At 42.5% G+C, this 144,179-nt stretch overlaps 2 protein-coding genes across 2 annotated transcripts; both read right to left on the bottom strand.

Moving 5' to 3' along the window:
* Positions 1–2,020: 2,020 nt before the first annotated feature.
* Positions 2,021–63,256, bottom strand: LOC310780019 (stonustoxin subunit beta-like). Its single transcript, XM_083640554.1, has 4 exons — positions 63,180–63,256; positions 54,196–54,372; positions 35,117–35,163; positions 2,021–2,254 (listed from the first exon to the last, which is right to left on the bottom strand). The coding sequence occupies exons 2-4, from the start codon at positions 54,369–54,371 to the stop codon at positions 2,148–2,150; spliced, it is 330 nt and encodes a 109-aa protein (XP_083496680.1). The 5' UTR covers position 54,372; positions 63,180–63,256; the 3' UTR covers positions 2,021–2,147.
* Positions 63,257–65,058: 1,802 nt separating this feature from the next.
* Positions 65,059–66,732, bottom strand: LOC310780288 (protein NLRC3-like; the record flags this gene model as incomplete). The annotated part of the gene is made up of 1 exon (XM_083640847.1): positions 65,059–66,732. The coding sequence occupies one exon, from the start codon at positions 66,730–66,732 to the stop codon at positions 65,059–65,061; it is 1,674 nt and encodes a 557-aa protein (XP_083496973.1).
* Positions 66,733–144,179: the final 77,447 nt, after the last annotated feature.

Consider the following 144,179-nt stretch of genomic DNA (forward strand, 5'->3'; position numbering starts at 1 on the left):
AATTACACTTGGTGTTTTAAATTTGGATAAACTATCTCCTGAGTAACAACACCAGTGTATTCATGACACTACACTGGTGGGGAGAGACTATCTCGTGAGTAACAACAGCAGTGTATTCATGACACTACACTGAGTGGGGAGAGACTATCTCCTGAGTAACAACAGCAGTGTATTCATGACACTACACTGTGTGGGGAGAGACTATCTCCTGAGTAACAACAGCAGTGTATTCATGACACTACACTGGTGGGGAGAGACTATCTCCTGAGTAACAACAGCAGTGTATTCATGACACTACACTGTGTGGGGAGAGACTATCTCCTGAGTAACAACAGCAGTGTATTCATGACACTACACTGTGTGGGGAGAGACTATCTCCTGAGTAACAACAGCAGTGTATTCATGACACTACACTGTGTGGGGAGAGACTATCTCCTGAGTAACAACAGCAGTGTATTCATCACACTACACTGTGTGTCAGCTGTTGCTTCACTATGCTCAGCTCATGAGCATGACAGCAAATCTGCAAGCAGCCGTTGACACAAATCAGCTCTAAAACTGAATCAAAGAATGAAAACATGCAGCCGAGCATGAACTAAAAATTAAACTAGCCGGAAAGGACTCACAACTTCTAAAACAACAGGACATTTTTGGTTTATTTTAGGGTAATTATTACATTACATGATGTCATTTAGCAGATGCTTCTGTCCAAAGCAACGTTCAATATGTACATTTTGTCAACAATAAGTATTGTTCATCATTTAGAGAAAACGTTCATTCTGAGAAACAAACAAAAGTATAGATCAAATGCAAAATAAAACAAAGTTGCAAAATAAAGATATTTGAACCTCAACAAGACTTAAAGGAACACTCTGCCCATTTTCAACCAGCTTTGTATCATTAGAACATCAGTAGTATATCAGAAAACTGTAAACGGTTTTGAAGTCTGTCATTTAATTTGACAGTTATTGAGTGTTAAAGTGTGGACCAGTGACATCACTGGTCCACACTAACTCAAATTAATAACTCATTAACTCAAATCAACTCTCAATAACTGTCAAACTAGATGAATGATGAATAGTTTGACAGTTATTGAGAGTTGATTTGAGTTAATGAGTTATTAATTTGAGTTAGTGTGGACCAGTGATGTCACTGGTCCACACTTTAACACTCAATAACTGTCAAATTAAATGACAGACTTCAAAACCGTTTACAGTTTTCTGATATACTACTGATGTTCTAATGATACAAAGCTGGTTGAAAATGGGCGGAGTGTTCCTTTAAGACTAACAAGAAGACCTTGATTCTGTCTCATTAATTCATTTTCACAATAAAATGATCATGTTCTTACACCTGTGTTGTTAAAACTCTGTTCAGTTTCACAACACGAACACTGACTGATGGATCATGTTTGTTGTTTACAGTAAAATGAGTAAAAACACATGAAAATACAAACATTGTTATTGTTACATTAAGGTGTGTGTGTGTGTGTGTGTGAGTGTGTGTGTGTGTGTGTGTGTGTGTGTGTGTGTGTGTGTGTGTGTGTGTGTGTGTGTGTGTGTGTGTGTGTGTGTGATCCTGTACAGAGTGCAGCATCATCTCAGCAGCTGTGTTTAGTCAGCAGTGTGTTTCTCTCTCACTCCTCTATGTGACACAGAGACACTGAGGCACCAAACCCAATCCCTAACTTATGTACATTATCTGAGTACCTAAACTTGTTCAGAAACCCAAACCCAGTTTTAAGCCCAGCACCAAGCCCAAACCCAGGGTACACTGGTTCAGTGAACGTGTTGTTGAAGGTGTAGAGGTGGGTCAGTGTGTCAGAGGAAACTGTGTAGAAAGACAAAGAGCCAGCAGGCCAGTCCAAATACACTCCGACTCTGTTAGACACAGAGGAGGAGGGAAGATGTAGGTCTGTTTGTATGTTATTGTGCCAGACAGAGTAACCTGTCTCATCAGTGCACCACAGACTCCAGGACTTTTCATTCCATCCAAGCACACAGTCATCACCCTGTCCTTTCCTGCTGATTCCTCTGTAAGTCACTGCTATCTCAACCTCTCCTTTCCTCTCCAGCTCCCAATAACAGCGACCAGTGAGACCATCTCTACACAGCAGCTGAGTCAGGGAGTCAAATCTCTCTGGGTGATCAGGATATGACTGATACTCTCCCCCCTGCTGTCACCTTTCTGTTGTCTTCAGACAGGAGGAGGTGTCTGTGTGCTGTGTTTGGATCCAGTGTGAGTTCACATCCATCTGATGAGACAACAAGACTCCATTTTAGCTCAAGTTTGACCTGTCAACTATTGTCACAGCTGTGTGTGTGTGTGTGTGTGTGTGTGTGTGTGTGTGTGTGTGTGTGTGTGTGTGTGTGCGTGCGTGCGTGCGTGTGTGTCGTGTGTGTTTGTGTGCGTGTAGGTATGTGTGTATGTAGCTTTGTGTAGGTGTCTGTGTGTGTGCGTGTGTGTGTGTGTGTGTGTGTGTGTGTGTGTGTTTCTAGAGCTGCCAAGTCCCCCCCCCTCTCTCTCGTTCCTGCAGGCACGCGCTGCATTGCCTTTCTCTCTCTCTCTCTCTCTCTCTCTCTCTCCTCTCTCTCTCTCTCTCTCTCTCTCTCTCTCTCTCTCTCTCCCTCCCTCTCTCTCTCGTTCCTGCAGGCACGCGCTGCATTGGCTTTCTCTCTCTCTCTCTCTCTCTCTCTCTCTCTCTCTTTCTCTCTCTCTCTCTCACGTTCCTGGAGGCGCGCGCTGCATTGCCTTTCTCTCTCTCTCTCTCTCTCTCTCTCTCTCTCTCTCTCTCTCTCTCTCTCCCTCCCTCTCTCTCGTTCCTGCAGGCACGCGCTGCATTGCCTTTCTCTCTCTCTCTCTCTCTTTCTCTCTCCCTCTCTCGTTCCTGCAGGCGCGCGCTGCATTGCCTCTCTCTCTCTCTCTCTCTCTCTCACGTTCCTGGAGGCGCGCGCTGCATTGCCTTTCTCTCTCTCTCTCTCTCTCTCTCTCTCTCTCTCTCTCTCTCTCTCTCTCTCTCTCTCACACTGCATTGCACATCTCTCTCTCTCAGAATCAGAATCAGAATCACGTTTATTGCCACAGTATGCAAGTTACATACATAGGAATACACACTGCCAACATGAATTTGTCTTAGTGTCTGTATGCAGCGTAGCGGTCACATCAATATACAGAGATAAGAAGTAGGAAGATAACTAAAGACAATCACAAAGTTGCAAGTGTAATCAAATCTAATCAAATCAAGTAAATATATACATTATGTACATGAGTGGTGAAGTGTTCTGTGGAAGATTAATATGAATTTATGTTGGATTTACGTGAGATTTACAGACTGAGTTAAATAGACGTTAAATAGGCAGTGGATTTACATGAATTTACAGTCAGAGTTAGATAAGAGTTTACATTGAATGTACATGAAATTTACAGGCTAAATAGGCTCTCTCTCTCTCTCTCTCTCTCTCTCTCTCTCCTCTTTCTCTCTCTCGTTCCTGCAGGCCACACTGAATTGCACCTCTCTCTCTCGCTCTCTCTCTCTCTCTCTCTCTCTCTCCTCTTTCTCTCTCTCTCTCTCTCTCTCTCTCCTCTTTCTCTCTCTCTCTCTCTCTCTCTCTCTCTCTCTCCTCTTTCTCTCTCGTTCCTGAAGGCCACACTGAATTGCACATCTCTCTCTCTCTCTCTCTCTCTCTCTCTCTCCTCTTTCTCTCTCTCGTTCCTGAAGGCCACACTGAATTGCACATCTCTCTCTCTCTCTCTCTCTCTCTCTCTCTCTCCTCTTTCTCTCTCTCTCGTTCCTGAAGGCCACACTGAATTGCACATCTCTCTCTCTCTCTCTCTCTCTCTCTCTCTCTCTCTCTCTCTCTCTCTCTCTCTGATGCTGCTAAATGGGAAGGTAATGTATACATACTGTGTAAGCTCTAAACAAAACCATGCTGAGTGGGAGAACAGACAGTGTGTGTGGAGAGAGAGAGAGACTGAATGTGCAGGATGACTGTAAACCTGTGGAGGGTGTTTTATAAAGCACCATTAAACCTCTTCTAAAGCCACCTATTTCTGAAGAAAATGTTGAAAACGACATACCCAAACTAAAATGCTTACTGTGGCTGAACCGCTAGGGTTACAGACAACTGCCTGACCTTTTCTGAAAGGTAAGACTTTGAAGTTTCTGTTCCACGTGTCAGAATGACTCTATGTGTTACTGACCCTGACTAGAAAAAGAAAAGGAAATCCGCACACTGTTTTTTAAGCTCCCACGGTGAGTTTTTTAATTACAAAAAAGCAACGTTTCGACCCTCACGGGTCTTCATCAGGCAGTACAGAGAACCAGCTCTCTGTGCATGGGCATATATATAACCTCACATGGGGTGGTGGTGCCCCAATCAGGTGATGACAGACACCTGTGATCATTACACAATACATAATTGTTGAAATAGTAGGTCTTTCAACAAGAATACAACTTTTTTAAAGATCATATAATAACAGAGGTAAACAAATTCTAAAATACCCGATACAAAATAAATACAAGAAGTAAAACATGCTGGTGAATATTATTATCCCTATCTATACTGACCCTGAGTAACACCAGCTCAAACACTTTTAGAGTGTAAACAGTTAACTGTGGTTGTTGTATTTATGGCTAGAAACCCAATGGAGACATAGCCACAGGCCTTACCATCCGGTTTAGCTTCACATTACGTTTAGATAATCTCTTTTGATCTCGTGAGGTTATCCATCTTGCAACAAGGTTAATAACTTCCGCTGTGTTGATCTGATCCGAAAAAGGAAGACATGGTTCGATGCGCAAGATTCAGACGATTAATTTGGTTTGTAGCATGAACAGCATTGTTCAGAATTAACCACCTAATTCATCACGTTAATGACAGATGAACAGCAAAAAATCAGAAACGTAACGGCCGTGTTACGGTGCCAACAAGAGGCCAGGTGACCTGCAGTGGCAGATATTGAAGGGAGCAGTGGCAGTCAATAGTTTTGTCTCCAAGTTAAATCCAACATGTCTAACAACTGTCCTTTTTGTCAAGAACCAGAGTCTGTTTTTCACTGTTTTTTGGAGTGTAAAAGACTTGAAGTAGCCTAGGCTACCGTTTGGAATTGTAGAATATGTGTTTGTCAAATGTGGGGAGAGTTGGAGTGAAACTGATTATATTTTTGGTGCTGTTTATAAAAGGGCAAATGCAATCAAGTGGGAGCTGTTGAACTTTGTAGTGGGACAGGCCAAATTGTCAATTTACAAAAGCCGGAAAAATCAATTAGAAAATGTTTCAGGTGGGGAGTTGCTGCCATTGTTTAAGGCTTTGGTACGAGCTGGAATCACAGTGGACTTTAGGTTTTATTCACTCATGAATGATGTTGCTGTTTTTTTGTCTCGTTGGTGCTTCACTGATGCTTTGTGTTTGTTTGTTGACGGGCAGCTCTGTTTTAACCCTGTGTTTCTGTGAGCATTTACATGCTGTCTATGTGTCAATATGTTTCATTGATTCATGATCTAGTCGGGGTCATCCCTATGTTCCCCGAGTCCTATGTCCCCCGGGTCCTATGTTCCCCGTTTTTGTTGGACCGGGGAACATAGAACCCTTATGTTCCCTGGGAGAGGTTAGGTTTTGGGTTAGGGTCTGGGGGAGGTTAGGTTTAGGCGTGGGGGGTGGGAGAGGTTAGGTTTTGGGTTAGGGTCTGGGGGAGGTTAGGTTTAGGGTTACTGAAAAACGGGGAATATAGAACCCGGGGAACATAGAACCCGGGGAACATAGACATGATCCCATCTCAGGTATGTTATGCTAAACATGTATTTTATTTATGGAAAATAAAGGTGCTTAAAAATCAAAATCAATCTCTCTCTCTCTCTCTCTCTCCCCCCCCTCTCAATCTCTTTCTCTCTCTCCCCCCCCCCTCCCCGTTCCCCCCCCTCTCTCTTTATGCAGGGACGTGCCGCGTGTCACCCCTCCTGCTTGTTTCATCACATGATCTTCTCGCTCTTCTTCACTAGCAGGGCCGGTTCCAGAACAAGATGACTAGGGATGCATCCTAGATAGGAAGGGGTGCAGATGCCCGGCCGAATTTGACATGTTATTTTACTAAAAATAATGCATTTTACCATAATTTCAAGTAGAATGATACCACCCAAGCAAGAATATTTCAAGTGTTTCAAGTGATTTACTGAAATATTTGGACCATATAATGATAATACAATTATCTCAACCTTAAAAGTTTACATGTAGGTGCCAAAAATCCATAAATTCTTATCAAAGAACAAAGAAAAACAACAATTATAATTCAAGTTTAAACAGTAAGTGTGCAGCTGCCGCATTTATAAAAAAAGAAAAGAAACAAAAACACTCTTTTCAACTGAGCATGCAGACAATTAAAATAAGGGTGCAATGCGTGCTTTTGCACCCCCGTAGAACCGGGCCTGTAATCAGTAGGAAACAGTCATGTGATCTCTGTTATATTTGAGTTCCTCACAGAAGGAAATATGACGCGCGAGAGCAGAACGGAGCTGTGCACGCGGCGCAGGGGAGCACGAGACGGCTTGCAGCTGCTTCATACTGAGAGGAAATGAATGAGTGTCATTAGAATAGGAACGTTGCTGTAGAACTGGAAGTCAGTCAGTGTAGAAAACCTCTTGTTTATTCATCATTATTTGGCAGTGAAGACTCAGTTTTGGCGCATTGAACCAGCTGACAGATAATAACCAACATGATAGATAACCTACTGTTTTATTTTGACATGATTTAAACAATAAACCTGCGTGTGTCACAGGTGGAAACCTCAAAGGAGGCAAACAGGCTATTAACTTATAGCCTCATTAAAAGACATCCAACATTGAAACCCTGACGTCATGGCTGTTAGATTGTGAATCATGATTCTATCTGAATAGATCTTAGTCACATATTCTTCTTGTTGGTTGTTTAAATAAATCATGTTATTGTGTAGATGGACCTCCGGGGGCGCTGGTGCATGTTTGTCCAGGGGGGCTAAACCAAAAGTAGGGCTGGTGATGTGTTTGAAATCAATGATAATCATAAGGAAGTCATAAGGAAATGAGCAAATATTGATGGTTAAGATCAATAATGAATCACAACAGTGTTCTGTTCATTTAAAATGAGATTCTTTGCTAAATCTACCTTCAAACCTCCACATTCTTTGTGGCTGGTGAAGGTCCCTTCCCCCCAAGTCTCACTCCAAACTGTTGGTGAAACTTGGCAGCTCTGGTGTGTGTGTGTGTGTGTGTGTGTGTGTGTGTGTGTGTGTGTGTGTGTGTGTGTGTGTGTGTGTGTGTGTGTGTGTGTGTGTGTGTGTGTGTGTGTGAATAAACGGACACATCTTTGGCAGCATAAAGATTTAAAGTCATTTAAACCAGTGGTTCTCAACCTGGAGGTCTGGACCCCCCAGGGGATCGCAAGATTATTTTCAAGCCAGGATTATTATTTGGGGGTTACGGGATGACTGTCTAAAGAGAAATAAGAAAATAAAAGAAATTATTTTCTCCCATACATGATGATTACACAATGGTTTAATGTATTATAAAGCTAGGCTATATAGACAATGTGGGTGTAGAGTTGGTTTGCACCCTGTTTCATGGTCTGGTTTGTGAAAAAAACAATGATGAGATGTTGTATAAGGCCTGTTGAGATGTTGTATAACCAGATTGCTCAACCACAGTTTGTCGTCAATGTTTTTGGGAAAATATGGTCATTCATCAAATTGATGTTCCATAAGATTGGGAAATAACAGGCCGAAAATTATGTTTGGAGGATCATCTCCGGAGACTCCGATCATCGCAGAGACTGTGTCTCAACATTGAGCAATATCTGTTGAATGGTTTTGTCCTGAAGCAGTAGAGCCAGGTCACGATGACTTTGGCATAGAGCTAAGTGACATTCTTGCCAGGAAAATGTGCTTTGACTGACCAAGAGTGTATAAAACAGGGCTTCACTAAGACACTGTTGGGGCTTTTACACACATGCGTCGCCTTCTGTGAGAGCATCCTTCGGCTCTCACAGAATCTATCATCTGTATCATGCTACTTTTTGAGAATAAACCTCACTTTGAAGAAACGATACTGGACTGACTTCTCATTTGAAGAACATTGCATTTCATACAGATAAACCATATTAGGGTTTTCATGTTTTGTTTTGAGAAGAGGGGGCAGGAGCTCAGAAGGGGAGCTGCCCGGTTACAATTAGGCCGTGTCAGGAATTTAATACCCGACAACAACACTGAGGGCCCTATCTTATCAAAAAGTGGTAATTTAGCGTTTGCGCTCGTTTAACGCTGGTGCAATGCAAATTGGGGGCGGGCACAAGCGCATGCCTGTTACAATTGTACTGGGCATAGGCGTGCTACATGCCAAAGCAGGCATTTCAGCACGGAAATGTGGGGATAGATGGCATTATCCTATCGTCAGCAGCGCGCAATCACTTTAATATAGCTATTGAAATAGGCTAGAATTAAATTCTCACACATCCCTACGCTATTAACACCTTAAGTGCCATAGCCGAAATAATTCGTCTTACATAATCCAACGCTTAAGTGCCAGAGCCGAGTTTACTCGTCTTACATAAACATTTTTTTTTTTTTGACGGTGGAACATCAATCAACAACTTTTACATCTTCGAGATCACTATTGGAGCAAGATAATGTGTATAATCTATTTTACCGACCCACTAAGTGTTGACAGTGCTCCCCCAGACGACCGAAATCAAAGAAAAAACTGCCGCGGGACCAAGCCGTTCAAGGAAATGCCGTGGCGATTTTACAGTAATCCGTTCAAGACTTGTCTTGCCTGAGAGCGGCCGCGCACCGGCAGCAGCACACAGAGAGCGGAGAGCGATTTGCAAAATAGATCATAGGTGAAACACACTTTGAAACACCTCAGAAAGGCCATAATCAACATCTGCCCATCGCCCACGCATTCCCCGGCCCATCTTGACTCGCACAAGGAGCGTCCGCACGCACGCAAGCAGGCAGGCAGGCACACAGGCAGGCAGCAGCAAAAGCGCTTCTGACACGCCCGCTGTACAGCCAGGAGGAAAAGACACACGGAGGGAGGAGTTTGAATGAGAGGGGTGTTTCCTGTTGTTATGGAGGAAATTACTGTTCAAAACTATTGTTTAGAATGTCTGACGGTCTTACTGATGCCAAAAATGAATGGTTAAAGTGACTGTTTCACAAAAAGCCATTTATCTCTGAATAAATTTCCAGACGCTGAAACCATGCTGTACTCAACGGCTAATATCTACATAACTACTAACTCTGCAAACTAACTCTTTTAGACAGAGAAAGCACACATTCTATTAGTTATTTTTAGATGATTGGTGTTCATGAATTCTTAACAGAAAAGAATCCTCGGCTGTTGCTAAAATGAGCCAGAATCGTCAAAAACACCCCTGGCACAACTTACCTACAGGAATGAAAACATGGCTGGCATTCAATGTGTTAAAGAAACACATATTTTTTTACATGTGTATGTTATAGCCTATATCAGACCAGGGCAACTGGCATCAAATATTGGTCGTTAAGACTGAATAATGACATCACACTACTGTTAATTTAAAATGAGTTATTCCTCTAAACCTGGCTTCAAATTCCCCAAATTTTTCGCACCGGCGCCGTTCGGCCCCCAGCCCTCAGCAAAATCTGGCCCTCTGGTAGCGAGGATATTTTTTTGTGGTCCTCTCTATCATCAAAGTTGTCCATCCCATGGGTTACGGCATGACAATATTTATTCGCCCCCCGGCAACAATCTGGGTTTCTCATGTGGCCCCCCATGAAAAAGAATTGCCCACCCCTGGCCTATATGAACAAAACTACTTTGGGAGATATTCACTGCGTAACTGTGGGGCAGCCCTTTGATGTGTTTCAAATGGAATATCGTTCCATCAGCACCAATTTTTGTTATCACCATTTTGTATTAGTTTATAATGGTTTATATAATGTATATTGAATCTGAACTTGTTCATCCTCCAATTCTCTCCCTCTCTCTCTCTTCCCATCTCTCGCTCTCCCCATCTCTCTTTTCTCTCTCGCCCTCTTTCTTTCTCTCACTCCCTCCCTCTGCTTGCTCAGCGAGAAGGAAGCTGCTGTCACAGACGTGACGCTGTGGCTTTTAACGGGGGTGGACATGATCACACTTGGGTTTAAACACGCCCAATCTGAACGTTTGTGCCGAGTTGATGCAGAGCGCAGCGGGGCAACACGCCCAAAAACAGTGCTGCACGCAGCGCTATTCTGGTGCAAAACGGGCCCTCACGCAAAATGACCGCCTTTGCGACGATAGAGCGCCATATGTCTTGTATTTTTTCATTGCTACTGAGAAACAGCTGATTGAAGTTGTGCAAATAGACCAATCACAGCTGATTATCATCTACTGTAAGTTGGAGACGTACCCACATGTTGCAGTGTGCGTTAAGCTGTTTTTGATCTGTCTTTTTCTGTTTATAAAGTTTATTTTGATACAACTTAATGAGCAGCTATAATGTAGATTGTTGTTGATCTCTTGCAGTAATTTCTTATTGAAAATACTGTACTATAAAATCTTTACTGCAGCAATTCTGTCACATACTATTACTTTTTGAAATACTATCACATTCATACTGTTCTCACACTTTTTCATGTCAAGGAACCCTAAACTGAAACAAATTAGACCATGAACCCATTTGATAAGATGTCATGCAGGTCCTCCATCTGATAAGATTTTAGCAGATGTTTTACTACCTACAGAAAACTGTATGAAACCAATGACCAAAATTAGTCATACATTCTGTCACTTACAGTAAGGATGGAATTATAGTGAAAATACAATATTTTTCATTTGCTGGGGATGCTCTGGAAGCTCCTCAAGGACCCCTTGGGGTCCCCCAGACCACATTTTGAAAACCACTGCTGTACATTCTATAAAGTAAAGATGAGTTATTATTTTTTGATATAGAATGTTTGCAAAAAAGAAAAAAATAAATATATATACTGTATATATATATATATATATATATAGGCGAATATACTGGAGAGAGGAAAAACAATTCATCAATATCCTGTCTATATTGTAAAGCAGTGGTCCCCAACCACTGGGCCGTGGACCGGTACCGGGCAACGCATTTGGTACCGGGCTGCGAGCCCAGTGAAAAAAATAATAATAATAATAGAAAAGAAATAAAATAATAAATAACATTATAGGCTGTGTGTGGTAGTTGAAACATAGTTTCAAGTTGATGTTTATTTATGTTTGTAGTTTGAAACAAAAACACAGAGGCTACATACAGTACAACACAAAAGGCTGTTATCTTCCCTTTGTCGCCAACTGGTGAGTAAATATATATGTAACTAAAACATTAAAATTGACAACCGGCCCGCAACTTTTTTTTCCATGTATCTACCGGTCCTTGGCACAAAAAAAGGTTTGGAACCCCTGGTATAAAGGTAGAACTGACACATGTAAAGTAATACAGTTTCTCTAATACATGCACAGTCATGCACCTGTCTTCCACAAACCTAGGGAAAATGCACTATGGCAGTATTGTATTGGGGGGAGGGGGGGTTGAAAAAGTCGTAAGGGAGGCCTCTTTGAAAAAGTCGTAGCCCCATGCCATGCAGGGCCCATGGCTACTTTAATCCGGCCTTGGGTACTTTTTACACCTGTGTCTGCCAAGACTCCAGATGTTGTATTTGTCAAGAGAAAAGAAGAGTCCAGATAAGTGTTTGTTCTAGAGGTAGTCTGCACCTTTGACTCTAGCCTAGAGGAAGGCTTTATGACCAAGGACAGGTCATTAAATACCAACCACTCCTAAACACCATCTCAGAGCTGGTTATAATGAAATTAAATACTAACCAACAACCAACAACTCAACACAATCTCAGAGTTAGTTACAGGTACAAAATATTTGCTTTCATATTTGGGAGCCTAGGACACATTCACATTTTGCTCCTAAGAGGGCTTCAACAACTTGGGATGCCCATAAAGGCTAAACGGCTTTCAATGTACTGTGCTGTCTCTGTTATCATTAGCAGCACCATATATGGACGAGACACTGCTACTTATACCCCTAAGGGACCGTTCGCCCCTTAGGGGCCTTTATGGAATCTGTCACTGGAAGAAAATAGGGGAGGGTGATGCTTTTAAAAATTGAGTCTCAGTACACTGTTATTATTTTGTGTCCAGAGAAGGGTCATACACATTTGAATGGATCAAATATATATTTATTTTATTGTATGTATTTATTTATTTTTGCTTTTTGGAATTCAGCAACTATACCCAACAAGACCCCTCCTGGCCAAACTTTTTAGGTATCGTTTCTCATGAAAAAAGAAAAGAAAAGACTAGTTCGTCCAGTAGCCTACAAGTGCAGCTGGGTGAGAGAGAGGGAGAGAAAGGGCCAGTGCGGGGGCAAGGCACCCCAAATTCATTTATAATAAACACTGGCTATCAAAACACATCGTTGTTAATACCCACATATTGTCACTTTCAATGCATGAGGTAAGCATGTCAGTTTTGTCTAATTAATGCTCGTTACTCAATGTAGGGAAATAAGGCTTGATGACTGAACTTCTCTTAAATTTCCAAGAAAGAAAAACAAACACCTGCTAGTATGTCAGCGGAGCAGTGGAGGAGTGCAGAGACACCTGTTGGATGAGAGGTGCTTGGCGGCAGCATCAAATCAATTGGCAACTTTGACATTTCATCTGCGCATTGAAGCCGTCTCCTCCTGTGCGTAATTCATCCAGCGGCTTTGATCTCTGTTAGAGGCCCTGAATCGCACGCTACAAGCTGACAATATGAACTTGTATATTGCTGTACAGTATAATGCTTGTTTACAGTGTCAGAATACATTCGACTCGGCAACGTCACAATAAGAGAGTATTCTGTGTGTTATGGAACGCATCTGTACCGGTGGCCAATAACGATGCCACAACGACAACTGGGCCAAGTTAGAGAAAGTGTGTTGTAAACCAGAATCCATGGGACTACCTAGTGGAGAAAATGAAAAAAAATGAAAAATCTGAGCTAGAAAAACTGGTTTTGTTGTGGAATGCGCAGTGCATGGAGAGCTGCACTGGCTGCTTTGAAGGAAATATAATTGAGCATTGCTTCTTTGTGAAGAAGCCTTTTAATTAGTCGTTTCGCTCATATAGGCTATAACATACACATTTCAAAATATTTGTTTCTTTAACACGTTCACTGCCAATGACGAGTTGGCTCGTCAAACACAATCCAACCGTTCACTGCCAATGACGAGTTGAGTCGTCAAAAAAAATTTTTTTTTTTTTTGACGGTGCTACGTGGATCAATGCCCCCCGCGTCTCCTATGGAGATATTGGAAGTATTGAATGTGTATAATCTATTTTACCGACCAGCTAGGTGGCGACGGTGCTCTCCCGACAGAGAGAAAGTCAACCAAAAGCAGCCGCGGGAGGAAGCCATTCTCAAGGAAATGGCTTGGCGATTTTACAGTCATCAGTCACCAGACTCGCCCGAGAGCGGCCGCGCCAGCAGCAGCACACCGAGAGCGGAGAGCAGTGCTGGCGTGGGGGATTGCAAATTTGCATAATAGATTATGGGTGAAACACACTTTGAAACGCCCGCAGAAAGGCCAGAATCGCACGCATTCCAAAAACCCAGAAACGAACGAGCCTCATTCTCATACTGTAGGCGGGGACGCTTTCGCGCTGCTGCGCACGGGCGCACGGCGGTGGGGGGTTCCAGAAATGGACTGGGTGGGCAGCATAAAGCCTAGAGTCGCACGGGGCTTCATCGGGGCTCTCAAACCCAAGAGACGAGTGAGCCCTATCCACACTCGCTGCCAGGGAGGGAGGCTGCTCAAACTCGCAGCAGCAGCAGCAGAGCACTCGCTTGTGACAAACGCAGGCTGAAAGTCACCAGACACGCCCACGGGGGGAGGAGTTTGAAGGAGAGGGCGTTCGGAACTATATTGTTTGGATGTCTGATCTCTCACTGATGCCAAAAATAAATGGTTAAAGTGACTGTTCTGCCTGTTTGATTGAATTTCACAAAATTATGCTTTATGCTTTATCTCAGCTTTCACTCAACGGCTAATATCTACATAACTACTAACTCTACAAACTAACTCTTTTAGACAGAGAAAGCACACATTCTATTAGTACTTTTGTGAACTTTGTGTTCACAAACTCCAAGCAGAAAATAATCCTCGGCTCTTGTAAAATGAGCCAGAATCCTCAAAAAACGGCTTGGCAGAAGCTACCTACAGCAAAAAAAAAAACGGCTGGCAGTCAATGTGTTAATAGGGTAGGGATGTGTGAGATTTTATTTCAATAGCCTATACCAGAATTGTCCACTCGTGTTAAGCTATTGTTGCATGGTGCAATGGTGCAGGGAGAGAGGTTACTGTATTATACTATCAATGGTTACTGTATAGCCTACTGGCCGGTGTTGTGTCAGAAAGGGATTTGCTGACTTCCGGTATGTCAGCGGAGTAGGCAGTCGCAGAGTGAAACCGTGCTCCCGGGCATATCGCAATTCTTATACTAAATTAATCAGAAACTCGCTTCCTTCTAGTCTGGGAAGTTAAATGAGTAGAAGGAGAGAGAAAGGAGCCCGAAGAGGCAAAAGAGGTGAGCTGCACGCTCTGGAAGAGGAAAGCGTTGTGTGGTGGCTAACTCTGAAGCTAACGATAGCGCTAGCTTACCTGGGACACCTCGGAGCAGCGAGGAGGCTAGCCCCGGACCAAACATGGACTCCGAACAAATACTCTCAGCGATAAAATAACTAAAAGCAGACCTCAAGGGGGATAGCGATGGGCTGAGACGGGAGATTAATAGTATGGGACTAGAAATCAACGGAAAACTCGATGCTATTGGTGCGGAAATGCAGAGCTTGAAGGACCGCGTGGGGGAGACTGAGTCACGGCAGGAGCGAGGGGAGTGCTGTGCGACGGAGCTAACCGAAGCGCTCTGTGTCAGTATGGACAAACAACGTGCCTTGCAGAACAAGCTAACAGATTTAGAATCCAGATCAAGGAGGAACAACATCCGCATCTTCGGAGTGGCAGAGGGAGAAGAGGGTAACTCAGTGCCGCAGTTTAGCGATAAATTCCTCAAAGGCGAGCTGCCACTGTCACAGGATCTGGATTTCAAGATACAGCGGGCCCATCGTTCACTGGCAAACAAGCCTCTGCACGGCGCTTCACCAAGACCCATTATTATCAACTTCCAGGAGTTTACAACTAAAGAGATGGTGCTGAGGGAAGCGTGGAGGAAGGGGAAGATTCAGTGGAACAACAGACCTATATATTTTGACCCTGACTACGCGGTCGAGATTGTCAAGAAGCGCAAGGAGTACAACGGGATAAAGAAAGCGTTAAAGATCAAAGGGGTTCGCTTCCAGACCCCATTCACAAATATGCGGATTCACTGGGATACGGGGATCCAGACGTACGCTAATGCGCAGGAGGCGTATAGGGAGCTGAAGAGACGCGGAGTGCCGGTAGAGGAGCTGGTGCCAACTGAGGGAGACATCGGGATGGAGGTGCAGCTACGGGACTCGGCGGGAGTACAACAGACGCCAGCAGAGAGAAGCTCAGGGAATATCAGCGCGCCCCCAAAATGTGAAGAGGATTAATCAGCACACTCGCATGACTATAATGATTACGAGTTAGCTTCGATAACATTGCCACAAGAATAGGTGAAGAGGATTTGACCAATGTATGGTAAGTCAAAAAAAAAAAATGAAAAAATGATAGGCTAATGTGGGGGGGGGGGGGGGGGGGAGAAAAAGAAAAAATGTAATCACAACACTACCGATTGGCGGAGTAGTATTATCATTTATTTTGCCTGGGAGAACGGTTTCAGTGGGCGGAGAAGGTTACGTTGGACATATACGATGGCAGAGTTAAGGTTTACAGCCACTTTTGCCACACTTAGTTTAGGACCCTCTCATAGGGAGAGGCTTTTCCATCGACCTACCAACGGGGTCAGAGTAGAGGAGGAAAGAGTGTTTCCTCCTCGTTTGGAAGTCCGTTTATGTTTAATTTTGGTTGATAGTTTGTTAGGTAAATGTGTTCTATGTGTTCAATGTGTGTTGCGGGGGGCTGCTAACTCATCTACTACGTGGAAAATGAATGTCGGGGTCTAATATCTTGAAAATTGCATCTTTGAATGTGAATGGCTCAAGTAACCCAGTTAAGAGAAGCAGAGTCTTATCTAAAATGAAAAAAGATAAGTCACAAGTGATTTTCTTGCAAGAGACTCATATGTCGAAACAAGAACATGAGAAGTTGAAAAAGTTTGGTTATGTAAATTCTTTTTTTTGCTCTTGTAAAAATAGTAGGAAAAGAGGAGTGGCTATTCTGATACATAATTCCGTTAATTTCGAACTGATAAAGGAGAAAAGAGATAAGGAAGGCAGATATATGATTATTATAGGGAAGATAGATAATGCTCTGCTCACTTTAATCAATGTGTACACCCCGCCTGAGAGTGATAGAAAGTTCTTCAAGCTCCTCTTCGACGTATTACTTTCCAAAGCTAAGGGGATTTTAGTATGTGCCGGAGATTGGAATACAATCTTAAACTACTCCCAAGATACCACAAGTACAAGTAAACATAGGTCGCAGAGGTCTAAAGATCTTAATATTCTAATTAAGGAGTCTGGCTTGTTTGACGTTTGGAGGAACATAAATGTAGGAGTTAAGGATTACACTCATTACTCAGTGTGACACCCATAAAAGCAGTCACATTTTGTTTTATGGTATAGGCTAAATTAATTTAATTTTACACCTATGTAGTTGCTTTGAACACTTGGGTTAATAGTTTACACCACAGGGAGGCGCTGTCGCGTCCACAGCGTGATGTAGGAAACGGAACCTGACGTCACCTCAGACTTGACTGAGCAGACTCAGAGGACAACATCACCTCATCTCCCTGTCTCGTGTTTCCCCCCGTTTTCCCTGTTAAATACAGGTTAGTATCAAAACACTGCTACATAACGAATCTAAGGTGTCATATAACATGTAAAATGCGTGGGTTAAAAAGAAGTAACAATTAGTTTACAAGTTACGTTTGGTAGCTAAAGGCTAACATAGCTGGCTAACATGGTTACATGCTGCCACTCCGACGTGCTGCCACTCCGACGTTCTGCCACTCCGAAATATCGGCACTCAGAAATATTGCCACTCAGAAATCCCACCACTCCGATTTCCATAAGGTCCGCCACTCCGAACTTGATTTGACTTCCAGTTCACGAACCAGCCGTGTGTCAGATAAAGTAGGCTCGGGCGGAGCCGCGGCCTGTAGCTTGCACTCTCTGTGATTTCTTGTGTCTATATAATCTATCTGGTGTCTAAATATTAACCAAACCTGAACTGTGAACCAAACCGTGAAAGTTACATCTTTCCCAAAATCTACTTTGAATTATGGAATTGATTAACATCGTTTTTGTCAATAAATATTTTCGTTTGGACTTTTGTGCGCAATTCTCTCTCTCTCTCTCTCTCTCTCTCTCTCTCTCTCTCTCTCTCTCTCTCTCTCTCTCTCTCTCTCTCTCTCTCTCTCTCTCTCTCACAATGTGCAAGATAGTAATAGGCTTTGTGTCTCTATAGTCGGGTGCGCACAACGCACACACCCTGCTTAGAGAGCAGCGCACACACATGCTGACACGCCCGCGGGAACATAGCCTATTCTGTTGTCCCTCCTGGCTGCATGGAGAAACCTGTCCGGCCGCCCCGTTGCTGTCCATGGTGCTGAAAAGCTTTCCCGCAAGTTAACCAACTTTCGCGCTACAGTAATGGAGGCAGCGTCACAGCCAATAGAAGAGAAGCTGTAATTTTCTATCAATTTCAGAGTAATGCCCTGCACCTGTTTGACAGTCAGTCTATATAACCACTTGTCCTTTCAGAGAACTGTGCTGATCTTAACACTCCTATGGTTGAACTGAGCTGTGCTGCTGCCGTCCGAACCCGCTGTCTCCCCGAGCCTCTAGCTGTCTCACTGGACGTTATCTTCAAGAGGATCTCCTGGCCTGCCTTCCCTCCTGTAAAATACTTTGTGTTACTCACCCACGGAGGATTCCCTGGACCGCTTCCTTGTTTGGAATTAAAAGACTTTTTAGTTATTGTCGGCTTTCCGACCTGTTTAGGCCAGGCTTCTCAGTTTTGACCTCTCGGTCCTTGCATTGTTTTGCAAACCTTTTTGAAAGTCAGTAAAAGACTTGAAACCTACTTTGTGTCTGTCCTCTCTGCATCTGGGTCCAAAACGTCAGCCTTACACATGCAAACGTTTACAAATAAAAGAAAATATATATATTACAATGTGTCAATTCACATATTTTAATATGTGTCATAATGGTTAGTCGTGATATTTATCTGGAAATAGGCTGGAAATAGGGTGTCCCACAGGCTGCAAGGATTCCACTATTTTCTGGCCGGCCAATTGAGCCAGCGACATTCCAGAATTCCGGCCTTATAGAATATTTACCGGCCCAGTCAAAATGTAGCCTATTGAAAAAAGATAGATGTAGCATAATCATTTCTTATAACATATTAATGCATAATTTTTAGCAAACAAAATCTTAATTTTAAATCATTTTTTGATTTCAAAATAATTACCTAACTATTCACTGTGGTCTGGCTTGCGAGAGCAAAGGGACACGGCTCCTTATTTAATTAATTAATTCGGTTGGGGTTTGCAGACCCATAAGATTAATCAATAAAACACAAAAAACAAAAGCTATTATCCAGTCCAACAAATGTATTTCATTATAGTGAATGAACTCGTTACAAACTTTGTGAAGTGGAACTGCCCATTCTTCTGTTTTCTACTGATTTCCAGTGCGCTGATTTTCTGTTCAGCACCAAGGACAGCGCTACACACTCGAGTACAGCCCTGGGGCCAGATGTATAGAACTCTGTGTATATTTAGGTGTAGAAAGCGTAATTTCACTGATTGTGAACTCGAGATTTTAATGGACCAACCCGAAGAAAGAAAACACGTTTTATTTGGAAGCCTAAACTCTGGCGTTACAAATAAAATGAAACGGGCAGAGGCAGAAAGTTACTGACACAGTAAACTCTGTTAGTTCAGAGTCAAGGACCCTCAAAGAAATAAAAAAGAAGTGGTCTGATTTTAAGCAAGAAGCAAAGAAGCGCAATACTGCCCACAAAGATAATGTACAGTACCGGAGGAGGAGGAGACCCGGCACTCACACAAGTGCACAGCCGTTGCGCAACACTTTATATTTACATTTTAACAACGGTCACACCTGAGTAGGTAAATCTTACTCCCTGATATAGAATGAGAATCTTTTTTTTACATACAAATCATGTAGCCTACTTTTGTATTTTTAAATATAGATATTTATAATTTTAATTATCATAATAGTGACAAACATATTTACTCTGATAAAACGAATTCTGAAGGCTCCTCTAAAAAGGTTATGTGAACCACTCACACATCACAGACGTGGAGGTTTTTATAGCTTATAGATTAGGCTACATCCTAACACAATGCAGTTGTTTATCTCTATGTTATTTTATGACTGAAGCGCTTTGTGACTGTCTGTGAAAGCTGCTGTATAAACATAACTTATTTATTTACTTAGTGGTGAAAGGAAAACACTTAATAAAATGTCTCCCACATTTACACCTTTATACTCCTCTACTTTGCTGTGCCCTGCAGCTGTGTAAAATGTCATACGAAATAATTATAAATTCCAATAGGATAAGCTTGCCTGATTAACTGAAAAGTTAACAATTAAACAATAACGAAAAAAATAATATCCTAACAAAAACAGAAGTCTAATCAAGTAGGCTAAATAGCCTTCAGAAAGCATCAGTAAATTTGTGCCATATTACACAATATCCAAACTTCGGAATGGCAGCTCCTTTAGAAAAACGAGGAAGGGCCGAGATTTCGAATAATGGAGGCAGGAATTTTCGTAATGGTGGGGCCTATGAAAAAAAGGTGAAGCCTAAACTCTTCGGAGTGGCAGGGCTTCGGAAAGGCAGACAGTTACCGGCTAACATAGCTAACAGCTTTATAATGGCGGCGGATGGGACAAGATGGCCGACCGCATTTATTTAACATTATTTTCGTTGCTTTAGTGAACTGAATTTTGTCCTATTGGGTTTTGGGGATTGTAATTGTCATTGTGGGGTGGGGGGAAGGAGCTAAGTGAAGGTGTAAACTATTGTCCGTTGTACCAAGTGTCAAGTCGTTTTGGGAATGGGTGAATGCTAATGAAGCCATTGATGATGTGCTAAGAGTTAGCCTGTTAAGCTAATAGCCTACTGGTGCATGTGCTATGTGAACATATAGTTGTATGAATGTTGAACAGTTTATAAGGTTAAGATGATTTATAAATAAGGTTTTCTCGAATATGGCAAGTCACTCCGAGTAATCAGATATTTATTTTTACGTTTTAGTTTAATGCATTTTATGTCTAAAGCCAATGGTGTTTACTGTAATTCACACAGTGACTGCTGGTTGCAACACTGATTGTGTGCAAATGTAATTTACTGATAAAGTAAACCCTTCTGAACTATATTTGAAATATAACTGTGAAAAGAAATGGGAAAATGGAAACCAATGTTGGTGACTGGAATATTGTTTATTTGTATATGAAGAAGAAAAAGAAAATAATTGAGATTATTGTGAAAATAAAGACTTGACTGAGCAGACTCAGAGGACAACATCACCTCATCTGCCTGTCTCGTGTTTCCCCCCGTTTTCCCTGTTAAATACAGGTCACCCTACACAACATATTATCTGAATACAGAGCCCAATGCCTTGGGACTTGTAACATCAGCATCACATCGGGTGCATTCTAGACTAGATTTCTTTTTGATGAATACTGGAGATAGATATAGGGTGATGGACTGCTCAATAGGAACAGCGGATATATCCGATCACAATATAATTGATCTGACTATACATTTGAATGATAAGCAAAGAAATGGACTTTGGAGATTGAACGTTAGCATCCTAAACAATGAAAACGTGGTGACGCAGATCCAAGAAGAAATCATTAATTGTATAAAGGTCAATGACAATGGTCAAGTGAATCCAATCCTGGTGTGGGATACGGTCAAAGCAGTAATGAGAGGGAAATTAATATCAAAAACGGCATATTTGAACAAGCTCAGGAAATCAAGATACGAGGAGCTACAGAAAAATTTGAGAGAATTAGAGAGTCGACGTCCAATAGAGGGAGATGATGCATTGGTTGAGCAGTTAAAAGGAGTACGGAAGCAAATAGAAAGATGAAATAGAGAAGAAATTGAGATTCACAAAACAGACATTCTATGAAGCAGGGCCGAAGGCAACAAAAATCTTAGCGAAACGCCTCAAAAATCAACAAATTAGGAATTCAATACATAAAATTAGAGATCCCTCGGGAAATAAACTTACCTATGAGCCAGAAGAGATTCAGAAAATCTTCAAAGAATACTATGAAAACTTATACTCGCAACCTGAGTTGGAAAATGAAGATAGCATTAGACAATTTCTGCTAAAATTAGACCTCCCGTCCATAGGCGAGATACAAAATGAAACTTTGACCGATCCCATAACAAGAGAAGAACTGGATTCTGCAATAGGAAGGCTGAAAGCCAACAAAAGCCCGGGGAGTGATGGTTTTCCAAATGAGTGGTATAAAAGCTTTAAAGAGGAACTCGCTCCGGTCCTGCTGAACTCCTTTAACTGGACACTGGAAAAAGCTGAGGCTCCACCATCATGGAAAGAGGCCGTGATCTCGGTCCTACCAAAGGATGGGAAGAATAAAGAGTATTGTGAGTCCTATCGCCCTATATCTATATTGAATGTTGATTATAAACTGTTTACATCTATAGTGACTAAGAGAATGGAAGCTATTTTACCAGAATTGATACATGAAGATCAGACAGGGTTTATAAAAGGCAGACAAACGCAAGATAACATCAGACGTACTCTTCATATCATTGAACAGGTGGACAAGCAACATCTAAATGCAGCCCTGGTGAGTCTCGATGCAGAAAAGGCATTTGATCGGGTCAGTTGGTCTTTTTTGTTTAGAGTTCTGGAAAGGTTGGGATTCAACGATCAATTCATAAGATGCATAGAAGCCTTATATGACAACCCGACCGCTAGAATAAAGATCAACGGCCACCTGACGGATAGATTCAAGCTGTTCAGAGGGACTCGCCAGGGTTGTTGCGCTAGCCCCGCCCTCTTCGTGATTTTCATAGAGCCGCTGGCTCAAGTTATTAGAGAAAGTAGAGAGGTGAGGGGCATCACTGTAGCAAAAGAGGAACATAAAATAGGTCTTTTTGCAGACATTACATTACGTTACATTACATTACGTCATTTGGCAGACGCTTTTATCCAAAGCGACTTACAATAACACATTTTTTGTCAGCAATAGAGCAATCAACTATGGAGCACAGTCTATGACAACTACAACTTCTGAAGGAACAGTGGTACAAGTTTAGGTTAGTGGTACAAGTTTAGGTTATTTTTTTTTATTTTTTTTTATAAAGAAAGAGAGAGAAGTTAGATCAAGAAGGGCCCAGATGGAGCCTGAAAAGGTGTGTCTTTAGTCTTTTCCGAAAGATCGGCAGTGATTCAGCCGTCCTGACTGAAGGTGGAAGCTCGTTCCACCATTGAGGTGCCAGGGACGAGAAGAGTCGAGATCGGGATGAGCGACTTTTGAGCCCCCGTAGTGAAGGAGGGGCGAGGCGACGTGCACTGGTGGAGGAGCGAAGGGAGCGCTGAGAGGTTTGGAACCTGACCATAGATTGCAGGTACAGGGGAGCTGACTGGTGTACTGCCCTGTAGGCCAGTACCAGTGTCTTGAATTTGATGCGGGCCGAGATGGGAAGCCAGTGGAGCTCCTGGAAGAGGGGAGTGACGTGAGAGAATTTGGGTTGGTTGAATACCAGACGGGCTGCAGCGTTCTGAATGAGCTGAATGAATGAGGTCGGATGTCGGTGGCAGGTAGGCCGGCCAGGAGCACGTTGCAGTAGTCCAGGCGGGGGGAGACAAGAGACTGGACCAGGAGTTGAGTCGCTTCTCTTGTGAGAAAGGGACGGATTTTGCGGATGTTGTAGAGTAGGGATGTTCATCAATTATCGAAAATCGATAATTGATCGTTAAGGATTGGAATCGATCCTGTGGCATTTGGATCGATTTTTTAATTATTAAAAAAAACAAAAAACAAAAACAAATTGGACTAGGTTTGGGTGGAATTCGTTCCTCCTCGCCCCACTCCATTGCACAGCCGACTAACGTGAGGTGGAGCTTCATATAGTCTCTAGTTTTCTGGCTGGGCACGGGCCTTTGTGCCAACAAAACTGTTTTAAACATGGGAAATTCACACCGGCATGCGCCGGGGACAGCAGTGTTGGAGAGGAGACACATTGAAATAAAGAGTTCATTGAGGAGAACACGTTGTCTTTCGTATTTTCCGCCATAGGCATTCATTTTGTAGAAAAAAAAATATATATATATATATATTGAAAATTTTCTAAGTATTAATATGATCGATAATCGATAATTGATCGTTAATTTTCACTGATTATCGATTTTGGAAAATTTTCAAAATGAACATCCCTATTGTAGAGCGAGAACCTACAGGAGCGTGCTGTAGCAGCTATGTTGGCTGAGCAAGACAGCTGGTTGTCAAGGATCACCCCAAGGTTCTTAGCTGTTTGGGAGGGAAGTACAGTGGTGTTGTCAATGGAGATGGAGAGATCTGCAAGAGGGCAGTCTTTTCCTGGGATGAAGAGTAGCTCTGTCTTACCAAGGTTGAGCTTGAGGTGGTGGGCAGACATCCAGTCGCCAATGTCTTTGAGGCATGCAGAGATGCGAGCCTCGATTTGAGTGTCGGAGGGGGGGAAGGAAAGGAAAAGCTGGGTGTCATCAGCATAGCAGTGATAAGCAAAGCCATGAGAAGAGATCACATAGGCAAGAGATCTGATATAGAGAAGGAAAAGTAAGGGGCCCAGGACTGAGCCCTGGGGGACACCGGTGGTAAGAGGACAGGATCTGGAGAGGGACCCTCTCCATGAGACCTGGTATGAGCGGTTCGAGAGGTAGGAAGCAAACCAGGAGAGTGCAGAACCTGAAATGCCGAGGTCAGACAGAGTGGAAAGAAGGATTTGGTGGTTGACTGTATCGAAGGCAGCAGACAGGTCAAGGAGGACAAGAACAGAGGAGAGGGATGAGGCCTTAGCAGTGTGAAGGGCCTCTGTGACAGCAAGAAGAGCTGAGCGTGGAGAAGGTGGAGAACAGTTTACTGGGGTTGGATGCAGAGGACTGGATTTCAGAGATGAAGAAGGAGGTTTTTGCTTTGGAGACAGCAGCGGTGAAGTTGGAGTGGATAAGGTGGTAGGAAGAGAGATCATCAGGGAGATGTGATTTTCTCCATTTTCTCTCAGCTGCCCGAAGCTCAGTTCGATAAGTTCAGACAGTTCGATAAGTGCAGACGACATTATTGTTTTTCTACAAAATCCAAACTCAACATTTCCCAAGCTTATGTCAATTCTAGAGGAATATGGTAGGATGTCAGGTTATAAACCGAACATTACAAAGACTCAGGTTTTGGCATTAAATTTTTCACCCAGTACAGCAATCAGGCTAAAATACAAATTAAATGGGAGGCAGAATCAATTAAGTACCTTGGGGTGCAAATTACCCATGACAAGAACAAAATTTACGAGTCAAATTATAATATTATTAATAATAAGTTAAAGAAGGATTGGTTAAAATGGTCTACGCTGATTATGGATTTTAGCTCTAGAATAGAGGTGATCAAAATGAACGTGTTGCCGAGGCTGTTATACCTCTTTCTATCATTACCGGTTAAGATCCCAGACCCTCAGTTCGTATCGTGGGATAAACAGATATCACGATTTATTTGGGCAGGTGCCAGGCCCAGGGTGAAATTCAAGACACTCCAGATTGGAAAAGAGAGAGGAGGCCTGGCATTACCAAATATTAGGGAATATTATTATGCTGCTCAACTGAGATATGTTGTCTGTTGGTGCTCTCCGATATACCGGGCTAGATGGAAAGATATTGAGATGGGTCTGGAGCAAGTTCAACCTCAGACATTACTAGGGGGAAAGGTTCATGCAATTTTAAAGGGAGATAACAACATTTTAGAAAACTCATTAACAATTTGGAAAGAAGTGGTTAAAAAATATAACTTAGCAAAAGATAGTACACTATTGATCTGGCCATCCCAGTCCCCCAGCTTCAGACCTGGAGAATTGGATAATACCTTTGCAAGGTGGAGGGAGAGGGGTATGACAGCCATGTGCACACTATTGGAGGGTCACAAGTTTAAGTCTTTTGAGAAATGTAAAACCGAATTTGATCTAGAAAACCGGGACTTGCTCAGATATCTTCAGTTGAGACACTTCTTCGATACAGAAATTAAGAAACAAATCTCAGATGAAGGAAATTAAGTGATTGAATTATTCTTGGGAGCATATAGTCAAACCCCAGCTAAAACTGTTTCTAGATTATATAGAAGTTTGCATAACCGTAATGGGAATAATACAATGTATGTTAAATCGAAATGGGAACTAGAACTGGGAATTAATCTGTCAGAGGATGATTGGCTTTCGATATGCTAAACACAACAAACTTCAACAAGCTCCAGAGGATGGAGAGAATTTGGCTGGAAAAATCTGATCCGCTTTTTCATCACACCTCAAATCAAAAACAAACAATTAGGTGAACAGCAGCCCTGCTGGAGACAGTGTGGGGCGATGAACACCAATCATTCTCATATTTTCTGGTTATGCACAAAAATACAATCTTTCTGGGTCACAATTAGTCAAACTGTAAAAGAAGTATTGGGTTACGAGTTCCCTAGGGAGCCACAGGTTGTTTATATTGGGTTAATCACAGAAGAGGCCATACATAAGGAGGACTTCTATCTCTTTAAGATTCTCACTCTTGCGGGGAAAAAGGCCATTACGAGGAATTGGCTCAAAGAAGACCCACCAGGAGCAGATCAATGGTTGGCTATAGTAGAGGAGATTCACTCCATGGAAAAATGACGTTTCGCATCAGAACGAAGGCCAAGATTCTGGATCGCAGATGGGAAAAGTGGGCTGCCTTCAGGGCAAGACGCGAGCAGAATCCAATAACGGACTAAAAGGAAGGATCCGAGGACAGAGAAACGTAACCCCCCGTGCCAGTTTCGTTTTTGTTTGTCTCTTTTTTTTGTCCCTGTCTTCTCTTCCTTTCAAATGTGGTTTGTTTAACTCAAAATAAAGAGTTTAAAAAAAAGAAAAAAAAGAAAGGGATTTGCTGCCAGAAAGTGATTTTGATCTGCGGGACCACGCAGTGCCTCTATGTGCACCGACCCCCCCGGCCTGCCTACCCGGCCCAGCTCAGCCCACCTTATCTGGGGAGACCCCCTTCAGGACACCGGCACACTAGCCGAACACAAAGCACCCCTCCCCGTGCTACACACAGATTCCCGCCCCACCAGACCCTCGCTCCCCTGGTAATCCAATTCAAAACACAAATCACTTTTTCGCACAAAACCATGACAAACGAATTATCATTGTTATATCAAGGTGTGTTTTGTTCTGGAGTGTAGGATAGTTGAAAATCCTCGTGGCATTCCGAGGAGAGAAGAGTGTGTGCAGGCGCGAGTGGAGAGAGTGACATCCATGCCGTGCGTAAATGGATCCAAGCAAGGATTTCCTGCACTGCATGGAGATGTGGAGACTGTCTGCGCTCAGGCGTATGTCTGCGTTTGAGCTAAGACCAGCTATTTCCTGGCGTTAAAATTGAGAGCACCGAAGGCGATTTTTTTCCAACACATTGCGCTGCAATGCCTATTTTGGAACGGGTAACTCCCAAACCTGTCTTTGCGTTCGGCGGTACTGACGGTATCTTCCCCACAGCCCACCAACACGCCTGGGCCACGCCTACACCTGTGTCATCACAGCGCAAAACTGGACGGTGGAGGCAGATATCTGGGAAGATAGCAATAAAAGGCGCGCAAACGCACCGCAAAGGCAGCACGAATGATAGCGCCGTACAACGATAGAGCCCTATGTCTCTTAGGGAGGAAAATGTCTCCTTGATTTAAAAAAAGGGTAAACAGCCGGAGGACTGCGCCTCCTACAGGCCCATCTCTTTACTAGATGTGGATCTGAAACTCCTCTCTCAAATATTGGCTACACATTTGAAAGGTTTAATTCCTCTGCTCATCAATGAGGACCAAACAGGTTTTATTAAAGGTCGTAATTCACATAACAACATGCGCAGGTTATTAAACACAATAGGCCTACAGTTATTTCAACAGCAGTCTATTGATGTTCTGGTTCTCTCCCTCGACGCCGAGAAGGTGCGACCGTGTTGAGTGGCCTTATTTGTTTCACACACATGATATCAATGTGGTATCGGTGAAAAGTCCTTTTCACCGATCCTTTATCTGCTGTGCTCAGCAATGGTTTACGCTCTCCTAACTTCCATATTCGGAGAGGGACACGTCAAGGCGGTCCTCTCTCACCTTTGCTGTTTGCTCTAGCCATAGAGCCACTGGCGGAGGCAGTTAGGACAAACACTGATATACATGGCCTATCCATTGGTGACAGACAGCATAAGATTACTCTTTATGCTGATGACGTCCTAGTCTTCCTGACCAGGCCTGAGGTATCCATTCCCATTCTTACTGAGACCATGCAGAGGTTTAGTGTCTTCTCAGGCTATAGAATAAACTTCAGCAAATCAGAAGTAATGCCGTTAGGGCAGTTTAAAAGAAAAACCCCAAACCCCTTCTCCATTCCCTTTCAAATGGTCTCCAGCAGGATTCCTATATTTAGGAACACCTTTATTTGACAAAATGTATAAAACAAATGTTGCCCCTCTACTAGAACGTATTAGATTAGACTTGCTCTATCTTCCCACACAAAATTATCAGAAATCATAAATAAATCATAATAAAGCTCCTTTATTTGGGCTAAGAAGAAAGCACGCCTCAAAATAGCTACATTTTGGGCCCTATCTTCGTACGGCGCTATCGTTTGCGCTGCGTTTGCGCACCTCTTATTGCTATCTTCCCAGCGTCTTAAGCTATCGTCTGCCTCCACCGTCCAGTTTTGCGCTGGGATGACGCAGGTGTAGGCGTGGCCTAGGCGTGTCCGTGGGCCTCTATCATATGTCTCGCGCAAGTGTCATTTAGTGCTCTGGTGAAGATACTGTCGGTTTGTTTCCGATCGCAAAGAGAGGTTTGGGCGTTGACCGTGCCAAAATAGGCGTTCCAGCTCAATGTGTTAGAAAAAAAGGCCTTGGGTGCACTCAATTGCCACCAAACAGCTGGTCTTAGCGCAAAAAAACCTCTACGCCAGGCGTACGCCTGAGCGCAGACCGCTATTATCCGGCGCAGTGGAGGAAATCCTCACTTGGATAGGCCCATTACGCACGGCTCGCACGCAGATGATTTTCAACTAACCTAAACTGCAGAAAAAAACACACCTTGATTACTGATCCATACAGTAAGTTAGGCCTCCAGATGATTCAAACACAGCAGTCTCGCTTGGACAGAGATGCCGCAAATTAGAAAATTACTGCAGTTTTAAATATTTTCTCATTGTTCTCAAGTGGGACAAGGCCCAACATGATCACTGTAAGCGGAGTATTGATCGCTATAAGCGAATTATTTAAACAGCATGTGTATAGGAATGATTCGGGACGAGCTTTTTGATCAATATAAGCGGTTGATCACTATAAGCGGATTCCACTGTATTACACTAACTCTATACATGGCAAACACTGTTTCTGTTACTACACTAACTCTATACACTGCAAACTTGTCTCAAATCAAATCATTGTTGTTAGGCGGGAGATAGGTGAGTTTACGTACAGACAGTTGAAGGTCTTGAAACACTAGGTAAACTGGAATCTAAATCTGCAACAGGCAAATTTAGAAACTGGGAGCTGCTGCAAAAGAAGGCCGGTAAGTGAATTTACCAACAACTGCGGAAGATTGGCTGCACTCGCACTTATAGTTCTACTAGAACATTGGTTCTACAATGTAATCTTGTCTGGGTTTACATTTAGGTTGGACTTATTGTCTCCATTCACTGGTCTATTGTCTATTGTCTCCACTCATGCATCTGGGTGTGAGTTGTAGGGTTGTTTAATTAATTATAACGTTATGCGTAAACGATTATATGTCGTGAACGTTAGGCAGTTATCGCCCATTATACCATGGTCTGGGTGAATACTCGATTCTGATTGGCTGCAAGGTGTCCATTAAAAAGTGATATTGTACAGTGATAATGGATACCTAGCTAAATGGTCTGTTCACCGTTCATATCAATGCGCCATAGTTTCACAGTGTGGTATCAAGAGAGCTGTTTGAGCTCTATACCCCCGTTAAGGGTTAATATGACAATTTTCTAAGTTGAGAAAAAAATTGACTCGGTCAAAGTAAGTATTTAAATCACCCCTGTGTGCTCAGTTTATCAAAAATAACTCTTATTTACAATTTTGATTTTCGTTTCGGAGATTTCCCTCCCCTGACAGAAGCCGGCTCTGAGCCATTATGAGCCACTCTCCGGACAGAGAAAATGGGCGTGAACAGCCGAGGAAAGAGAGAGAGAGAGAGAGAGAGAGAGAGAGAGAGAGAGAGAGAGAGAGAGAGGAGCAGGGAAGCTTGCACTGTGTGTGTCAACAGCGCTGTGCTGTCCTCCTTTCTCTCTCTCTCCTCTCGCCTCTTCATACGCACATTTTCTCTGTCCCACAGTAAACCCTGGAGAATAATACTCATGTATAGAGTCGTTTCCATGTTGCCAAACACTATTGACAGTTTGAGCCTTCCCGCAGATGGCAAAACAAGCAGTTTTTTTTGGACTCCAACATACTGAAAGCAGATAGTTTTCACTCTGCTCCTGCCTCGCGCCATTTACGTCTTATAAGACCCGCAGACGTTAACGCAATTCCCTGGAATGCGAGTTTAAACGACCCAGTTACATGGCGTTGCATTCTTAGACATTGCCGTTTTATTTTGTATGTTGTTACATAGGCTACAATTGGCCAAATTATTAGTTAGCTTGATTCTAGAATTGTGCCAGGTGTAGAAACTAAGCAGCCATTTTATCCCATGATAGCCTAATCTCGAGGGGACTATTTTGTCTCGCCGGTTCTCAACTCATATTCAAGGTTATGAAAACTAGATTTTGATTGCAAAATGCATGGAAATATAAATGAATGGTCTTGTTTTGTTTCTTTGGCAAGTGACCATGGTATAAGCGGGTTAATGCACTTCGAGGTGTCCATTATCACTTTTTAAGGGACTTCGCGGAGGCAAACCATCCTCGGCTTCGCCTCGGACGGTTCACGCCTCCACGTCGTCCCTTAAAAAGTGATAATGGACACCTCGTCGTGCATTAACCCTTACTTATGTATTTTTAGCAGCTTGTTTTCAGACTGCATGTTGTGATAATTTGTTGAATGTCAATGCGATTCACTTAAGGCTATGCTCAGACAGTGAAGTAGCCTACAGCTGTGTGGTTAGTTTTCCCAACTCCCCATTGTGTGGTCATGCCCAAATTCCCCCCACCCCCGCCCCCTCTTTACTTTACACCCGGAGGTGCTCCACATGTATGAAAGCAACATGCCTCATGTCTGAAAGGGTACACTTCACGTATCCCCCGAGTCAGGCTCAGGGCAAGCAATCCTGACCTGACCCGGAGTTCATGTCTGAAAGTGGCTTATTTTTCATCCCCAGTGGGAGGGAGGGCTGGGGGTACCAAATGAGACATGGATTTCTACCAGCATGCAGATTTACCACCTTCTGAATAATGCTGAATAATGATGACAGAGATGTTAGGGAGCTGGCTCCATCTTCCCTGTTCCTGGACCTAAGGAGACACAAGGTCCCACTGGCCAGAGACTCAGAGACCCACCTCATTGGATTCAGAAGGACACCCAGCTGGAAATTTGACCCTCACTCTGCTGGATTTGGGGTCTGGTCAGATTTGCCGGATCTGAATGATTTTTGTGTCCGAGCTGGAGTGTCCCTGGAGTGGACGCGGTGTGACTCTGGAACTGTGATCAAGGCAACAGCCACATATACAGCTCAGGAGGTAGAGCGGGTCGTCCACTAATCGCTTTGGATAAAAGAGGTCGGTGGTTTGATTCCCGGCTCCTCCAGTCTGCATGTCGAAGTGTCCTTGGGCAAGACACTGAACCGCAAATTGCTCCTGATGGTGTGCCAGCACCCTGCATGGTAACCTGCCGCCATCGGTGTATGAATGGGTGAATGTACCTACTGACTGTAAAGCGCTTTGGATAAAACCGCTATATAAATGCAGGCCATTTACCATTTTACATATACGGTGGACCTGTTAACACCTATCCACCTTATTTCTAGCTGCCATGATGCCTGATGGGTGCTTCTTCCGCTTCCGGTGTAATACACTGTTTTACAGTCTATGGTTTTAACTTGACAAAAAAAACATCTATGAGGATTTTACAGCAGAGCCATTCTGCTCTACAGCCGTGTCGTTCGGGTGCTGGGATAACGTAATGCATTGTGGGTAGTCGGCTACTGTGGCTAACTAGCGGCTAGCGTAATAGTTACTTTACATGGCAGTAAAACACCACTGAATGACCGAATTGATTTAACTTTTAACCATTTAGAGTAACACTGTTTCCATACGGACCCCCAGCGTTGGTTAGTTGTTTATAACATGACTATAATATGACTATATCCAGTTTCCGGTTTATAATTCGGGTCTGCAGCCGAGTATAACAAAGGAAATGGCAAGCTGCAACAATAAGTACCCTTGTACCCACAATTATTTCTTACAGTGGGGCATTCAAAAATGAGGTGGATAGGTGGCAGGCCAACTCTTATGGATTAATACCAATATCAAAAACAACAACAACAACAACACTAGACTGGACTGGATTAAAACTGCAGGGAAAACGTGCATGTCTTCTCTCTGCTGATCATTCTGTCTCAGAACACTGCACTCAATGAGGACATCATCACATTCACAGTAAAAGCCAGACTACAGGTCCTTCCCACCAAACTCAACCTTTCTATCTGCTATCCTACCACTCAGGTCCCCCATTGTCTGCATCACACCACAGAGCGGTCAGTGAAACAATGTCACACATCTTGAATGGCTGTTATGCTCACAAAGGAATGGACACAGCACATTACCACAGAATAGTGGACCTCATAGCACAGGACATCAAATAATGTCCCACCCTCAGTGAGAAGGTATAAGCATCCTGTCAAACCCTCCATGTTCCACCTCTGTAATAGTAGCCCAGGTCCTTTTTCCACATGTGTTTGCCAAGACTCCAGATGTTGTATTTGTTAATAAACAGTCCAGAGCAGGGGCGGTTTTAGCATCAGAGCTTTGGGTGGGCTTAGCCCACCCAAAGGTCATGGACCACTGAACCCCTAGGGGGGTCCGGGGGCATGCCCCCCCGGAAGAAATTTTTTTACAGTTTCAAGTAAAAATGGATCAAACTGGCGCACTTTGAGATCAAAATGAAGAGACTAGATCTATAAAGAACTACACACATCAATATCTTCTTTACCGTTCTGTGGTTTTACAGCAATGAAAAAATAATTGTTTCCCTATATATACTATATATATTCTGCATACAGGTTTACTATATGGTAGAATTATGCTTGCATAGATAATACCAAAATCACTTCAGGGGAGTTTCAAGTAAAGTAACATTTTGCTTTGTAGGCAAAACAAAAGTAAAATTAAATCAAAAGGGAACTTCCTAACTTATTGGCTGGAATAATATTCCGACAAGATAATAATATACTGTAAGCACTGAAGCAGGAGTTTGCAGTCAACTAGTTGAAATTAATATCTGGCAGTATTTGTGGGGGTCAAAATCTATGTAGGGTGTACCACCACAAATAGATCAGTGTATGGGAAACACTGACTATTAAATTGTGTGACTAGAAAGACACCAATAAATCTGAGAAAATGTACTTTAATTTTGACATGGACCACTGAACCCCTAGGGGGGTCCGGGGGCATGCCCCCCCCGGAAGAAAATTTTGTACAGTTTCAAGTAAAAATGGATCAAACTGGCGCACTTTGAGATCAGAATGAAGAGACTAGATCTATGAAGAACTACACACATCAATATCTTCTTTACCGTTCTGTGGTTTTACAGCAATGAAAAAATAATTGTTTCCCTATATATACTATTCTGCATACAGGTTTACTATATGGTAGAATTATGCTTGCATAGATAATACCAAAATCACTTCAGGGGAGTTTCAAGTAAAGTAACATTTTGCTTTGTAGGCAAAACAAAAGTAAAATTAAATCAAAAGGGAACTTCCTAACTTATTGGCTGGAATAATATTCCGACAAGATAATAATATACTGTAAGCACTAAAGCAGGAGTTTGCAGTCAACTAGTTGAAATTAATATGTGGCAGTATTTGTGGGGGTCAAAATCTATGTAGGGTGTACCACCACAAATAGATCAGTGTATGGGAAACACTGACTATTAAATTGTGTGACTAGAAAGACACCAATAAATCTGAGAAAATGTACTTTAATTTTGAACAACAGCACTACAACGGTGGCATTACAAATGGTATTATGAAATTATTGTGTGAAAAAACAAGAATGCCACTTTTTTCATGAACTTTAAGCAGAAAATTAAAAAATAGTTTTAAAGCAAAAATAAATAATAAATAAAGATCATTTTAACATTGGCTCAACCAGCCCATCTTACTGACCACCAGGGGTCCTGGTCCTTAATCCCTTTTTATTACTCCCATGCCACTGGTACTGTACACAAACAAGGCTGTTTAAATATCTGCCTTGCACTCCCTTAGAGGGAAATAACAAGCCTGTAAGAACTTTTATTGAGATACTGAACTAACATCACAGCAAGACATAAGTGATGCCATGCACGCATGTTAAGCTATCGTCATCATCACATCAGACAGGCTGTGTAAAGCAGCCACTTGCGATTCTGAAGGGCTTAATTTCATTCAGATAACAAGGGACCCGTTTGAAAATGTTTGTCACTTATGCCCATATGTTTCTCAAAAAAACATCACATCCATTTACACCCGCTTACTGCGAGCTAGCATGACATGGCTGGCTGGTGCCATGGTAGCCTACCTACCTTCCTCCAGTCCACCTGTTTGTCTGGCAGGCACAGCGACAAGTTCTTTTGTTTAGCCTACGACAACGTTACGTGCTAATTTGCATATTAATATGCGCTAATTAAGTAACTACTAACGACTCTGACTGCTCAATGCTCACCTCAGGTTCATTGATCATGAGTGGGGAGAACGATTGTGTGGACTGTGGAGGACCCTGCTGTACTGTGTGTGTGACCTGTGTGAAGTGATGTGGGATTAGGCAGATAGATGGAGGAGGGAGCGCCTGCGCAGCCGCGGTTCTAGAAACTTTTCGGGTGGGCTGAACCCCCCTAAATTTTTGTCTCAGCCCACCCTAAGAACATAGATGGGGGGGGGGAAACATGCACACAGCGCATTGAGTGTAGTCAGAAACTGCTACTAATGACCACCATGGATTTGGAGAGGGATTAAAAAAAAAAAAAAAAAAAGTTTTTTTTGCCTCTATTTTTTTTGGGGGGGCTGAGACTATTTTTGGGTGGGCTAAAGCCCACCCAAAAACGGCCTAGAACCGCCCCTGGTCCAGAGAAGTGTTTGTTCTAGAGGTAGTCTGCACCTTTGACTAGTATAGAGGAAGACTTTATGACCAAGGTCATTAAATACTAACCACTCCTAAACACCATGGCAGAGCTGGTTACAGGTGCAAACTATTTGCTTTCATATTTGGCAGCCTAGGACATAGTCACAGGTTGTTCGTAAGAGGGCTTCAATAATTTGGGATGCCCAAAAAGTTATACGCCTGATAATTGAGTATTATGGTCTGTATTGTGAAGACCTGTGGTCCATTTTGTTATTGCTTATTGTTTGTTAATTTATTAAAATATTAATTGTTCATTTCTTCAGTTTCATGAAGATTTTTTCAACATTTTGTCAGCCATCTTTTTTTCCCAGAGTAGGATTTGAATAGATATATGTCACATACATGACATTTGTATTTAAATAGGAATTTAATGTTTTCATGAATCAAATGAAACACACACTTACACTTCCTCAGACCTGGTTTCAACATCTGCACTCCACCATGGTCCACACTGTGGGAAGGGGGTTAAACATTTGCATAAAGTCAGATCAATATAATCAATTTGATAAACAAACAATAATCCTCATTCCTGAACTTCCCAGTGACTACGTTCACATGCACACTAATATTCCACTATTATTCAGAAAATGACAATATTCTGAATTTGATAAGAGTCATGTAAACACCATATTCCGGTTGGATTTTCCGAATTAGGCCTTTTTCCAAATTTAGACTTTTTGATTAAGACGTAGCATGGCATATGCCGATATAATTCGGGTTTAGGCGCATTCTTTGGACATGTATACAGCGCATTCGGAATATGCGAATCTCAATCAGGGTTGTTACCGCAGTTTGTGACACACAGCCATCTTGCCTGTTTTCTTTGCTTTTTAAACAAAACAACTAGCCAGAGATGCCGAAAGGAAAAGCCCACATTTCTGATGCAAATGAGAAACAGGCCTAATCTAGCCTACTGTTAACCATTTTGAAAGACTTGGTATCAACAGGAAGGAGAAGCAGGCCTAATCTAGCCTACTGTTAACCATTATGAAAGACTTGGTATCAACAGGAAGAAGAAACAGGCCTAATCTAGGCTACTGTTAACCATTATGAAATAATTTATATCAACAGGAAGGAGAAACAGGCCTAATCTAGCCTACTGTTAACCATTATGAAAGACTTGGTATCAACAGGAAGGAGAAGCAGGCCTAATCTAGCCTACTGTTAACCATTATGAAAGACTTGATATCAACAGGAAGGAGAAACAGGTCTAATCTAGCCTACTGTTAACCATTATGAAAGACTTGATATCAACAGGAAGGAGAAACAGGCCTAATCTAGCCTACTGTTAACCATTATGAAAGACTTGGTATCAACAGGAAGGAGAAGCAGGCCTAATCTAGCCTACTGTTAACCATTATGAAAGACTTGGTATCAACAGGAAGGAGAAGCATGGCCTAATCTAGCCTACTGTTAACCATTATGAAAGACTTGATATCAACAGGAAGGAGAAACAGGCCTAATCTAGCCTATAGCCTACTGTTAACCATTATGAAAGACTTGGTATCAACAGGAAGGAGAAGCAGGCCTAATCTAGCCTACTGTTAACCATTATGAAAGACTTGATATCAACAGGAAGGAGAAACAGGTCTAATCTAGCCTACTGTTAACCATTATGAAAGACTTGATATCAACAGGAAGGAGAAACAGGCCTAATCTAGCCTACTGTTAACCATTATGAAAGACTTGGTATCAACAGGAAGGAGAAGCAGGCCTAATCTAGCCTACTGTTAACCATTATGAAAGACTTGGTATCAACAGGAAGGAGAAACAGGCCTAATCTAGCCTACTGTTAACCATTATGAAAGACTTGATATCAACAGGAAGGAGAAGCAGGCCTAATCTAGCCTACTGTTAACCATTATGAAAGACTTGATATCAACAGGAAGAAGAAACAGGCCTAATCTAGCCTACTGTTAACCATTATGAAATACTTGATATCAACAGGAAGGAGAAACAGGCCTAATCTAGCCTACTGTTAACCATTATGAACGACTTGCATATGAACAGGTTTTTATGCTCAACGCCAAAGTTTTCAGCAGATAAATTACGATCGAACCATAAAGGTATTGGGTTAATTTTGGTCAATACAGGAAAGTGTACGTGGACCAGGATATTACGTTTAATCAGTCTTCTCCAAGATGAGGAATTTGTTGAAGAAAAGTTTATTAATGTTTTTTTTTTTTTTTTTTTTTTTTTTTTTACTACATAATTGGTACAGCAATTAACTCATCAGTTTGGGAAGCATTCAAATGCAGTTTCAGAGGTCATGCAATTGCATATTCCTCTTGGGGGTGGGGGGGGGGGGGGGACAAAAACAAAAACAAATGCAATTGAAAGAACAAACTGTGGAAGTTGAGCAGCTAACTCTAAATATTGATAATTCAGCTGATGCATCTATAGATCAGCAAAACGAATTGACAGATAAACAAAATGAACTCTATGATTTGGTGGAACATCGCTTGCTAAAAAGTTACAATTACAAAAGGGTGGAATGGATGGAGAAAGGGCAAAAATGTGCAACACTTTTTTTGAGTCTCCAACATAGAAATCACTGTGAAAGTATATTTCCAAATTAATCTCAAATAATGGAGAATAACGTTTACTCAGACTGAAATTTTAAAGGAGAGAAAAACATATTTTGTTAAGATATTTCCCTTTCATACATCACCTCCGCACAAGTCTTAAAACTGTTTTTCCTATAAAATCATGAAGCAAAATTAACTATTATGCAGAAAGAGTCATGAGAAAGGTTTGATTACAGAGGAGGAACTTAATGTCCTTTAAACCAGGGAAAACACCTGCAATAGATGGAATACCCATTAACTCATTCACCGCCAGTTTAGGACTGCCAATATTTAGCACAGGCCAAAGATTTTCATAATTGTTGGTCATCTTTCAAGACCCACAGTAAATTATCTATTAGCACCAGAGTGATTTGCAATACCTCAAAATGAAGATGTACGTCTCTGGGTTCACCAGGAAAAAAAAGTGAGCTTTTAGCATGTTCTGTACTCTACTTATAGCCATTTATATACACCCTGTTTTCTACCCAAAAGGTCTTCCTGAAAAAATAAACAGGAGAAAAGGCAATTTTTGTAAAAGGGCACAATCTCAGGCAGAACTCACTCTCAATTCTTTTATTTTGAACTGTATTGACATCAGACATGTAAATATTATTCGTTAGGACACAAATGACAAAAAAAAAAAAATATATATATATATATATATATACACATGAAGTGCTTTTTTTTTACATTCAACAATACAGTTTACTCGGTGTGAGTGAGTGTGCAGACAGACAGACAGACAGACAGACAGACAGACAGACAGACACACCGACAGACAGACAGACAGACAGACAGACAGACAGACAGACAGACACACACACACACACACACACACACACACACACGATCCCCCTTTTAGATTTCTAACCCCACATAGGATAAGCAATAACCACGCCCTGTGGCGCTGGGATTGGCCAGGAGCAACACTGGAGGGCACGCAGCCCAGCGATTTCATGAACCAACTGAATAGCTCTTGAGAAAGGACAGCGGGCTGCTGTGACTGCCGCTTCTGCCTTGTGCCTTGCTGTTGTGTGTTTATTTTGTTTATGTTCTGGTCCACCCGTCCTCGTCCATGTCTCCCTGTCATATCCTCCCTGAAATCGTTCCCGTTTTCCCCTCGGCTATTCAACACGTCCTCACCGCCCTCGCAAACTGATCGATCATTTCCTCATTCCTCCGATGATCAAACACATCTCTTGATTACTTTCTCCCGTTTTCTCCCGGCTGGCACAGAGGAAGGCGACTCCAGCTCGTGCAGCGCGCCGAGGCGCGTTTCAATGGCGTTTCTCCTGTCTGCACAAGGAAGCGTTACCCGTTTTCTGCTTTTCCTCTTGCTCAATTTCAAAACAACAGCTGCGGTATGTGTTTGTTCACGTGTTGTCTTAGATGCTAGGGACATGATACTATGTCAGAGGCTGGGTAAGTGTTTGAAATACGCCCTGCAGTAATAAAAACAAAAACACGTCAAACACGTCATTGGCGGGGAGGGCTATTTCTGATAACACGTCAAAGACGTCATTGGCGGTGAATGAGTTAAGGTTGATCAATTTTTTTTTGATTTGGTTGAAGAACCTTTACTTTGTTGTTTAAATTTCTCTTATAATAGGTACCTATCTGATTCTTAGAAAGAGGGCCTTATCTCCCCCTTACTTAAGCAGGAACCCAGTGGCCAATTCAAGGACCCAGTGAAACTAAGAATTGGAGACCAATAACACTCCAATATGATGCAAAAATGCTAAATGAATAGAATATAAATGTGTCCTGACAAGCATTATTCATCAAAACCATTCAGATTTTTTGCAGGGACGTAATATTGGTAATAACATTAGACAGTTGTTTGAAAATTATGAATTGAAAAATAAAATTGGGTTAATATGTATTGCTGATTTAGAGAAGGCCTCTGATCAAATTTGTCCAGATTTTATTTCCAAAAGCTTGGGGTTCTTTAATGTTGGTAAATCTCTAATTAACTGGGTTAGAGTATGATATAATGACACTAGTTGTAGGATTATTAATAATTGTCATATTTCTAAGTTTGCACCCTTATTAAGAGGAGTTAAACAAGGATGTCATTTTTCACATTATTTATTTATTTATTTATTTATTATCTCTATGGAAATATTAGCTATTAAAGTGAGGTCCAACATGGAGATAGAGGGGCTTGAAGTTGAGAATATGCAAGCAAGAATTTCAGTATGTGGATGATAATAGTTTCCTTCCTTCAAAACCTTCTTGTTTGCAAACTCTACTTGAACCTTTGGAGACCTTCTCACATTATTCCGATTTAAATTATGGAAAAAGAATGATAAGGGAAAAACATTAACAATCTATAGAAAAACCTCCCTGGTTAATCTTGTACCTAAATTTATTTACCTTTTTATGTCTCTTCCAATTCATCACAGTCCTTCTTCGATTTCTATCAGTTGAAGATTTTTTTAGTTTCTCTGGAATAATAAACCAGAGAAAATCAAAAGTGGAGTTCTTTATAATAATTATGAATGTGGTGGGCTGAAACCTGACTTACTGGAGAGCACTCATACATTGTTTCAGAAAAGACTATGGCCCCTATTCTCCCACAGGCCTTCGGCGCTAAAACGGGCCTTAAACGCAAAAAAACGTGCCTTGCGCCTGCCTCGGGAAGATATCAACATGGCTTTACGCTGGCAAATGCGCTTTAGGCAGAATGGGCGTGGCGCACTCCCTGAATGGGCGAGAATGGGCGTGTCGGCCTTAAATGCCGGCCTAATGATATCTTCCCAACTGGCGTAAATTTAGCGCTTTGCGCTTTTGAAAACCAGGCCTATTCAGTGCGCCAGTTGCGAGGAGCGCTCTTCTGCCTCTCCCCTGTCACCCTTCTCTGTCTCTCTCTGAAACCAGGCCTATTCAGTGCGCCAGTTGCGATGAGCGCTCTTCTGCCTCTTCTCTGTCACCCTTCTCTCTCTCTCTCTGACTCCCTCGCTTAGACAGACACAACACACTTCCCATAGGAAAAAGAAGTTGTAAGTTCACTGCCTGGCATGTCCCAGCATGCATTGTGCTGCTCCATTTAGCTACTAAATAGCAACCAAATGAGCCGAAATAGATATAAAAAGTAGATCTAAATAATGTGTAATGGTAACACAACCTGCAATTGTAGAACATTTCAATATTGGACCAAATAAAACATTGAAATGAAAACACCACCCTATGTGAAACATATATGTCCTCCTGAGCCTATATATATCCCTTGTCGATTTAACGTGATTTAAATAAGTGACAGCGGAACGCGCTTCTACTGTCATGTGCTATACTGTGATGTCCGCTCCAATAACTTGGCCCTACTTCACATTTAGTTTTACAATAAAAACACATTTATGCAATGACTTTACATAATGTAGGGTATATTTATGTGCATAATCCTACCTGCAGCAGGCGAGAGAAAATTATATCTTTCTGGACAAACTTTCACCAATCTAATAGGCTATATTTTTCTAGCTGATGCATTTAGAACATTTCTTTTCACTTTGATCTTGCTATAGTGTAGGGTATTTACATGCTTGCAGTATTTAAACTGCAGTTAGATTGGTTTGAGAAGCATAATAATATGGAATAATAGCCTATATATGGAGACAGACAGACTGGATGAAGGGAGGGGGGGGGGGGGGCAGAGGCTTGGCTTTGTCTGGTTTTACCGGATTTGTCCTAGAATTGGAGCTTAACTCATTCATGGCCAGTTTAGGACTGCCAATATTTAGCTCAGGCCAAAGATTTTCATAATTGTTGGTCATCATTCAAGACCCACAGTAAATTATCTATTAGCACCAAAGTGATTTGCAATACCTCAAAATGAAGATGTACGTCTCTGGGTTCACCAGAAGAAAAAAAAGTGAGCTTTTAGCATGTTCTGTACTCTACTTATAGCCATTTATATACACCCTGTTTTCACCAAAAAGGTCTCTCTGAGAAGAGAAATCTGAGAAAAGGGCATTTTTGTAAAGGACACAATCTCAGGCAGAACTCTCTCTCAATTCTTTTATTTTGAACTGTATTGACATCAGACATGTAAATATTATTCGTTATGACACAAATGACAAAAAAAAAATATATATATATATATATATATATATATATATATATATATATATATATATATATATATATATACATAAAGTGCTTTTTTTACATTCAACAATACAGTTTACTCAGTGTGAATGTGTGTGTCTGCGCGGGGCCCATGTGTGTCTCTTTACATTACATTTCGTCATTTAGCAGACACAGCAGTAGAGTAACAACACACACACACACACACACACACACACACACACCCACACACACACACACACACACACACACACACACACACACACACACACACACACACACAGAGAGAGAGAGAGTTCTGTCCACAGCTGCTGCTGGATCGCACCTCCTTCCCAGGGAACACTATTGATCTCCCCGCAAATTAGCATAGGAGGAGAACACCAAACTGGTATGAGATCAGCGTCTAGCCTCCTCTGCCTCTGCATCGTAACAAAATGTGTGGCGAGGCTGCCAAGCTTTACGGGCTAACCGAACTACAATTTTGCGTGATCTGTGTTTGAAAGAGCCTATAGTCACTTTCAATGTAATCCCGGCGGGTCTTTGATGCACGGCGCAAATGCGCTGTGAAAAATGGCTCCTGTCTTTTGCTGTGGTTTCCTGGTTCTCCTCCTCCTCCTCTCGTTCCGCCTGGGACACAGGAACCGGGTCCGGCTTGGGTTTGCGACCAGGCGCTGGAACCGGATCGATCATGTTGGTCACGGGTTTGACTACCGCGAACAACTCATCCAGGTTCGCTGCCCTGCAGCAAGGCGACCAGCGCAGCACGCCGAGGGGCGTTTCAATGGCGTTTCTCCTCTCTGCAACAGGCAGCGTTTCTCCGTTTTCTGTTCTTCCTCCTCCCCCATTTCAAAACAACAGCTGCGTAGTTGTTTGTTCACGTGTTGTCGGCTTGACTTTGAGGCCAGGGACCTGATACCATGTCACAGGCTGGGGAAGTCTTTGAACTACGCGCTGCACTAATAAAAACAAAAACACGTCAAACACGTCTTTGGCGGGGAGGCACATTCCTGATAAGACGTTAAAGACGTATTTGGCCATGAATGAGTTAAAAGGCAAGCGTGTGACTCTTTACTGCAATTTTCCAATGAGCGGACTATGCATAATTTTACGCTTAAAAGGCGTGGTTATAATGGTTGAGGCTGCGTGTAGCGCCGATACCAAGATATCGAGTGCGCTGGTCCACACCCACTAACTGCGCTAGGCGGCCTAGCGCTAGGCCTTAAACGCAGTTTCTACGCCGATTGCAATGATAGGGCCATATGGGCCCTATCTCCCCCCTGGCCTTAGGCGCTAAACTAGCATTAAATGCGAAAAAACATGCTTTGCGCCCATTGATAGTACAATATATGGATAATACTATCTCATTGACTTTGACACAGCAAAATGAAGCTCACTTCCCGATATTGTTTGATTTCGTTTGATTGGATGAATGGATTTTCCTGGGGCATTGTGGGAAATCTGTTCAAATCTGGAGCCGGGAAAACAGGAAGGGGCGAGTGGGGAGGAGTGTGGACGGGACTCGGAGGAGGGGCGGAATTGCTCTCTGAAAAATGTCCTCCTAGCCACGACAGCCATCCTGTTCAAGTTGTTTTCCCGCTAGCTTAAGCTTGGCTAACGAATGTTGCTAACGTTAGTTTGCTATTGCTAGCCTTGCTCCATTGCTCTCACAGTGCATACAGTAGCCCGAAGAAAAAGCCAGAGCGTATTATTTCCTCCAGACCTCGCGTCACCAGCCTGCCGCTTGCATCTTCCTATCTTCCACAAAATCGAGGTAATCTTATTTTCTAACGTAATTGCATAGCATGACATTAACGCTAGCTACATGTCCATTTGTCATTACAGGAGGACTAAGCTTAGACTAGAGTAGCAGAAGTTAACGTTATACCACGTTAAACAGTTTTGCATGCTGCACAGATTCGGACGTAGACGGAAAACAAACGCAGTTCTGTTTACCTACCTCTTTGAGATGAGCCAGAGCATACTCATCTACCAGCTATAGCGTTATATACAGTATCTAGCTAACGTTAGATCAACTATCAATCAATGAGGGGGAACAAGGGGGTTCAACTCCTCTGGATAGTTTATCCACCTCTGCATTTACAGTATTTACCAATCGCACGTAGTGTTGGGTAAGCAAACATTAACGTTATACAGTGATTAACAGTGTCATTCGTTTCTTCAAGGGGTGGCCGCCATCCAGTACCAGTGATGGGACACACAACAGAGGATCAAATGATTTGTGAAGATCAAAGCTATAATATTCTGTTCTCCTGAGATTAACCCTAAACCACATGTCACTGATGATCAGTTGTTTCAACATAGGATATTGCAATAACACACAAGCCAAATGCTGACATGAGAGATTTGCTTTGAACAAGTTGTAGCTAGTATCTGCCAGTGACCGGAGAATATTGTTATATTTGCTTGTTTTAATGCTTTCGTCAATAAACATTGTCAACAAAGATAGCCTTGTTGTATATTATCATGTATAAAGATTGTTGATGTCGAGTGAACACAAACTACGAACCAAAAATAGGACCAGAGGACATGACGACGGAGAAACTTAACCGACCAGCAGTCTGTTTCAATCAATGAATGCTTTATATTTATTGAAATGAAATATGGTGATATCTGGTGGTCTGAAATTACTCTCTATAGGGTAACTGGCTCATATTGTGTCATATTATTGTAACGTCTGAATCAGCGTTTCATAACTTTATAATAGTCTAATGTTACTGTATAGCCTGGATGACGTTAGCTAATGCTACCCAGCCTTCGATTGGCATATGCTGCCTTTAGCTTGTGGTATTATGGTACAGTAATATTGTCTAGCTGGCTAGACAGACGAGTTTATCTGGAATCAGTGTGACAAGATCCCTGCTTCTAGCTGTCTGCCTTTTTGTGTCACAGAGTATCTAGCTTTACAGTATCTTAACAGACTGCTACACCATGCAAATATATTTCGATATAATTCAAACAATGGTTCCTTTCCCATACCATGGTGGGCTGGACTGTACAGTATTGCTGTGAAAAAGTTACATTTGATTGTGTCAAGTGTTACATGTTATATTTTTAACTGAGCTTTGCGGAATTACCTCAACACAATTGTGTATCAGCTTTAAATGTCCAAAATATACAGCATTAAACAAATGACCAGCAGCATTCAAATGTGCAAAAATGTTATATTTATTGAAATGTGGTGATCTCATGTCACATTACATAACGTTATGCCCAAATGGTCTACTGCCCAGAAGCGTCACTTTACATGTTTGGTAGGGAATTATTTTCATTATGTTAAACCAGCATTTATCTTCCATAATGCATTAAATCATAATCACAATGCTATGAAGACATTAGCTGATCACTACAGAGCTGCAGAGACCAGTTTATCAGATAATTTTGCCGTAAAATGTGTCCAGGTGATCAGCTCTGAAGCCCCGGCTTGTATGGTCGTTGCCCGTCCGCTAAAATCCGATTTCGATACAGGTGTTATTTTGATCAACTGACCTCATAACGGGGATCTATACTGTTACGTGTCTACTAACATCATTAAAAGATCATAAAGGTAATGCTGTTTCTGGTAGTTTACTTTTAATCTATGGTTACGTTGCTAGCTAGCTAGCCTGCCTTGGCAACTGGTTGTGCTGTGGTTGGGATCATCTGGTTTGCTGTGGCTGGTCTTTTTTATCGCCTCTTTTACTCGAAATGGGACCATAATTTACAAAACGGAGCCATGAGAGCATGAAAAAGACTTGAAATTGTTTATTCAGACCATGAACTCATTCGGAAAATGTTTATTTAAGACACAGACCGAGAGAGAAGTCGGCTCATTTTTCAATTGAGGCCAATGTACGTGACGTCACTTCCGGACCATGCGCTACCTCCGGCCTTTCGAGAAAATTAGATTTCAGGATCGACTTCATAAATTTACCCATTCTCTCGCCCACTGTTTGTGCCTGACTCGGGAAGATAGCATCATGTTTTTAGGCCCCGAAATGCGCTTTACGCCGAAGAGGCGTGGCGCAGTGCCAGAATAGGCCAGAATGGGCGTTTCGGCTTTAAATACCGGCCTAACGCTATCTTTCCCTCTGGCGTTAATTTAGCGCTTAGCGCTTTTCAAAACCAGGCATTATTCAGTGCGCCGGGGATATAGCCAGTAATCTAGGCCTATACTGCAAAAGTTAACTGTTGAAAATTCGATGTCTGGTTTTGTCATGACTCACGAGTAGCATACAGCTGAAGTCTCTCTCGCCATCAAGCAGACAGTGACGGAAGCATCTCTTTATGTGCGCCAAGGGGAAAATGATGGACTAAAGTATGGCGTGCGTAATTACGCAGCGGAGATGCAGGAGAGATGCAGATTCAGTGCGCCGGCCCCGGGGATGCACCCATGGCATTATTCAATCACTCTCTTTGCCGCTATCTCACTCTCTCTCCCCCCTCTCTCCCTCTCTCTCGCGTGTCAATTTCTGCCCCTATAGCGCACTGCAAGCATCAGATCTGAAATGTAGGCTACACCACAGAATGACAGACAGAACCATCACTATTTTGCGTGAAAGGCCAAACTGTATATGTAGGCACTAGGCAGGCACAATGACCGATGAAAAAAAGTTGTTATACCGTAGTTTTGAGCCCCTGTCATTCAGAGGCTGTTGCATCATCCTACCTGTGCAGTGGGGGAGAAGAAAAGGTCGCGAGAGAAAACGATATCATTCTGCCCAAACCTTCACCAATCTAATCTCATCATGACATCCAGGGATAGGCTATATTTTTCTAGCCGATGCATTTAGAACATTCTTTTCACTTTGATCTTGCTATAGTGTAGCGTATTTACAAAGCTCAGAGCCTTTGATCGGGCTTTTCTGACCGGACTGGATCGCTCCGTGAAATTGGAGCTTGAAAGGGAAGATTGTGATTCGTTTACTGCAGTTCTCCAATGAGCACGTTGTGAATAATTCTACTCTTAAAAGGCGTGGTTAAGTGGTTAACAGATGGGTTTAGCGCCGAGGGGAAAATATGGACTGCGCCTGACCACGCCCACTAATAGCGCTGCACCTGGCGTTAAACGCTATTTTAAGGCCAGGGGTTTAGGGGCCCTATATCCTTTTCTACAAACTCAACCAGCTCATAGCCTATATATTGTATGAACAATCTGATTGAAAATGTATCCATGTTTTTGAAGGAGGCAATTCAGTCCTGGCTGTGTTTTCAGTTTCATCCTCTGAAAGTCGTGATGAAATCCTACAGCAGATAATATGGTTAAACTCAAATATATTGATGAGAAACCAATATTTTTGAAGCATTTATTTGATCATCATGTTTGTTTTGTTTATATTGTCTGTGAGGATGGGAAACTCATGATGTACATGTTGTACATGATGTATACCCAGTTCTTCTCATATGTTATAGAATAATTCAATTTCAATTCAATTTATTTAAAGTGTAAAATCACCATCCAAGATGGTCTCGAAACACTTTACAGTTGAGGAAAACAACAACAATGGAAGAAAACATGATAGTACAGTGACCTATACATGATAATAAAAGTCACATCAAGAGAAGTAAATAGTAAAATACAATACATTATCAAACAATATCATAAACTTGTGAGAACATATAAGTCTTGAGTTTGGCTTTGAAGATATTTATGGAGCCAGCCTCCCTAATTGATCGGGGGAGCTGGTTCCAGAGATATGGAGCACGATAGGAAAAAGCTCTACCTCCTGCCGATTTTGTATTAATTTTCGGGACAGTAAGATAGTTACCATCCTGTGAGCGGAGGGGGCGCGTGGGGGCATATGGGATGATTAGCTCAGCTAGGTATGGGGGTGCAAGCCCGTGAACAGCTTTATAGGCTAACAAAAGTACCTTAAAATCTGATCTGGTCTGAATGGGGAGCCAATGGAGACGGATTAGGACCGGAGTTATATGATCAAACTTCCGCGTTTTGGTTAGAATTCTGGCAGCTGCATTCTGTATAAGTTGCAGCCTTTTAGTGCTGTAAAGTGGCAAGCCAGAAAATAGGACATTACAATAATCCAATCTCGATGAAACAAAGGCGTGTATCAGGGTTTCAGCATCTGAGAGACTTAGAAAGGAACGGATTTTTGATATATTACGAAGATGAAAAAAAGATGTTTTAGTAATAGCTGCAATATGAGGCTGAAATGATAAGTGAGAATCAAAAATCACTCCAAGGTTTTTCACAGTGGAGCTTTCGCGGACAATACATCCATTTATATTGACAACTACATTTAGGTCCTTGTGCTTAGTGGGTCTAATGACTAATAGCTCTGTTTTAGCATCATTTAACAGCAGAAAGTTTGAACACATCCAGTTTTTTATATCGGACACGCATGCCTCTAAATTTAGAAGGTGGGAGAGATCATTCGGTTTTACTGGTACATATAGCTGACTATCGTCGGCGTAGCAGTGGAAATTTACACCATATTTTTGAATAATCGCACCAAGGGGAAGCATATAGATGAAAAAGAGAATAGGGCCAAGGACCGATCCCTGGGGTACACCAGACAAAACATGAGAAAAGTCAGACAGAGAGTTGTTGTACCTGACACGTTGAGTTCTATTTGATAGATACGAGTGAAACCATGAGAGCACTGTCCCCTTAATACCAATGTGCTTCTCGAGGCGGTCTAAAAGTATGCTATGGTCAACAGTGTCAAATGCTGCGCTTAAGTCAAGAAGCAACAGCAGGGATGTCATGTTGGAGTCAACAGTGATTAGTAGATCATTTACTACTCTGGTCAGGGCCGTTTCGGTAGAATGACGAGATCGAAAACCAGATTGAAATTTCTCGAAAAGGTTGTTATTGGATAGGTAGGCTGTGAGCTGTTCAGCAACAGCTCTTTCGAGTAGTTTTGACATAAAAGGAAGGTTGGAAATAGGTCTGTAGTTGTCCAAAATTTGTGGGTCGCTGTTGGGTTTTTTAAGTAACGGTTTAACAATGGCAGTTTTGAAAGCTAGTGGGACAGAGCCCGAAGAAAGTGACCTATTCATAATATTAAGAATAGGACCCTTTAAAACAGGAAAAAGTTCCTTAAAAAGCGTAGATGGAATAGGGTCTAACATACAAGTTGTGGGTTTTGAAGCATTTACCAAGCTGGTAAAGGCCTCAGGGGAAACTATTTCAAACTGGGAAAGAGTGCAGGTGGTTCCGGACACGGTGTCTGAAGTGAAAAAAGAGTTTGAGTGTAAGCTGGAAATTTTACTTCTAATTGAACCAATCTTATTTGTAAAGAAAATGAGGAAATCGTCAGCCTTGAAAGAGGAGCTGTTGACAGGGGTATTCTGTGTAAGTTTGGCAACAGTGTCAAATAGAAAACGTGGATTGTTTTTATTTACAGTGATCAATTGGGAGAAATGTGATGTCCTAGCAGCTGAAAGTGCATGTTTATATTTCTTAAAACTTTCGGACCAGGCAGAGCGAGAGCTCGCCTGTTTCGTTATACGCCACCTGCGCTCGAGTTTCCTACACCTCTGTTTGAGTGCACGGATGTCATCGGAAAACCATGGCGTTGATTTTATCCGGGTTTGTTTCCTGGTTATAAGAGGGGCGACAGAGTCAAGTGAGTTCTGTAGAGCACTATTTACATTATCAATGAGCTTATCAAGGTCGGTGGGAAATACAATACAGGAATCAAGCATGCCAGGTAAACACTCAGTCATTGTGGTCTTAGCAATGCTGTCAATACGACGGTAAGTATATGTGTCAGACTCTGAACACTTCATTGGAAGAAAGGAGGAAACATTGAAAAAGACACAGGAGTGATCTGAAACTGGGACCTCTACAACAGATGACACATCAGCACCAATGCCCTTTGTAAAAATTAGGTCCAGTGTATTTCCACAATTGTGAGTAGCATTTTTAACATGTTGGGTAAAATCTAGGCTAGAAACAAGGTCCATAAATTCCATTGCTCGAGAATCTGAGCAGTCATTGACATGTAGGTTAAAATCACCAAGTAGAATCACTCTGTCGTATTTGAGAAGAGCCATTGCTAGTAATTCAGAAAGCTCTGGTAAAAAATTTGGAATGTGCTTTGGGGGTCTATAAATGGTTAATGCCAGGATGTGCTGTTGAGCTTTAATAACCATGGACAAATATTCAAAAGTTAAGAAATCGCCAAAAGAGCATTTGGTGCAGGTAAAATCGTTTGAGAAAATGGCCGCTATTCCACCACCTCTCTTTTCCTCCCTAGCAGAGAATAAAAAGCTATAGCCAGGGGGGCACGCCTCTATAAGCGTCGCTGAGGCTGTGGACGAGAGCCAGCATTCAGTAAGAAATAAAAACTGTAGACCAAAATCTGAGATGAGATCATTGATATAAAAACATTTGCTAGAAAGTGATCTAATGTTCAATAATGCAAACTTAAAAACGTCTGAGGAGGAGGTGAGATCAGGCTTACTTTTTCGAATTTGCACAAGATTTTCTAATGTAGAAAAACAAGTGGGTTTAGCACAAGATTGTTTGCAGGGTGGCCTGTTATTTATCATAACTGGAATGGTGGAGAAACCCTCTCCACCATTTATTGTTTCATTGTTACAGGAGTTTTCACTTGAGGAGAAGTCAGCAGGACCCTGGGAGGGATCCTCATAACAGTAGGTGGGAGCAGTTTCTATAGTGGGGTCATGCTGAGATATGTGTCAGTCAGAGTTGAAAGCAATGAGATTTTTTGTGAGTGTTTTTACACCCTTAATATTTGGGTGCAGGCCATCTGGTTTAAAAAGTTCTGGTCTGGACCAGAAGTGATCAAAGTGACTGATAAAGCCACACCCAGTCGCAGTGCAGAACGTTTTAACCCATTCATGGAGACCAAAGAGACGGCTAAAACGTTCAGAATTTAGTGAGAGTGTAGGAATGGGGCCGGAAAAGACACAGGTTTTGCCAAGACTTTGGATTGTAATGGCAAGAGATTCAAGCTTTGTGCGGAAAATAACTGATTGTTTATTTCTGGTGTCATTTGTACCGACGTGGATAATAAGTGTGTGAACTGAGGGATGGAGATCACATAGGACTGGGGTGAGTTCAGTAATATCATCAATTTTACCACCAGGAAGGCAGTAAGTGATGGCACATGGAAGTTCAACAGATCTAATGATCGAGTCTCCAAGGATCAGGATTTCTGGCTGGCTGTTCATACAGCCCCTCTGAAAACGCTGAGTTTAGGATGGAGAAGCGGTTGCAACTGATTCATGTCATTGGTTTCAGCTGGGAGCGGAGATGCACTGCTAGTGACGTCACCGCTAGCCACAGCAGAGTCCAGGGGTGTGACGGACAGGTGGGTCACGGGCTGCGGGCTCACGGGGAAGCACACGGAGTTGGTGTTTGGGGGAGATGGCGGGGACGTAAGTCGAGAGCGTTTTGTCTGTGCTATTGGAGGTGACTCTGGGTGGATACGCCGCTTCCTCTTCGCCTTGGAGTGGACCAGAGACGGGGCAGGCTGTTTCGGGGAAGACAGCAAGCTGGTAGCACTAGCCGCTACGACTGTAGCACTAGCCGCTACCATATTAGCACTAGCAGGTGTCACGGCTAGCTCTGCAAGTGGAGCAAAAGCGTTGGAATAGACATTTCCATCCTGTATCGTGACGTCAGTTGTTATAGAATATAAATTTCCATCCAAAAGGTAAACAGCAAACCACTTGAAGAAAAATCACTTGTAATCAAAAAGATGGAGAAAGGACGTTTGCTCTATACTGCTTCAATGTAAACGTATAGGCAAGGAACAGGAGGTGTGTCCCTCCTTATCTTTAGAACAGACTCTGGACTATGAGCTGGTTAAAACCACATGTTAAGCGTATGAGTTGGTGCCAGAAGCCTATCATCAAAAGTTCTGAAATTGTGAGATTAAGGCCAATTCCAGACATAATGTGGAGTTCGGTCACGAAAAGGGGGGGGGGGGGGGGGGGGTTTGATAGGTGGTGCCAGGCCAGTAAAGTGCATGATTTTGTGCAGCTGCCGGTGCTCCTGGAATTTAAATTATGTTTACCAGAGCGCATTGTTACTTATTTAAATGAACAACAATCTTCCTCTCTTGCCGCAGCTTCTGTCCTCCTGGCAGATGAGTTTGTTTGAACTCACAATAGTGTTTTTCTCCTCACTGGCGTCATGAAGCCCCCGTCCATGAAGATCAAAACCTGCATTCTGTTTGACGTGATCCTTGGTGTTTCCTCCCCCCAAGGTGGCTGAGAGTCCTGTGTCGTGCATGTGTGACTCCCCAGAAAACATTGTGTAGACCGCGACGTCACCAGACAATCAAATTTCTGTCGGCCGTGTACCCAGAAGGTGATGCAGCTGCCGGCCACAAGGTGACGTGGTCTCCACGTTCCGCCAAAGTACCCTCTAGCTGTCTCTTACAAAACAACAAATATTGATATTGCTTTGAAAACACATGTAGGTGTCTTTTGTGTTTTTGTTGAATATATTACTGAACGCCCATTTTTTAAACACGTTTATGTCAGTATAGTATCTAAAGTTTTAACCTGTGGTTTGTGTAAGTACCTCTTTATCGTATGTATCAAGCTTCCTATGGTGTATTGTAGGGGTGGGGGAAAAAATCGATACACCACAGTATCGCGATATTTTGCCTGACGATATTGTATCGATATTTGGACGCCAAGAATCGATATTGCAATTTTTTATTTTTATTTTTTTTATTTTGCAGGCCATGCCAGGCCACCGGGCTACTATAAACTTTAGTTCCAAGGCCAGCAGTAAACAAACGGTAGCATATTTTCATTTTGTTTTAACAGTAACAGTTTTGTCATAACAGTCATTTACAAATTCCCCAGTTACTGAATGGGCTGCACAAGATGTTTTGTGTAAGTGAAGTGAAGTTGCAAAAACTACATAAGTACAGTAGTCCACACACACATCCAGTTAAGGTGGACTGTAAGTAGACTGTAACAAACAGTTCAGTTTGTCAGGTGCATGCAACTATGACATGACTTTATGAAAGTTGTTGGTCTGTCTACTTGACAATGTTGCTGCAATAAAATGGTTGAAGTCGGATGTACAGACTGAAAAATTGTTCTTATATAAACCAGATGTTGACAAAGTTTTCCTTTGTGGACATCATTTGCAGTTGAAAAAGTAAGAATTCGCAATATAACGAAATATCGCAATATTCAATATATCGCAATATCGATATATCGCAATATCGAAAATATCGCAGTATCGCAATACTATCGTATCGTGACTCAAGTATCGTTTCAGTATCGTATCGTGGGCATCTGGTGATTCCCACCCCTAGTGTATTGCCCATTTACTCTTGCCGTAACTGAACGCAGTGGGTTCTGGGTAATATGGGCCATGGGATGTTAATTAATGGCAAACTCACATTGGTTACATTATCACACACAGGGGCGGTTAAAATAGTCTCAGCCCACCCAAAAAAAAAAAAAAAAAAAATCCTCTCCAAATCCATGGTGGTCATTAGTAGCAGTTTCTGTTAAAATGATCTTTATTTATTATTTATTTTTGCTTTAAAACTATTTTTTAATTTTCTGCTTAAAGTTCATGAAAGAAAGTGGCATTCTTGTTTTTACGCACAATAATTTCATAATACCATTTGTAATGCCACCGTTGTAGTGCTGTTGTTCAAAATTAAAGTACATTTTCTCAGATTTATTGGTGTCTTTCTAGTCACACAATTTAATAGTGAGTGTTTCCCATACACTGATCTATTTGTGATGGTACACCCTACATAGATTTTGACCCCCACAAATACTGCCACATATTAATTTCAACTAGTTGACTGCAAACTCCTGCTTTAGTGCTTACAGTATATTATTATCTTGTCGGAATATTATTCCAGCCAATAAGTTAGAAAGTTCCCCTTCATTTTACTTTTGTTTTGCCTACAAAGCAAAATGTTACTTTACTTGAAACTCCCCTGAAGTGATTTTGGTATTATTTATGCAAGCATAATTCTACCATATAGTAACCTGTATGCAGAATATATATAGTAATATATAGGGAAACATTTTTTCATCGCTGTAAAACCACAGAACGGTAAAGAAGATATTGATGTGTGTAGTTCTTCATAGATCTAGTCTCTTCATTTTGATCTCAAAGTGCGCCAGTTTGATCCATTTTTACTTGAAACGGTACAAAATTTTGGGTGGGCTGAGCCCACCCAAAGCTCTGATGCTAAAACCGCCCCTGATCACACATGATATATTCCTGTCTCATCATTGGTTGGAATCATGAAACTGAATTAGTGAGGCAGGCCCGCAATACAAGTTCCAGTATATGAACCTTCACAATGAAACTTAAGTCCTCAATGAAAAGCGCTGTTGAGGACAGTATATATGACAAAATGCACAAACCAACATAAACAAATTGATAGCTGAATGGTTACGACAGACGGCTATGAATGCAGTGCCCCAGGTTCAAATCCATCATGAGGACTTTTTTTTTCCAATGTAGCAAAAATCGTTAAATGTGGACATACCAAGGTAGGCTATATCGTATTGTAAACCCATTTAAATGGTGTGTCATCAGGGGACAGATGAACTCAATAGAGAAACTCTCCCGTTTGTATCTGGATCTCTCCCTCCCGTATGTGGACACATCGGGGAGGGAGATTATTAGGCTATGCTAGAGTATTCAGAGTATGAACGGCTGCATGTAAACGGTAATATTAGTGGATTATTCATGTTCATCAGCCATGAAATGGCTTAGTCAGAATACTGTCCTTTTTGGAATAAGGACAAAAACCGGAATACTGTGTGCATGTACAGTAAATGTAGTCAGTGTGACAGAGCAAATGTGTGTGACTCTTAGCCTTCTAGCAGACATTGCTTCTCCATACCTGAGAGAGTCCAGTCTCCAGTAGTGTGGATACTCCAGTCCAGCAGAGAGCAGCTTCACTCCTGAGGCTCCTGGATGATTGTAGCTCAGGTCCAGCTCTCTCAGATGGTCGGGGTTGGAGCTCAGAGCTGAGGCCAGAGAAGCACAGCCTTCCTCTGAGACCATACAGGCTGACATCCTACACACACACACACACACACACACACACACACACACACACACACACACACACACACACACACACACACACACACACACACACACACACACCAAAGCAAGCTATATGTTCGATATCTGTATGTACACAGCTGTAAAATAGTTGCAGTCAAATTCGAGCAACAGCATCTGTCTCAAATGCAAGTTGACCCAATGATCAGCTCTATGGCTTCAATTGGTTCAGTTTGAGATTTTTCCACTCAGTTTCTGATCAAATCTTATAAGTAATTTCTGGTATTTTATGTTTCATCAACTGATAATGCAAGCATAGGAAATAGTGAAATATCGTCATGCAAAGTAATTCACAGGAGTTACAAAACTGGTTTAACATTAGAACAACCAAGGCAGTCATTTAGACTGCTTTAAAATTTTGCAATGCAATAACTTTGGTCACATAAAACCCATGTAACTATAGGACCCTGACGTTTCCTAAATGTGTGTAATTCTACCTAGAACTCCCATAGCAGTCATATTGACTGCCTGCCTTAGTAGGGTCTATATTGGCAGTTCTCTGGTTAACATGCTTTGATGATTGATTTGACTTCTACGGACCTTTTATAAAACATTAGCTCCCATGTCCCTCCCAAAAATCCAGGGCTTTCTTGCCACAGGGCCAAATCCAAGATGGCTGCTGGTACCAAATTGAAAAATTCACTTTTGAACCAGAGCACCTAATCAGGGGTGAAAGTGGTTTGAATTTCTTACAGGAACTATACTACCCAAACCTTCATCGTTTCATATTGTCCTCCTCCCGCCCCCATCTTCATGCATCCCCGAACACACACATCAATTTTTTGAATGCCTATATGGTGTAGAAATTAGAAACACTTGACAATATGTATAGTGAATTATTTAGGCCTATTTAAACATTACAACAACAGACTCTCCTATGTGGACTATCATGTGTGATTTCAACTCTCCTTTTTGACCAAAACATTTACCACCCACTGAACAATTAAATTGTTTCTCTCCTGTGTGAACGATTATGAATAACCGCGGTAGGCTACATTGTATGCTTTGGTGCGATGTAGGATTTTGTCTTTCAATAATATATCCTCATTGCAGCCTCGCTGTAGTTGTTGGTGTTGTTGCGGTTATTTGACTTTCTGACCAACCGCCTCAGTGCTTATTATGAGGCCAGAATAACAGATGCTGCCCTTGGCCATTGGGAAGGCTAACCATTTACTTTTGGGTTTATTGATTGTGTATGATTCAACTTTTTATCTATGATTTTATATTATTGCATGTTTTTGTAGATTGTTGGGACTTCACTGGCCTGGAACAAACGGCTGGACTGGGGGGAATGAATAGCTGTGCCAAAAAGAAGAAGCTAGGCCTATGTGCTGTAGCCTATTGTATTTTTAATTTTATATTTTTTATATTTTTTAATTTGCAAGTTCAACTGTCAGCTGAGCTCTGTTATTTTGCCCTGAATTTTACAATGATGTTTTGAAATAAATATGTTTAAAAATCGATTGTGTGTTAAAAGTTTGTGTTACATTTTCATTAGCGTTAATATATTACAGTAATTTATTTTCAATGTCCGCTATCAAGAGCAATTTGGTTAGGCCTAGTAAAATCGCTGGGCTGGGCGCAGTGTTTGTGGTGTGGGAAATGTGTTAAAAGCTTGTATTACGTTTTCATTACCGTTAATACACTAAGGAAGGTATGTGACCATAATTAACTCATTGAGTGCCAAAGACATCGATCGGCGTCAAATCAAATAGTAACGTAGAGTGCCAATGACGTCGATCGGCGTCAAATGCGTTTTTTGACGGTGGGACGTGGATCAAAGCCTCATGCATCTCCTCTAAAAATATTGTAGCTATTGAAGGTGTATAACCTATTTTACGGACCCATTAGGTGGCGAGAGTGCTCTCCAGATTAGAGAAAGTTGAGGAAAAACAGCAGAAAAAGCTGTGATGAAAGAGAAACCGATGCATGAGCCAGAGCGGCACAGATTGCTCTGGCTGGAGCTAACGTTAGCTGCGAACAGCAGTCAATCCGCTCCCACAACTGAGCCCCTCTGTCTCTGCTGCGATAGTTTCTCCACACGATTAGCCGCCAGAAAAGAAAACCAAAGCCAAACCATTCTCATGAGAATGGTTTGGCTTTTCGGTGTTGCGCTGGGAGCCGGCGCACAAGGCGGAGCGCTCCGAAAATAGACTGGGTGCAGCGCACTTTGAAACGCGCAGCAGAAAGCCTAGAATCGGACGCAGATTCATCCCAGCTCACAACCGAAACCCCAGAAACGCAGACGAACTCAGCGAGCCCGATCCAGACTCCCCCGACGAGCGGCCGCCATCCGAACATGGATCCGCAGGCAGCAGAGCCTGCCATAGCAGGCAGCAGAGACTCGCCTGACACACGCAGCAGCTAGAGCGAGCAGAGCCACCAGAGACACTCCCACGGAGGAGGAGTTTGGAGTTGAGGGGGGTGGGGGTGCTGTTTATTGAAGGAAATTACTGTTCAGATGTTTCAGGTCAGAAAATATTAGCTTCAGAGTCAGTGATTTGCTTGAAATGTTTCATTTCACAAAAGGCTGATTATCTCAGCTTCTAGATGGAAACGTCTGTTTTTGGTGAAATCAACCTATCTTCTCCGGCTGATAACTAAAGAACGGAAAATGATATCAATAAACTTTTTTTTTTGCTGATGATAGAAGAGAGTCTCATCGTTCTTTGGGCGTGTTCGGTGTTTACATAGTAATATCACACAATATTCTGTGGGCCTCGAGAAATCACTGAAAACGCTCTGAAACTCTGGCACTGGGAGCATCCGTTCTCCAAAAGTGGCTGGCACTCAATGAGTTAATTTCAATGTCCGCTCTCAAGAGCAATTCAGTTGGTTCATGAAATCACTGGGCTGCGTGCTGTGCAGTGTTTGTGGTGTGGGAGATTCGAGCTCTAAAAAGAAGACAAAAGACTTGCTCCTGGCCAATCCCGGCGCTTGACTGCTGCATAGGCGGGCACAGGGCATGGTTTTGGCTTAACCTATGTGGGTTTCGAAATAACACAGTATGGACAGACAGATAGCCGAGTTGCAGCAGCAGCAGCCGCATTCTGAAGCTGCGTGCTTATAGCCTACACAGCACGGATTAAAACCACAGGTATAAAACACTGCATTGGAACAATTTAGAAGCAATTTATGAGAGAGACTACTGTTGTTTATGTTACCCTAACGACATAACGTCAGCACAGATGCGTTTCCTTGCAGCAATCGGATTTTGATTGACAGCAGGGTGTCTTCCGGGAACGTCGTTCAGGCACAGAATTTCTGAACGGAACTCAGTTCCGGACGGTTCCGGCCCACTTTCACCAATGTGTATGAAGACTTTTCCATGTAATTTGACCACAAGGATTCCGATTCCAACATCAGTTTGATGTTACAACATCATTTTTGACCCAGAAATCCAAGATGGCCACTGGCACCGTGTTGAAAAAGTGAACTTTTGAACCAGAGCACCTATACTCATGTATGAAGACACTTTTCCATCTAATTTAACCACAATGATTCAAATTCTGACATAATCTTGATGCTATGACATCATTTTGACGCAGAAATTCAAGATGGCCACTGACAGTGAAAACGTTTGAACCAGAGCACCTAGAATCATGTAGGAAGACACATTTTCAGGCGAGTTGACCACAAGGATTCTGATTCTGACATCAGTTTAATGTTATGACATCATTTTGACCAATAAATCAAAGATGGCCCCATCCAGTAGAGTGAACATGTAGGCCAAACTTTTGAGGTCAGATGTTGTAATAGACGCTGTAGACACTATGGGCCCTATTCTCCCACAGGCCATCGGCGCTATTACGGGCCTTAACCGCAAAAAAACGTGCCTTGCGCCTGTTTCGGGAAAATAGCAATAGGCTTTAGGCTGCCAAATGCGCTTTAGGCCGAATGGGCGTGGCGGAGTCCCTGAATGCGCCGAAGTGGGCGTGTCGGCGCTAAATACCGGCGTACTACTATCTTCCAGCCATCTTCCGACCTGGCCTACTTTTAGCGCTTTGCGCTTTTGAAAAGCAGGCCTAAAGCAGGATTCTGTGCACCGGGGACAGGAAAGTGAATGGAGAATACAATATATAGAAAAAAATACTTTAGAATACAATAGAATATAAGATTGCAACCCTTCTCAGGCTTTGGGTGAAGCTGTAATGCAGTTTCATAAATTTAGTTTAGGCTATCATAATAATCCCCATTTATGTGTAATATAGCTCTACGTTTTATTACCCCCCCCCCCCCCGAAATTAGCTAGGCTACTAATATTACTAATATTCCTAATTAATATGTATTATTATTTCATTCAGATAATTGACATTATAGGCATGTATATCGTTTAATGTGAGAGAAAGGGAGAGAGAAAGAAAGAGAGAGAGAAACTGGATAAACTGTTGTGTAGCGCTTCTTCAAACCCCACTCTTCATTACAGCTATTCATTACAGAATTGTCTGTTGTATTTATTTTTTCTGTGTGCAAAGCATAGAAAGTTATAATTATTTCCAAATGTTTCCCCCGTCTGTGGCAGCGGAGCTGTCCGAGGTGCTGAACAAGCGCAGCGCATAGACGGCCACCTGGGGCGGCTCACTCAGGCGGTCCAGGACTGGGCGCGGGGCGTCGGCGGGGTAATTCTCCTCCCCAAACAGTGCGCGATGGTACATTTGAACCTGAATGGATAGATGAATAAACAACTTAAGTAAAGAGTTGTTTTGTAGCTATTCAAAATGAATGGTGGACAGATATATCACCTGATTCGCCAGCACCATCTTCTCCTCAGCTGTGAATTTAGTGGATCGGTTTTGGTCTGCCATATTGATCACACTGCGCCAGCTGCTGCCAATCTGGCTTTTAAAGCCCCTCTGATTGATTACTGAAGATTTTATTGAGAATGAACATATTTGTCAGAGCCTGTGGGCAGGGGGTGGGGGGGACGCATATATAGGCCAAATAAAATACTATGGGCTCTATTCTCCCACAGGCCATCGGCGCTATTACGGGCCTTAACCGCAAAAAAACGTGCCTTGCGCCTGTTTCGGCAAGATAGCAATAGGCTTTAGGCTGCCAAATGCGCTTTAGGCCGAATGGGCGTGGCGCAGTCCCAAAGTGGGCGTGTCGGCGCTAAATACCAGCCTAGTCATATCTTGGGAGCTGGCCTACATTTAGCGCTTTGCGCTTTTCAAAAGCAGGCCTATTCTTTGCCTTCACTGCTTCTTCTCTGTCACCCTTCTCTCTCTCTCTCTCTGAGTTCCCAGCATGCATTGTGTTTCTTCATTTCGCTACTAAATAGCCACCAAATGAGCCAAAATAGATATAAAAGGTAGTTCTAAATTAATGTGTAATGGTAACACAGCCTGCCATTGTCAACATTTCAATATTGGACCAAATAAAACCTCGAAATGAAAACACCACCCTATGTGAAACATATATGTCCTCCTGGGCATATATATACCCCTTGTCGAGTTAACGTGATTTAGAGAAGTAACAGCGGAACGCGCTTCGGAACGCGCTTCTAATGGCATCTGCTATACTGTGATGTCCGTCCAATAACTTGGCCCTATTTCACATTTAGTTTTACAATAAAAACACATTTATGCAATGACTTGACATAATGTAGGGTATATTTATGTGCATCATCCTTCCTGCAGCAGGCGAGAGAAAATGATATCTTTCTGGACAAACTTTCACCAATCTAATAGGCTATATTTTTCTAGCTGATGCATAGAACATTATTTTCACTTTGATCTTGCTATAGTGTAGCGTATTTACATGCTTGCAGTATTGAAACTGCAGTTAGATTGGTTTGAGAAGCATAATAATATGGAATAATAGCCTATAATGCAGACAGACAGGCTGGATGAAGGGAGGGGGGGGGGGGGGGCAGAGCGTTTGGCTTTCGTCTGGTTTTGCGGGATCACTGGAATTGGAGCTAAAAAGGCAAGCGTGCGATTCGTTTATTGCACTTATCCAATGAGCATGACGGTGCATAATTTTACGCCTAAAAGGCGTGGTTGTAATGCTTTGGGCTGCATCTAGCGCCAGCACGACGATATCAAGTGCGCCTTTCCACGCCCACTGCTTTGATCTGCGCCTGCCGCTCGGCCTAGAAACTGCGCCGATGCAACGATAGGGGCCTATTACTCAATAATAAAATCCTGTAAATTAAATAGAATTAAGTTATCAGATCCAGTAAAAGTGATAGGTGTCATTCAGAGGATGTTGCATCGTGCAGTGGGGGAGGAGAGATAAAACGATATCATTCTGGCCAAACTTTCATCTAATCTCATGACATCCAGCCATAGGCAATATTTTTTTCTATCAGATGCATTTAGAAATTATTTTCACTTTGGTCTTGCTATAGTGTAGCGTATTTACATGCTTGCAGTATTTTAACTGCAGTTATTGGTTTGAGAAGCATAATAATATGGAATAATAGCCTATATATGGAGATAGACAGACCGGATGAAGGGAGGGGGGGGCGGCGGAGCCCTTGGCTTTGTCTGGTTTTACCGGATTTGTCCAGGAATTGGAGCTTAAAAGGCAAGCGTGTGTCTCTTCCCTGCAATTCTCCAATGAGCGGACAATGCATAATTTTACGCTTAAAAGGCGTGGTTATAATGGTTGAGGCTGAGTTTAGCGCCGATACCAAGATATCAAGTGCGCCTTTCCACGCCCACTGCTTTGCGCTGCGGCTGGCGCTCGGCCTAGAAACTGCGCCGCTGCAACGATAGAGCCCCTTAATTGTAGTGGTTGCTACTTTTCCCCGCTCCTGAAATTCAGCGTCACTGTTGCCTAACAATGATTGTTTCTATTTTTAGGCTATTACAAAGCTAAGAACAAATAAATCACTCGGCAGAAACAACCCGTTATGGACAGTGACCACATCAGCAGGATTCTGCAATAGGCTACACAACGATATGGATGGTACAGGTCTCTCTCTCTTTCAGGTCGCTCTCTCTTTCTCTACCCCTCTACAATGCACTTTATATACGGTCCAATTATGCTGATCATGCAGATACACCTTGTACAATATAAAAAAAATCAGACCCTATCTGTCCGAGCACACAGCACAGCTCCTCGTCCAAGCTCTGGTTCTATCACACATTGATTACTGTAACTCTCTACTGGCCGGCCTTCCAGCAAAAACGTTCAAACCTCTACAGCAGAGGTTCTCAAATGTTTTTCAGCCAAGGACCCCTTACAAGATAGAAAATATACCAGGGACCCCCTCATTCTGATTTGTGATTTTGGGCTAAGCTTAATTGTTTCCACGGTAACATGCTTGCCTTTTAAATGTATAGGTTTGTTAGATTAGAATGTAATCTATGAACAATTTTACATTTAAAGCATACAATATTTTCATTGAACTATGAAGCTTTTGAAAAAAAAAGTTTTTATTTTAATTTTCCTGGAAACTTTTCGCGGACCCCCTGGCAAAGTGCCACGGACCCCTGGGGGTCCCCGGGCCCCCATTTGAGAACCACTGCTCTACAGATGACCCAGAACGCAGCAGTGCGAACAATCTTCACGCAGCCAAAAAGAGCACATGTCACGCCGCTGCTGATCCCCCTCTACTGGCTCCCAGTGGCTGCCCGGATCAAATTCAAGGCCCTGACTCTCGCTTAAACTCACTCATTCAACTTTACACCCCCTCCCGTCCACTATGTTCTGCCAACAAAAGGCTTCTGGTGCTTCCACCACCACTTCCACCACCAACGTCATCTAGACTTTTTTCCTCTGTCGTTCCTCGTTGGTGGAATGATGTGCCAAATTCCATCAGAAGAGCCGAGACTCTCCCTATCTTCAAAAAGAGACTCAAAACCCTCCTACAGTATTTCATGAATACCTTCACACTGATGAGCATGCATGAAAGGAAGGGAAATAGTTGGGTTTTAACGTTGATTGTACATTTGTATGTCTGATATTTATCAATGACACTGGTCACAATGGCACTTTAAGTCTCAATTGTTATATTCTATGTACACTGTACTTTTTGTTCCAATGCCACATTTTATACTTTTATTTTGATACTTCTACACTTTATTATGTTATGATGTAGGATTTATCGTTTTTCCTGAGTTTTTATTGCCTGTACTTTTTTTTTTACCACTGTTCTACATCACTTTGGAGCAAAGTGTCTGCAAAATGAAATAAAGTAAAGTAAAGTAAATATACACACACCTCTCTCTCTCTAGTAGTTTTAGTAGTAGTTTGTCAAGCGAGACTACTCTCTCTCTCCTTTCCAACAGTTTAGCAAATATTTTCCTTTGCCCGTCAGATTGACGGTTTTGACCATTTTCGGGTGTATTCATTTATGTGTCCAAAATTATTTTTGCTGTGAAATGCACATTGGTTATGCTTTTATGAGTTATTGTTAGAAGGATTAATGAAATTTTTCTTTTACAAAGAAATTAAAAAAATATTGATCTAATTCGAATTTGTATATCTGTAATTATAGCTGGTTCTGTGGTTGTGATGAACTAATACATTGCACGTTCATTAGAATTTACATTTGTGTTTCCTGATATTTATTATTACCTATCCTAACATTACAGATCAATTTATTCTTAGATGTTATATGATTATTGCAATTGTATGCAAATAATGTATGGAGCTCTAGTAGTTATATAATTCTGGGAGTTCTAGTGTTAAAAAATATGTAAGCAGAGAAAATCCAACACAGTTCAGGTCAGCACAGACTGAGAAATATGTCAATTCAATCGAAAAAAGGGGAAAAAGGAAGAGGAAAAAGTGAACGGATCTTACCTGAGAGTCTCCAATCTACAGTGTGGGCTCTCCAGTCCAGCACAGAGCAGTTTAACTCCTGAATCCTGCAGGTCATTGTTACTCAGGTCCAGCTCTCTCAGACGAGAGGACTGGCAGCTGAGAATTGAGGCCACAGCTTCACAGCTTCTCTCTGACAGATTACAGTCACTCAGCCTGATGGAGAACAAGACCAGGCAAGCCTAGTTAAATTGGACCCAGATTGCTGTCCACTGTTGTGCATGTTCACATCAAAGCAATATGTAAGTGAGGAGATCTGTTCAGGCAGAAAAAATCAGAACAAGTGTCACTGCTTACATGTAGCAGTACATGTATTGTGACAGTTATACATATCTTGGAGCCATCTTCACTGCTGATGGAAATGCCCGACATTCACTTGCCCTCCATGTAAAGGAAAAGACAAAGCACTTAAACGAATTGAGCATCTTCTTATCCACCAACTATGATGCCCCATTTTGTGTCAAACTCAAGGTTTTTGAGCCTGCCTTCTCATCAGCTAATTTGTACGGGTGCGAGGCTTGGGTCAAAGTGCACTTAAAATCTGTGGAGACTCTCTACATGACTGGAGTGAAATCCCTACTTGGGGTGAGGTCTACAACACCAAACCTAACCTGTCTATTGGAGGCAGGACTCCCTTCACTGCAAGCTTTGGTGAGAGAAAAGCAGGCCAGGTTTTTCATCAAGATAAAGCAGCGTCATGGCATGCTTGACGACCCCTTATGGTATGTTCTTGAAATGATTAAGAAAGAGAACAAAGTCATGAACTCACATTTAACTGAGATATTGGACAAACAAGATCATATTCAGAGTGACCGTAGGGAGTTGGCGGAGGAATTACGATCTAAGGAGGGAACAAGATATAAGACCTACCAAGCCATCAACCCGGATATATCTGTTTACCCACTTTATACCAGCAAGACACGTACACCGAATACTACCTGTGGATAACCTTCACAAGCTTCAGACTGTCCTCTCACAGACTGAGAGTAGAGATGGGAAGGTGGAGTCGTACACCACCAGAACAGCGAGTGTGTTGCTGTAAGACTGGCATCCAAAATGAAGAACACATATTGGTGTGCCCTGTCACGCAGGACATTCGTGCAAAATATGGACAGGACTCCACTGAACTGAGCTCACTTTTCATCAACACTAATAAAAGAACCCTAGGGATGATACATGCTTGCCTTGAACTATTAGAGCACCAGCAAGCTTCTATGATTGATGGCATTACTTTGTGCTGTAAATTGTACTGAATGACTTTTTATTACTTTTACTTATGGGTTTATCATATTCATGTGTTTTTTTATGTTTGGACCCAAATGTTTTAACTATTTGTGTCAATAAAAATAACTAACTAGCTGTAGCATGTACATGTCCTCGCAAGGCAAGCTGTTTTCGCAACGGCAGGAACATGTGTACGCTATGCATTGCACTCTCTCTCCCTCTCTGTCTCTCTCTCCCTGTCTCTCAAATTGAACTATAAGCCAAGGTATGGCGAGTGCAATACCTTGCCATAACAAGTAGATGGTTATGTACCCACCCCTCGAATCCCGACTGTGGCACCTTCATATCCCTATGACCCCTCCACCCCCCAAACATCATCCATACCCCTATCCACTAATCCAGCGCACCCCTCGAATCCCGGCTGTCTACCATGTTCCTATGCCTATGGCCAACACCCATGCATGTTTCAACAATGGGGAGTCAGTGAGTTAGTGAGTGAGTCAGTGAACCCCTGAGGCTCTTCTAGGCCGGCCCTCCTGTGTCCAGCAATTAGTGATAGAAACAAGAGCATTGATATTTTTTCATATTCTCTATGAATGAGGTGTAATATATTGAATCTATCCAGTTTTCTAAGCACTTACACAGCTTTATTGGAGGCCTTGACCACTGGCAGCAGCCTCAGAAGAGCCGGCTCTGAAGCAGAGTATTTCTTCAGGTCAAACACGTCCAGGTCTTCTTCTGATGACAGTAAGATGAAGACCAGAGCTGACCAATGAGCAGGGGAGAGTTTGCCTGTGGAGAGAGTTCCTGATGTCAGGGACTGTTGGATCTCCTCCACTAGAGAACGGTCATTCAGCTCATTCAGACAATGGAACAGATTGATGCTTCTCTCTGGAGACAGATTCTTCTTTATCTTCTCCTTGATGTACTGGACTGTTTTCTGATTGGTCTGTGAGCTACTTCCTCTCTGTGTAAGCAGGCCTCGTAAGAGAGTTTGATTGGTCTGCAGTGAAAGACCCAGAAGGAAGCGCAGGAACAAGTCCAGGTGTCCATTTGGACTCTGTAAGGCCTTGTCCACAGCACTCTGGTAGAGGACATTTAGTTTAGATTTGACTCCTAACTTCAGAGACCATGAGGATTTTGATTGTGGTTCTGACAGCAGATTGACACCAGAATCGATGAATGAGACGACATGAACAGCAGCCAGAAATTCCTGAAGGCTCAGATGGACAAAGCAGAACACCTTGTCCCCCCACCCACCACGCTCCTCTTTAAAGATCTGTGTGAACACTCCTGAGTACTTTGAGGCTGATGTGATATCAAAGCCACACTCTTTCAGGTCTTCTTCATAGAAGATCAGGTTGCCTTTCTCCAGCTGCTCAAAAGCCAGTTTTCCCAGAGAGAGAATCATCTTCTTATTCTCTGGTGTCCAGTGTGAATCTTTCTCAGTTTTCCCATGAAACTTGACATTCTGCCATTTTGTCTGAATCACAAGGAAGTGGATGTACATCTCAGTCAGGGTCTTGGGAAGGTCTTCTCTCTTATTGGTATTCACCACAGACTCCAGAACATTAGCAATCATGTGGCAGAAGACTGGGATGTGGCACATGATGTGGAGGGTTCGTGAGGTCTTGATGTGGGAGATGATTCTGTTGGCCTGCTCCTCATCTGTGAATCTCTTCCTGAAGTACTCCTCCTTTTGTAGGTCATTGAAGCCTCTCACCTCTGTCACCACGTCAACATACTCACCAGGGATCTGATTGGCTGCTGCAGGTCGGGTGGTTATCCATATGCGAGCTTTGGGAAGCAAATTCCCCCTGATTAGGCTTGTCAGCAGCACGTCCAGTGATGCTGACTCTGTAACATCAGTCAGGATCTCGTTCTTCTGGAAGTTTAGAGGAAGTCGACACTCATCCAGACCGTCAAAAATTAACGCAACGTTAAACTTGTCAAACCTGTAGATTCCGGCTTCTTTGGTCTTAGGAAAGAAGTGATGAATAAGCTCCACCAAGCTGCACACTCTATCTTTCTGCAGGTTCAGGTCTCTGAAAGTGAATGGAAATGTGAACTCTATATCCTCGTTGGCTATGTCTTCAGCCCAGTCCAGAGTAAACTTCTTTGTTAAGACTGTTTTCCCAATGCCAGCCACTCCCTGTGTCATCACTGTCTTGGTTGGTTTATCTCTTCCAGATAACTGTTTAAAGATGTCTTGACATTTGATTGGTGTTTCTGGTCTCTGGCTTCTGGATGCTGCTTCAATCTGTGTGATCTCATGTTCATCATTGACACCTCCACTCTCTCCCACTGTCATGTCAAGCTCCGTGTAGTTCTGATTCCCAAGTGTTGGGTTTCCTGCTCTAGCAATCCCCTCAAACAAACACTGAAATTTCTCCTTCATATTACATTTGTGTTGACGTTGACACTCTGCAGACGTTTCTAAATGAATAAACAACAGAGTAAATCAATGAGAGGCAAGTAAAGAGTAATGCAATCATTTACTGATAATTTACACATTTGCAACTCAATGGACTCTATTCAGCTCATTACTGCTGGGTGGACAACAGGTCCTGACTGTATAAGATAGCTGTTGTTGAGTCGGTTATTATTACTCCATGAGTTCAGGAGTTTCATGCAACCAATCGGATTCCTCACTGTGCTGATTCCCATAAAGCTCTGGTTGTGTATGTTAACCAAACAGCTAGCTGCACTTCTCATGCTGTTTGTTATGTTCATGTATGTAAACTACTTGGGGGCAGGCCCGTATCTAGCCTGCCACACTAGGGTGGGCTGGTAGGGGGCAACTTTGGCGGTAGGTTGCCAGAGGTTGTGGGTTCGGGGATGGGGATTAAATTGCATTATATTCAGTGGCGCTGGAAGTACTTTTAGGTAGGAATGGACTCTCGGTGCTGCCTGCAAGGGCAGCGCCGAAGAAAATTTGACGTTTTTTGGACTTTCATCCAAGAATATTTAATTTTAAATTAACATTAGGATTATACTGTTGTGATGTCATTATTCAGTATCTTCTCCTTTTCTCACTCACTTTCATGTAACCACCTGCTCTCCCTTTAGTTGTTTTACACTAGAACAGACAGCAACACAGGCATAAACACTGAACCAAATTGTTCCAGTAGGAGTCACCATTCTGTTTTGGGTCACCAAACTGTAAGTAGGAACTTTCACTCAGGTGACAGGCCAGTGTTTACATTATTATTGTCAAAACTATTAGCAAACTATGTACAAACTAACTATTTACAAAACTATTGCTATATTTCCAAGACGTTTAGTCTTATTCAAATTCAAACTGAAAAGTGACAAAGAAAACTACTTTGAAAGCAGATTGACTTACCCTAAAAATAAATAAAAATACTTCATCCAGTTTAAAATAATCAACTCCATAACATTTCTTTTCATTGGATGATCTTATTTCTCAAATCAAATTAAAGACTAGTGCAGTGAGACTTAACCATAGCTAAAAACTATTTGCCATTTAGCCTTCAAACCTATATTTACAAGACTTTTAGTCTTATTCAAACTCAAACTGAAATTAAACTTTGAAAGCAGATTGACTTTGTTACCCTAACAAATAAATAACAATCCTTCATCCATAGTTTAAAATAATCAACTCCATAATATTCTTTGCATTGGATGAGCTTATTTCTCAAATCAAATTAAAGCTATAACTACTGTTAGGTGCCCTAAACTAACTAACCCAGTGGTCTCCAACCTTCGGGTCGCGACCCTAAGTGCGGTCGCCTGGAATTCAAAAAGGGAGATACAAAAAAAAAAAAAAAAAAAAAAAAAAAAAATTGGGTGGGCAAGATTAATTTTTGGGTGGGCATAGCCCACCCCTGCCCCCCCCTAGAATCGGCCCTGGCGGAAAGCTTTCAGACAATACACATAACATTGGTAATGATTGTATAAAAGGCCTGATACCCCTGAGGAACTACATTACTGGGATTATGGAGAAAGTGATGATGCAACATGTACAACGTGACTAAAGTGAGAATCAAGTTTTTAATGCATCTATTCAAATTGAGCAATTAAAATAAAAATATAAACAATTAAATTTCACATCTATTTTCTGTAGTAGCAGAGCAAGTTTGCGCTCTTTAAAACTCAGGCTTACAACCGTTTGCTCAAGGTGCGTGAGGCCAGGTAAATAGTCCAAACAAAGAGTGAAGAGGCCTCGCACACTTTAAAAAAAATGAGGCATACGGATGCAAAAAATCCGGCTTTAATTCACCATAATGCAAAAAAAAGTGACAAGTGATACAAACATAAAAATTAAAAAATAACGTTTTGGTCTCCAGACCATCGTCAGCCATAGTCTTAGCTGCTTGTAACAGGCTTAAGTAGGCTGGTAGAGGAGTCTATCATGGCTGGGGCAGCACATCAATTACTCAATCACTAATAATAATAATCAAGCACTAACCCGAAACAAGCAAGGTGTCTACAAAGCAGACTTGGGGATACATGCAGCGAACCCATGTACATGTTCACAAATAGTACACATATACATAACAATATATATAATATGCAATAAACTGAAGAGTATTCTACTCCATAACATCTATTTCTGCCCATATCTTCCACCCAATTAAGTGCCCCTTGGTGATGTTCTTCTGTTAATCACTGTCCAACTTACCATTTTCTTGATTGTCCCGTTTCTCAAGGTCCTCTGCAAGAAGTTTCTCCTCTTTCTTAAGGATATCACAGAATATATCTTTGCCTCTATTCCCACTAGCATTCAGTGACTTATACAGTTCCCTCATCTGCTCCTGGGTGGTAGGTTTACATATCACATTGTTGTAGCCTTCTTGCGTGACAACATTCTCCTTCAGGAGTTTATCCAAGATCGGTGCGACCATCGCCACTCTCTGGATCAGCTCATCCCGATGTTCATCCACAAAGTGTTGCTCTGAAGAGAAAGGGAATGAAAAATGAGCTGGTTGGAGTGAGGATCAGGCTAAAATCAGCTTATATCAGGCTACTTTTGCTACTTACTGTCTGAAATCCATCAATTAATATTTCAAAATCACAAATAATCAAATTGTCAGATTTATCACTGGTCAAATAGTAGGCTGTTTTTCCTGATAATTGCCTTTAATCATTCTGTTCTATGGCTGCTTGATCTAATTAGATTTTCTGATACCCCAGAGGACCGTCTTTACTGGTGTTATGGATAAAGTGACGATGCAACATGTACAAGGTGACTAAAGTGAGAATTCACCTACTGTCTATTATAAATCCATAGAAATTACTAAACACAAATACAATGCACAAACTCTCACAAGGCTGCCTGTCTCTCTGCACATCTATTGTCTGGATGTAGGTCAACAAAAGTAGATAGAATGACAGCCTGCACTTTATATAAATTGTTGGCATGTTTAGATAATTTCTATCTTTTTTCAAATGTCCCCTTTTTAATCTTCCCATGACTTAACTCTGCATTAGATCCTTCATGTTGAACTCTGCCTCTTTCAAATCCTTCAGCGCTTGCAAGCCCTTCTCTTTATCCGTCGCCATTGTTGCTCCCTGATAAAATCACAGGAAATATCCAACTCCAAGAACCAACTTTATCTATTGTAAAGTGTCAGAAATGGGCTGAAAAAAAATTAAAATATAAACAATTAATTAAAAAATAAAAAGGCAGAATCTTCAGCAAATGAAATCATGAACACATTGAAAGGCTGATTGATGATACTTAACGCTGTGTATAAGCAACCAGATCCACATTTACCCTATTAAATTGTCTTATCTCTATTCAACTCTGCTTTCAACATTTGTTTTCCACTTGTGAAACCAGGCAAGATTGTATCCAGTAACACAGATAAACAGGGTTGTAGTGCTGTGGGAGCACAGGGGAGCGGAGCTCCCACACCTTTTCTCCAAGGGTTTGTTTTTACAATTGTGAAATAGGGGTGGGGTTCCTCATATAGGTACGCTCCTCCACTTCTCCAGATAGCATACACACCTGTCAATAAACCATGGTTTACTCAGGGTCTCAGAAAATCGTCCATAATCCTGCTAAGGGAATGGAATCTATTGGAACTACATGACGATGTATTATACCGGAAAAGGCAGGATGGAGACCAGGTTACATACCAACTAGTTTTACAGGAAATTTTGTAAATGTTTTGCAGAAAAGGTCTGCCTGAAAAAGCAGCGCCCCTGGTAAACATAAAGATCACGAGACCTCTAGAGTATGGATTTCCTGTCGATTGAGGACGATAGTAGCAACACAAAAGATATCCATAAGTAAGTAACTTTATTGTCACTGTACAAGTACAATGAAAATACGTTTGGAGCAGTCCTCCAGATGCCAGTGAGAAAAACAAAAACCTGTGGGTCCTGGTAGTTCACCTGGTAGCACGCATACTACGAAGGCTCGGCCCTTCGCGCGGCCGACCCGGGTTAGAATCCGACCTGCAGTCCTTTGCTGTATGTCATCCCCTCTCTCTCCCCCCACCTTTCCTGTCTACCTACTGTCCTATATATAAAAAATAAAGGCGAAATGCACCAAAAATTATAATATAAAAAAAACTGTACACTGACCACTAAGTTTGCGATCACAGTTCCCACACCCAACCAGAGAGTGAGGATAGTTGCTAAGTGTTTGTGGGATGACTTTTTTGTTTGTTATGGCATACCTGAGCAGTTGCACAGCGACCAAGGACCTGATTTTGAATCCAGATTGATCAAGGAGCTATGTGAAGTCGCAGGTATTCAGAAAATCAGAACAACTCCATATACTACCCATGGGGTAACCCTGTCGAAAGATGTAACAGAATATTGTTATGCATGTTAGGAACATTGGAGAACAAGTAAAAGTCACATTGGAAAGAGTTTGCAAAACTCTTAGTGCTGTACACTGGCGATTTTACATTGGTGCACCCCCTTGTGGCCAGATAATAAAACAATAAATGTCTACATGTAAACGATTTAAACAAAATCCAATCGATATATATATATATATATATATATATATATATATATATATATATATATATATATATATATGTAATACATATATATAATGTGTCATAATATATCTATATTTCATTATATTCAACATTAGTATTCAACATTCACCGTTGTAAAACCACAGCATAGTGAAGAGGATATTATTGTGATGTGTGTAGTTCTTCATAGATCTACTGGGGACCGCCTTCCATTCCGAAACACCACCATTCCGACACACCCCCACTCAGAAACCCCCCCATTCCGAAACCCCCCCACTCCGAAACCCCCCCCACTCCGAAATTGATTTTCAAGTCCATATTTCTCAGAGTTTCCTGCATTCAGCTTGAAATAAACATTTCAACTCATTGTTTTTTTATGGTATTAAAATGCGTCTCCAATGCGTCTCTGCTCCGCTCTTAAATAGCAAATTGAACGTTGCTTCGTTGGTTCTGCAGGAGGAAAATCTGCCGATGCAGTTTTGGCCGGAGCGCCGTGCGTTTCACACCATTCACACAAAAACAGCGCAGTTAAATTGTGCTGTAATACAATTTGTTCACATAAAAGGGTATGCCATGCATCCATGGAATATAATCAGATCTTCTTTCCTCCTCAAATGGATAGGTAACGGGCCCTATTCTCCCACAGGCCTTCGGCGCTAACACGGGCCTTAAACGCAAAAAAACGTGCCTTGCGCCTGTTTCGGGAAGATATCAACATGGCTTTACGCTGCCAAATGCGCTTTAGGCCGAATGGGCGTGGCACAGTCCCAGAATGGGCGAGACTAGGCGTGTCGGCGCTAAATACCGGCCTACTGATATCTTCCGACCTGGCGTAAATTTAGCGCTTTGCGCTTTTGAAAAGCAGGCCTACTCAGTGCGCCGGGGACAGGATAGTGAATGGAGAATAGAATATATAGAAAAAAATAGTTTAGAATACAATAGAATATAAGATTGGAAGATTACAGCATGCAGTGGCAACCCTTCTCAGGCTTTGGGTGAAGCTGTAATGCACAGTTTAATTTATTTAGTTTAGGCTATCATAATCGGGGACTGCCCCCTAGTCCGATACCTCACGAGTCCGATACCTCACGAGTCCGACACCTCATGGTTTTGGGTTAGGGTCTGGGGGAGGTTAGGTTTAGGCGTGGGGGTGGGAGAGGTTAGGTTTTGGGTTAGGGTCTGGGGGAGGTTAGGTTTAGGCGTGGGGGTGGGAGAGGTTAGGTTTTGGGTTAGGGTCTGGGGGAAGTTAGCCTCTTTTTTCGGACTCGTGAGGTGTCGGACTCGTGAGGTATCGGACTCGTGCCATGGCACCATCATAATCATCCCCATTTATGTGCAGCATCCAGACAGCAGCAGAGTTATATCTGTCTGATCTATTTCAAATGGGATAGCTGTCTAACTACACATATTTGATGTATAAAAAAATCGTTTTGGAACATTTTGATTAGCAATATTAACTTGTATTAATATAGCTCAACGTTTTATTACCCCCCCCACCCCCCGAAATTAGCTAGGCTTCTAATATTACTAATATTCCTAATTAATATGTATTATTATTTCATTCAGATAATTGACATTATAGGCATGTATATCGTTTAATGTGAGAGAAAGGGAGAGAGAAAGAAAGAGAGAAAGAAACTGGAGAAACTTTTGTGTAGTGCTTCTTCAAACCCCACTCTTCATTACAGCTATTCATTACAGAATTGTCTGTTGTATTTATATTTTCTGTGTGCAAAGCAGAGTAGTTAGAATTATTTCCAAATGTTTCCCCCGTCTGTGGCAGCGGAGCTGTCCGAGGTGCCGTGTAGCCTACATTAAGTGCAAGAAAGACTGGACACAAAACGATCTCAAGGGAGGGGGATATTTAATTAGGCTACAATTCTAAATAAAATATGAAAAACAATGACAAAGCAAAAGGGACAAAGCAAAATATTAAATTAATAGGGGCGTCCTCTACGTTCTCCTCTCCCTGCACGGGGCCGTCCTCTCCTCCTCACAGGATGCCGGGCATCACGCAGGAGATGCGGGGAGCGGAGCCGCGCTGGTGCGCTATGAGGCGCTGGTGGTCGTGCAGGCGGGTCGTGCAACAGTGGAGCTGACTGACAAACAGATTGAGTGCTCATACAATTATTTTATTTACAGCAGTGGAAACCACTGAGTCGGAGGGCGAGGGCGACTGCTCTCCTCCCATCCACTCCCCCTCCCCTCCACCGGGACCTGGGGTGTGCGGCGCCCGCTCCCGCAACCGGCCTGGGTCGCCGACAGGCCGCTCGAGGCCTGGCCGCTCCCCTCCCAGGCTTTTAAAGCCAGTCTGATTGATTACTGAAGATTTTATTGAGAATGAACATATTTGTCAGAGCCTGTGGGCAGGGGGTGGGGGGGGAGCATAGGCCAAATAAAATACAAATACTCAATAATAAAATCCAGTAAATAAAATAGAATAAAGTAATCAGATCCAGTAAAAGTGATAGGTGTCATTGAGAGGATGTTGCATCATGCAGTGGGGGAGAAGAGAGAAAACGATATCATTCTGGCCAAACTTTAATCTAATCTCATGACATCCAGCCATAGGCTATTTTTTTCTATCCGATGCGTTTAGAACATTCTTTTCACTTTGATCTTGCTATAGTGTAGAGTATTTACATGCTTGCAGTATTTAAACTGCAGTTAGATTGGTTTGAGAAGCATAATAATATGGAATAATAGCCTATAATGGAGACAGACAGACTGGATGAAGGGAGGGGGGGGGAAGAGCGCTTGGGTTTTGTCTGGTTTTGCTGGACCACTGGAATTGGAGCTAAAAAGGCAAGCGTGCGATTCGTTTATTGCACTTATCCAATGAACTGACGGTGCATAATTTTACGCTTAAAAGGCGTGGTTGTAATGGTTGAGGCTGCGTCTAGCGCCAAGACCAAGATATCAAGTGCGCTGGTCCACGCCCACTGATTTGCGCTGCGCCAGGCGCTCGGCCTAGAAACAACGCCGATGCAACGATAGGGGCCAACATCTTCAGCATTACAGAAAACTGTCCCACTCACCCTAAACTCACCCAATATGGGCCAATCAACTTCACTGTCCCACTCACCCTGAACTCACCCAATATGGGCCAATTAACCTCACTGTCCCACTCACCCTGAACTCACCTATATGGGCCAATTAACTTCACTTAGCCATTAGCCTACTTAGCGAATGCAGCAATGGCGTACCTACAAATTGCAAATAGCCGCGGAAGGAAAGCCCTCATCCTGGACAATTTTAGGTACCTGAGGAACAAGAAAACGGCCGAAAAAGTGTACTGGCGTTGCGCCCACAGAGGGTGCAACGTCTATATGCAGACGAGGCACTTTGATGAGGAAGAGGACGATCCAGCGATCGCAATACTTCAGCGTCCTGGCGCACATGGCCACGAGGCGGAGACGGATTTGATGGCCACCACAGCTCTCACAGAGGAGATGCTTCGGCAGGTGGCAGCCGATCCAACCCACCCAGTGAAGCGGGTCTATGACCAGGTAATAATAGGCTAGGCCTATCAAATTTGTATAGTGCTTTTCATACTGCTCAAAGTCTCTTTATATGAAATAGACACAAACCTCTAACTTTATTAAATCAGGTGGCGGCTCAGGCAGCTGAAATCCAGCACATGCCCCCCTTTAATGCAGTCAGGACTCGGCTGGAGAGACGGCGGGCCAGCCTCATGCCCCCCATCCCCAACAATGTCCAGGAGGTGGCCGTGGAGGGCGAGTGGGCTGAGAGCTGGCATGGAGACAATTTTTTGTCTAAGCACAACGAGGCGCATGGGTTCCTGGTGTTTGGAACAGATGAAAACTTCACCAAACTCAGCCAGTGCCGACAGGTTAGAACCCCTCCCCCGTAAGACTTATTGTTAGTCAAATGAAATGTAGCCTAATAATTTATTGAAATATTGTATATCTATATTATGTCTAAACATATTATATATTCGTACAGGTATATATCATATTTTTAATAATATGATTAAGGCCTAATTATCAGTATGATTTTTTTCTTTCTTTTAGATCTATATGGACGGCACGTTTAAAACCTGCCCCAGGCCCTTCTACCAATTCGCAACCATTCATGGCCGCTATTTGGGGAGGGTGTTACCATTTGTTATGGTACTAATGAGCGGCAAAACTGGGGCCATGTACCGCGCTGCTGAGGCACGTTAAAAGGAAGGTGCAGCGCATCACAGGACAGCGGTAAGTGTGTGTGTGTGTGGAATTTGTACTTTTACTCAAGTATGGTTTTCAAGTAGCGTACTTTTTACAACACTGATGTTTTGTATCTATCTTTACAAGATGGAGCCCCAACAGAGTCATCACTGACTTTGAAATGGGGTTGATGATGGCATTCCAGGCAGAGCTGCCAACAATCCGCACCTCAGGCTGCTACTTTCATTTCTGTCAAAGCCTGTGGTGGAAGTCACAGGAGCTTGGCCTAGCAGGTCAGTGATAATGTATTATCAGAACACAACAAAGAGTCATTTTGTGTGATTTCTTCACAGAATCAAGAACAAATTATTGAAATTTAGAGGTCTTGTAGGCTATGTCTAGTAGGCTATACGCACGATACAGTTGTAGTATAACCCAGTAATAGTAAACCAATACTACTACTACTACTACTACTACTACTACTGCTAATAATAATAATAATAATAATAATAATAATAATAATAATAATAATAATAATTCTATTCTCCACCAACATTTGAGAGGGACATAATGGTCACTGAGACCCTGCTTGCATGGTTATTAGGCTACTCTTTTACCGTTTATTGCATATCCTTAAAAAAAGACCATAAAAACATACATTTGGCAAAAGTCATGGGGTCATAATCTTTAATAGGCCTACATCGCCACATTCCTAATTGTGAAAGAGGTAAGCTACTGTTACAGATAAACCAGTATCAGATATAGGGTAATGTAGCCTATTATAATTATAATCATTAGGCCTATATAATAATAATCTGTAATAACAATGTTATCATTCATTCATTCATGGATGGAAGCTTTTTTTGTTCTTTTTTCCAAAAAATATGACTATTGAGTCTGGTTGAGTGCTCATGAAATATAAGTAGTAGCCTAATGTAGCCTACTTGTACAATGACAATAATACATCTTGAATCTATTCCAATGCACTGTGCCACAAAAATAAATGTAGAGATATTATTAGTGTATTTTAAAGTATTTTAATATTTGATTTTTCAAGTAGAGTTCAGTCAATTTTTAGTAAGTTAACTTTTTACTTCTTTAGTCAACTTTTGCAGCTCCATACAGGCGGGACAGGCGGCTGAGAGAGTGGGTGAGGAAGGCCATGGCGATCGGCTACCTCCCCCTTGCCATGTTGAGGCAAAATTTCCGGGTGATGAGCACAGCCCGACAGACCCGCCGGCTGCTCCGTGTTTATCCTGCACTGGATGACTTTATCCAGTACATGGAAAACACTTACGTGGGGGACAATGCCTTGTTTCCGCCGGTAGTGTGGAATGTCCATGGCCGTGTCTCAGACAACCGGAGCAACAACATGGTAACAACTTAAAGATTATTATTATTATTATTATTATTATTATTGTTGCTGTTGTTGTTGTTGTTGTTATTATCATTATTATTATTATTATTATTATTATTATTATGATTATTAGTATTTACTACATATTTCCCACATCAAATATCCGTCATGCCCAGTTCCAAAAATAATTTTCCAACTCTTTACCAGCAGTGGGCCTATTTTACGCTTTGAATACGAGATTTTTCCAAAGCTATGAAGTTGATGATGGCGGCTCTGCCTCAGTGCAAATTAATAAGTCCCGAGTTTATTCACTGCACCCAGCATGTCAAATGTCCAACTTTATTTTCCAAGTTCCAGTCCGGTTATATATCCATCAATTTATTTCCAGATGAGGTCCTTGGGTAATCAAAAGAAAAAAAGTTTCTGACCTAAATGTCGCGGCTTCAAATGCATCAAATTCCCACATCCAGTTCATGCTCAGGCAGCTGTCCAGGGTGCTGAACCGGGTGACAGACCAAAGCACTACTCGGGGCGATTGTTTGCACTCTGTGTTTGGTCTCTTTCTCCCCGCAAAAGACTGTCCTCTCACTGACCTCTCAATCACCATTGAAAACACTACTGTATTGCCCTCTGAAACTGTAAAAAACCTGGGAGTAATTCTTGATAGCCAGCTATCCAGCTCCGCCTTCATTGCAGCTACTGCCCGTGCCTGTAGATTCTCTATGTACAACATCCGTAGGATTCGGTCCTCTCTCACAAATGAGGCAACTCAACTCCTGGTCCAGGCACTTGTTCTCTCCCGCCTGGACTATTGCAATGTTCTGTTGGCAGGGCTACCTGCATCTGCCATCCGACCTCTTCAGCTTATCCAAAATGCTGCAGTGCGTCTGGTGTTTAACCTACCCAAGTTCTCTCATGTCACTCCCCTCTTCCGTAAACTACACTGGCTTCCCATTCTTGCTCGCATCAAATTCAAGACACTGGTGCTGGCCTACAGGGCAGTCCACAGGACAGCCCCGGTATACCTGCAATCTATGGTTAGGTTCCAACCACTGCATAGCTCCCTCCGCTCCTCCACCCGCCCTGATCGTCTCGCCCCTCCACTGCTGCGCGGACTCAGGGGTCGTGCATCTCGATCGCGTCTCTTTGACTACCTGGCGCCACAATGGTGGAATGAGCTCCCCCGTTTGGTCAGTTCGGCCGAGTCGCTGCCGATTTTTCGGCGTAGACTAAAGACTCACCTGTTCAGAATTTACCTCGGCCCTTCTGGAATTGACGTTTCATAAGTGCGATTTTTATTGTCTGCCTTTTTGTGCCACTTTGTGTTGCTTGCTATGTTTTCTTTTTAATTCTATAATTGATGTTGCCTATACTGTAATTATATTGAACTTGTTGTATTTTGTTGTAAGTCGCTTTGGATAAAGGCGTCTGCTAAATGAAATAAAGTAAAGTAAAGTGTTGTTCAGAATTGCGCAAGCCGCTGCTTAGGGACTGGGCACAGCTGTCCCGCTTGCTTTCACCCCCACTCCGCTGTGGGAGATCTCCCACAGAGCAAAAGAAATAGGCTACACCTTGACAACGCACACTCTAGTCTAAAGCGCGTATCGGGCCCGGAGCAGTGTTTTTTTTTTTTTTTTGGCACACAGACTTTCCTCTGCTGGTCTAAAAACCAGGTGGTCTTGTGCATTCCTGCCTTGCAGTTTTCTGCAGGTGCACAGAGATATCTCTCTACAATCACTAAACATTGTTCATTTATGTTGTCTTGCCACACAGTTTGTTAAGTTTTTCAAATGCGTAATCCGAGAGCGTGAGGATCTGTTCCACAGCAGCATATTCAACTGATTATTTATATCTCCTGACACGCCGACAGGATCTAATCATAAATTATGTTTTCTACACATCTAAAGGTGAGCTGTTACACACGCCCAGATTCAGACCGTGAAAAGTGTTTGAAAAAAATTAGAACTTTGAGTCAAATGCTCACAGTTGAATAAGGTTTATTGAGTCATATATTAGCAAGATGAGGACGTTCTTATTTGTGAATGCCAGTCGGGTTGAACTGATTTTGTTTTATGAAAATCTGATGAAATTTAGCTTCCCCATTCCCTATGGTCTAGCACCGCCTATACATATTTTCAATAAAAAACAATGAGTTGCAGTGTTTGATGCAGGAAACTCAGAGAAATATGGACTTGAAAATCAATTTCGGAGTGGGGGGGTTTCGAAATGGAGGGGATGTCCCCATTCGGAATAGCGGTGCCTTTAAAAAAATGGGAAAACCCCTCCATTACGAAGAATGGAGGTCGATCTTCGGAGTGGGGGGGTTTCGAAAAGGCAGGGTGTAATCTGAACGTCCCTGTCCAAATTGCACCAAATCCGACACTGCAAATTGCAGTAACGCTAGAATACAGAAAGTTAACTCTTTATTTTATGGGGGCATTAAAAGCCCCCGTCATCCCAAATCGAAGGGCAATTTTATTTTATTTTTTGCTGGCATTTTTGCTGGCATTCCTGCTAATTTCCGACCCATGATACACAGACACACAACTTCAACTTTATTATTAGGGGTGTCTGTCAGGATTTTATGTCGGATGAAGAGGATGGCAGTGTAGACGGCGTCGATTGATGGATTGTGCGGTGTCCATCTTTTCGCAGCCAGGAGCTCAGTGAGTTGTGTGCTATGCTTCAGGATAGACTGGACGCCATTCCTGAGCACCCAGCCTCCCACATGACACCCTGCCCACCGCGTCTACAGGGACCATTTTCGAATAGACTTCAACGCCAAAAAATTGAACCAGATGCAAAAAGACATTTAAAGTAGACCTGGTCAATTAAAAAAACAAGGCTAGGTGGCTAGGTCGGAACCTAGCATATGTCCAGCGCAATAAAGCGTTCACGAGCATTGGCACTGGACATTAGACTGGACAAAGCCTGCTTGCGCTGGCCAAAAAGCTGTGTGTGGAGTGACATTGGACCCTATCTTCCCAAAAGCGCTAATTTAGCGTTTGCGCTCGTTTAACACTGTGCGCAATGCAAATGGAGGGCGGACACAAGCGCATGCCTGTGATAATTGTACTGGGCATTGGCTGCCCCATGCCAAAGCAGGCGTTTCAGTGCTAAAATGTGGGATAGATGGCATTATGCTATCGTTAGCAGCATGCAATTACTTTGCGCAAAGAGCTTTGAAAAGGACCTCTTAGGCGCAAATACCTCACTGCGCTGGGTTGCGCACCATAATCTCCGTGCAGCGCAGCGCAGTGGAAAGTGGAATTCCTTTTGAATATGTCATTATGCACAGCCTTGCCATGCCAATACATCAAATTATGCTGCTAAAATTGGGTATTAGCAGATAATTCAGTGAGGCAATCAACTATAACTCACTGAGAAACTTTTATCACATCGCAAAGAGGGAAATGAATTGAGAAAACTTGTTGGACAATGGACATAGGCTATTTACCTTAATAAGCCGGAGGGTCGTTGGCACCACAGACGATCTGTCAATAAGCTCTCTCTGTCCTCGCACGAGTGAGTACACTCTATTACGCATGGAGAGAATTACAGCATATTGCATGCCTCACGCAGCCATTGCGAGACGGGAATCTGATTGGTTTTGATTGACGTAATGCCCAGCATTGCCTGGCCACGCCTGTGAATAATTCTGGTAGTTAAGACCGCCCAAATCCCATTTGCGCAGGCATTTTGGGAAGCAGATGATTTTGGCACGGCTCTAATTTGCGTCTGCGACTCGTGCCGTGAACGTTTCCGCATCTCCGCCGAGAATTGCATTCCCAACATATTTCGGGCTGTTTTAACTTAGAAATCAGGGAGGTCACGTCTACCAGACAATTATATCACTCATTACAATATGCTCCCGTGAGGTGGGGATGCTGCCGGCGCTGGGGTGCAAAACTCGGCATAACACCTGACGGGACGGTGCAAGGCGGACTGCTATCTTCCCTGCCTTAAGGCACGCGCAAACAGGTGCGCAAGCGCTATTAGGGGATAGCGCCTGTCGGAAGATAGGGGCCATTGTTTTCGAGTGTTGTCATTTATTGAACGTACATGTCATGTCATGACATGTCATTTACTGAATTTGGGGAAGGACCCCTGTGTTTTTGTGTTTTTTTTCTTCATATTTTCTGTTTGCAGTGCAGTGTGGTTTATATTAAAGCTTAAAGGCCCATTCCGTCGGTTCTGGCGAGAAATAAATGTACACAAAGTGTTTATTATTGGCAATGAGTGAATGCGCCTTGACGTAACTTAAAAATGGCGACCAGGGGCGTTTCTCTCAGACCAGCCGTTCAGAAGATACATGGAAAAACCGCAGTTTCGAAGTGGATAGCATCTCCCGCCACAGCTAGAGGATGTGACGTCTCGCACGTTCACGAGCTTGTCTCTTGTCCTAGACGCTAACAGGAAATGGCTGAAGTAGCTTTTAACGTTACGTTCGTCGCTAGCTGCTAGCTAAAGGAAACAACAACACAGACTCCAGAAAAAGTCCAGACTAAATAAATAAATATTTATCTAATGAAGCCTGTCTGGCCAGACAGCAGCAATGTGACCGACATCGGGGGGAAACTAGAGTCAGGACTGTGTTTTCGGTTCATGAAGGAAACTTGCTGCAATGTGGTTTTGACCAGATAACGTTAGCTGCTTGCTAATGGATTTTCAAGATTCAAGATTTTTACTGTCACTCCGTAGTACAAGTATCTGACCACCTGGTCAGAAACTCTGCTAACATTACCGTCTTGTGTGAAGTAATGCAACCCTAACGTTACTACCGTTATGCTTATGGTCATGGAACATTATTGTTTGACTGTAGTTAGCTGCGGTTGTGAGTCTGCCTATTAGAACCATAACGTTAGCTTGATGCTATACGCGGCTAACTAATAGATTTAGCTATATTTATAGAAATGACCACCAGCCCCACTAATAACGTTACTGTCTTGTGTTGATAATGAATCTAACAGTCGGAAATATGCCTAACGTTACGCCACGTTCACACACACGCCTAGAGCAACGCTTTAAGCAACGCCTAAGCAACGCCTAAAATTTAGGCGTCCTTGTTAACAGACGAGAGCGTTCACACATACCGCTGCCACGCTGCGCTGAAGCCACGCTCGCGCTGCGCCTACGCTGCGCTGCATTTATCGTTTAGGCGTCTGTTCTATTTTTCAGCGTCTAGGCGCGCTGAACTGTCAAGCTGGCTGTTGTTTCTGACGGACTTGGGCCATATTTTCTACCGAGTTTGCCCAAAAGGGAGGGTGGAGCGCGAATTAACGAGTGCATAGTAGGAGAGCTGTCCTTCATGTGTTCCTCTATTAACGTCTTTTCTGTCAGATGTATATATACCCCCCCTGTCTCAATGCATGTATCACTCATGGTGTTGATGACTCATAGTCACATGATTACCCGAGGGAAAATAACAATTACAGCGGGCCAGGAAATAGACAGACATCGTCACTTGCACATTACAATAAAAAAGAGGACTCACCCATGCTATAAATCAGATCTGAAAAGTGTAAAAAAACCACTGCTCATGTGATCAGTGTAGCGCAGAGCGTGGCTTCAGTGTGGCGTCCTGTGTGAATGAAAATAGGCGCCAGGCATGCATGAAGCAATGCCTATATGCGTAGGCGTAGCTTAAAGCGTTGCTTAAAGCATCGCTCTAGGCGTGTGTGTGAACCGGCCGTTAGCCTACTGTCTGTTATGCTTACGGTACATTGTTTGACTGTTCAGTTTGGTCAACTCCAGGCATTACACGGTACCATACATACAGGGGGAGAAGGCTATTTCCTGGCTTGTGCTAACATGAGTATCCACTTCCCGCAGCCAGCAGGCTCTGACTGCAGTTGGCTGCAGTGGGACTGCACATACTAGTAACGTTAGCTTGATGCTAATCGCCGCTAACTAATATTAATTTACATTTATAGAAATTACCACCAGCCCCAGTTACCGTCTTGTGTGGATAATGAATTTAACAGTCGTAAATATGCCTAACGTTACTGTTATGCTTATGAAACATTGTTTGATTGTTCAGTTTGGTCAACTCCAGGCATTACACGGTACCGTACATACAGGGGGAGCAGGCTATTTCCTATGGAGAGCCGGGACTGCCGTATCAACAAATAAATGAATAAATGTATAAATGAGCAGATAAATACATATATATGTATCATAAATATATGTAGAAATAAATGTAGATGACATAAATGTATATATATGTGTATTTTCCTATTTTTGTACGTTTTATATATTTATTTAATGATTTATTTGTGTATTTATACATTTATACATTTATTTATACATTTATACATTTATTTATACATTTATACATTTATTTATACATTTATTTATACATTTATACATTTATACATTTATTTATACATTTATACATTTATACATTTATTTATACATTTATACATTTATTTATGGCATTTATTTATGTCTCTTTTATTTTATTTATGTCTGTTTTATTTACCTCCCATTTATTTCTGTGCCTTGTATTTAGTGATGTCTCCTTTGTATTTAGTGATGCGTCCTTGCTTCCTTTCCTTTTCTGTATGCATTTCTGCCTACTCAATGCAAATTAGGGGGGCGGCCCTTGCATTTATGCCTGCTGCTCAATGCAGATTAGGGGGCTGGCCGTCATGGGCTCAAGTCTTTGCCTATTGGCTCGAATGCACATTGTCCTATCTGCTCCAAACTTGTCATGCATGATAAGTGTCCATGCCTGAAGATATCTGCACATCAATATCCATGGTATTTACACTCATAGCGCCACCTACTGGCAACAGGAAATGACATGTTTTACACTTACATGAACTGCTCAGAGTGGGTTGAACACATCCACCTCGGATGTGGTCAGAAAATCCTTAACCACCCAATGCAGCTTCATTGTGATGATTATGAGTGCTCATTATATGGCGTGGGCGTGGCGCCATGGCGAAGGTTGATGTTTCGCCGTCACACAGGAAGTTGGAGTAACTTCATTGTAGATTGTCCAATCTGCTCCAAACTTGTCATGCATGATAACTGTACATGCCTGAACACATCTAGATGTCAATATCCATTTATAGTCATAGCGCCCCCTACTGGCAACACAGAAAGTGCTTTGTAACTTGGCCCGACATGCTCACACGTGCACCAAACTTCACATGTTTGATGAGCATCCCAGCCTGAAGACATCTAGATGACCATTTGAAGTTAGAGGCAGGACGCCCCCTACTGGCCACACAGAAAGCGGTTTGTAACTCGGCCGTACATGGTCACACCCGCAACGAACTTCACATGTTTGATGAGCATTCCAGACTTCACACATGTACATGCCAATATAGCATTATAGGCAGAGCGCCCCCTACTGGCAACACATAAAGTTGATTGTAACTCAACTGAACGTTGTCCTATCTGCTCCAAACTTGTCGTGCATGATAAGTGTCCATGCCTGAAGATATCTGCAGATCAATATTCAGTGATAGTTACAGCGCCACCTACTGGCAAAAGGAAATGACAAGTTTTACACGTACATGAACTGCTCATAGTGGGTTGACCACATCCACCTCAGATGTGGTCAGAAAAGCCTAAAGCTCTCGATTAACCTTCATTGTGAGGATTATGAGTAAGACATTGATATGTCAATATCCATTTATAGTCATAGCGCCCCCTACTGCCAACACATAGATCGTTTTGTAACTCGGCAGTACATGGTCCCCCGTGCACCATGTACACATGTTTGATGACCATCCCAGCCTGAAGACATCTGGATGACCATTTGGAGTGATAGGCAGAGCGCCCCCTTCTGGCCACACAGGGAGTTGGAGTAACTCCATTGTAGATTGTCCAATCTGCTCCAAACTTGTCATGCATCATGAGTGTACATACCTGAAGACATCTAGATGTCAACATCCATTTATAGTCATAGCGCCCCCTACTGCCAACACAGACAGTGGTTTGTAACTCGGCCCTATATGCTCACACGCGCACCAAACGTCACATGTTTGATGAGCATCCCAGCCTGAAGACATCTATAGGACCATTTGGAGTTAGAGGCAGCGCGCCCCCTACTGGCCACACAGGAAGTTGGAGTAACTCCATTGTAGATTGTCCAATCTGCTCCAAACTTGTCATGCATGATCAGTGTACATACCTGAAGACATCTAGATGTCAACATCCATTTATAGTCATAGCGCCCCCTACTGCCAACACAGACAGTGGTTTTTGTAACTCGGTCCTATATGCTCACACGTGCACCAAACATCACATGTTTTATGAGCATCCCAGCCTGAAGACATCTAGATGACCATTTGGAGTTATAGGCAGAGCGCCCCCTACTGGCCACACAGGAAGTTGGAGTAACTTTATTGTAGATTGTCCAATCTGCTCCAAACGTGTCATGCATGATAAGTGTCCATGCCTGTACACATCTATATGTCAATATCCATTCATAGTCATAGCGCCCCCTACTGGCAACACAGAAAGTGGTTTGTAACTCGCTCCTACATGCTCACATGCGCACCAAACTTCACATGTTTGATGACCATCCCAGCCTGAATACATCTAGATGACAATTTGGAGTGATAGGCACAGCGCCCCCTACTGGCCACACAGAAAGCGGTTTGTAACTCGGCCCTACACAGTCCCACGCGCAACAAAATTCACATGTTTGATGACCATCCCAGCCTGAAAACATCTACATGACAATTTGGAGTGATAGGCAGAGTACCCCCTAGTTGCCAGTAGGGGGCGCTATGACTCTAAATGGATATTGACATATAGATGTCTTCAGGCTGGGACACGTATGAAGCACGTGCAGTTTGGCAGAGATTGGACAATCTCCAATGGAGTTAATCCAACTTCCTGTGTGACGGCAAAACATCAACGTTCGCCATGCCCAAGCTGCATTGGGTGGTAGAGGATTTTCTGACCACATCCGAGGTGGATGTGTTCAACCCACTCTGAGCAGTTCATGTAAGTGTAAAACATGTAATTTCCTGTTGCCAGTAGGTGGCGCTATGACTGTAAATGGTTATTGACATATAGATGTCTTCAGGCATGGACAGTTATGCATGACAAGTTTGGAGCAGATAGGACAATGTGCATTCGAGTGACAGCGACTTTGTGTGTCATGGCGAGACATCGATCTTCGCCGCGTAGCTACACCCACGCCGTCCATGGTAAATGCAAATGTAGCCCCCCTACTCAATTCTCATTAAACATGTGTGTTGTCATATACCCTTAACCATCTGGTATCACATGTGCATGGGAGATGAATTGGTGAGAGTCTACTTTATAGAAATTTGGGATGTGATTTACCTTAAACACACTCAATACATATGACTCTCACTAGGGTGTGAGAGGCCTGGTTAGCTGATGTATAGCTATACTGTTATTGTGAGCTTAACTCCCATGCATATTATTTAAAGTCAATATTATAGCCCATAAATCTGTTATCACAAAGAATCAATCAACATAGACATATACCACACCACAACAACTGTATGACAATAATAGAACAATATTTATTATAAAAGAAAAATAGTTAGTTACCCTTTAATTTCCTATGCTAATTTATACCCCGGGGTTTATATTCAGTTAAGTTATGGTACCAGTTGGCGCGCTTTGTTGGAGCTCATTTGCAGAAAGAGATTGTGATTCAGAACAGTGGTTTTACCTCCAGGTGCAGAGTGAAGCAACCATACTACCGTTTCGGTCGACTTTCTGTAGCTGAACCAACTACACAAGCAGGTCCTGTCTCTGAGCGCAGCCGCGCGGCAGAGATGGCAGAGCAGCAAAGACAGACAGACGAGCAGAGCAGAGATGCGGATCCCTCTTCGGCGTTGGCCCAAAACCCTCGTTGTCCCCGGCAACGCTTCCCGCGGCTCTCCCGTCCACGCAGACAGGCAGGCAGACGACGCAGAGTATTCTCCCAACACTCGCACTCGGCAGCACAACTCAGTCCCGGAGCTTTACTGCTGCTCCACAGTGAGGAAACACTTTTAGCAGATTCAGAGAACGACACGGCAGTCCCGAACACGCACTTTAGCGCTGACTCGCTTCACAGACAGCACTCGTTTCTTCCACAGAAACAGTCCCGACCCGCGCGCATAGCAAGCACTTAACCGACGAGTAAACTACTGTAAACACTGTCCCGAGACAAAATAAACAGGCGCTTCACAAACGCTACAGCCTGGCTCCGCCGATTGCATGTGTATCTCCTTGGTTCTGTTCAATATAGTTTTTTCTGCTTCCTTCTCAAAGTTCATCAACAATGGCCTTTCTTCCCCAAACTCTAATGGACCTTCCCCCTCGCCCACTAGTATCCAGCCTCTCCATAGGCCAGATCCACCCCGGAAAAGCATGAGAGAGGTGGACCCCAATTCCAAGAATTGAACGTAGGATTCCAAGAAACAAGAATTAAACTTAACCCTTTGAGGTATACTAGGCAGAGAAAACAATGGAATACTCAATGCAACATCATTACACTTTAGTAATATTTTTGACAGGCCATATTTAGAGATATGCTGTATAATGTAAAATGAAAGACTTGCATATAAAACAAATATGTAAACACAATGTAGCAGGGTGTTACACTCTTCCCCCACTGAAATGGTCATGTCCTCATGACAGATATAGGATCAACTCCCATCATCTTCATTTTACCTGTGGTTATTACCAGGTTATATAAGCAATCACCTTAACCTATCCATTTGTAAAGAGTGCTTTTATATCTCTTATTAGGAGGTAAAGATAAATCAGTGTTCTTTTCCCCAACCTTATTTAGGGTAACAGTATGAGTGCTAACTGCTACGGACGTTGGGTTCCCCAGCAAGTCATATGTCAGTCTGGTTGGGGCTTTTTTTAGTCTTTGAGGTCGTGTTGCCCCGTCAGACCGTGTTGTCTTGTCAGACCGTGTTGTCTCGTCAGAGTTCTCTGTAACACCGTCTTGTCTTTCAGCTGTTTCGTCTATTGTCTGTGTCTCAGTGTCTCTTTCAGCTTCAGCTGTCCCATCTTGCACTGGAGTTTCATCCTCATTCCCCACTACAGGCTCTTCAGCTGTGGCTTCTTCCACTTCAGTGTTATTTGGGAGAACAGCTAGATCCAAATCCAGGCTGAAAGGTTCAGACTCATCATTGTTCTGAGGTTCTGATTCTTGTGACTCTTGCTGTGAGGGATAGTAGTCATACCATACCCCTGTCTCATCATCTTCTGAGTCAGATGTAGATTCCATCTTGTCATCCTGTTCAGCGGATGTTCCGTTCAAGGCAGGAAGATCACAATTCTCAGTTCTCTTTGCTATGAGCCGTTTGCTGGCTCTTCTTTTAGGTTTGAGTGTCTCTTTGTTCTTTTCAGGCCGCAGCTGCACCTCCTGTCCAATAGGGAGAATGTGATTGCGGTGTAGTACTTTCTCAGCACCTTCTCCACTTTCTGGCCTCAATTTGAACACAGGCAGACCAGGCAGTTGACTCTCCACAATGTAAGGAGTGGCTTTCCAACGATCAGCAAGCTTGTTCTTTCCTTGTAGTCCAAGATTTCGGATCAGAACCCTGTCACCAGAGACTAACGGACAGAAACGAACTCTCTGATCATAGCGCTGCTTGTTTCCTTCATTCTTTTTCCTCGCCACACTCTCTGCCAGCTGATAGGCAGCTTGGAGCTGCCGTTTCATGTTCTTGACATACCTCAGATAAGACTTGGTGGAAGTACCATCACTTGAGACACCAAATGTCACGTCTACTGGCAGTCTGGCTTCTCGTCCAAACATTAGATAGTATGGAGAATGGCCTGTTGACTCGTTCTGCGTGCAATTGTACGCGTGCACAAGATGGCTGATGTGCTTACTCCATTTAGTTTTATCTTCTGTTTCCAGTGTCCCAAGCATGTTCAAAATAGTCCTGTTGAAACGCTCAGGTTGCGGATCACCTTGAGGGTGGTAGGGTGTTGTTCTGGATTTCTTTATACCAAGCATGCTCAGCAGTTCATGGATGAGACGAGATTCGAAATCTCTGCCTTGATCTGAGTGTACTCTTTTTGGTAGACCATAGTGGACAAAATACTGTTCCCACAGAACCTTAGCGACAGTTGAGGCCTTTTGATCCTTAGTTGTAAACGCTTGAGCATATCTCGTGTAGTGATCTGTAATCACAAGCACATTGTAGATGTTTCTGGAGTCTGGCTCAATCGTCAGAAAATCCATACAGACGAGATCTAATGGCCCATCACTACTAAGGTGCGACAACTCAGCAGCTCTCTTTGGAAGTGTCTTTCTCTGAATACACCTGGGACAGTTTCTGCAGTACGTTTCAACCTGTCCTTTCATGCGAGGCCAGTAAAACCTCTCTCTTATCAGGCCATAGGTCTTGTCGAAACCCAGGTGACCCGATTGGTCGTGCAACGACTGGAGGACAGTCTTTCTGAACTCTTGTGGGAGCAACATTTGTTGGCGAAGTGGTTTGTTTGGTGGGTTACTCATTCGGTACAGCACAGTGTCTTTTAGCTTTAGCTTTTCCCACTCTTTCAACAACAATGACACATCAGGATGTTTCGCTTTGTCGGCACATTCAGCACTGTTCTGAGTGACAGCATGCCACACTTCTCCAATGCACGGGTCTTTCTGCTGAGAATGTGAGATGTCTGCGGAACTCATTTTGGGCAGCTGCTGAGTGCTCAAAGAAGACAAATTGCAATATGCTCTGGGTACAGCATGTTTGGATGAACCCATGAGGTCAATGGCTCTGCAGTAGCGAGGTGATCTGATTGACGACATATGACAGAGAGCTTGGACGGTGGTGGCAGGCAGAGTTTTCTCCTCTTCCTGAGAAGCATGAACACTTGCATGGGGACGCCTTGACAATGCATCTGCATCAATGTTCTGTTTCCCAGGGCGATATTTCAGGCTGAAATCATAGATTGACAGTCCTGCCAACCATCGATGCCCTGCTGCGTCCAGCTTAGCTGTGGTTAGGACATATGTTAATGGGTTGTTGTCGGTGTGAACCTCAAACTTGACTCCATAGAGGTAGTCATGCAGCTTGTTGGTGACAGCCCATTTTAACGCCAAAAATTCGAGCTTATGTGTGGCATAATTTTTTTCTGCTGGAGCGAGACTTCTGCTGACGAAAGCAATAGGGCGCAACCCCTCTCCTTGGTTCTGAAAGAGGACACCTCCCAACCCTTCTCGACTCGCATCAACGTGTAGAACGTAAGGCAGTGTTGGGTTGGCGATTGCCAGGACAGGTGCCTCGGTAAGACCTCTCTTTAAAGTCTCAAAAGCTTTGTCACAGTCTTCATTCCACCTATGCCCAAATGGCTCGGAGGGGCGGTACCACTGTTTAGTTTCAGAGTCAGTTTTCGATTTGCTTTCCTCTTTTCTGTCTCTCTTACTCTTGGCCTTTTGTTCTGGCCTTCCAGCCACGATGCAGCCCTGCAGCAACTGATTTAGTGGATGACAGACTCGGGAGAAATCTTTTACAAAGCGTCTGTAATAACCACAAAAACCCAGGAATGAGCGAAGAGCAGTGATGCTCTCTGGGCGTGGCCATGATTTGACAGCTTCAATCTTTGAAGGGTCTGTAGCGATGCCATCTCTAGAGACAACATGACCAAGATAGGTGACAGAGGGGCAGCAGAACTGGCATTTATCTAAGGACAATTTCAGTCCTTCCTCTTTTAGTCTGTCGAGTACTTTAAGCAGGCGCTGCTCATGTTCTTCCAATGTTTTCCCAAAAACGATCACATCGTCGAGATACACGAGAACTTCCAGGAGGTTCATATCACCAACGGTACTCTCCATTACTCGTTGGAAGGTGGCTGGTGCTCCACAAATCCCTTGCGGCATCCGCTCAAATTGATAGAACCCTGCTGGGCAAGTGAATGCTGTTTTTTCTTTGTCTGCAGCACTCAAAGGGATCTGGTAATAGCCGCTTCTGAGGTCCAGCACGCTGAACCATTGGCTACCACTCAGACAGGTGAGAGCATCTTCCACACGAGGGACTGTGTATTGGTCGGGGATCGTTCTCCTGTTTAATGTCCTGTAGTCTACACACATTCGTACAGTTCCATTTTTCTTGCGGACCACAACTATCGGAGAAGCATAGGGGCTTCTGGATTCCGAAATGATCCCAGCCTCTTTGAGATCATGGAGATGTTTTCTCACATCTTCCAAATCACCTGGAGGCAAGCGTCTGGAACGTTCTCTGAATGGCTTTTCATTGGTCACACGAATGCTGTGTTGTGTGCTCTTCGCACAGCCGACATCAAACTCACTGCAGGAGAAGACCTCTGTTCTCTCCATCATCTTTCCACACAGTCTCTCCTTCCACTCAGGAGGCACCGGAGAGTCGCCAAAGTTGAAGGAAGAGGGGGACAGTGGAGATGAGGGCAGCTTAGGTTCCTCTTTTTCAGGGATTGTATTTATTACATCCACAGGAAACAAGTGGGCAATTTGCATCCCACGTTTTAGTGTCACATGATGACTGGACATGTTTCTCAGTCTGACTGTTAGGCGACGACAGTGGACAGCTGTTGGCTTTTCAACGACAGGCATCACCAGAAGCTCTTCGGGGAAACAATCCATCTCTGGACGTTCCACAAGAACACCTTGACCAGGGAGACTTCCGGGAAACTTCGGAATGCCAACAACTTTTGCAACGCCACCCGGTGGCAGGGTGAGTGGCTTGTTGCGTGTGAACCAGACGGTTCCTCGTTTTGTCTCAGCCATGTCATCAGTAGATCCCTGAAACTTCTCATAAGCTTCTCTTACTTTGGGGTGGACAGAGAGGGTATTTAGGAAAGTGTCTCCCCTGTGTGCCTTACAAGACTGGAATAGTTTCCTGACTATAGAGGTGTTTGTGCCGACCACAATGGAAATATCACCTCTCATGACCGGATCTGGACATACAAGCACCAGTGTGTCTATGGTCTCAGCTACTCCGAATACAGCTCCATTAAACTCTAGTTTCAAACACACGTAACCATGATATGGATACTCCTCTACACTGAGGCCCCAAAGCTCTAGGTTCTCAATAGGGGTCAAGGGCAGGTGCTTGAGATACTGGTCGTAAAAGGAGCGATACATTAGAGTAACTTGGGAGCCGCTATCTAGTAAAGCTTTGGCGTAAATGCCCTCGATTTGTACAGAGACAATAGAGCTAGGTCCAATCAACCCCTCTGGCAGATTATTAGCCTTCTTTTCTTTTAGCGTGTCACACTTTGTGGAACGTATTTTCTCCGGAGCGTCAGGTCGTTCCTTTACTGAGCCCCTGAGAAGTTTCCCGTTGGCTGTTTTGTTGTCAGGAGACGTTTATTCACCTTTCTGAGGTTCTCTGGGTTATGACACTCTCTCTGGAAGTGACCATCTTCACCACACCTGTAACAGAAAACATCGGCACGATACTGGGATTTGGGAGCTCTCTCCTTTCCACGTGCATGTGAGTTTCCATTAAGTCTCTGGGGGTGGTTCTGGGCTACATGCTGGGGTGCACTCTGGTTGTGGTTCTGAGCTATGTGCTGTGGTGCACTTTCTGCTGCAGCAACAGAGGCAGAAAACAGACGTGAAACATCATCTTTAAGCCCTTGTAGTTCTTTTCTGAGAGTCTCTATGGCGGGATCCTTCTCTACTATGACAGGTGCGGGTGCCGGCTCTGGCTGTACTGGTTGCACTGATGCAACGGAGGCTGTAGTACAGTCTGCACACCTAACCATAGCTGAGGAAGCAATGTTCTTTACACTGAGTCTTTCAAGGATCATCCCCTCTTCTTCTCTAACATCACGAAGCAGCTCAGTGAAGCTTGGAGGAGGCTTGAGTTTGTAAGTCAGTTTACATTTATACCCCAGGGTTTATATTAGCATAGGAAATTAAAGGGTAACTAACTATTTTTCTTTTATAATAAATATTGTTCTATTATTGTCATACAGTTGTTGTGGTGTGGTATATGTCTATGTTGATTGATTCTTTGTGATAACAGATTTATGGGCTATAATATTGACTTTAAATAATATGCATGGGAGTTAAGCTCACAATAACAGTATAGCTATACATCAGCTAACCAGGCCTCTCACACCCTAGTGAGAGTCATATGTATTGAGTGTGTTTAAGGTAAATCACATCCCAAATTTCTATTAAGTAGACTCTCACCAATTCATCTCCCATGCACATGTGATACCAGATGGTTAAGGGTATATGACAACACACATGTTTAATGAGAATTGAGTAGGGGGGCTACACAAACTTTTAATAACTATTCATCATTGGGGTCTCTTCTATCTGCTGTGCAAGTTTGAGGGTGATCTGATGAACCCCGTAGGAGGAGTTCGTTAAAGTCTGACCCCTGGAAATGGGTGATATGTCTGAAATATTGCACAGTAAATTCAAAATGGCTGACTTCCGGTTGGGTGTGGATCCTGGCACCAAGAGACTTTTCCGTCAGTCTGGCCATGATACATGTGCCCTGCAATTTTCGTAGCTGTAGGTGAAACTTAGTGCGAGGGCTATTCCGTTTATAGGAGGCACTATGGAGGCATTTAGCCACGCCCCTGGCCAAAAACCTTGAAATCTGAAAATTTTTGCCACTTGTGACGGATGTGCAAAGATGGCCACTTTTTGTGCATGTTTAGACCCACAAAAATGCACGCAAAGTGTAAGTATAATAACAATAAATATAGCCGCAAGCGGCGATGCGGGGTCCAAGCATCCGGTGACATGGGGGATATATGAGACATAATAAACACAAAATAAGGCACATTTATTCAGAGTTGGTATGTGCACAAGTAAACAAAATTTGGTTGAGATCCGGTGACCTGACAGTTTCCAAGCAGTAGTAGTAGTAGCCTAGTAGTAGCAGTAGTAGGAATAGTAGTAATAGTAGTGTTGGTAGTAGTGGGACTGGTAGCAGTAGTAGCAGCAGTAGTTGTAATTGACCGGTTAATGAGTTGTGGGCAATTTAGTCTCGGGGTGTGTTTCATTAAAAGTTTAGAGATTTATCATTCCAAAACTGTGTGATTTGGCCAAACGGTCTAGGAGGAGTTAGCAAAAGTAGGGTTTTAATCAAATTCAAAATGGTGGAAAATCTAGGCAGACGCAAATGGGCGCGGCCTACATAGATAGATGCATATTGATCCAAGGAATCCCTGAGAAGTGAAATTTTGAGTATAGGACACACGGTTCAGAAGATATAGAGCATAACGCGAAATGGTCTGTTATAGCGCCACCATCTGGCCGGTATGGGTAATTTTTTGTTTCTGAGTAGTGAGGCACATTTCCAATCTATGTGCCCAGTCTGGCTATGCTGAGCATTACAGTTTCTGCTGTACATACAGTTTTACCGGAGAAGAATAAAAAAATAATAATAATAATCAGAACAGATACAACAGATACAATCCATGCACTTTGTGCTTGGACCCCTAATAACCGGAACAATTACAATAGGGATCCACGCACTTCGTGCTTGGACCCCTAATAATAATCCCTTGGAATACAATAGGTCCTTCGCCAACCGACCATGCCGGTGCTCGGGCTCTAATTAAAGCTGCAGGCAGCGTCGTGGGCCCTCGCACCCGCCGCGCGTCGGGGTTCGGAGCAGATAGGACAACGTTCGGTCGAGTTACAATCAACTCCCTGTGTTGCCGATAGGGGGCGCTCTGCCTCTAATGCTATATCGGTGATGGTGTGTACGTGCGTGAAGTCTGGGATGCTCACCAAACATGTGAAGTTGGGTGCGGGTGTGACTGTGTATGGCCGAGTTACAAACCGCTTTCTGTGTGGCCAGAAGGGGGCGCTCTGCCTATCACTCCAAATTGTCATGTAGATGTTTTCAGGCTGGGATGGTCATCAAACATGTGAATTTTGTTGCGCGTGGGACTGTGTAGGGCCGAGTTACAAACCACTTTCTGTGTTGGCAGTAGGGGGCGCTATGACTATAAATGGATATTGACATATAGATGTCTTCAGGCTGGGACAATGAGCAGTTCATGTAAGTGTAAAATATGTAATTTCCTGTTGCCAATAGGGGGCGCTCTGCCTATAATGCTATATTGGCGTGTACATGTGTGAAGTCTGGGATGGTCATCAAACATGTGAAGTTTGTTGCGGGTGTGACCACGTACGGCCGAGTTACAAACCGCTTTCTGTGTGGCCAGTAGGGGGCGCTGTGCCTATCACTCCAAATTGTCATCTAGATGTATTCAGGCTGGGATGGTCATCAAACATGTGAAGTTTGGTGCGCATGTGAGCATGTAGGAGCGAGTTACAAACCACTTTCTGTGTTGCCAGTAGGGGGCGCTATGACTATGAATGGATATTGACATATAGATGTGTACAGGCATGGACACTTATCATGCATGACACGTTTGGAGCAGATTGGACAATCTACAATAAAGTTACTCCAACTTCCTGTGTGGCCAGTAGGGGGCGCTCTGCCTATAACTCCAAATGGTCATCTAGATGTCTTCAGGCTGGGATGCTCATAAAACATGTGATGTTTGGTGCACGTGTGAGCATATAGGACCGAGTTACAAAAACCACTGTCTGTGTTGGCAGTAGGGGGCGCTATGACTATAAATGGATGTTGACATCTAGATGTCTTCAGGTATGTACACTGATCATGCATGACAAGTTTGGAGCAGATTGGACAATCTACAATGGAGTTACTCCAACTTCCTGTGTGGCCAGTAGGGGGCGCGCTGCCTCTAACTCCAAATGGTCCTATAGATGTCTTCAGGCTGGGATGCTCATCAAACATGTGACGTTTGGTGCACGTGTGAGCATATAGGGCCGAGTTACAAACCACTGTCTGTGTTGGCAGTAGGGGGCGCTATGACTATAAATGGATGTTGACATCTAGATGTCTTCAGGTATGTACACTCATGATGCATGACAAGTTTGGAGCAGATTGGACAATCTACAATGGAGTTACTCCAACTCCCTGTGTAGCCAGAAGGGGGCGCTCTGCCTATCACTCCAAATGGTCATCCAGATGTCTTCAGGCTGGGATGGTCATCAAACATGTGTATGTTGGTGCACGGGGGACCATGTACTGCCGAGTTACAAAACGATCTATGTGTTGGCAGTAGGGGGCGCTATGACTATAAATGGATATTGACATATCAATGTCTTACTCATAATCCTCACAATGAAGGTTAATCGAGAGCTTGAGGCTTTTCTGACCACATCTGAGGTGGATGTGGTCAACCCACTATGAGCAGTTCATGTACGTGTAAAACTTGTCATTTCCTTTTGCCAGTAGGTGGCGCTGTAACTATCACTGAATATTGATCTGCAGATATCTTCAGGCATGGACACTTATCATGCACGACAAGTTTGGAGCAGATAGGACAACGTTCAGTTGAGTTACAATCAACTTTATGTGTTGCCAGTAGGGGGCGCTCTGCCTATAATGCTATATTGGCATGTACATGTGTGAAGTCTGGAATGCTCATCAAACATGTGAAGTTCGTTGCGGGTGTGACCATGTACGGCCGAGTTACAAACCGCTTTCTGTGTGGCCAGTAGGGGGCGTCCTGCCTCTAACTCCAAATGGTCATCTAGATGTCTTCAGGCTGGGATGCTCATCAAACATGTGAAGTTTGGTGCACGTGTGAGCATGTAGGGCCAAGTTACAAAGCACTTTCTGTGTTGCCAGTAGGGGGCGCTATGACTATAAATGGATATTGACATCTAGATGTGTTCAGGCATGTACAGTTATCATGCATGACAAGTTTGGAGCAGATTGGACAATCTACAATGAAGTTACTCCAACTTCCTGTGTGACGGCGAAACATCAACCTTCGCCATGGCGCCACGCCCACGCCATATAATGAGCACTCATAATCATCACAATGAAGCTGCATTGGGTGGTTAAGGATTTTCTGACCACATCCGAGGTGGATGTGTTCAACCCACTCTGAGCAGTTCATGTAAGTGTAAAACATGTCATTTCCTGTTGCCAGTAGGTGGCGCTATGAGTGTAAATACCATGGATATTGATGTGCAGATATCTTCAGGCATGGACACTTATCATGCATGACAAGTTTGGAGCAGATAGGACAATGTGCATTCGAGCCAATAGGCAAAGACTTGAGCCCATGACGGCCAGCCCCCTAATCTGCATTGAGCAGCAGGCATAAATGCAAGGGCCGCCCCCCTAATTTGCATTGAGTAGGCAGAAATGCATACAGAAAAGGAAAGGAAGCAAGGACGCATCACTAAATACAAAGGAGACATCACTAAATACAAGGCACAGAAATAAATGGGAGGTAAATAAAACAGACATAAATAAAATAAAAGAGACATAAATAAATGCCATAAATAAATGTATAAATAAATGTATAAATAAATGTATAAATGTATAAATAAATGTATAAATGTATAAATGTATAAATAAATGTATAAAGGTATAAATAAATGTATAAATGTATAAATAAATGTATAAATGTATAAATAAATGTATAAATGTATAAATACACAAATAAATCATTAAATAAATATATAAAACGTACAAAAATAGGAAAATACACATATATATACATTTATGTCATCTACATTTATTTCTACATATATTTATGATACATATATATGTATTTATCTGCTCATTTATACATTTATTCATTTATTTGTTGATACGGCAGTCCCGGCTCTCCATAATTTCCTGGCTTGTGCTAACATGAGTATCGACTTGCCCGCAGCCAACGCAAGCCAAAACACGACCAAACATGCCACAATAACGTCCCCTAATTCATCCAGAATCCTTCCTGGGCATCTCGAGGCTGATCTGACCGATAAATTGTCCAGGTTGCCGTTTTCAAGTGACTTTTATGAGTTAACGTTACAAAGCAATGAACAGCTCTGCTGTTGCCAGGCAACTGCTTGTGCGCGTGCGAGTATGGTGCCCGCGCGTCAGCTCGTTCACACGCTGCCTGCAGTTACACTAACGGCCACCGGCGTCAGTAATAGTGAGTATTGACGGATTGGGCCTTTAAGCTTTCCACAGATTTCTCGAATTATATATTTTTCCTCTCTCCCAATACATTGATCTCAATATTGCAGTGTGGAAAATACCAATAATACTTGAATACATGAAAATAGAAGACATATTTTAGATTTAGAATGTAAATGGTCTATGAAATAAATTAATTTAATGTAATTTCACGTAACATGAACACAGCCATCCATCCAGATTCATTTTGGTCCTTCATAGGAAATAATTTGAGCACCTCTGCCATATAGGGTAACAACAATAACATGAAAGTATTTCCAGTAAGTGCAGTCTTTTTATGTAGGCTTATGTACACACAATTTATTATTATGAAATTAATTTAATTAATAATGGGGGGGGGGGGGGTTCACTGTCCTATATAGCCATTGGCTCATGGCTGATCTATAGGACCAATCGGTTGATTGCATTTGTAGCTGTTTGTAGTTTTCATCCAATGAATGCCTTCCCATGGCCAGGGGCTGTCCCAATGGATGTTGCCCCTGGCCATGGGAAGGTATTAATTGGATGAAAACTACAAACAGCTACAAATACAATCAACCGATTGGTTCTATAGATCAGCCCTGAGCCAATGGCTATGAGCCTGGCTGTCTCCAAACTGATAATTGGAGTGATCACATTGAATGCCCTCTGAATGCCCCCCTCAGAGGTGTTAAGTGCCCCCTGCCACGGGCTCATTCATATGAATGACCCATGGGTGTGAAAAGCTGGTATGTTTACTGGTTTTTGCGGGACAGGAAAAGTGGGGGGAAAGTACCACATAAGCCACTTCTTAACATGCGGTGGAATCCGTATTATAACCTGCTCCTAGCCGGATGGCCTGCATGTTAAACAACAATTAGCCGGTCTACGCGCACTCCCGCGAGTCCATATCTTAACACATTCACTGCCAGCCGTTTTTTTTTTACTGTAGGTAGCTTCTGCCAAAGGGTTTTTTTGAGGATTCTGGCTCATCTTACAAGAGCCGAGGATTATTTTCTGCTTGGACTTTGTGAACACAAAATATCTCAAAAGTAATAGAATGTGTGCTTTCTCTGTCTAAAAGAGTTAGTTTGTAGAGTTAGTAGTTATGTAGATATTAGCCGTTGAGTACAGCATGGTTTCAGCGTCTGAGACTGAAAGCTGAGATAATCGCAGTTTTGTGAAATTCAATCAAACAGGCAGAACAGTCACTTTAACTATTTATTTTTGGCATCAGTGAGACATCAGACATCTAAACAATATAGTTCTGAACCCCCTCTCCTTCAAACTCCTCCCTCCGTGGGCGTGTCTCTGGTGGCTTTCAGCAGCGTTTGTCACAAGCGAGTATCTGCTGCTGCTGCTGCTGCTGCTGCTGCTGCTGCTGCGAGTTTGAGCAGCCTCCCTCCCTGGCGGCCCCCTCGTCGGCGAGTCTGGATGGGGCTGCTCGTTTCTTTGGTTTTCGGTTGAGAGCTTTGATGAAGCTTTGTGCGATTCTAGGCTTTATGCTGCGTGTTTCAAAGTGTGTTTTGCGCGAAAGCGTTTTCGCCTACAGTATGAGAATGAGGCTCGTTCGTTTTCGGTTGTGAGCTCAGCTGGAATGAAGCTGCTTGCGATTCTGGGCTTTCTGCTGGTGTTTCAAAGGTGTTTCAAAGTGTGTTGCACCCATAATCTATTATGCAAATTTGCAATCCCCCACCGCCAGCTCCCAAGCGCGAAAGCGAAAGCGTTTTCGCCACTCCATTTTCATGAGAATGGCTTCCTCTCACGCTGCTTTTTGCTTGGGTTCCTCTAGTCTGGAGAGCACTGTCGCCACTTAGTGGGTCGGTGGAATGGGTTGTACACGTTCGGTGGCTCCCATATTTATATAGGAGATGTAAAAGGGTTAGATGCACGTCCCACCGTCAATTTTTTTTTTTTTTTTTTTTTTTGACGAGTCAACTCACTTCACTTCACTTCACGTTCACTAGTTTATTAATTAATGAATCGTTCGGGCAATCGCTTATATCAACGAATTAAACGAGAAAAACGGCTTGGAATTGTTTGGTAGAGCTAGGGATCCCAACGCGCTTCGGCTATGCAGGCAGGCAGGTCTGGTGCATCACACCGAGGAGAGGAGGTAGCTGTTATGTCTGAGTGGGCGGGTGGTGGCACTTTACAAACCATTAATGTCCCAGTGATCATTATTTTAATGAATGGACGTTACGTGCCTGGATTATTTGGAAGAGAGCCAAATTAGGTGAGTAAACAAGTAAAAGTTGAATCGTTTCTTTGTCCCCCATCTGCCAGTTTAAAAATGCAACAAGGAGATGATAGCCTATACTACTAGAGTTGCGCGATCTTGACCTCAGTCAGATCGTCAATCGCCACCCTTTGACATACACAATGTCATTGCGCAAGCACATGGCTAATTAATATGGACGTTAACATCCATATTAATTAGCCATGTGCTTCAGCTGCTGGGTACTTTCCTAACTTAGCATCGATGCTAGCGGGACTTACCCAGCTATCGTCATTGCCTGCTTACTGCTGCTTGCTGGTAATGTTAATCCCATGTCAGAAAAAGTCTCCAGATTTGTCGCTAACGTTAGTCTCTTGAGATGGTCTGAAAAGTTGTCTCGAGTTGGATGCAGCCAAGTGACTTGTGAGGCAGCCAGTGTTGTGACTGTGAGCCTCCAAGCTAACACAGCTGCAGAGAGGAGCTGACTGACTGACAGCCTATATCGAGACATAGCCTAACTTTTGTGGGGAGAAATAAATTGAAAACTAGTCAGATATGACTTGAATGCCTTCTTGTTTTCGATACATGCTACCGTGCCGCCTCCTCCCCCCCCCCCCCCCCCCCACACTGGCAGAAAAAACGGCTCATATCCAGTTGTTTCTTAACAAAGATCCCTCATGTTTAGAAAGGCAAAACCTGAAAATATCCTGTTCTCTCTAGCAGGACATGATCCAGAGTTCATGTTTAAAAGGCACTATACAAGTGTTCACATATTGAGCACTATGCGGTCATTTACTTGCCCGGAAAGCAGCTTTTTCAACACAGACACACAACTTCAACTTTATTATACTAGCGACGATTCCTCACCCGCTCTGCAGCTCGCCCACTGCATGTCACATACGCAGCTCCGCCGCTATGCGGCCTCGCCTGCTCTCTCGCCTGTTCTATGACATCACGGATCGGATGACATCATCACGGATGACTTCATCACTGATGACGTTATCACTGATGATGTCATCATTGATGACATCACATCATTAGGTAATTAGCGCAATCACCTAATTAAATCCGGCACTGTCAGGTCACCCGCACGGAGCTGCGCGGGCCTGAAATCTCTGCCCGATCCCTCCCCTGCCCGTGACATGCAGACCCGTGCCCGATCCGGCACGGATGAGTTATGAAATTACTTGGCCCGAGCCCGTTGCGAGGCCCGAAGCCAATATTACGATATAATGACACATCTCTCCCTCTCTGTCCCTCAGCTGCTTCTGCGCAGCCGTGGTGCTCCTGCAGCCTCTCTCTCTATTTGACTCTCTCTCTCTCTCTCTCTCTCTGTTCGGGAGTTGTACACGGACGGACACGGCACACACGGCTTTTTTTTTTTTTTTTTACATACTGACACAGCACACTGTCTGTCGCTGACTGAGCGGAAAGCTACATGTCATGACATGAGTATGACTGGCAGACTAACGTAACGTCACGTGAGGGTCTGTGTGTGACTGTGGCTGGGGGAGTGTCTGTGCACTCCTCCTCTTTGTCTGACTGCGCTCTGCTGTGTAAAATCAAGAAAGTAATACAACATTATTTTATTTAATTATTGAAACAGGCCCGGCCCCGGCCCGGCCCGGACCTATTAATAAAAAAAAAGAAAAAACAAGCCCGGCCTCGGCCCGTATGGGCAGGCCCGAGGGCCCCGCGAGGGTACCTTCGGGTTTGCAGCTCTCTACCGCACGGGGGCTCTTTGCACCCCCTGGCATAGCTGTTGCTGGCCAAAATTCTGCTCACACACACACAGACACATCTCTTATTATATATAGATGAACGCCATCTGCAAATAGCAGGTTCATGATTTGAAATACTACAGCAGTTCATCTTGCAAAAGTCAACATACAGCCATAACATACAACATGATAGTGTGTTTATCTAACAATATTGTTTTCCTTTAGGCAGGAATATCCTTCTTCAAGAGAGACCTCCTAACAGTACACATATAAAAAGACAGAAGTTTGTTCACATGTTGCCAGACAACAAAACAATCAGTAAACAATGACAAAATGTAGTCAGCATTACCTTGGAAGATGTTCTCCTGGTGAATCCACAGCATCAAGTCACAGAGACAGAGAATGTCTGCCTTCATCTGTAGAGAAAGAGAGAGAGAGACAGACTCTGCTTAATACTCTCCTTTGTCAGTCCTGTATCTGTGTTCATTTGATGTGAGGGTGCGGCCTCATAACTTCAGGGTAAACAAGTCTCGTCTAGTGTAACGGCAGAGGCCAGAACCCGCAGGGCAGACGCAGTCACCACTCACCACAGATCAGGTGAAGTAGTTCTACTATGTCCACTAGATGGAGACATTAACCACATAATCTACAGTCAACTAAACAGCAGACCAGAGGGGATCTAAAATATGTCTGATGTCACAGACAGCTGAAATATCAAAACTCTTACTGATGCGAAGCATGTGACAGGAAGTCCATTCCTTCTATTTTATTCCAAGAGATTTTACTATCTTGTGATTACATTGTTTTACTTTGTACTTTGTTTGATCATTTGTTGTATTTTAACACATTGAGTGCCACAGCGCTTCAGTAAAATTGTCTGGAGCCTGTGCCAGATTCACTTCCATTCAGTTGAAAACAGCTATAGAATTTTTTCTATTAGGGCTATATGAACAGGGTTCATCAAAATGAAACATTGGACACTCCTACTTCTTTCAAAGAAGAAATTTTGTTTCTAGACAGTTCCATTATGAAATGACAGCCTCTGAAAAAAGCGCACTTTCAAGGGTTTTCTGCTGTCTTTTTTTACTTTTCGAAATAAAGTCACTTTTATGAATACTCTAATTTCAAGCGCATTCACTGACTCTGGCTGGTGTTTTCTGATGTAGTGACATGGTGTGGTTCTGTGTGCAGCCTGCGTGCCCCCCCCCCCCTCGGAGCTGCGGGCTCCTCCCCACACTGTCTTCGCAGCCTCAGTTTTTGCCCCGGGCGGATTTCAGTGCAACGAGGAAATGGCAGGCGGGACTGAGGGAGAAGGTTTAGCCGTTCGGCTTCGGGCTGCCTTTCTGGCGGGTGGTCGTGTGGAGGGGCTGTGTGCAGGCGGATAGACAGCGGCGGAGGAGCTCAGTTGTGGGCTCGGATCGCAGCCAACTGTGGCTGCGGACAGAGCAATCTGTGTGGCTCTGGCTGGCTGCAGCATGCGTCGGTGTCTCTCTGATCACGGCGTTCTCCGTTTTCTCCTGCACAAAGTGAAGGATCTGAGGTGGGTGGCGCAGCTCCCGTATAGAGTTTTAAGGTGGCGCCGTGTGATCCCTTGAAGGGATTCATGCTCACTGGCTGGATACGACCTTAAACAGCAGAATTATGGAATAATATGAATTATGATTTTAGGACGTCCACAGACGTCCTTGGCACTCCTCGTTACTTTTTTTTAGGACGTCCAGAGACGTCCTTGGCACTCAATGTGTTAATGTATTGCCTCATCATGTTGTTGGTTGTAACTAGCTTTCCCAGGTTTTAGGCCTAGTTGAGAACAGGAAGTGAAACCTGCTTAAATAAGCACATAATACATTAAATAGCGTATATACATTATATTACATTAAAATGTAATATGGTATAATACAATATAATATTGTTAATAAAGCATAGTTGAACTTGTGTGATAAAGAATTACCTATTAACTTCGTCAATTGTCAAAAGCATCTCATAACAGCCCTATCTGGCAGTGCTCATGCATGAGAGAAACCGAAGTTTTCCCCCAGAGAGAGAGAGAGAGAGAGAGAGAGAGAGAGAGAGAGAGAGAGAGAGAGAGAGAGAGAGAGAGAGAGAGAGAGAGACGGGGGAGTGGGCAGACTGGTTTGAATCAGGAAACACTTTATTGCAGCAAGTAGCCCTAACACTACTTGACAAGAGCACGGTGAAGAAAAAATATGAAATAGAAAACGTCAGGCAGAGCAGCACTCTAAAGTTGTATCTGTCTTTTTGCATCAGTGACATTTTGTTTTGCCACAGACGCTCATGCTCACCCCCCCCCCCGCCCCCCCGCCGCCCCTTACCCCATGGGTTTACAATGTGACCTCAAAGTAAGCAGCTTTGGTGCATCTGACTCTCACCATGTCAACACTTGATGGTGCTGTGCAGTCTGCAGACCAGCAAAGCCACATGTTTTTTTTTTGTCTTTTCACCAAAAAGATTATTCAGCATCCTTCACCATAACCTTTACAAGTTCATACTTCTCCCGTCTTCTGAGCCTAACTCCACCTCCTGTTAAATGTGGAAAAATTCTAAAATTCAAGAGGCTGTGTGACGATCAAACGACCTGTGGAATCCATATCCCTGACATTACAGGAAAAAAATTGCTCAGTTCAATATGTCAAATAGAGCACCTTCCTCACGTCCATATAGCCACCATGTGTTGTCCCAGACAGCCAGGTTGGAGAGAGCCTGGTGACGCGGGGTTAGGTTGGCAGGGCAACAAGAAAACTCACTGGCCTCTATCTTCCGACAGGCGCTATGCCCTATCCCCGCTATCCACGGCACCTGTCGCAAGCGCAAATTAGAGCCGTGCCAATTCTGCCAAAAATCATCTGTGCCCCAAAATGCCTGCGCAAACGGGATTTGGGTGGTCTTAACTACCAGAATTATTCACAGGCGTGGCCAGGCAAGGCTGGGCATTACGTCAATCAAAACCAATCAGATTCCCATCTCGCAATGGTTGTTTGCACGAGGTTGCCTCGCCGAGGCATGCAATATGCTGTAATTCTCTCCATGCGTAAGAGAGTGTACTACTCACTCGTGCGAGGACAGAGGGAGCTTATTGACAGATCGTGCCAATGACCCTTTGGGTTATGAAGATAAATAGCCTATGTCCATTGTCCCACAAGTGTTCTCAATTAATTTCCCTCTTTGCGATGTGATAAAAGTTTCTCAGTGAGTTATAGTTGATTGACTCACTGAATTATCTGCTAATACCCAATTTTAGCAGCATAATTTGATGTCTTGGCATGGCAAGATGTGCTTAATGACATATCCAAAAGGAATTCCACTTTCCACTCTGCAAATACCTCTCTGCGCTGGGAGCACAGCCGTAATCTCCGTGCAGAGCGCCCAGCGCAGAGAGGTATTTGCGCGTAGGAGGTCCTTTTCAAAGCTCTTAGCGCAAAGTAATTGCACGCTGCTGACGATAGGGTAACGCCATCTATCCCACATTTTAGCGCTGAAACGCCTGCTTTGGCATGGGGCAGCCAATGCCCAGTATAATTATCACAGGCATGCGCTTGTGTCCGCCCCCAATTTGCATTGCGCACGGCATTAAACGAGCGCAAAGGTAACATTAGCACTTTTGGGAAAATAGAGCCCACTGACTTTAAACGACTGGACACTGCTTACAGCTAACGCTACAGCTTTTAACCAGGACTTCTATCAGGAAATACTAGATACTCAGATAAACACAAATAAAGTGAAAGGCAGATACGGCCGAGACGAGTGGAAACTAGCAGCGTTACTGTCAGCAGTGTGGAGCAATCAGGGCCGTAGTATCACGGAGGAAAGTGTGGACGATTCCAAGGGCCCTTGACTGAGGGGCCCAAAAAAAAAAAAAAAAACTTTTTTACAGTGCACCTGAACGCAACATACAAGATACCCGCTGAATAAGTGTCATGCTAAGTGTCATGCTAAGTGTTCATGTCATCCTGGCCAATACTCTACTTCAGTTATAACATTTCAGTCTGGAATATGGAATATCTTTCAATAATCTTTATGACTAAAAGGCTCAAAGTAATCTCATGTGTAAGAAATGACTGTTCTACATTGAAGTAAAACATTTAAATAATTAACTGATACTTATGCTTAAAGGAGAATTTCGTTTTTTTTTAACCTGGACCCCTCTCCTCACACTAATTATGATCTGACGACTCACCCAGTCATCTCCGCAGCATTTCTGGCCATCCTAGCGTTGTTTTGAGCTCAATAGCGTCCAAGCCAGTCGTAAAATGGAGCTCCGAGGGGGCCAAGTGGCAGCCTGTCTTTCCTGCATCTAAATAGCCAGTTTTATTCCCGTTTTCGCCACATATCGTCATAATCTCATCCCGCAACAACCACCAGACTGGTATTTCCCCCCAGGCTGTTCCCTGGAGTCTCCCAGGGATCAAATTACCTCATTCGTGATCTCGGTCACCAAGTCTCGTCAAGTCCCGCAATACTTTCCTGCCGGCTGGCCAACTACAGGTGTACGCTTTGCGGTGGTGGTTTTAGCGTAACCTATGTGGGATTCGAGGCGTAACCTATGTGCGTTTTAGCATAACTTATGTGGGATTCGAGGCGTAACCTATGTGGGGTTTGGCGTAACCTATGTGGGATTCGAAATAACGCATCCGAGATATAAAACGTTATGAATATAGCCACGTTATAAACAACAAACTAATGCTGGTCATCCGTATGGAAACAGTGTTACTCGAAATGGTTAGTTTGTTGTTTGTTTTCCACCTCTGCCCATGGCTGAAATCGACCTCGCATATCAAAACTCCTACTAACGTGGAGCATGTGACAGGAAGTCCATTCCTTCTATTTTATTCCAAGAGATTTTACTATCTTGTGATTACATTGTTTTACTTTGTACTTTGTTTGATCATATGTTGTATTTTAATGTATTGCCTCATCATGTTGCTGATTGTAACTAGCTTAACCTAGTCGAGAACAGGAAGTGAAACCTGCTTAAATAAGCACATAATACATTAAATAGCTTATATACATTATGTTACATTAAAATGTAATATGGTATAATACAATATAATATTCTTAATAAAGCATAGTTGAACTTGTGATAAACCTTACCTATTAACTTTGTCAATCGTCAAAAGCATCTCATAACAGGCCTATCTGGCAGTGCTCGTCCATGAGGGAAACCAAAGTTTTTTCCTCAAACCTGCAGGCAGAAAGATTATGAACCATTTCTACTATTTTAACATGAACACACTAAAACACAAACATATTGTTAAAGAGTGTTGAGTTGTTTTGAATGTAAACTTCAGACAAACCTTTAACAGCCGAGATTTCCTCTTTTTAGTCTAAATAAGAAGATGGTAGCTGGTAACAGTCACATCAAAGAGTCAGGAGAGTAAAATATACTGTAAACTCAGTAAACTGCTCTTATACAATATCTTTACGTGGAGAAAATAATCTGCGCAACAACTAACCAGGAAACAACGAAATTAACCGAGAGGGTGGAGAGAGAGGGAGGGGAGTAGTTATATAGGATACTGACCCCACCAGCCTTTCTCGAAAACGCCAAAATCGAGGGGGCGTGTTTAGGACACCTACGTCATCAAAGGGGGCGTGGCTTCTTTTTGGGTAAAAGTCATTTTTTTCAGTTGTTCTCAAAGGGCACTTCTCCATTTTTGCCTTGTGCTTAAAAAAACACTTTTCTTGTGGAAAGTGTTTTTTCAGTAGTTCTCCAAAGGGCACTTCTCCATTTCCTCCATATCAGTTAGACCATCTTGTGGGTGTTGCAATGTTGTGCGCATCACACAGACATTCTGACAGCGTGTATAAAGCCACCGTGTCAGCCAGAGCAAAGTTTTGATCTCGGCCAAATACATTTGGCCCATTTTAGGAACTGAAACTAATATTTGCTAACAGCGGCGACCATTTTCACAATCTCAATCAATCTCTGACTCACCCATAGAGACCCAGGCTTCCCCTGCCAGCCCATCCCACCCCATCCCCCACGTGACATTGTCTATTACCACGGCCGGTGTTCTGTCGATTTCACAATCACTTCCGTTTTTAAATAAACTTGTTTGTTTTTTGACCGTCAGGTGGGCGCTCCCGGCAGCACGTAACCCCCCTTGAAAGCTACGAATAGCGGCGAGATCAGGTGGGCGTTCCCGGCAGCACGTAACGCCCCTTGAAAGCTATGAATAGCTGCTTGCTCACGTATTTCTCTGACTCACCCATAGAGGCCCCACAGGTTCCCCCTGACAGCCCATCCCACCCCATGCCCCCTTATATCCTTTGCGTGCCTGTCAAGGCCATCTTATACCAATGTATCCACCATTCAAATATTCCATAATTGCATGTTGTGCATGCAAATATTCCATAATTGCATGTTGTGTAGGCTATCTTATACTAATGTATTGCTGTTAGGCATAGCAAAGCATTCTGGGTATTCCCAAGGCTATTCTGTAGATTCCATTAGTTATGTTATATGGCAGTAAAATGCCACTGAATGACCAAATTGATTTATCTTGATTTTTTATTTAACACCAGCGTTAGTTTGTTGTTTATGCGTATGCAATAACGGATGCGTTATTATATTTACTGGAATACATACACACGCCAACCTATGTGTCCTATCAGAGTTTGTTACGTTATTGTACAGTACAATAAACAAAACAACATGATAGCATCAGCTGCATCACTATACGTGTGAGCGTAAGTATTAATGGTTTGCAACTTGTTTGTGTTGTACAGCATTTGGTTCAAACATATGGCGACATTGAATCAGTGTTAGCTTAGCGCTAGCTAGCTAGCATACACTACGATCTGTGAATAGAATTGGCCTGGTCTTGGTCGATATGACCAAAAATTGATATAACGTTACAGTAGCATGGACCCCTCTCGTTTTTTATTACAGTTGAAGATTTCACAATCTCAACCACTCTCAATCTTGTTACAACCCAGACCCCGGATATCCGTGACCTACGGGTATTATTTCAAAATATGGAATATGGAACATGAACAAACATCTTAGCAACCCAACAAACCCATTGTTTTTATTTTTCGTATTTTTATATGATTATTTTAATAGTTACTAACTATTAATAGTAACTAACTAGTCCTCCACACAGAATTGGTTAATTTACTGTGAGACTTTATCTTTCTCACTACACTTTCCAAATGTTAACACACATCAAACACAACAACTCTTTCTCACTACACTTTCCAAACATTAACACACATCAAACACAACAACTCTTTCTTACTACACTTTCGAAACATTAACACACATCAAACACAACAACTCTTTCCCACTACACTTTCCAAACATTAACACACATCAAACACAACAACTCTTTCCCACTACACTTTCCAAACATTAGGCGTTTCTAAGATGTGGGTCAATATCAATCTAGAATCTAGATTGATTTGATTCACTAATTTGGCGTTCTCTCATGCAAAATATCCAACATCCAATATCCAGAAGTAGTGATTACTACACAGAAGTAACTTTAGTTCCACCATTTGCTATTTGCTTCAAACATAATTTGGATCAGTTGTAACTTTGACCATTTCTAACAATTTCTAGACAGTGAATTTACACAAGCACTTGAGTGAAATTCATGTGAATTCAATGTGAACATGCATGAACGCAGATTGTCAGATTTGTATACCAAACCCTTATCCTGGTGCCTGCAAGGGGCGTCTGTACCACTAATGTCAGCCACTATGTGTTACAATATTGGGCTGGTTTCATAGACCTGGCCCAAAAGTACATACATACATGTTAGTTAGTCATAATAGTCAAACATGGTTTTTCATGTTCTGACTTGCTGAAATGTGTGCTGCATATATACATGTTAGTTACACATAATAGTCAAACATGGTTTTTCATGTTCTGACTTGCTGAAATGTATGCTGCATATATACATGTTAGTTACACATAATAGTCAAACATGGTTTTTCATGTTCTGATGTGGTGAAATGTTTTACACGTCACGTAAAACAGTTTTTAAAACAGTTAATTAGCCTACACAATGTGTAATTTCAGGTTAATGTAAGTTATTGCATAGTTGAAATCTTTCATACTTGCATACTTACAAGTGGGTTGTTTTTAATGGCATGTGATTTGCGGTACTAATTAACCAATGTGTAATTTCAGGTGATTGTAAGTGTGTCATACATACCTACAAGCCTTCATATCAGTTGGCTGTGTCAATGATTTTCTGCACGTCTTGGTGCGTCAGCATTGTTTTTGTCAGGCTTAGAAACAATGTCTAAACAGTAAACAGTTTATGACAAGTGGTGGCAGCATGCTATGCTACTACACAAGACGTGTTATGGTACATAAATAATATGTAGCGTGTAATAATCTGTAGAACTCTGTCAGAGTTCTACTCTGTCATTATTTTTACATTTGACTTTGAGAACTATGACGAACTGTTAGTCAGTACTCTGTACTGATGTACAAAAGTAACAAGATTGAGGTTGTGAAATCTTCAACCGGAATAAAAAACTGGATATAATATAACTGAATCAGTTAGGCCAAACTATTATCAGTCAGGTCGGTAATGACCGGGGGAAATTATATGATTATTGTCCATTGTGTGTATGATACAACTTTGTTTATCATTCTGCCCCTCACACTATACAGTCTGTTTTTAACTCAACACACTGTACCTGCCCCTTGACCTTGGAGGGGAAGAAAGGATATTGTCAAGGATAGTGTCATAAGCTGGTAGCAAGGTATGGTGATCACAAGCATTGTAATAAATATTGTGGTAAATGAAATTGGTAAATTGGTTAAGCAAAGCAAGTAATGCTTTTGCAATGAAGTTTGTAAGATGTATTTTACAAGATATTTTCTGAGATTTGGTTATATTAACTTATTATTTATATTATTATTCTATTATTATTATTCTAATTATTATCTACTATTATTCTAATTATTATCTACTATTATTCTAATTATTATATTATTATATTATTATTATTATTAGGGGTTATTATGTATATTAACTATACATATTAAAGTATAGATGATTGTTTTGCCCACCTTATTTGGTTGCCTTATCAAAACAAATGTATAGCATGTTAAAGTTTTAAATAAAGTCAAGTCAAGTCAAATCCAACAGGTCTTAATGTCAATTAATTTAGCTTTAACGTGTTTTGTGAAACACACACACACACCCACACATTGACCCCTCTCATATATACGTAACTGCCTATAACTGTACATATATTCCTTTCACACACACTTTTCAAAATAGACACTCTTTCATATTGTGATTCATAGTGATTCTTGTTTTGTTTTATGTGATCCCGGTTTTTAAGCAAACCGGATCCAGTTTCCTTGTATGTGTACATCCTGTACAAGGTACATCCTGTACAAGGTACATACTACATTGGACTCAATGATTCACAGATGTATCAAACAAATGTATGTTTTACTGATACAAATGACCAAATTACCACAAATTCAACATGTAATGCCATTTTCTCAATAATTTTGGTCAAACCATTTGGTGTGATCCAGATCAGTCCTTGTAACGAGGACCTTGTTATCACTGGCGTATACCCAGACTTGGCACATCTGGGGTGTCTTAGGTCAGTCCTTGTAATGAGGACCTTGTTATCACTGGCGTATACCCAGACTTGGCACATTGGATGTGCCCAAGATCAGACATTGTAATGAGGACCTTGTTATCACTGGCGTATACCCAGACTTGGCACATTGGATGTGCCCAAGATCAGACATAGTAATGACTTGATCAAAAATATTACAGACAATATATATATATATATATATATATATATATATATATATATATATATATATATATATAGTAAATATAATTGTATAATATATTCAAAGTATTGTTAATTGTTAATTATTATTATTCAAAACCTGAAAATACTGTAAATACTGTAAATAAACTAAACTAAAACTTGGAACTTGTACTGTGTGTTAATTTAATGTGTTTTTGAAACACACACCCATACATAAAATCTCAAGTGAGATTTTGAGAAAGAAAAAAGAGAAAAGAAAAAAAAGTTTAAAGTTTAAAGTATATAAACCCCTCCTAGTTATGTGATTATGCCTGACACATAGAGGCGAAACATGGTACTGAATTGGCCATCCAAGTACTTATCAAAGTAACTTATCAAACTCTTCATAACACCCTGACTACTGTAATATTAGTAATACTGACAGGCTACAATTAGTCCAATTAGTTCAATTAGTTTAACTAAAACCAAGAAGAGAGGTCACATAACTTTACATCACATAAATTTCACTGTTTTACTGATTTTCACTGATTTACCTTTGTTTATTCTTCATGTGTAAAGCGCTTTGAGCTGCATATTATGTATGAAAGGTGCTATACAAATAAAAGTTTATTATTATAAACAAGCTATTTTGTACTGGTCTCTATAAAACTTTAACTTTAAAGTACACTTTGCTTGGGAAACAACTCTTCTCGAGCAGTTTGTGTAATTGTAATTGCATTTGCCAACACTGTCCCACAATCAAACCTCTGAAAATTCCTGTCCCACCCTAAACCCTAAACCCAGCGTGGTGGAGACCATTGACGTATATATTAATGGACCAAAAGGAGCTCATTGACTTTGACACAGCAAAAGGAAGCTCACTTCCGGATATTGTTTCATTTCGTTTGATGGGTTGAATGAATTAAATTGAATGAAATGCGGCCCCCAGCGGGTGCCGGGGGAGTTTCCGCTGCCGTAATGCATTATGGGTAGTCAGATACTACCGGTACTTTGCCTAATGTAGCGGCTAACGCTACTTACTTTGCATTACAGTAAAACGACACTGAATGATCAAATTGATTTAACTTGATTTTTGATCTAACCCCAGCGCTGGGTAGTTGTTTATAATGTGACTATATTTATAACGTTATAACGTACACCGGTTTCTGGGGTGAATCCAATGGTCTGAATACAGAGTTAAATCTGAATACGTTAAATGGTCCACCATGTTATGGACGTTAGATGTATGGTAGCTATATAGTGATGTGTGTCTACTAACATAAGATAACATATGATAATTTGCTCAACTATTACTTGGTACCTGATGCCTTGCGGTGTTCTTATTCTTACTGTTCTTATTATCCGATGTTTGTCGTCAATTTTACTCGAAATGGGGGAGGGCCCGTTGACAGAAGAGGCCCGTTGGCTGAGGGGGAGGAGTTTGAGTGTGAATAAATAGCCATGCCCCTATACGATTTCTGCACGTTACTAAGCATGGCATGCATGGAAGGACACGGATGTAACTATGAAAAACGCCACATGCATAGCTTCTACGTTAAGGCGGAGAATAGCGTCACTAGGTGGTCACGTTCGTGCGGAAAACCCTGTACCATCGAGAAATCGATACAGCAGCTGAGAATCGGCGCCAATCCCTTGGGGTTGTATCCTCTGATCACCAGAGAGGATGGAAGCATGCTAGCGCCACATGCTCCTTGTGGCATAGTCAATGTTGGCGAAACGCTCACCCTCAAGCTGATTAAGTTCGATGATATACCGAAGCATTCTGACAAGCTGTTGTACCCCGACGAGCCGTTGGATAGTTACAGCACATTCTTTGTGAATGTAACGTGGAAAGACAAGGGGCGCCAAATGCTAAACAGCAAGGTGCTGAGGAAGATGTCCCGACGGGAAAAGCTGACTCTGCAAGTGTATGCGCTAAAGGGAGAAAAGCTTCAAGAGGCATTGAATCGGGATGGCCGGTTCACCGACCAGGTGAACCATAGCGGGTGTTATCTGGTGAAGGAGGAGCGAAGAGACGGTTCATGTTTCATGGGATGTTTTGCCGACTTTTACCAGGACCGGCACTTCCGATTCCGGTACGAGCGGAAAAAAAGAAAAAGAAAAGAGCTGACGCAGGCTGACGCAGGCTCTGTGGCGACGGCGATCGATGAGCAAGGAGGAGAAGCTCAGCGTAACTGTACGATTATGCCCATGGTGTATTTGGTGACGTAGGTTTACACCGGTGGTGACAATATTTTTATATACAAAATGTTTATTGAATACTGTCTCTGTTCAAATAAACAATAAAGATAATAAAAAGAAATAACTCTTTTCACGTTTTTTCCCTTCGATACCCCAAACCTCTGGAAATCCCTGACCCAAACCCTGACTCAAACCCTGACTCAAACCCCAACCCTAGCCCGTGACCAGTTCCCAAGGGGTAAATGGAGTCTGTGTACGTACAATGTTGAACAATGAGAGTCTGCAACTTATATATTAGAGGAGCAATATCTAGATATTTAGAGGAATATTTAATTTTAAATTAACATTAGGATTATATTGTGTAATAATGTTATTCATTATTTCATTACAACAGACATTTGTACAACATTAATATTATTAAGGAAAAAAAAACAGATTATGGTGAGAATCAATTTTATTTTTATTGGCACATTATACAAGTTACATATGTTGAATTTGTATTTATATTTCCCTCAGTTAATGCAGAAAAGCTTCCGAGGCATCCAGCACTCTTGAAGGGGTAACATCGATGCCTTGAGATTCCAAAACACGTATGACACCTGGAAGAAAGTGTTCGTTCCACAATTCTTTCAACAATTCTTTGAATTCGATGGAGACATAGTCATTCTTAGCCGGGTACCGACAAGGGGGGTTACTAAGGCATCCGTTACACTCCGCCTTCTGCATCCGCAATATCACTTCACCGAGTAGAGTGCTGCTGCAGGCTTTTATAATGTTTAGAAAAGTAAAACTGAGCAGTCCATCTGGTTGATCCAGAGTCAGGGGTGAGATCAGAGGAGAAGGAAGGTCTTTCGGTGAGGAAGGATGTGAGGAAGGAGTCGAGGTAGGTGGGGTAATGAAGAACATTGGTGACGACGACGGGGACCATCCGTACATCAGACGGTGCAACTCTTCTTCTTCATCCCCCGAATCAGGGTGGCTGTGAGTTGTAATGAAGGACAATGGTGACGGCGACGGCGTCTCCATGATGATATCTGTCTTTTTTATTGTGTAAAATGGTATGAGTCTCTTTTTGAACCCGTCTCTTTTATCCTTATGTTGTGAGGAGGAGGAGGAGCTAGATCTAGGGAGGGCGTGTCGTAGGGCTATGGGAGGAGATCATCAAAAATGGCGCTGACCGGAATTTGTTAGAGAACAAATGTGAACAAAAAGTAAGATGGAGGGCGTGGCTTTTTAAAAATTGGGTCCTGTTTTTTCTTTTCTCTTTTTTCTTTCTCAAAATCTCACTTGAGATTTTATATGTATGTGTTTTCAAAACACATTCAATTAACACACAGTACAAGTTCCAAGTTTTAGGTTTAGTTTAGTTTATTTACAGTATTTACAGTATTTTCAGGTTTTTGAATAATAATAATTAACAATTAACAATACTTTGAATATATTATACAATTATATTTACTATATATATATATATATATATATATATATATATATATATATATATATATATATATGTCTGTAATATTTTTGATCAAGTCATTACTATGTCTGATCTTGGGCACATCCAATGTGCCAAGTCTGGGTATACGCCAGTGATAACAAGGTCCTCATTACAATGTCTGATCTTGGGCACATCCAATGTGCCAAGTCTGGGTATACGCCAGTGATAACAAGGTCCTCATTACAAGGACTGACCTAAGACACCCCAGATGTGCCAAGTCTGGGTATACGCCAGTGATAACAAGGTCCTCGTTACAAGGACTGATCTGGATCACACCAAATGGTTTGACCAAAATTATTGAGAAAATGGCATTACATGTTGAATTTGTGGTAAGTTGGTCATTTGTATCAGTAAAACATACATTTGTTAGATACATCTGTGAATCATTGAGTCCAATGTAGTATGTACCTTGTACAGGATGTACCTTGTACAGGATGTACACATACAAGGAAACTGGATCCGGTTTGCTTAAAAACCGGGATCACATAAAACAAAACAAGAATCACTATGAATCACAATATGAAAGAGTGTCTATTTTGAAAAGTGTGTGTGAAAGGAATATATGTACAGTTATAGGCAGTTACGTATATATGAGAGGGGTCAATGTGTGTGTGTGTGTGTGTGTGTGTTTCACAAAACACGTTAAAGCTAAATTAATTGACATTAAGACCTGTTGGATTTGACTTGACTTGACTTTATTTAAAACTTTAACATGCTATACATTTGTTTTGATAAGGCAACCAAATAAGGTGGGCAAAACAATCATCTATACTTTAATATGTATAGTTAATATACATAATAACCCCTAATAATAATAATAATATAATAATATAATAATTAGAATAATAGTAGATAATAATTAGAATAATAGTAGATAATAATTAGAATAATAATAATAGAATAATAATATAAATAATAAGTTAATATAACCAAATCTCAGAAAATATCTTGTAAAATACATCTTACAAACTTCATTGCAAAAGCATTACTTGCTTTGCTTAACCAATTTACCAATTTCATTTACCACAATATTTATGACAATGCTTGTGATCATCACACCTTGCTATCAGCTTATGACACTATCCTTGACAATATCCTTTCTTCCCCTCCGAGGTCAAGGGGCAGGTACAGTTGAGTTAAATACAGACTGTATAGTGTGAGGGGGCAGAATGATAAACAAAGTTGTATCATACACACAATGGACAATACTCATATAATTTCCCCCGGTCATTACCGACCTGACTGATAATAGTTTGGCCTAACTGATTCAGTTATATTATATCCAGTTTTTTATTCCGGTTGAAGATTTCACAACCTCAATCTTGTTACTTTTGTACATCAGTACAGAGTACTGACTAACAGTTCATCATAGTTCTCAAAGTCAAATGTAAAAATAATGACAGAGTAGAACTCTGACAGAGTTCTACAGATTATTACACGCTACATATTATTTATGTACCATAACACGTCTTGTGTAGTAGCATAGCATGCTGCCACCACTTGTCATAAACTGTTTACTGTTTAGACATTGCTTCTAAGCCTGACAAAGACAATGATGATGCACCAAGAGGTACAGAAAATCATTGACACAGCCAACTGATATGCAGGCTTGTAGGTATGTATGACACACTAGGCATGACACACTTACAATCACCTGAAATTACACATTGGGTAATTAGAACCGCAAATCACATGCCATTAAAAACAACCCACTTGTAAGTATGCAAGTATGAAAGATTGCAACTATGCAATAACTTACAATAACCTGAAATGACACACTGTGTAGGCTAATTAACTGTTTTAAAAACTGTTTTACGTGACGTGTAAAACATTTCAGCAAGTCAGAACATGAAAAACCATGTTTGAATATTATGTGTAACTAACATGTATATATGCAGCACACATTTCAGCAAGTCAGAACATGAAAAACCATGTTTGACTATTATGACTAACCCATACGGTAGAGGCATATATGGATATATGCAGCATACGTGATGTATGTACTTTTGGGCCAGGTCTATGAAACCAGCCCAATATTGTAACACATAGTGGCTGACATTAGTGGTACAGACGACCCTTGCAGGCACCAGGATATGGGTTTGGTATACAAATCTGACAATCTGCGTTCATTCAATCACAGTCCCTATAGGTACTATGAATTTCACTCAAGTGCGTATGTAAATTCACTGTCTAGAAATTGTTAGAAATGGTCAAAGTTACAACTGATCCAAATTATGTTTGAAGCAAATAGCAAATGGTGGAACTAAAGTTACTTCTGTGTAGTAATCACTACTTCTGGATATTGGATGTTGGATATTTTGCATGAGAGAACGCCAAATTAGTGAATCAAATCAATCTAGATTCTAGATTGATATTGACCCCACATCTTAGAAACGCCTAATGTTTGGAAAGTGTAGTGGGAAAGAGTTGTTGTGTTTGATGTGTGTTAATGTTTGGAAAGTGTAGTAAGAAAGAGTTGTTGTGTTTGATGTGTGTTAACGTTTGGAAAGTGTAGTGGGAAAGAGTTGTTGTGTTTGATGTGTGTTAACGTTTGGAAAGTGTAGTGAGAAAGAGTTGTTGTGTTTGACGTGTGTTAATGTTTGGAAAGTGTAGTGAGAAAGAGTTGTTGTGTTTGATGTGTGTTAACGTTTGGAAAGTGTAGTGAGAAAGAGTTGTTGTGTTTGATGTGTGTTAACATTTGGAAAGTGTAGTGAGAAAGAGTTGTTGTGTTTGATGTGTGTTAATGTTTGGAAAGTGTAGTAAGAAAGAGTTGTTGTGTTTGATGTGTGTTAACATTTGGAAAGTGTAGTGAGAAAGAGTTGTTGTGTTTGACGTGTGTTAACATTTGGAAAGTGTAGTGGGAAAGAGTTGTTGTGTTTGATGTGTGTTAACGTTTGGAAAGTGTAGTGGGAAAGAGTTGTTGTGTTTGATGTGTGTTAACATTTGGAAAGTGTAGTGAGAAAGAGTTGTTGTGTTTGATGTGTGTTAATGTTTGGAAAGTGTAGTAAGAAAGAGTTGTTGTGTTTGATGTGTGTTAATGTTTGGAAAGTGTAGTAAGAAAGAGTTGTTGTGTTTGATGTGTGTTAACGTTTGGAAAGTGTAGTGGGAAACAGTTGTTGTGTTTGATGTGTGTTAACGTTTGGAAAGTGTAGTGAGAAAGAGTTGTTGTGTTTGACGTGTGTTAATGTTTGGAAAGTGTAGTGAGAAAGAGTTGTTGTGTTTGATGTGTGTTAACGTTTGGAAAGTGTAGTGAGAAAGAGTTGTTGTGTTTGATGTGTGTTAATGTTTGGAAAGTGTAGTGAGAAAGAGTTGTTGTGTTTGATGTGTGTTAACATTTGGAAAGTGTAGTGGGAAAGAGTTGTTGTGTTTGATGTGTGTTAACGTTTGGAAAGTGTAGTGGGAAAGAGTTGTTGTGTTTGATGTGTGTTAACATTTGGAAAGTGTAGTGAGAAAGAGTTGTTGTGTTTGATGTGTGTTAATGTTTGGAAAGTGTAGTAAGAAAGAGTTGTTGTGTTTGATGTGTGTTAACATTTGGAAAGTGTAGTGGGAAAGAGTTGTTGTGTTTGATGTGTGTTAACGTTTGGAAAGTGTAGTGGGAAAGAGTTGTTGTGTTTGATGTGTGTTAATGTTTGGAAAGTGTAGTGGGAAAGAGTTGTTGTGTTTGATGTGTGTTAATGTTTCGAAAGTGTAGTAAGAAAGAGTTGTTGTGTTTGATGTGTGTTAATGTTTGGAAAGTGTAGTGAGAAAGAGTTGTTGTGTTTGATGTGTGTTAACATTTGGAAAGTGTAGTGAGAAAGATAAAGTCTCACAGTAAATTAACCAATTATGTGTGGAGGACTAGTTAGTTACTATTAATAGTTAGTAACTATTAAAATAATCATATAAAAATACGAAAAATAAAAACAATGGGTTTGTTGGGTTGCTAAGATGTTTGTTCACGTTCCATATTCCATATTTTGAAATAATACCCGTAGGTCACGGATATCCGGGGTCTGGGTTGTAACAAGATTGAGAGTGGTTGAGATTGTGAAATCTTCAACTGTAATAAAAAACGAGAGGGGTCCATGCTACTGTAACGTTATATCAATTTTTGGTCATATCGACCAAGACCAGGCCAATTCTATTCACAGATCGTAGTGTATGCTAGCTAGCTAGCGCTAAGCTAACACTGATTCAATGTCGCCATATGTTTGAACCAAATGCTGTACAACACAAACAAGTTGCAAACCATTAATACTTACGCTCACACGTATAGTGATGCAGCTGATGCTATCATGTTGTTTTGTTTATTGTACTGTACAATAACGTAACAAACTCTGATAGGACACATAGGTTGGCGTGTGTATGTATTCCAGTAAATATAATAACGCATCCGTTATTGCATACGCATAAACAACAAACTAACGCTGGTGTTAAATAAAAAATCAAGATAAATCAATTTGGTCATTCAGTGGCATTTTACTGCCATATAACATAACTAATGGAATCTACAGAATAGCCTTGGGAATACCCAGAATGCTTTGCTATGCCTAACAGCAATACATTAGTATAAGATAGCCTACACAACATGCAATTATGGAATATTTGCATGCACAACATGCAATTATGGAATATTTGAATGGTGGATACATTGGTATAAGATGGCCTTGACAGGCACGCAAAGGATATAAGGGGGCATGGGGTGGGATGGGCTGTCAGTTGGAACCTGTGGGGCCTCTATGGGTGAGTCAGAGAAATACGTGAGCAAGCAGCTATTCATAGCTTTCAAGGGGCGTTACGTGCTGCCGGGAACGCCCACCTGATCTCGCCGCTATTCGTAGCTTTCAAGGGGGGTTACGTGCTGCCGGGAGCGCCCACCTGACGGTCAAAAAACAAACAAGTTTATTTAAAAACGGAAGTGATTGTGAAATCGACAGAACACCGGCCGTGGTAATAGACAATGTCACGTGGGGGATGGGGTGGGATGGGCTGGCAGGGGAAGCCTGGGTCTCTATGGGTGAGTCAGAGATTGATTGAGATTGTGAAAATGGTCGCCGCTGTTAGCAAATATTAGTTTCAGTTCCTAAAATGGGCCAAATGTATTTGGCCGAGATCAAAACTTTGCTCTGGCTGACACGGTGGCTTTATACACGCTGTCAGAATGTCTGTGTGATGCGCACAACATTGCAACACCCACAAGATGGTCTAACTGATATGGAGGAAATGGAGAAGTGCCCTTTGGAGAACTACTGAAAAAACACTTTCCACAAGAAAAGTGTTTTTTTAAGCACAAGGCAAAAATGGAGAAGTGCCCTTTGAGGAACAAATGAAAAAATTGACTTTTACCCAAAAAGAAGCCACGCCCCCTTTGATGACGTAGGTGCCCTAAACACGCCCCCTAGATTTTGGCGTTTTCGAGAAAGGCTGGTGGGGTCAGTATCCTATATAACTACTGAGGGGGGAGAGAGAGAGAGAGAGAGAGAGAGAGAGAGAGAGAGAGAGAGAGAGAGACAGAGAGAGAGAGAGAGAGAGACAGAGAGAGAGAGAGAGAGAGAGAGAGAGAGAGAGGAATTCTTAATTCCGGTTGGGACGACCGTTCAATTCACTTTTTACAGGTCGGAACCCATTTTTTCCGGTGGTCCGAGTTGTCTTGAATGGGGTAAAAAGTAAGCAGCTCTGGTGCATCTGACTCTCACCACCTCAACACTTGATGGTGCTGTGCAGTCGGCAGACCAGCAAAGCCACACTTTTTTTTTCTTCTTTTCACGAAAAAGATTATTCCGCATCGTTCCCCATAACCTTTACAAGTTAATGTATTACTTCTCCCGTCTTCTGAGCCTAACTCCACCTCCTGTTAAATGTGGAAAAATTCTAAAATTGAAGGGGCTGTGTGACGATCAAACGACCTGTGGAATCCACATCCCTGACATTACAGGAAAAAAAGAGCTCCTTTCAATATGTCAAATAGAGCACCTTCCTCACGTCCATATAGCCACCATGTGTTGTCTGTAGCTTTGCCTCGCACGCACTCTCTGCCCTGAAGGCCCCGATGAGCTCTGACACCGCAGGTCTCATGGCCTCATAGTAACCATTGGCAAACTAGTGGCAATGAAGGCTGAGTGTTGCGTTGCCTCAGGTCTCCTGTGTCGAACACCTGTAGTCTCTTTGCCCGGGCTCAGTGTTGGGTAGTCTAGGCTAGGTTAGCTTCTATGATTGTGTGTATGTGGTGTGTGTGTGTGTGTGTGTGTGTGTGTGTGTGTGTGTGTGTGTGTGTGTTTCCTTGTTTACAACATTCTTTGGAGCTATATTTGCTGAGGTTTCTCGAGCAGCTCAGGCACTCCCCTGTCATTTTTGTGGCCGGTGCCTGCACCAGGGCCCCTATAATTGACCCAGTCGCCAGCACTTTATGCGCAACTCACACACGGTCACACATCAGAGTGCTGTTGCTACCAGTGTTGCCAGATGGGCTGGTTTTCCCGCCAATTGGGCTCGATTGGATTGCGTAAAAATATCGATTGTGTAAAAATATCAAAGTTTGTTTACTGTGTACTGTATGTAGCCTATGTAGCATAATTGATAGGCCACTGTGGAGGGGAGGATTCGCTTGTTTTGGACAGGTTTCCTCCTCAAATATTTTGGGCTAGTTTTTGAACAGCTTTGGACCTGGAAACCATCAGCTGTATCGGGCAACACTGAGTGGTAGCTACTAGCTAGCTCATTGCAAGCAAGAACATGCTCCAGGTGGCTAATACTGTGGCTAGCTCGTTACAAGGAGGACGCTGCAGCTTATTTGTGTGCTTTTACAAGATCGCTGTGAAACTATCATAAAACCAGGCGAGTTCATCAACCACACCTGCTGTGAAACTATCACAAAACAAGCAACTTCAAGTGGTTTGCCAGGATGCCAAGACAACGTCCACCACAACTTTTTTGCACGCCACAGTAAGCCACGGTAAGCACTGTTCTTTTCCCTCTGTTTGCTGCGTAGCAAGGCATTATCAAGCTAGCTTCCTAACATTTCAATCTGCTTGATTGCATAAGCCACTTCTAAACATGAAGTCTGGACCATGTGGCTAGCCAGAGCAGGATATTTCCCGGTTTTACCTATCTAGACATGAGGAGTCTTTGTTTAAAAAGAGCTGGAAATGGTTCGTATTCTCTGAGTGGACGGGGGATGGGGGGGGGATGTATCGATAAAAATAAATGTGTTATGGAAACAGCTTTAGCGAATCTTTAACCAAACTCGATTAAAAAACATGCAGTTTTAACAGGATGCATTCCAACGCATTCAGGCAATAACGTGGGGCGGCATTGTGCCATAAAAGTGAACGCTTGCCTTTGCCCTTTGTTACATTGCCCAAAAGCCACCAATCAAAATAGTGGTCGCACCGTCACACTAACAATACACTGTTGGATGATTTTACAAGTGGAATTCAAGTCATATCTGACAAAAAATAAATGTGTTATGGAAACAGCTTTAGCGAATCTTTAACCAAACTCGATTAAAAAACATGCAGTTTTAACAGGATGCATTCCAACGCATTCAGGAGATAACTTGGGGCGGCATTGTGCCATAAAAGTGAGCGCTTGCTTTTGCCCTTTGTTACATTGCCCAAAAGCCACCAGTCAAAATAGTGGTCGCACCGTCACACTAACAATACACTGTGGATGATTTTACAAGTGGAATTCAAGTCATATCTGACTAGTTTTCAATGTATTTCTCCCAAGCGCGTCGATTTGGGTAGGGTTGGTGGGGTCCTGACCCTACCAACATTTCAGGGTGTCCAATTGTCCCTACCAACTTTTAAGCAACCTTATTTGCATTATCTTTGGAGTGCAGTTATATAGGTCATTTAGATTGTCTTCCCATATTTTGCAAGGATAGAATTGACCCGACCATTATTGAGTGAAATTAGTTTGCAATATGTTCAAAGTTACATTTACCCCTGTTTTTCACAACTGAATGGGCCAGTCCAGTTTTTTTCCCCAAAACTCCGGTTTGATTGGCTCATTTGGCTGATGACCAAACAAACGCCCACCCACACACAGTTTTCCGGGTTATAGAAATCACGCGCAGCAGACAGACCCTCCTGTTAGCGACAAATCTGGAGACTTTTTCTGACATTGGATTAACATTACCAGCAAGCAGCAGTGACGCAGCAGTGCAGTGCAAGCAGCAGCAAGCAGGTAAGTCCCGCTAGCATCGATGCTAATTTAGCAAAGTACAGCGCGCAGCTGAAGCACATGGCTATAATATGGACGTTAACGTCCATATTAAGTAGCCATGTGCTTGCGCGATGACAACAGTGTATTGGCGATGTCAAATGGTGGCAATTGACATCTGACTGAAGATCGTGCAACTCTTAGGAGGAAGAAATGTAGGATGTATGATGTGTGGGATTCAGTGGCAATTTTTTCTTTCCAAACCGGCTGTTTGTGAAAGAACATGATTAGATGGCTAAACCTCCAGTTTGTGTTTGTTAGTTACAATTATGCTGACAGGAGAGCTGAGTAGTGATGTGATGTTCGCGAACGATCCGAATCTATTGAACGGCTCTTTGCTATGAACGAGGGGAACCGAGTCCTACTTGAGAGCCGTTCATTTTAATGTTGTGCCTAAATGTCACTGCCTGCCGCTCCCCAACACACACACAGGGTAGACCTCCCTCCCTCCCTCTGCTAGCCCGGTGAGCCAGGAGGATAGCTGCACTCGTTAATTGCTACTGGCGCATGCTGTAACTGGCCTGGGTGGGCGGACTCAGCTTAATATCAAAACGGGCTACGCCGCGGAGTGCATCTGCCGACTTTCTGAGCAGCGAAGTGTTGCATGAATTTCATTCAAGGAAAGCCAACTTTATTTACACAACACATTTCATAGAATAAGTAAATTCACTGACTAAGCGCAGATGGATATGGTGTCACCTTGTGTCATGTTTACAATGCAGATCATTGACATTAGGTCTGGACATACTATCAGTAATTTAATGCTGCTGCAGTCCACAGATGCCAAATGAAATAGTGGTGGGTCTAAGATCAAATTTGATCCAAATCGTACCATATCATTATCCTAGTGATTTCACAGATAAACAGTAGGCTAGTGCCCGCCCCCTAAAACAAAAACAAAAAGGGAACGAGGAGCCGCTATTTTGAACGGCTCTCAGAAAGGAACGGAGTCATAAGATCCAGCTCCCTTCAAAGAGCCGTAATTCCCATCACTACTGAGAATCACGGGAAACGTAGGTCCAGGAATAAGGTGAATACAGAGAAAATATCTAAATTTTAATAGCAGATCCTGTGCCCCATCAGACGGGGTCACTTAACTGCACACCAGAATCACCCATGGTGCCAATATTTCAACTTTGTATTAGCATGCAGAACAGCACTATTAGTCGACACATAACTTTGCAGATAACTAACATCATGCATATAGAACAAGAAATCATTTTAACCTCCAAAACACACTGACAAACATTGACAAAAAAATCTACAAACAAAACACACTACCCCAGGGCATGCTGGGAACTCCGTCCACTTTCCTCTTCCACAGGTTAAATTTCCCAGAAAGCTTTGCATAACTTTTTACACTCTGTTTTACAATTAAAACAGGCTAAAGAGATAGAAATAATATTTATTTTTAACACAACATGCAATTCTGGAATATTTGAATATTGGACAAAATGAAATGAAATGTAAACCATAAGAGAAACCCACATACAGCGATGGGGTCTGTAAATACCCCTCGCAAATACAACGTGTTATAGTGAAGTGGGCGCAGTGCAGTATGCTCCGTAATAATTGGATTGCAATCTGCCAAAAAACATGCAGTAGCACCCGCATCGCCGTCTTCTACAACAACTTTTGATGGGTGGAGATACGCACATTACTTCGAATTTGTTGCGCGGAAGGACGAGAATGTGACACTGAAAACTTCAAACCTCTCAAAGCATCTGCAGAGGCAACATGCTAACACAAAGCTGGTGTACGAGAGACCCGCAGAGCCAAGCTGAGTCGCCCGCCTCGACCCCAAGCAAGCAGCAAAAGCTTGCTTTTCACCAGGTAACATCAAAATCAGTGATGGACAGGCTTGTTGCCTTGTACATGGTATACCAGGACATGTTGCCAGTTTCAACAGTAGAATGAAATCACCATTTTTCAGAAACATATTGAGCAAAATACAGATAGCAGGGAACGGACAGCCACCATCAGACAGGAAAGGTTTTGCAACCTACCTTATTACGATAGAGCTAATGCTAATATGGGCGTAAGGTTTAATGTTGTATTGTTAACTGGCAAATTACATGACTGACAATGCATCAGGCGATGTTACGGAGTAACGCAAAAGTAATGTAACGAATTGCTTTCTCCAGGGAGTAATCAAGTAAAGTAAGGAATTACTTTTTTTGAGAGTAATGTGTAATGTGTAATACATTACTTTTTTGAGTAACTGACCCCAACTCTGGCTGTTACTGACCTGTCTAACAGTCTGTCTCTCTGTCTGTCTGTCTGTAGGCTTGCAGGCTGTTAGTGACCTGCATGTCTAAGAGCCTGTCTGTCTATAGGCTTGAATCAGGAAACATGGTAAATGGCCTGCATTTATATAGCGCTTTACAATCAGTACATTCACCCATTCACACACCGATGGCGGTAGGCTACCATGCACACCATCAGGAGCAATTTGGGGTTCAGTATCAGACAAAGCTTTAAGAGTCAATAGAGTGAAATAGACTGTAAACTGATAGAAAATTGCTTTTACCTTTAGGTGGAGAAAATGATCTGCGCCACAACTAACCAGGAAATGAACTGAGGGCGGAGAGAGAGAGAGAGAGAGAGAGAGAGAGAGAGAGAGAGAGAGAGAGAGAGAGAGGACTTAACCAGGAAATGAACACTGAGGGCGGAGAGAGAGAGAGAGACAGAGAGAGAGGGAGAGAGAGAGAGACAGAGAGAGAGGGAGAGAGAGAGAGAGAGAGGGAGAGAGAGAGAGAGAGAGAGAGAGAGAGGACTTAACCAGGAAATGAACACTGAGGGCGGAGAGAGAGGGAGGGAGGCCAAGCCTGGAGGCTTGCAGGCTGTTACTGACTTGTCTATCTGTCTGCCTGTCTGGAGGCTTGCAGGCTGTTACTGACCTGTCTAACAGTCTGTCTGTCTGTCTGTCTGTCTGTATGGATGCTTACAGGCTGTTACTGACCTGTCTAAGAGCCTGTCTGTCTGTCTGTCTGTCTGGATGCTTGCAGGCAGTGTTACTGACCTGTCTAAGAGCCTGTCTGTCTGAACGCTTGCCCAGGGGTGGAGCGGGATTTGATCCACTGACCTCCCGCTTGCAAAGCACACACGCTAACGATGATGCCAAGAGAGCTGAGCTCCCTGTAGGCAACCTTCCTACAATGTTTTGGGGTGCCAGTAGGCATGGAAAGTTACATTACATGTGTGTCACATAGTCAGATAACATAACATCGTTGATTTCATATTAAACTGCCTTCATGTGTTGTTGGAAACATTGAAATTACAACCCCCCGAAATGCAGAGATGTGATTGTTTATTATTGTTTGTCATTTGTAAGTAAAAGCCTTTACATACTTGTGCGTCAAACCTCTCGCCGAATGTGTCAAGTCAAGGCTACTGCACAAGCATGTTTTCTACTTTATTTCTACTGTTCTGTTAATCCTATTTTTACTTAGTTGCTTTTACTTGAAGTGTTTTAAATAAATCAAAACATCAATTACATGCAACACACACACACACACACACACACACACACACACACACACACACACACACACACACACACACAAGTCGTTTACGAGGAGCCCGTGAAGGCAGCAGCACAACTGTAGCGGGAAAGTGGCTCGTCACGTGACGCGAGCAGAGCATCCAACATGGCGGGCGTGATATTTTTTTTCCATGATGGCGAAGGCATGACCCGCCCATCTCTGCCTTACAACACTTTAAAGTCCCAATTCGTGCAGCTGTAACCTCTTAAAAACGTGTGTCTCTGGTCCATAAAACATGATTCTGGATTAATTTGTCGAAAATATAGCAACCCCGTTTGTTGTGACGGAGTTCTCACTTCGTCATCTCGTCGCTTCCCAAGAACGGTCTGTTTCTATAATATATTCAGAACTAACAGTTCCCATTGGCCGCTGAGGGAGAGCCCGCCCCAGGCTCCCAGCGGCCAATCAGATTAGCGTCTGTGGACCAGCATGCTAGGTTGCGAGTTATCGTTAACTTAACGGTTACTACGCTAAATAGGACATCTCAAAATGCCTAGACTTACCGAATGCACCTCTGCAGTTGCTGGATCACGTACAGTTGGCGTCGCTCCAGCTAGAAGTGTTAATTTTGTGGCTATAGACAAAATGGTGCAGGTAGCTTGTGTGAGAGAGACCCGCGCAGTATGCGTGAGGAAGCTCGTGACGTCCCAAATCCCCCTCTGGGCAAACGAAGCGTTTGGGGGTGTGGCTTGGAGGAGACTGCAGGGGGAAGCTGGATAAGGACAAATCCAACTGTGGCAGTTCTGAGCTTGTGACAACTCATTACAGGGAGGGCTGACAGCAGTATATATGCATTTACAAGTAAAAACAGCTTTTGCACGGAATGGGACCTTTAAGGCAGTTGACTCTGTCTTGTAGACATCACAGTCTCAATAAATGCACCAATGCCTCATGCTTGTTGTGTTGATAAATTTGACCAAATTGACTAAAACTAAAGATATTTATATTTTACTTTTAGTTGACATCATTTCAGTTAGTTTTTTTCTAAAGTCTAGTTTTTGTTTTATTTATTTCGTTTTTATTTCAGTTAACTAAAATGATTTTTTTCCACACCTATTGTTACTTTTTGTTAACACGTTGAGTGCCATGGACGAGATATCTCGGCTTACATGATCCAACCGTTAAGTGCCAAGGACGAGATATCTCGGCTTACATAAACATTTTTTTTTTTTGACGGTGGGACATCGATCAACCCCTTTTACGTCTCCTATACCAGAATTGGAGGAAGAGAATGTGTATAATCTATTTTACCGACCAGCTAGGTGGCGACGGTGCCCTCCCGACAGAGAGAAAGTCAACCAAAAGCAGCCGCCTCCCGCGGCTGCTTCCTCCATTCTCAAGGAATGGCTTGCCGATTTTACAGTCATCAGTCACCAGAATCGCCGCTCTCGGGCCGCGCCAGCAGCAGCACACGGGGGATTGCAAATTTGCATAATATATTATGGGTAAAACACACTTTGAAACGCCCGCAGAAAGGCCAGAATCGCACGCATTCCGAAAACCCAGAAACGAACGAGCCTCATTCTCATACTGTAGGCGGGGAGGGAGGCTGCTCAAACTCGCTGCCAGGGAGGGAGGCTGCAGCAGAGCACTCGCTTGTGACAAACGCAGGCTGAAAGCCACTAGACACGCCCACGGAGGGAGGAGTTGAAGGAGAGGGCGTTCGGAACTATATTGTTTGGATGTCTGATCTCTCACTGATGCCAAAAATAAATGGTTAAAGTGACTGTTCTGCCTGTTTGATTGAATTTCACAAAACTGCGATTATCTCAACTTTCACTCTCAGACAGCTGAAACCATGCTGTACTCAACGGCTAATATCTACATAACTACTAACTCTACAAACTAACTCTTTTAGACAGAGAAAGCACACATTCTATTAGTACTTTTGTGAACTTCGTGTTCACAAACTCCAAGCAGAAAAGAATCCTCGGCTCTTGTAAAATGAGCCAGAATCCTCAAAAAACGGCCTGGCAGAAGCTACCTACAGCATTGAAAAAAGGGCTGGCAGTCAATGTGTTAACAATAGACAACAATAGAGAGCCGCAGGAATGAGTCCGGAAGTATACTTCCGGGTTCGTAAGAGGAAAAGTCTATGGGGTTTAACATGGGGGCTTCGCTTAAATGCATAAAATAAGGTCTGTGATTAACACAAGTTTATCAGAACGCAAATTTGGGTTTAGCAGTATAATCTTCACAAATGTGAATAACTTTTATGACTTTTGGAATGTAAATGTGTGTTTTTTAAATGCGATTTTAAGAAAACAGTTCAAAAGGCATAAACGTTATTCATGTTTGTGAAGATTATCCTGCTGAACCCAAATTTGCGTTCCCATAAACTTTTGTTAATCACAGACGTTATTTTATGTATTTAATGATGAATGAAGACATCGGCCTTGCAGCTTTCATAAATCATTCAAAAGTGTGCCACATTTATCTTGAAAGCTCCATCAAACAAGATGTGATACACCCGAAAACTCCTTCGAGCATGACATGCCATGTGATCTCATCATTCAATCCTTTTAGGCCGTGTTGGGACCCATGAAAAAGTGCTTAGAAAATGAGTTTCGTTCCCATGTCATGGGCACTACTCATTCAATGCATTTTTTCATAGACAATACCCTTCTGGACTTTGGGTTAAAAGTTCTACTCATAATATCCTGCAGTATTTTGTCACAAGCCAGAAATGTATAAACAGTTTATAACCAAAAAACGAAAATCTTGTGCTGCTGTTTTTGCTTGTAAAATGTGTTTTTGGCAACACAAAATCTTTCTCAAATGTCATAAATGCTAAAATGCATATACTTAACATCTGAAACAAGTATTGGTGCCTTTAGTTTATATATGTCCGCTCTCAATGTCCACTCTCGAAATCGCTGTCAGCTATTCAGTTGGTTCATGTTATCATGATACAGGTTGATGGTCTACCTGCCGGGCATTGCCTGGGCATTGCCTGAGCTGAGTGCCCTCCAGTGTTGCTCCTGGCCAATCCCGGCACCACAGGGCGTGGTTATTGCTTATCCTATGTGCAAATAGAAATCACCTGCGTTGTCAATATGCTGCAGTGCTGTGTCCCTCATTGTTAGGCCGGTGCTTGCACTGGCCTATGGGAGCATGTGTGTCCCAATATTGTGTAACTTTGTAGGCCTGATGTGAGCATGTCAAATGTATCCATGCATGCACAAGGAAATCTATTGTGCAAGAGATATAAAGTGACATAGATACAGTAGGCTATGTCTTCCTGTGACTATTACGGTACAAAAAGAAATCAGAACATTGAGGATTTCTTCTCCATCAAAACAAAGAAATTAAAAACTGCACAGCAGGACAGAGCAGCCAGCAGCACTGCTATCAGTCAGTTACAGTCAGAGCTGCAGGAGAGAGCAGCAACAAGCTCTCCTCCTTGTCAGTCAGATGAGTCAAGCCAGCAGCTTGACAGCAGGAGCCCCCAGCTGTATGTGTGCGTCAGAGGAGGTTTTTCCAGTGAGGCATAGGAGGATGGTCCTCCTCTATTAGATTGGGGATTTTATATAAAAAAAATTATTATCATTTTTTTTTTTTATATATATATTTTTCATTTTTCATTTTTCATTTTTCATTTTTTTTTTATAATAAAATATCAATCAAATGTGTTTTTTCTTATGTGCAGATGCTCATTTTTTCATTCATTATATTCTTATATGCTTAAAATGCTTCAACAACAGTGACCTGAACTGATGGAAAGGAGAGCTCCATGCAGAGAGTCACTCTGGCCCTGGTCCCAGCCTTTAGTAGGCAGATAAGAAAACATTCGCCCTGTGGGCGTTTATTTATTTGGTAATTTATCTAATGAAAAATATGATTGGTTGAAAAACATTTGCAATTCACAGAGAACACGTGAGAGTGATGTGTTTTCCAACGAATAAGATTGAGCTGGAAGTGAGCACGCCCTTACCCTGGTTAAACCAGGTGAAATCTAATTGGTTGTTGGTTGGATAGATTGCTGACATTGATTGACATTTGTATTGTCCACTGTCTGGTCTCTCAAGCTGAATCAAAGTAGGAAGTGAAATCCACTGCCTGATGACCTGACAGGAAGGATTTACGACTTTTACTGAGACAGTAGCAGCATATTATATTTACCCCTTATTTTTATTTACTTTTTTATCAATCAGTAAGTGGTCACAAGCCAGACAGTCGTTGTATTGGATTACACCCAAAACGAGTTTCGAGTTGCGGGAGCCTCAGCCTTGCGGTGCGCTGCGCGGTACTGGGCTTTTTGCAATGTCAGAAAACTGGAATATTTGCAACTTCTCGACTGCAGCGTTTCCACTACAGACAGCATGGATATTCAAGTAAGTCAATTGATTTCAAGTTATCCGAGCCTTCTATTAAATTCGGCGTGGAAATGGTTCACCGAGCAGCGCTATTTTTGTCGTATTGAAGTTTCATCCTGTAATTTTTTATAATAAAACCCGCGAACCTTAAATTCACACATTTTTTAACTGAATTTGGCCTGTAAATCGGTGGCTGACAGCGAGCTCAATTTTAAAGCTTGAGTGGTGATCTTTATATCATATGAAAGTAGAAGAAATAAGGAATCGATTGGGATGAAGCATGTCAACCTAGGATGTTGGGAAGGGGGGGTAAATAACGCTCCAAAGTTGATGAATTGGAATGTAACTAAACGAGTAGTAGTGCAGCACTGTGCACGGGAAGACACACTCTCGTTCCAGATGCAATTAAGTGTAATTTAACGCTATTTGACAACAGTTTCGGCCATAGACTTTGTCAAGTATCATACAAACAGTGCAAGACAGCCATTATAAAGACAGGTTGGCTGATTGAATGGACAACACCTGTCTTGTGAAAGCACACCTGAGTGTCAGACATCATAGGATCAGTCATCGGAGCTTTTTCCCAGAGTGGGGGAAGGGAGCTGGAAGGTGGGTGCTGAGGGTGCTGCAGCACCCCCTGGTGGCAAGAAATGGGATTTTCGAAATTGTTGGATTTGGCTGTCTTGTGTTTATACCACCAACAAGATGCATTAAAAAACAGTTTGTGCTTCCCAGCTCTAATCTTATTTCATACGCTCTCTCTTCAAAAGTGTTTGATTTTCATCATAATCTGGTTTTCCATAATAATAATAATAAGTTCAGTGTTTATGCCTGTGTTGCTGTCTGTTGTAGTGTAAAACGACTAAAGGGAGAGCAGGTGCTTACATGAAAGTGAGTGAGAAAAGGAGAAGATACTGAATAATGACATCACAACAGTATAATCCTAATGTTAATTTAAAATTAAATATTCTTCTAAATATGGATGAAAGTCCAAAAAACGTCAAATTTTCTTCGGCGCTGCCCTCGCGGGCAGCACCAAGAGTCCCTTCCTTACAGCACCCCCTACCTAAAAGTACTTCCAGCACCACTGGGGAAGGGCGATTCTGAGCCTGCACTGCAGTGGTGGAATTAGTTGCGATATAATTTTTATTATATTTTCTTTGGGGGAGGGGGGGGCACCAGCAAAAATCTTGCCTAGGGCACCAACTTGGTCAGGCACGCCACTGGTAATCACAGCCTAATGCATAGAGATAAATCCTGAAACCTTCTCGCAACAGTTCTAGCCTAAGCCAGTGGTTTTCAAAGTGGGGTCCCCAGCAAAAAGGGGGGATAATCTATTTTCACTATAATTCCATGCCATCCATAAGTAACACAATCTAAGATAGTGTAGAAGTGAGTAACTAGGCTAATTATAACCATAACAGCACAAATAATTGACAAAAATCTCGAAATAAATATACAGTATTTACTCTGAGAAATTAAATAATGAGAAAAGGAACAATTATTGATGGTTAAAACTGAATAATGACATCACAACAGTCTAATCCTAATGCTAATTTAAAATGAGATTTGGGCGTTTTGGGCAAAAGAGAAAAAAAAAACGCCCAAATTATTTTCGGCGGCGACCGCCACTGAAGCTACCTCCCCTGTTACCAATCTCACCAGCCGCCACTGGTGTGCGTATGTATATACTGTAATATCCTAATAGTTCCAGATTTCTCTTTAGTAACCTAAACAGTTATCTTGATATTGCCTTGATGTCAATGGAATTGTGGTTATTGCCAGACATTGCAACTAAAGTTGAAACTTGTCAATTATGTGTGTAGAACTGTGATACAGTACTCAACCCGAGGCTCGAGAGCCACATGCAGCTCCTTTATGGGTACTGTAGTTGTGGCTATTTTAAGTCCTACTATAAATAAATAAATAATCTAAAAAAACAAAGGGAGGAAAGGAAAGATTTTTCTTTGTCAATGTGGCTCCTGACTAGGGCAAGGTTGCATACCACTGGTGTAGAAGTACAATAATCATGGGTAACATGCCCGTTAGCTTACTTAAAAAAAGTTGATTTATAAACACAGGAACGTGAGACACTGTAATGTTACTAATTAAAATAGATATATGTAGTCTAGTTGGGACGAACATGGTAAATTAACGCTATTTTGATGTGTGCCGTGTGCGTGCAGCCGTGCACAGTGCGATCGAGTGCGTGTGTTTTTTGGCTAAATTTTTTTTTCTTTGCCACCGCCCTTGCGGGCGCCGCCGAGGGTCCCTTCCTGGCCACCCCTTCATAAGTCTGTGCCCCACTTGTGCCACCCTGGTCAAAAAAGTCTGGACACGCCACTGCATCAAGATGGGCTGCCTTTTACTTTGAAATTTGTTTTATTTGACGAATGTCCGGTTTCGGACTTCCTGTCTGCCCTGATCTGATCTTGTTTAGCTTGACGGGTCCGCGCAGAAAAATAGAAATTGAGGCTATCCTAGTTTTCCGGCCAATTGGCCTCGAAATATCGATTCTGTAAAAATATCTAAATTTGTTTGTTTACTGTGAACTGTATCAACGGTTCGGTATTGCAAGTTCCCAAAGTTCGGTACCATCACTAACTGGTCGTTGTGCTTTTGAAATGAAGTTGCGGGATTCCTCGTCTAATTAACGACGCAACAAATAAACAAACACACATTTCCCAGTGTCTCTGCCATCACACTGGACATCAACAGTAGCGGGAGACGTCTCCCCTTCCAGCAAATATACATGAATGTTATGCGTAAGCATGCGCGGCGCCAGGGGGGGGCTAGGGGGGGCTTTAGCCCCCCCTGAAATTAGCCAAGCCCCCCCTAAGCCCCCCCTGGAAATTTCTTTGGAGAAAAACAAAAACTTAATGTATACAACTAAACTAGGCTAATATCATAGTAGAAGTGAAAATTCCCAGCGTCCTTGAACACAGCACAGCACTGTCTGAGCACCGGGCCGGCCCATTTGTTATGGAGGGGTTCTCACCCTACTGGCAAGTGATTATGGCATGGTGTGATAGAAGGACCTCCCCTCTGCTCTGCTCAAAGTGGCCTGCTCCATCTCAAAGCGTCTCTCTCTCAGCTGGTCCGCGGAACTTAAATTTCCTTACATACATGTCAATATCATAGGTCAATATCTACGGAAAATGGACATAAAACAAGCGTCTAGCGTTAGTATCGCGCGCCTTTATATTGATCAAGCGTTTATGTTGATGGCCATCACAAAGGAAGGAGATACTTTATTTTGCATTGTACACTGGACTGGACAGGATCGAGCGCACTGATGTTAGCCAGGTAGGCTGCTGCACACAAGGCTTGTTTCTCTCTCTCTCTCTCTCTCTCTCTCTCTCTCTCTCTCTCTCTCTCTCTCTCTCTCTCTCTCTCTCTCTCTCTCTCTCTCTCTCTCTCTCTCTCTCTCTCTCTCTCTCTCTCTCTCTCTCTCTCTCTCTCTCTCTCTGTTCGGGAGCTGTCTGCGCTGTACACCGACGGACACGCGGCACATGGCTTGTTTCGTTGTTTTTTACATACTGACAGCACGCTGTCTGTCGCTGACTGAGCAGAAAGCTACATGTCATGACATGAGTCCTGGCAGACTAACGTCAGGTGAGGGTCTGTGTGTGGCTGGGGGAGTGTCTGTGCACTCCTCTTTGTCTGACTGCTCTGCTGTGTAAATTTTTTATAGTCTTTGGTATGACTCGCCTGGTGATCGAACTCACACAACCTCCCAGTCTCAGGGCGGACACTGTTTTGATAAAAGTATCAAAAAACGCCTCAGTCACTATACAGTCTTGTTGTCACTGGCGTGATTGTTATAAAGTGCAATCTATCAATTTACTCTGGCACAGACTATTGATGAATGGATGTGCCTGTATGTGGCACTGTTTATTTACATATAGCCTATATGCAGTGATTAGCCTAATTTGTCTCTAAAATATAGCACATTTTAAATCTTTTGTGTAAATTGTGAATATAAACTCTAGATTTACCATCTAAATGTGTGTGCTGCATATAGCCTTGTGTAACTGGACTCATCAGTCTCAACATATACAGTGTGACAAAGGGCTAAATACACAGTCAGTCTTCAGCTCATTGAAGCACTTACATGCATAATGTTGGGTTGGCGATTTGGCTCTCAAAGGAAAAGCAGTGGGCCCTCCTTGTCTAATAGTAGAGCCTAATTCACACCCTATCATATTATTATAATTTCTTATATTAGTGTTTCTCAACCTTTTTACACAAGTACCTGAGAAATTACCACCATATGAATGTATGAGAGGGAGGGGCCCCCGCGTACCACCAGTGGTACCTGTACCACAGGTTGAGAAGAGAACCACTGTCTATTTATGTAGAAAAAGTTAGCCCCTGCTGTAAATATTTAAGCCCCCCCTTAGCCCCCCCAGGCACAATTGGCTGGAGCCGCTACTGTGCGTAAGGAACATGAACATCTTACCGAGAGGCAGAGAGCTAAGCTAAGTAGCTAACAGCTGAGCTAAGTAGGCTATAAGCGTGTTAGCCGATCGGAAAAGCATGTAAACAGCGGTGAAATTAGTGAGAGAGTCGCGAGTGCTTGTGCAGTGCATGTTGTGTAGGCTACAGCGGGTAATGAGCCGCTGTTATGAAGAGAAGATTAAAGCGAGATTCACGGAGTTGAGAGCAGACAGACAAACTCGCAGCTGCGCTGCATCCTCTCTCCAGCCTCCTACAAATGACGGCGTTCAGGGGCCGTCGGGAAAGCGTGACATCTGTAATGTGTCACAACAAAATAAATAACCTGGGTTACCCTAACAGGCGGCGTTCGCACCCTAAGCGCTTTTTTCAGTCAGAGCGCTATGAAAATCATGTTGAGAGCGCTTCCATTGTGCACAAAACACAGCGCACGGAGCGGTTTTTTGTGCTCCGTTTGTTTTCCCCGGGCTGTAGTCGGTGCAGTACAGATCAGAACGCAACGACCACACGAATGAAGCCAGCTAGTTTTGTATGTTTGATGTTGTTCACTGTCAACATGAAAGCCAGATTATTGCTAATTCTGGCAGCAGCAGAGGTTGAAAATCCCTCCGGAGGAGAAAAGGTAAGAAGAGTGAAAAAGACGATCAGGGCGCTTTTCCTCAATTGTTCAACTTTTTGCAGCTTTAAAACGCCCACAGCGCTCCTCCAAAAATAACAGACGCCGCTGAACGCCAGGTGCGTTCATTAAAAGAGGAGGACGTCTCAGAGACAACAGACAACAACCATGTGGCACAGTCAGTCACTCAGCACCCTCTGCTGGATCTAGTTAACACCACATCACTTTGTTAGTTGGTGATCAATATAACACACCTATACTGAAATCTACACAGATTAATTGAAATGTGTCTTTTTCAGATCATCATTGTCTAAGATCTCTGACTGTGTATAAATGCTATACCTGGATAAATGAGGGAACCTGGCTTGTGCGGGAACACTGAACAGCTAAACACTCGACTCTCACCCTGAATCAGCATTTTGCTTCACTTCAGTCCTGTAACAGTTTTGCAAACTGAATGCAACAGCAGCGTTTACACCTTCCATGTTTCTATCATTTATTGTACCTCCAATGTGTCAGATGGGTTGTGCCATGACAGGCTGAGCACTGGCTTTATTACCTTCCCTCCCCTGAATACATTCAAGAGACATGACAGGCTGAGCACCGGCTTTATAACCTTCCCTCCCCTGAATACATTCAAGAGACATGACAGGCTGAGCACTGGCTTTATTACCTTCCCTCCCCTGAATACATTTAAGAGACATGACAGGCTGATCACTGGCTTTATAACCTTCCCTCCCCTGAATACATTAAAGAGACATGACAGGCTGAGCACTAGCTTTATTACCTTCCCTCCCCTGAATACATTCAAGAGACAGCAGCTCATTTGCTCTACATTTTAACAACAGTAAAACATGAATAGAACTAATTGGAAAATTCAGAATTGTCCTCCTTCATAATGTTCCAGTATACAAACAACTACATGATCAAGTTTTCTGATGATACAGCCATAATCAGTTTATTGACCAAAAATCAGATATTGGCATGTAGCCTACAAACAAGAGCTGGAAGAGGCTGTGAAGTGGTGTGAGGAGCACAACCTGATTTTAATTGTTTGATTTTCAGTTAAATTGGGCTCACCAAGTTGAGATTGTATCTTCTCGTATTAAGCAGCGTTTGCATGTTTTGAGAAGGCTTAGGGTCCATGGAGTAGATCAAAACATGATGTTGTTGTGCTACAGGGCAGCCATTGAATTCATTATTCTCTACAGCATCACTAGGGGAGAGTGGGGTGAGTTGTACCCCTTGTATCTAGAAAACCATAGAAGAAATTGGTCATGTGACCACACATCTTTGAGGAGGCATCCATTTTACTCACTCTGCAAAGAAGGGAGGCAGATGGCACAAGAGCTAAGCACATTTAAGTTCAAAAAACTGTTTTTTGCCTCTCAAAGTAAATTTTTTATGATCAAGGTTTATTGATTGTTGTGTCTGAACAATTATAGACAAGCTTGAAAACATTTCACACGTGTTAGTGTTTTAGTAAGCTACAATATGAGGCTATACTGTTAGCATGATGTTAGCTCCAAACCAGCTATATGATACAAGTTTGTTAAAATGGTGGGGATGGGGTGATTTGTGCCAAAAGGCCTGGGTTAAGTTGTGCCAGTGCAGTTGCAGTTGATTTAGTGAAATTTTATTTCATTTTGTTCTTAAATGTTTAAATAGACCTTGTTGAAGAATATTGCAGTATTGGCAAGTGTAGCCTGGCTCTGTGATAGCTGATTTTGTTCATTTTGAACATAATTTTTATTTCTGAAAATGTTAAATATGTAGGTCAACTGCTGCTACCGTTTAGCCTTGTTTAACCCTGTTATAGTACACTGGACTTTAGTGTTATCTTTATTTTGTCTTGCTTTGATATAGCATTACAGTATATGAGATGAAAATGTTCTGTTTTACTTCAGTAATCAATGGCACAATTTACCCCAACGTATTCTCTCCAAAGGCACAACTTACCCCGCACCGGGGGCAAGTTGTGCCAAGAGACCACTTTTTTAAGAATAGCCATATTTTTTTAACGTTTATTTAACACATTGAGTGCCAGCCATGTTTTCAATCCTGTGGGTAAGTTGTGCCAGGGGTGTTTTTGACGATTCTGGCTCATTTTACAACAGCCGTGGATTATTTTCTGTTAAGAATTCATGAACACCAATCATCTAAAAATAACTAATAGAATGTGTGCTTTCTCTGTCTAAAAGAGTTAGTTTGCAGAGTTAGTAGTTATGTAGATATTAGCCGTTGAGTACAGCATGGTTTCAGCGTCTGGAAATTTATTCAGAGATAAATGGCTTTTTGTGAAACAGTCACTTTAACCATTCATTTTTGGCATCAGTAAGACCGTCAGACATTCTAAACAATAGTTTTGAACAGTAATTTCCTCCATAACAACAGGAAACACCCCTCTCATTCAAACTCCTCCCTCCGTGTGTCTTCTCCTCCTTCCTCCTGGCTGTACAGCGGGCGTGTCAGAAGCGCGTTGCTGCTGCCTGCCTGCCTGCCAGCGTGCCTGCCTGCCTGCTTGCCTGCGTGCGGACGCTCCTTGTGCGAGTCAAGATGGGCCGGGGAATGCGTGGGCGATGGGCAGATGTTGATTCTGGCCTTTCTGAGGTGTTTCAAAGTGTGTTTCACCTATAATCTATTTTGCAAATCGCTCTCCGCTCTCTGTGTGCTGCTGCCGGTGCGCGGCCGCTCTCAGGCAAGACAAGTCTTGAATGGATTACTGTAAAATCGCCTCGCCATTTCCTTGAACGGCTTGCTCCCGCGGCAGTTTTTTCCTTTGATTTCGGTCGTCTGGGGGAGCACTGTCAACACTTAGTGGGTCGGTAAAATAGATTATACACATTATCTTGCTCCAATAGTGATCTCGAAGATGTAAAAGTTGTTGATTGATGTCCCACCGTCAAAAAAAAAAAATGTTTATGTAAGACGAGTAAACTCGGCTCTGGCACTCAAGCGTTGGATTATGTAAGACGAGTAAACTCGGCTCTGGCACTTAACGTGTTAAGATCCAAAGGGAGTGTTCCCAGTGGTGCACAACATCCTGAAATATATTTACATATTGTAGTTGGAGGCATTACTGTCATGCCCTCACTTTAAAGACACCTCAAGTAAAAAGTGGCACAACTCACCCCACTCTCCCCTACATGGTTTGGGAACCTGTCCGTTCAACTCAAATCACAACTCCAAAACCTCATCAGGAGGGCTGGTCAAATTATTGCCATGCAGCTCCCATCTTCTCTCTGAGAGATTTTTGAGGAGACCGTGAGGAAGCAGAGCCTCAAAATCGCTCAATTCCTAGGCTCACCCGCTGCACGGCCTCGTCTGCCCTGCAGCTTGCATGCACGGCCTCACCCGCAGCTTGGCTGCTGTGTGGCCTCTCTCCCTTAGTCTCTCTCCCCATCTCCCTCTCATCTCATTACTGATGACATCACAGACTGATGTCACAATGCCTCTGACATCACTGCTGACGTCACAATTTGACATCACTGATGGCATCATCACTGGGACTTTGTGTGTGAGTGAATTTATGACATCACTGATGATGTCATCAGTGGGACAGAGAAACAGACATGTCATAAATTCACTCACACACAGTCCCAGTGATGTCAAATTGTGACATCAGCAGTGATGTCAGAGGCATTGTGACATCAGTGATGATGTCATCAGTGATGAGAGGAGAGAGATGGGGGGAGAGAGAGATATTACGCCTGCGCGCGCCAATAGGGCAGGCGAGGCCACACAGCAGCCAAGCTGCAGGCGAGGCCGTGCAGCGGGTGAGCCTAGGAGTTGAGCGCGCGAGATGCCTAGTTAGTAAAAATGGCACAAAATCTAGTGGAGAGAGAGGATGTGTCTCCACAAAACACACATTCCCTGATGCAGGAATGTGTGCACAGACATACATTAAAACTGACCAAAAAGATTGATCAGTCATTCAGTAATTCAAGCAACAAGAGATATATATATATTTAAATAATCTATATTGGTCTCACTTGTACTGTATGGATATATTTATATGTACTTTTCCTGCTTTTCATACTCCACTGTCACATGACTACATCATGTGGGTATTTATTTAAGATGGCTTTTTTGTCTGAAGAAGAGCAGTCACCCTGCTCCAAACGTCACCACCGGTGCAATAAAAGCAACCTCACTGGAGCCCTTGCAGTGTGCGAGCCGTTTTATTTTATTTAACAACACATACACACTATAAATAAGCATTCTTAGATCAACTGCTCAGTCCAGATGCTCAATTCATCAGTTGTCAGCAGGGACTGAATTTCGGCGCGGGATTTGCGTATGTTTTTTGGACACTACCTCTGCTGATTTCCCGGTGGATGGATAGACAGCTGCTTGCAAACATGGATCGCTGGCGCTAAAAACGGAGAAAAAACTTCTAGCGGTGCCCGCAGACCCCGAAGGGAGTAACGTTAATGTCACTGTCAGTGATGATTATGACGAAGAATCTGTTATCGATAACAATGTTAATAATAACGTTAATCCTCCTGATGCCAAGTGCCAGTGATGTCAAAGTTGTTGTTGATCCAGAGAACAAGAATGACGTTAACGATCCTGAGACATGCAGCACCCGTGCCATTTTAGCATTTAATCCTGATCGCTTTGTTCACCGTGTTGAACCTTTCCTGATGACTGCTGATAAAAAGTGAGCTTACATTGACAAACCCAGACTATTTTTTATTGTGAAGAACTTACAGATACTGCAGTGACTGTTCAGTGTTGAGAGAGAGAGAGGAGAAGAGAAAAATAAACTCAAGTGACATGAGAGGTGGTGTGTGTGTGTGTGTGTGTGTGTGTGTGTGTGTGTGTGTGTGAGAGAGGGAGTGAGTGAGTGAGTGTGAGAGATAAGAGAGAGAGAGAGAGAGAGAGAGAGAGAACAGGCATTGCACTAGTTGTGATAAACTTACCAGATATTCCTTGAATAACGATTCTGGATCTTCGTTGAGGTAGATTATGAGGCTTCTGAGGATGCACTCCCTCCTGGTGTTGATGTTGTCACACTAAAGCAGGGGTGACAAATCAAGGCAGAATTTAGCCAAATGTGGCTGAGACAGTGGTCTTGCATTTTGTCTGTATAGAGGATTGTATCTGTCAAGGTGTCCCTGAGCAGCACACCTACAGTGTAACCCCTCAATGCCCCAACAAGCTGGTAGTTGCCTTGCATGGTTTACTTTACACAGTCGTTGGTGTATGACTGGGTGAATGAAATGCAAGCACACTGTCAAGTGCTTTGGATAAAAGCACTATATAAGTAAGCCATTTATCATTTATGTGTTCAAAAGTGTTTAAATGGGCAGATATGGACAAGAAAACCTTACAATAACCACCCCAATACAATGAAAAGGATGTTCTTTGCATTCCTACTAACCGAATCGTAGGTCTGCAGGAAGGCCTTGAGCTTTCCCCCCTTCACTCCTCCTACGCTCTTGAAGATCGACAGCAGCTTGTCCGAGAAGTGGTCCAGCTGTGACATGAAGGCTGACTGCAGTGGCTTCGTGGTGATCCTCAGGAACTCTGCATCCACCTGAAATATATTAACAAACACAATACAGACATCTGTTACTTATTATAATTACTACCATATAGGGATGCAGAATTATTGGCAAAATCAAATTGGCAATATCATAAACAATAAAAATGGTCAGCACATGCTTACAAAAATACACATTTACTTACTTCACTCTGCTGGAACAAGGCAGGCCATCGGTTCTTGAAGTCTGCTATCATGGGCCTCTGCACGATCTCTGCTCGTCTGTGGGAGAAGGTCTTCCCCATTTTCTCTTTTATCACCACTTCATTGCCACGCTTTTTGAGTTCTGACAATAAAGCAATTCTCTCATTCTCCAAGCTGTCTGTGGTTTCGCCTTTTGGGTGCATAGGCATGTAGTAAACTTCAGCCTTTCTTGCTTTCTTGATTTTGGCTGCAGCTTTGCCTTTGCCTTCTTGTTTGTGCTTCAAGGAGTTCACAAGGACTTCAGGATCTCCGAGTCGCCCAAGCACTCTTCGATAGTTTTGCACTTTGTTCTTAAGTGACTGTTTCCATCCCTGAAATCCTGTCTCAGTTCCCAGCTGCCCCAAACAAGGATGGGCTGTCGTCAAAGCTGCTGCTACCTCGATACACTGATAGTCTTTTGGATACTTTGTGTATTTCACCATTTCTTGGGCTAGATGATCAAGGATGACTGATTTCAGCTTATAGCCAGGTGTGAAGTATGATCCATTTGTCTCAAACTCTGTATTCTTTAGGTGGAGCTCCATTTCAGCCTCATAGCTGAATTTAGGGATCACAAAAACCTTGGGCCAGGAGTACGATCCTGAGGGCGGAGTTTCTGGGGATGAATGCGGGGCTGGTGTGTACACAGTATCATGGCTGCATGAGGGTAATGATGAATCAGGGGTTTGAGGCTCTGGGCCCATGGAGGTCTCAGCAGGTGGGTCTACTGTGTACACAGTGATGTAGGGCGCATCAGTTGAAAAGTGCTCCACAGGTGGTGCTGACACAGTGATGTACGGCTCCTCAGCTGACAAGTTCTCCGCAGGTGGTGCTGACACGATAGGAGACCATATTACTTTCAGTGTCGCCAAATCTTCAATTTCAGACACATCATTTAGGTTGAAGAACGTGTTAAAGCCAGCATCCAGGTATTGCAATCGGAAGTCCTGTGTCAATTGAAAGAATGTCTTTAATAACAGTATCAGTTCTTCCACTGTTGCTGGAATTCCAGAAACCAGGGGAAGTTTTCTTGAGTCAGACTCGTCACCAAAGATGATCCGCAGAACAGCCATTATTGAACACCTTTCATCTAGAGCAGAAACAAGGAAGAAGGAGAACAAGTAACCAATGCATTAGGGCAGTGATAGCCATCCTGCGGCTCCTTTATGGGTAGTTATAATAATAATAATAACATTGTCAGCCGAATTAATCAATATTTCATGCTCAAGTCATATCATTTTGTTGTTGTTAAAAAATATATAAAATAAATCATATCAATTATTACGCCCCAACCTCTCAACCGTCTGAGCAACCAATCCCAATTTATCTCAGGTCTCACGCTCTGTATGCAGGTGCTAGAGACAAGCGCAAACTCTGTCACTCTGGGAAAACTAGCTTAGTATGAACCTAAAATGGCTAAAGAATGTAGAAACACAAATTAGGAATATCAAACATTAAAGAGGACTGGGAACTCTAGTTTTTCCTTGTGTGCATGGGTGCGGAAAATGCACCTGTCGAAAGGTCTAGAGCTCAGTGCTGAAACGCTGGTGGATTGTGTCTTGCAAAAATATTTTTTGTCGATTCCGTGACCGTGGAGATCGAAGGTTCGTTTCGCAGTGGATTTGTCATCTATGAAGGTTAATAAACAAATTTAGCTCCCGCGCCTTTCACGAAAATGCGGGCAACTTTTTTGACGGCCCTAAATCTAAAATGGCTACCATCGGCTATGTTGGAAATTAACTTCTCAATGGTTTGGCCTACTGTACAATGCTGCAAAGTGTCTGATTTCTGGGACTTTTTGGGTCAAGGGATTGATCTCATTTGGACAATTTGACCTGATTTGTGGTTCATGACAAACCTTTGCTTTATGGGTCATTCCTGTTATGTCTGTACTCATGAAATACAGTACTTCTTCATATTTTCTTTCAAATGTGCCAACATTTTATAACACTAGTAAATACAAGACAGTAGATACAAGCCCCTGGGAAGCCGTAAACACGAGCCCTGCTCAGCATTTTCATGCTGGACTGAGGCAAAGCATCACAATGACACA

The sequence above is a fragment of the Poromitra crassiceps genome (assembly GCF_964638095.1).
Source record: "Poromitra crassiceps genome assembly, chromosome: 7".
Taxonomy (NCBI): Eukaryota; Metazoa; Chordata; class Actinopteri; order Beryciformes; family Melamphaidae; genus Poromitra; species Poromitra crassiceps.

Excerpts from the sequence above, each read along its gene's own strand:
- LOC310780019 (XM_083640554.1), bottom strand. The coding sequence starts at position 54,371 with ATGTCAGCCTGTATGGTCTCAGAGGAAGGCTGTGCTTCTCTGGCCTCA. Across the intron at positions 35,164-54,195 it reads TGGAGACTGGACTCTCTCAG|TGTGGACCATGGTGGAGTGC; the intron begins GTATGGAGAAGC and ends CCCTTCCCACAG. Across the intron at positions 2,255-35,116 it reads GAAACCAGGTCTGAGGAAGT|ATGGATGTGAACTCACACTG; the intron begins GTAAGTGTGTGT and ends TTGTCTCATCAG.